The sequence below is a fragment of the Strongylocentrotus purpuratus genome, unplaced genomic scaffold, assembly GCF_000002235.5.
Source record: "Strongylocentrotus purpuratus isolate Spur 01 unplaced genomic scaffold, Spur_5.0 spur5_scaffold_6, whole genome shotgun sequence".
Classification (NCBI taxonomy): Eukaryota; Metazoa; Echinodermata; class Echinoidea; order Camarodonta; family Strongylocentrotidae; genus Strongylocentrotus; species Strongylocentrotus purpuratus.
Window position 1 is genome coordinate 25,241,650 of NW_022145612.1, and position 144,179 is coordinate 25,385,828.

The window sequence follows — 144,179 nt, forward strand, 5'->3', positions numbered from 1 at the left end:
TCAAAAGCACATTCCATGATTACCGTTGAATAATGATGCTTATGACTATGAAGCAATTTCTATATGAATGATTTATTCCTACAAAGGTTACGTCGAGTACTGGTTTTGTAATTTTACAATAAAACAAAAATGTCCTGTAGAATTTGTTCGGAATAAATGATTTGGTTACAACGTTTTGTAATCCTCAAATATATATCAAAATTACTACATCATTCTAAAAATCAAAAAGAAAAGCTAATACTGCATACACATTGGATACACATCATGGTATCAAAAAATATTTCATACCTGAAAAATGGCTGGACATATTTCAAACTTTAAAGAACTTCAAAAGCAATTCTATTCATGTGGTTAGTGTTCTTACCCATTTGATGAAGCGATGACATTACAAAATTACTTTTTACCATACCAGTACTCAATGCTCTAGTTAATTGGGATTCATGAGGAATTTTCAAGATATGTTATTCAATCATGTATCATAGATGTTATAATTGTTTAGATATGTGGGGAATATTTGTGGTTTGTTTATCATTCATTTGTATTAGATAGCAAAATATTGTACATTTTTATCTTCAAATATTATTGTACTTATTTGAGGCTGTGCCGTGTATCCTTTGCTTTCTAAAACATTACAAATCGTAACCTATAGACTGTAAGACAATATATAACAAATTGGTCATGAGGCTGTAATTGTACATGATGTAGTTAGGTAAAACACATGGAAAAAGATAATGTAAAGAATTTTACTTAATTATATCAACAAATAAAACAGACAAAAATAAGGAGAGAAAGTATCGAAGCTGTTTCCATATGCACAGAGCCTCTTAGCCATATATTGTTGAATTGAGTTGCATTATTTTGATCATAGTCAACGATTTGATGAATATTTAGTATTTACTTGAAACACTACACCAAGTTGGCTGTACTGTATTTGCATGCTCAGTGTAACGTATCAGTGTTTGGGGAGCAAGGTCCATTTTTTTCGAATAAACAATGAGCATTTCATAAACAGGAGTACATGTATGCATTGTGTTAAATTATTTCCGTGGCTTCAAACTTCAATCACTTTTTGTGATGATGTGCAGCTCTTAGTTTGATTTTATGTTTCTTTTTCAACCTCTCCCCCCACCCCCTCTCTCTCTCTCTCGCTCTCTCCCCCCCCCCCCCAGACGCCCTCTCCCCTCTCACTCTATTTTCCCCTATCTAGCTCCCCCTCTCTCTTTTTCTCTTTCCTCCCCTCTTTCTATTTCTCTCTCGTTCTTTCAATCTCTTTTTTCCTCTCTCTACCTTCCTTCTCCCTATTCCCTCTACTGCTTACATCTCGATATGTTGATGTACTTTAGTTGCACCGCTTTCCATGGTGACCCTTCAAGAAGACAGTGATGAAATGAAAAGTTATGCTTACAGTCCAGCAGCTAGAAAATATTGCTCTGAATAGTTGATTCCGAAGAGTTTTTGTCTATTACCAGTGGCGGATCCAGGCCGGGTGGGCTGAAACGGCCGCTCCCCCCCCCCCCCCCCCCCCCCCATTGGCGAAGAAAAAAAATTGAGAAGGAAAAAAGAGGAAGAAAAAAAAGAACGAAAAAAAAGGGGGGGAAAGGAGAAGATAAAAGAAAAGAGAACAAAAAAGTAAAGAAAAGAGAGAGAGTTCAAAAAAGAGGAAAGAAAAAGAAGAGAGGAGCCGGGGAGAAAGAAAGACAACGAAATGGCACTAAAAATTAGTGACAGTAACGACGAATAAGGGAAAGACAAGGGGAAAGGGGGGTGCGTGAAGGCGGATGCATTGAGGGGAGGGGTGGGGGAGGATTGACTGGCCGTATTCTTATTTTTAGGTTATGCGAAACTGAGTCGAAATTATGCTTCTTTTCAAAACAATCTTAGCATGCTTGTTTATGTTAAGCTGGAGTGCATGAAAAGGTTAGTGTAGAAACACTTCTGAAAAGGCCGCGCCCGGCAGAATGGAAATCTATAAATTATGGGGTCATTCTTGATGGCTTGGGAGTCGTTATTAAGGAGGGGGCCGGCCCTACTCAAATGGTAGTGACGGTAACGATGGATAAGGGAATAAGGAGGAAGGGATGCACATGCAGGCGCGTACGCAGGGGGGGAGGGGGGGGGGGTCGAACCCCCTCAAATTTTTGTCAAGTTGTCAAGTTGGTCCTGATGTGTATAATGCGTAGACCAGGGGTTCTCAAACGATTTCTATGAAAGCTGTAAGGTCCGAAATGACACTTGTATACTGAAGGTAAAGAGGCTTGTTTTTGGTCTATATCTGATCCAAGGAGAATTGTTAGTTTAAAAAAAAACAGAACCGCCAGTGCTAGCTTCCACTCGTTTAAATAGAGTTTCCTGAAAAAGAACACCCAATATCCTGGAATTTGAAAGAATTTTCTTAAAACTTTCAAAATGCCTCTTACGTGGATTTCTTATTTGGATGAATCGCTATGATGTTGAGTGGGCTTATTTTGCTTTCTAATGGATCCATACAACATGGCAGAGCTTGAGGGGTCTGGCAGAGCCTTTTCAAGAGAGAAATTGTCTTTTAGGAGAAAAAAAGAGGTTATTTCTAAAATGAAATGAAAGGGTTATTGACTTTCAAGAGAGAAAATTATCTATAAGAGAGGAAGAGACGTTATTTCTAAAATGAAATGAAAGGGCTCTTGTCAAATAGCCCTTTCATTTCATTTTTCTCTCGAAATAAACTCTCTCTCTCTCTTATAGACAATTTTATGAGATGGAATCTTCAATCTGAAGCTTTTTTGTGCTCTTTGAAAATGGCGCACTGAATGGGGGCAGTGCAATTTAAATTTCAAGGGATGGATTAGAGTTTTTATCGCTCTTGAAAGTCAAATAGCCCTTTCATTTCATTTTAGAAATAAACTCTAATACATTCCTTGATATTTAAAGATAAACTTTAGTACTGGTAATGTGATTGCATTGTGAAAGAAAAAGGTGTGGAAAGGATCAGAAACAGTTGATCATGTAGCATGTAAGTATTGGTTAGCACTGCAAGGTTCTAGAGTCATCAAAATCATAATAAATTTGACCGATTCTTGGTAAAGTAACAAGCACTCACATAGAAAGCTATATATGGGACAACACACATGGTGTCGGGGCTAGTACTACCTTGATTTCCTTGTCTTTCTATGCTCATTACTCAGCCAGTATACATTTTCTTCCAAAATTGTTTGGCACGTGTCATTTATTTGTAATCTTGAACATTCAGTGTAAGTTTCGTTTGATTCTGTGAGAATTATTATTTTTTTTTTTTACCAGTACTGGAGTTTATCTTTAAATTGCGCCGCCCCTATTGTGTCCTCTTTTTAAAGAGCACAACAGAGCCCTCAGATTAGGCAGCAAGTAGCAAAACAAACCCGTAACACTGGACACAACATTCAATGGGATGATGCCCATATCAATGAGTTTGAAACGCACTTCTGGTCAAGAATGGTAGAAGAAGCATCTGCATAAAAAGTATGAATCCTTCACTGAATAGGGATTCTTGCTATCACTTTTACCTTTGTGTAAATAATAAAAGGTCCACGGGCGTGGTTGTTAGAAGCTTAAACTACATAAAACTCTCTCCAATTTTGCAGGGGAGAGCCTTTGTCGGGAGTCTTTAATAATAAAAGGGATATATCCTTCACTGAATATAGGGATTCTTGCTATACCTTTCTTCGCTCCAGTGATCTCGAGGCAGCAGACAGCAAGAAATTGTGTAAATAATTTGCTGTTGCCGGGAGTCTTGCATGGGGCGGAGCCCCAGGAAGTTCTTGAACTTTAAAAAAAATTAGGAAATTCCAAATAGTCGTCATGAGCGATAGAAATTGTAATTTCCTCCTTGAGAGTCACATAACTCCTTTCATTTCATTTTAGAAATTAACCTCTCTTTCTCTCTTAAAGACAATTTCATATAACTTCTGTTTTCGTATTGTTGTACTTTCGTCCGCAGACTACTTAAGCACATGTCGAGCCAACTCAGTCGGAAATGTAATATGTAGGCCGAAGTGTAAAGTTAAGTTTCATGTTCTTCCTTTTTTCTTTCTTTCTTTCTTTCTCTCCCTCTCTCTGTCTCTCTCCTTTTCCTCTATCTTTTAAAAAAAAAATTCTTTCTTTTCTTCTCATTTTTCTGTGTGTGACATGCGTTACGCGTACGTCTATCAATGTCTTAATATGGTAGATTTACATTTTGATGTTTCCCTTTGTAGGTGCACCTTATATTCCAGAAAGTGCCCTATTTTGATGGTGCCCCCCCTCATGTATTGATCTCGATAAAAATAACTTTCTCACTAATTCTATTTCCAATATATCTAATACTTGCACTAATCTCCAATTAAAAAAAAATCGTCTTCTTTCTCTCAAGACAACATTATATAAAGGATTCATTAATGCAAGGCTATCACGCGAGTAATCTCTCAATTTCTAACTTCCTGCTTTCCTCATCTCCCAGTCTCCCTTGCTTCAATATTCCTCGTTACTTCCTTCCAATTGAACTCCAACTTAATTGATGTTATACACTGTATCTATTCTTCAACTACAGGTAGATGCAAATGTTACTCAAAATCCATTATATAAATCACACTCAAGATACAGCCAATTGACGAGAATTGCTTCAATCTATATTTTACATGTATCATTAATATATGGTTTTACAATGGCTATGGTAATGAGTTTATAGGTAACATGTTGATGTGTTTGTTAAAATGTATTACCATGGTGCACCTTCTTGGTTACAAACAAAATATGTGTATGTATTAACGTAAGTTCGTGCCTTTACATATCACAGTAGAAATCAATGTTTTATATTTGATGCAGAATAATATTAATATTTGGAGATTAGAAACACAAACAGTTTCCATAACCGTTCAAGTGTTTCAAGAAAAAGTTAAGCAAACTTTCTCCTGGATGTAAATTGGAATTTTAAGCGGTTTCATTGGAATTAATCGAGAAATTCCCCTTGCTAGCGTGTAAATAAAAAATACGCCGGCCGGCCCTACGTAAATGGCAGTGACGGTAACGACGAATTAGGAGGAAGGGATGCATACGTGAACTACAAGCGTATTGGGGATGATCATACTATCATTTTAGAGTGTGCAATCTGGGTCGGAATCCAGCATAATATATTTATAAAAAAAGAGGTTCACATAAAAGCACTCATGATAAAGCCGCGCCCGGCCCCTACAACATCATTTTGGATTTTCAGATGATGTGGCGGGTGGCAGGGGTAGGGGGCAAAGTTCGCCCCACTCTTCAAGTACCCCCCCCCCCCCAAAGGGCCACTTTTGCTTTTTAAAGAAGTGCCCCTTCCCCTTTTTAACTCGGATAAGCGCACATTTCATCAACACATGTGCCCCCTTTCCTATCTGATAAGGGCTATTTAGAAAAATGAGGCCCTTCATAAATAAAAAGTGTCCCTTTTCATCTCTGGTAAATGACCATTTTCATATATGAAAAGTTAATTCTTTTCACTTCAGTGCGCTCTTCACCTCCGATAATTGCTCCTATTCAAATCTGAGAGATGCTCGTTTTACTTTGAAAAGTACCCCTTCCCTTCCTGATAAGTACTCTTTTCATCTATGATGGGTGCCCATTTTGAATCGTGCCCCTTTTCCTTTCTATTAAGGGACCTATTCCCTTTTCATAAATGCCCCTTTTACCTCTGATAAATCAATTTCTGATGGATGCCCCTTTTCCGTCGACAAATGCCCATTTCCCATACTCATAAGTGCCCTATCTCATTTCTGGTGAATGCCTCCTTTCAGGTGTAAGAAGTGCCCAGTTTGAACCTTTGATAAATACTCTTTGTACCTTGACACATGCTCCTTTTCTTTTCTAATAAGTGTCTTTATCCCTTTCGATATGTGTCCCCTTAACCTCTCATCATCAGGCACGTAGGCACGAAGGGGGGGGGGGGGGGCCGCACGGGGGGGGGCACGTGCCCCCTAACCTGCTCATCATTAGTCTTGCACCTAATTTAAAGCGACTAAGAGTAATTTCCCCTAAAGCTCGCTCGCTCGCTAGCATTTATAGATGATACAATTATATGTCACTTTAAAACAAATGTTTTTTCAGTCTTCCGTGATGCTTATAACCCCATCATGATTTGGTTTTTTTCCTCTTTATAAGATGTAATTTTTCACTCAGCGACCTCACAGATCTTACATTTTTTTCTCGCTCGCTTTGCTCGCTCGCAAATGAATATTCAGACAATCACACTCAGCCGAAAGTGTGATGCTTAAGCAATAACTTGTATGATATATAAAGAAAAACAAATATTGAAATCGTTCCTGATAATGGGATCACAATGAAAGGGTATATACCAATGTCTAAAAAAATGTATATTTTCGCTTTGAGATTTCGCTTTGTAGGTGCCCTTTTTTGTTGGTGCTTTCCACTTTGGAAATAGCTCCGCCGCCCCTGCTTACGCATTAGCGCCAGTGTTAATTTCACGCTTGCGCGCACAGGGGGTGTGTGTGTGTGTGTGTGTGTGTGTGTGGGGGGGGGTTCTTCTCTAGCTCTGAAGCTGATTTTTTTTTTTTTTTTACCTAGATTCGTGCGATTCGGTTAATACTTTTAGAGGGAGTCTGAGGGGTGATGTGCCCCCCTCTGAAGCTGACATTTTTTTGGATTTTTGAAACTGGATTCGTGCGTTTTGGTTGATACTTTTTTGGGGAGTCTGATTTGATTTCAAAACACCTGCAGTTAATGCGGGATGGTGTTGCAGCCTCTCTTTCCCCGAAAATTTAAAAATTCCCAATATTCATTTGTTATATCTTATCTCGTATATTTTGGTGACAATTAACACTTTTCACAACATACATAAGCTCAAATTTCCGCTCACTCGCTTCGCTCACTCGCCAAATTATTAAACCAGGAAATAGATATTGGGGCAAGAGGCTTCAGCCCCCACTGATGGAAATGTCAAAAAAATTGCGCGCGAGCATAACTTGAAAACGGGGAATGTTGATATCGGACAAGAGATGTGACGTGAGCATGTCCCCTTTCCAAAATAATTGTGCCCGTTTGTAGGTACCAGTACACTATTAAAGTACAGTGCTTCTAATATGACCTTGTCAGTATTGGTAAGTTTAAATAACGGTCTGCGCGAATTTCGAATTTCCGGCCCCCCCCCCCCCCCCCCCCTATTGGAAAATCCTGGATCCGCGCCTGTATTACTGCATGTTTTGTAAATAATCAAAGCTATTACAACATTACTAAATCTTTCTGAATTTTAAGAAAGAACAGCGAGCACTGCTCAAAAATAATTAAGAGCGACACAATGTGAAAATTTGGTCCAAACCTGAAAATATGATTGGTCATATTTCAAATTGGAAAAAATACAAGAGCAACCCTTTTCTTGTGAAATGGTATTACTCATTTGATAAAATAAAGAAAATAATAACAAGCAAAGCAGCTAAAAGTCACTCGATAAAATGAATTAATTAGTTTGGCAGTTATTGCTATGGAGAAGAGAAAAATAGGAAAAGGAGAAGAAGGAAATAAGCATGACTCCATTTTCAAGATGGGGAAGGTGCATTCATCGAATGTAGTTTTGATGAAACGTGGACAACACCGAGGGATAGACTGAAAGAACATGACATAACCCTTTTTTTTCTTTTTCAAATGATATTTTATTTGGTACTCAGAACAATATAATATAATACAGAGTTGTGACATGATTAATAAAAACAATATTATAAAAGCATTCTATTACATCTTGTAAAATATAACACAGGAAATCAATATTTAATTTTAGTGGCTTAAATGAATTAAATTAGTCTCCGCCTGCCACACCCCGCGCCCAGAGCGCAACCCTGGCAGACACAAGGATCCACCGCACCACGGTCCAAAAACTGAAAGGGAAATATAAACACAAAAGACGGGGAAGGAAAGAAAAGGGTTTATGAATGAAAACAAAGAAACTTGAACAACGTTTGTTTGAATTTGTAGTATTTAATTACTGTATGCGCGAGTGGACCCCACTTGGTGACGTGTACATTTACTTGTCCATGTCTTTTTGCTATGTATAACTCTTCGTTGTATGATCTCGATAAAACACTTTTAAATAAAGACATACTAGGATAATTATGTTCTATTACATTTGCTTATAACTTAGCTATAACTAAACTGTGATTTAAAAGCATTTTGTTTGTACACTTTTCTAATACTGCTGTTATCACCGTCTTGCCATCGAGGAAAGGGAAATCAATGATATCAAGAAATAACTTTACATCATTCCAAAATATTTGTGTGACTTTACAGGTCCACATTATGTGTTCGACTGTTTTATATTTAGAGCATCTGAACGAGCATGAAGGGGAAGAAAACAATTTCATTTTATAGAGCTTATAATTCAGTACCAAAATTTTATTTAATACCTTGAATTGAAATTCTCTTGTTTTTGTATCTATTGAAGTTTGAACTATTAATTGGCGTGCTTTGCATATATCTTGTTGAGACATGCCAAATTTATTTTGCAAATGAAAAGTACTTGCTAGTCTTTCATATTTTTCATTTATTAATATAATGTAAAAATGTCTGCTCTTAAGGACCGGTTTCAGTTGAATACGTTCAGGAATAATTATTTTCTCTTTTGCTTCTTCTTTAAGTTCTTCATTGAAAATTTCTATATTAAAATTTTTACGCTTTTTGACAGCACTACATTGAATTCTAAAGAAATCATTGAGATCAATATCAAATTCGTTCTTCAATGACTGGAAGGTTTTACAAAGACCTGAATAAGAAATAATTTGATGGAGCAAATTATATACCTTTCTCGAACATTTTTTTATACAAAATTTCTTTTTTATCCATTTTGATATTACAATTATTCCATACAACCCGTGTTCTAACTTCTAAAGGGTTGGTCTGGTAGCAATGCAATCGAAAGCCATTTCTCTAAAATGCAGGCGTATTCACAGAGATATTATTTACTTCATAATTGCAGTTAAATAGGAAAATTCCACCATATTTCTTTACATAGTAAATAAGGACGTCATGTTACCAAACCCAGATCCCTTGGATTGAATAACCCATCTCATCTAGCAGTAGCGGGACGCACGAAGAATCAAAAGTGTTTTGGATTGATGCAAAACTCATATCTTTGCGAAGGGGAAGCCTTGCTGATCAAATACAACAACTCTTTTCTTCAAAATATGTTTGGGGCCCGCAGTAATCAACTCTCAAAAATGAAAGTTTTGAGATCCAGATTTTCTGCCTTATAATCAGCGGTCCTTTATAGAGCGTCAATATTTGTGACGTCACATACGGGACACGGCTGGCTAGCTGCAGAGTGCTACACGGCACTGAGCTGTTTGCAGGCGCGGATCCAGGGGGGGGGGGCCGAGCGTGCCTTCGCGCCCCCCCCCCCCGCAAAAAAAAAAAAAAAAAAAAAGAAGAAAGGAAAAGAAGGGAAAGGGAAAAGGAGAAAAAGGGAAAGAAAGAAGAGGAAGAAGAAAAGAAAAGGGGGAAGAAGGAGATCGGGGGGGGGCGAAAGGGCCTTGCCTCCCAGGCTGTTAACACCCCCCCCCCCCCCAATCAAAACAAATAAGAGAGAAGGAAGGAAAGGGAAAGAAAAAAAAGGAAAAGAGGAGATACTGGCGTACTGATAGGGGGGGGGGCTTGGGAGAAGTCAAATTCAAACGTGGTTTATTTCTAATTCCACAACGGTGGATTACAAATAATGCTGAAATGACATAATTTCCGAAATTTTTCCTCACTTTTTAGTAAATTATACGTTTGTATGTGTTTCAGGGCTCAAATTAATTTTTTGTCCAATTAAATGGATATTTGTATAAAAAGAGCCCCCGTGAGCCTTCTCACGGGGGCTCTTTTTTATACAAATATCCATTTAATTGGTACCTATGATACTCTTCAATTATTTGCTATTTCATCATTATCATTTCAATCAGCATTTTCCCTCTTACAAATTTACAAGCTACATAGCTGTTACTGGCCTGTGTATATAATATACGCATACAACACTGATCTTTATGATGTCTTTAACGTGACATATCTTCTTCTCCCCTTGCAAACGAAAAAGAAAACATGGTCATTAAAAGGGATTAAGCGACAAATAATGATTGTGATTCAAATTGATGCGAATATTCGTTTGAATAAGCACTGCTATTCACCCGAAACTTCTTTGTAAAAACAACTTTTACAAATCTCAGCCATGCTTACTGAGTTGAGACGTTCCATTCAATTTAAAATACCCATTACATAATACACTTCTCCTAATCTCAAAGTGATCTTACAGCACAGTGGCAGAATTGCATGGCTGAGATTTGTAAAAGTCGTTTTTACAAAGAAGATTATGGTGAAAAGCATTGCTTATTCAAAAAAATCCTTGCATCAATTTGAATCACAATGATTATTTGTCGCATGGTCCTTTTATTAAATAACCTTGTTTTCTGTTTTGTTTGCAGAGGGAGAAGAAGCTATGTCACGTTAAGAAATCATAAAGATCAGTTGTATTATGCGTATAAACATTATGATACCAGAACAAATGTTGATTATCAGAATGTCATTTTGGAATACCTCTATACAAATACCACATTGTCTTTAGTCCGTATCAGTATTAGTATTATTCTTTATTTAATTCAGTATAATGCTTTTCCTCAAAAATAGTTTTGCTATTTTTTTAGGGTCGAGACGCTAAGAAATGGTTTCAAATGTACATTACACGAACCCTGAACCATTGCAAAATGATGGTGGTTCTCTCTCTCTCTCTCTCTCTTTCTTTATCTTAATTATGCATTATCAACTACATATAAAGCAGCAACCAAAAACTTAGCGGGGTTATCTGAGAAAGGTGAAAGTAAGAGTTAAAAAGAAAGTCATGCTAAAACGGCGCTTCACTTCCCACCGCCCCCTGAAAAAAATAAAATAGATTAGTAGTCCTCCTCTCCAGAATCCACCTCCCCCCCCCCCGCTTTAATATCACATTTTCACTTGGCAGCCCAAGGGGGCCGGGGGTGGGAGGAGGGGGTTAAACCCCCTACCCCCCCCCCCTGCCGTAGATCTGCCCATGTTACCATATCATTCCACGACATTTTGGTCTTCCTCTTCTCCTCAAAAGGGACTTTTAGATTTGCGTGGACGTGGACGTGTTACGTCCTTTTAAGGCACTGGCAATCACATGTGACGTCCTTTTAAGCACTGGCAGTGCCTTAAAAGGAGGTCACACGTTGCAGTCCACGTTCTCATTGTGCAAATCTAAAAGTCCCTAATATTGATTTACTGGTCGAGGTTCATTATTTGCTGACAACGAAAAACTTCTCCAGGCCATGACCATGTTTCTGCCCTTGCGCGATCGCCTCCAGCTCCAGCAGACACGGCGCGGCAGCGTGCACACGCACCGCTACTAACGGCGCAGTAGGCCTATAACCACTGCTGACGGCGGCACTGCGAGCTGAATCGGTAATAATAGGCCTACTCATAAAACGAGAAATCTTGCACGCTAATCTTAGTTCCATTTCATTGGTTTAAGGTTTGAAAATTGAAACTCAATATTGTGTTAAAGTTATAACAGAAAAGATTATCTTTATTTTATAATTCCACCGGGGCGATTTTTAATTCTGCAATCGCCCCCGTGAGCAACCTGACGGGGGCGATTTTGTAGCTCACGGGGGCGAATCGCCCACCGCCCCGTGTATTTTGAGCGCTGATGTGTTTGTTGGAAAATGACAAATTTCTAAATTTACAGCCAGGCCAAAAATATGATTCTTGAGATTCCAACATGTCAGGGCCCGACGTACGGCGGGGATCGAGAGCCTCGAGCCCCCCCCCCCCCCCCCCACTTTTCTTGAAAAAGTATATTAAAGAGAAATAAAATAGAATGAGAGCAAGAAAGTGAGAATAGTTAACTGCCAGTGTTAACAAAATAATGAGGCATCAAAATATGCTCATCTGACCGTGATTAAATGCCTAAAACCCTTAAGCTTCCCCCTTGCCCCCTGGATTCCATCTAGGGCCCTACGGCGGGCCCTTAGATGACCATCTGACGGTAATTTAATGCCTAAAACCCCTGATTTTTGGACCTGGACCCCACGCCAAATAGTGACCTGCCAGTGTCGCAAAATAATAAGGTATACAAAAAAATATGCTCATCTGACCTTAATTAAACGCCTAAAACCCCTGAGCTTCCGGGGCCGGCTTCGCCGCCTCGACCCCACCAGGGGCCCTAAGGCGGGCCCCTGAATGCTTATCTGACCGTAATTTATTGCCTTAACCCCGTGAGCTCGCGGGGTCGGACAAGGTATCGAGATGTGTTTATCTGAATTCAGACGAGGATTAAGAGTCGAGAACTGTGAAACGAATCGTTTTCTTTCTCTAATGATTTAATGAAACGTAAAAGCTTCCGCGCTTCGCGCGGGGGGGGGGGGGGGGGGAACCTGAATTCAGACGAGGATTAAGAGTCGAGAACTATACAACGAATCGTTTTCTTCCTCTAATGATAAAAAGAAACGTAAAAGCTTCCGCGCTTCGCGCGGGGGAGGGGGAACCTGAATTCAGACGAGGATTAAGAGTCGAAAACTGTACAACGAATCGTTTTCTTCCTCTAATGATTAAATGAAACGTAAAAGCTTCCGCGCTTCGCGCGGGAGGGGGGGGGGAACCTGAATTCAGACGAGGATTAAGAGTCGAGAACTGTACAACGAATCGTTTTCTTCCTCTAATGATTAAATGAAACGTAAAAGCTTCCGCGCTTCGCGCAGGAGGGGGAGGGGGAGGAACTGAATTTAGACAAGGATTAAGAGTCGAGAACTGTACAACGAATCGTTTTCTTTCTCTAATGATTTAATGAAACGTAAAAGCTTCCGCGCTTCGCGCTGGAGGCGGGGGAGGGGAGGGGGGGGGGGGACTGAATTTAGACAAGGATTAAGAGTCGAGAACAGTACAACGAATCGTCTTCTTTATCTAATAATTTAATGAATCGTAAAAGCTTCCGCGCTTCGCGCGGGAGGGGGGAACCTGTATTCAGACGAGTATTAAGAGTCGAGAACTCTCCAACGACTCGTCTTCTTCCTCTAATAATTTAATAAATCGTAAAATTTTCGGCGCTTCGCGCGGGGGGGGGGGGGGGGGAACTAAATTCAGACGAGAATTATTTCCGAGTACGGTACAACGAATCGTCTTCTTTCTCTAATAATATAATGAAACGTTAAAGCTTGGGAGGGGGAAACCCCCCCCCCCCCGCATTACGTCACTGTTGGTCACCATTACGTACCAATATTTGGCTCGCACAATTTCAAATTTGGGCCTCCCCCCCCCCCCCCCCCCCCCTAAGAAATCCTGGATCCGCGCCTGGCTGTTTGTCCAGTGTGTGACGTCACTATTCAGAGCTCGCTACGCTCGTGCGTTTGGCTTACGTTCGGGGCGCTTGGGGGTCTAAGAAGGGTCTTGAAAAATTGCATTTTCGCTTTTCCATGATATCTATGTGATTTCTCAGCAAATTATTCGTGTTTTTCAAGAGAAAATCTTTCCATCCATATGTAATTTGTTCTAATTATCAGTTGTTAGTGAATTTTCTTTGTGTAGCTCCTTTAATACTGCACATCAAATTGGATGGATTTTTTTAATATTTTTTTTTTTTAAGTACACTTTTTCTGGTAAAGAAAATTTCTGGATTAACTGATCAACCATTCACTAACAAGGGATTCTGGCTATTCACTTCCACCTATCTTTGCTCCCATTGATTTGATTTGATTTGATTTTCTTATGCATTGACATGTAAGCATACAGTTTTCCAATAACAATAATAATATAAAGTACAATAACTATTTTTCTGACAATGAATCATAAATAAGCAAATACATATTATATATAATTGTTATTTTCAAAACGAAATGTATTACTGTCATAAATACTAAATTTTCTCAAACATTATAAAACATTATAAAATTATTTGCGGAAGAAGGACTGTCATTGTAAGCAGATTGCTTGATAATTCGACAGCCCCAGAAAAACTGATGAAATATATTAACACATTTATTAAGCAGAAACGGACAGGTAATTGAAAATACAAATTTCGATGATGGTGATGCAGATGAGGATGAAGATGATGAAGATGATGATGATGATGATGATGATGATCTCGAGGTAGCAGATAGCAAGGCAATGGGAAGAATCACTTGGCTTAAGAAATATAGCTTGCCTATACTAAATAATAGTGAGGACAGCATATTATGTTGATTCCAAAGTTTTAGGAGGAGATTCCCCCCCCCCCCCCTCTCCTTAAAGGTACTTGGTAAAATTGTTCAGATGAAAGAAACTGGTGCTGAGGTAGTGACTTCATAGATATATGTACAATTACAGATGATCTGAAAGTTTGAGTGAAAACAGACCATTATTATTTGTTAGAGGTTTAGTACGGTAGAAGGAATATAATAAGTAACATTTCATACAAAAAAATACAATTTTTTTCTAAACCAACCTTCAACAATGTTACCGAGTCACTTTAAGAACGACTCCTCTGCACCCTGAAGTCTTTTTATAATAGGTGTATAGCTTGTCGATTCTTTTATCTTCCATTGTAAGATGTGCGGTTACGTAATCATATTAAAGATGTTTTGTGGAAATGCACTTCACAGAGTCAGAGTATTCTGTTCGCTAATCCAGAACCACTATGGGAAGACTAAAATGAAAGCAACGTTAAGGACGGAAAGTAATTGTGTTTCGGAATCGTCTATGACGTAATCAACACACAAGTCTATCGCAGGGTCATCTAGGCTGATCGAAGATCGATAATTGCAGATTTTAAACTAGACAGCAAGTAATTGAGACAATCTGCATATACCGTGTGAGTCAAAAAAAAGTTTACACCTAGAAAATTGATAATTATTTTAAAAAAAAATCATCTATGAACAGTAAAGTATTATACATCTTATGAAAGAGTGTTTTATCCCAAATCATTTTGTATCATTTTTGTGTGCTATGTGTTCTCGCTTGGATTAACATGAGGCATTGTTTGCGAGAGTGCAACAATTGCGCCAAAGTGATGCCTACCAGGCGCGGATCCAGGATTTCTTAGGGGGGGGGGGGCCAATTTGAAATTGTGCGAGCCAAATATTGGTACGTAATGGTGACCAACAGTGACGTAATGCGGGGGGGGGGAGTTTCCCCCTCCCAAGCTTTAACGTTTCATTATATTATTAGAGAAAGAAGACGATTCGTTGTACCGTTCTCGGAAATAATTCTCGTCTGAATTTAGTTTCCCCCCCCCCCCGCGATTTATTAAATTATTAGAGGAAGAAGACGAGTCGTTGTAGAGTTCTCGACTTTTAATCCTCGTCTGAATACAGGTTCCCCCCTCCCGCGCGAAGCGCGGAAGCTTTTACGATTCATTAAATTATTAGATAAAGAAGACGATTCGTTGTACTGTTCTCGACTCTTAATCCTTGTCTAAATTCAGTCCCCCCCCCCCCCCTCCCCTCCCCCGCCTCCCGCGCGAAGCGCGGAAGCTTTTACGTTTCATTTAATCATTAGAGGAAGAAAACGATTCGTTGTACAGTTCTCGACTCTTAATCCTTGTCTAAATTCAGTTCCTCCCCCTCCCCCTCCTGCGCGAAGCGCGGAAGCTTTTACGTTTCATTAAATCATTAGAGAAAGAAAACGATTCGTTTCACAGTTCTCGACTCTTAATCCTCGTCTGAATTCAGATAAACACATCTTGATACCTTGTCCGACCCCGTGAGCTCAGGGGGTTAAGGCAATAAATTACGGTCAGATAAGCATTCAGGGCCCGCCTTAGGGCCCCTGGTGGGGTCGAGGCGGCGAAGCCGGCCCCGGAAGCTCAGGGGTTTTAGGCGTTTAATTAAGGTCAGATGAGCATATTTTTTTGTATAACTTATTATTTTGCGACACTGGCAGGTCACTATTTGGCGTGGGGTCCAGGTCCAAAAATCAGGGGTTTTAGGCATTAAATTACCGTCAGATGGTCATCTAAGGGCCCGCCGTAGGGCCCTAGATGGAATCCAGGGGGCAAGGGGAAAGCTTAAGGGTTTTAGGCATTTAATCACGGTCAGATGAGCATATTTTGATGCCTCATTATTTTGTTAACACTGGCAGTTAACTATTCTCACTTCTTGCTCTCATTCTATTTTATTTCTCTTTAATATACTTTTTCAAGAAAAGTGGGGGGGGGGGGGGCTCGAGGCTCTCGATCCCCGCCGTACCTCGGGCCCTGACATGTAGGAATCTCAAGAATCATATTTTTGGCCTGGCTGTAAATTTAGAAATTAATTAATTTGAGCCCTGAAACACATAAAAACGTATAATTTACTAAAAAGTGAGGAAAAAATTCGGAAATTATGTCATTTCAGCATTATTTGTAATCCACCGTTGTGGAATTAGAAATAAACCACGTTTGAATTTGACTTCTCCCACGCCCCCCCCCCCTATCAGTACGCCAGTATCTCCTCTTTTCCTTTTTTTTCTTTCCCTTTCCTTCCTTCTCTCTTATTTGTTTTGATTGGGGGGGGGGGGGTGTTAACAGCCTGGGAGGCAAGGCCCTTTCGGCCCCCGATCTCCTTCTTCCCCCTTTTCTTTTCTTCTTCCTCTTCTTTCTTTCCCTTTTTCTCCTTTTCCCTTTCCCTTCTTTTCCTTTCTTCTTTTTTTTTTTTTTTTTTTTTTGCGGGGGGGGGGGGGGCCAAGGCACGCTCGGCCCACCTGGATCCGCGCCTGATGCCTACAGCATGTATTATGTTGGAATTAGCGGAGTGAGAGAATGAATTGAATGTATCAAATGAAATGCATTGGATATGCTTTTTGCAGAAGCAAAATTCACACACACACGCACAAATGTACATTGGTACTTGATGTTTGATATTTGATAAGTGTGGCATAATTAATTTTGTTAGGGATGTTATTTGGATCTGTAAAGACCGAATTAATACCCGAATCCCAATTGTTTTATTCACACATTACACAAGCAACTTTGGCGCAATCGATTTTTGCGCTCTCGCAAACAATGCCTAGTGTTCATCCAAGCGTGAACACATACCACACAAAAATGATACCAAATGATTCGGGATAAAGCACTCTTTCATAAGATGTATAATCATTTACTGTTCATAGATGATTTTTAAAATAATTAGCAATTTTCTAGGTGTAAACTTTTTTTTGACTCACGCTGTATGCATGGGCGTAAATCCTTACGTAATACCTTTTGTTCAGGGGGATGATCTATTCATTCATCCCCCCTGAACAATAGGTATTACGTAAGGATTTACGCCCTGACCCTTGGAGAGATTTCCTTTCTCTTCGTCTTGTGACAGAGTTTTATGAACAGTGATATTTCTTGGAGATTCCCTTATATGAACTTTAATGCACATGCAACACCACTCGAGAGAGAAAGAGACTGGTTCACTGTTTGCTTAGGAAGGTAAGTAACTTTGCTAAATCATCATCTCTCAAAACTGACGTATTTGTCGATTTATCATACCTGTAGCCGGGAATGGTTATGTTTACAAGATTCTGCCAAAAGTATACACCCCCCAAAAAATGGATCCTGAGTCAATGGACTCAACATTGAACTGTTTTTAGCAATGATATTTTATTAGTACAGTACATTCCTCAGATCTACAAAAGACTTTGGCGTTGACCATATTTTGTGTGTAAGAGAGGGGAAGGAGGGGCAACTCATGTAACAAAGCATTTAGGGTCCTCATCATAATGAATTTTGTTATTATTAATTTTTGTTAAAGGTAAATGCCCCCCCCCCACACACACACACACCTGAAGCCTGTAACATCAGTACTTAGATCAATATTTTTGATTGAGTATTCATTTTGACATTATACGTCCTGAAGCCTAGTTGAACAACTTGTGTAATGACCCAATAAAATTGTGAAATCAGAATGGGTTCTTGATCAGGGTGTTTTAATGGGCCAAGTCTGGCAAAGTATAACTTATGAACATATTGAACATTTCAATCAGATTATAATGCACTTTTATGTTGCGTGCTTCTTGTGCATTCTGTTCATATATGAATAATTCATGTTGTGTTGTTGTTGTGTTGTTGTTGTTGTTTTAGTTTTATTAGCGTGTATCATTCATTTATGAATATTTACGCCGAATTCAAGTTGCATTCGAAAAAAGTGAATGGAAGCAGAAGAAAGAAGGGAAGAAAAAAATCTACGTTGTTTAATTTTTCGCATTTTGCGGAGATTCCATACACTCAGGCTGTCAACATAAAACCCCCAGATAAAATCATAGACCGTTTTGTGAGTAATTTCTGGCATGCTTTGTATGTATAGGCCTACTTATAGTATGTAGACTTTGCTTTGTATGTAGACTTATGAATTAATTGTTTTTAATGTTTGCCGTGAGTGAAAGTATTTCTCTTTCAACAGTGATTAATATTTGCACCTTGCAAATATCACGGGTCAATATAGCTTTTTTGAGCAAATTAACGATGGCGTGCTCAAAAGGGCAGATTACTTGTGTAGAACTTTATAATATAGTTTCAAAGTATTTTTCCATACCAGTTCTGAGTTTTATTTGCTTTGTGTAGGTGTGTGTATTTTAATTAGATTATCTTTGAAACATATTCTTCTCGTCGTATTAATGCTACATTGTCAAATTCGTATATTGTATGACTATATAGTTTCTTTTTGGTGGAGTGGTCTCATTTCAATTTTCTGTATAATAGGCGTAGAGTATAAGGAGGGAAAAAAACATTGTTTATCTACAAATGCAACTGTTTAAAGGTATTACAAAGTTTTGGTTTGGGGTCATGAATTTGGTTCAAATTAACATATTGGAAGCATATACGTTCCTACAATATACATTGATCGTTGTCGCGGTTGAAATCGAGTCTAAAGTTATGAAATTATAAATAATAAACTCTTTATGTTGTATAGCTCCCTCTCAAGGTCAAGATATTAATTTAACTATGAAAAAATGTTTCTTGACTAAAATCGACCGATTAGCTATTCCCGTTTGGAAATTATATATCCCAACTACATATTCTGAGATTTTCATGGTCGCAGCTACCATTGTACGGCCATAGGCGCTATTTGAAATTTATCAAAATTTACCGGGAGCACCGGTAAATTTTTATATTCAATTTTCACGAAAACAGAAGTGTTTTAGGGGCTATTTTTTTTAGTGCTTATAATACATCCACAGGGGCATCCAAATATATCAAAATTGTAAAGATTCACTATCCACCCAATTTTCAAAATCTCACAAAACTTTGTATTACCTTTAAGTATGCTGTATTTGCATTGTGTTATGAACTATCTTCGTTATTGATGAATAAAAGTCGCTATTTCTAAATTTGAATCTTTGCTATTAATGTTGGTTGCTGTGTGTTTCTTTGTGTCACCTTGTGCTTACTAAACAGAGTGGAATTTAAACTATATGCTCAAATAGCTAGGCCTACATGTAGAAAAGCAAATATTCAAGAAGAAAGTCATTTTTACAGATTTTTAATTTGTTATGGGCTGTCGGCACATATATATATTTTTTTTGTCCACTTTTTGAGGAAAATTTTCGCAACGACTCAGACGACCGCTGAATAAGCGGGGGGGGGGGGGGGGTAAGAGCCCCGGAAATTGGAAAATTACATCGTCAGATATTTCGTTCAGTGGCTTGGGGGAGGGGGGGGGGACACTTTTTAAAAAAAATTTTTTAAAGATGAGCTCTGGTCATCTGATTGCATTGTGAAAGAAAGGTTTTGGAATGGATCAGAAAAAGTTGATCATGTAGCATGTAAGTATTGGTGTGTACTTCAAAGTTCTGGAGTCATCAAAACCATAACAAATTTGGCCCAGCCTTGGTAAAGTAACAAGTACTGTACACAGAAAGATGTATATGGGACTACACAAAATGGTGTCGGGGCTCCTAACCTTGATTTTCTAATCTTTCTATGCTCATTGCTCAGCCAGTATACATTTTCTACCAATTTTTTTTGGCAAATGACATTTATTTGTAATCTAGAACATTCAGTGTAATTTTCGTTTGATTCTGTGAGAATGTTTTTGTTTTTTGTTTACCAGAACTCACCTTTATCTTTAACCCCCCCCCCCCTGCGCACGCGTCTGTCTGTACGGTTGCAGATTATGAAAAAGAAAGCTCTCTGCTGGAAAATGTTTCCCTTTACCTCTTGAACTTCTCTCTTTTTTCTCCTCAGTTCTTTCTTTCAATGTCTTCCAAGATGGAACATAAGCCTCGTCGACTTTACTTTTTGGAGATTATGTCTACGAGAAAGAACGTGATCGTTGTCGTCGGCATCATTGTTCTATTGATCCTCATCAATCTCGGGTTCGTCCTTCGAGGACTACTTGATATTTCTTCAGGTGTGTATCAGATGAAAACACAACTATTTCGACACAATTATACAGTGATCTATCATTTTCATACAACATAAATCGGTTATACAGTGCGTCCCAGAAAAAGACGAAACTGAGAATTATGGAAGTTTTATCATAACTTAGTCACAATTATAATTAATAAATGACACAAATTTGTAAAGCTTGGATCCTCCTCTTTCATTTGATCCAACTCATATGATGCATATTTTATGCATGAGTGATTAAAATCAATTTGAAGAGAGGAAACCGAAAAGTCATTTGGCGGACGGTATCTGAGTTTCGAAGAGAAAATCACATTTTAGAAAGTTGAGTTTTGCCCTTTCATATGCCTCTCAATCAGGAAAAAATGAGCAAGGAATGACAAAGTTCTGTTCGTTTAAAGTAGTGCTTGCATTTCCATAATTTTATCAAACGAATTCGTTTTCACTGGCTACCTGCCGTAGCAACATGCAGAATTGACGAAAGACTTAAATCCGTTTCGTTGACAATCAGCCATGCATAACGTCTTTCGTCTACGGCTGATTGTCAACGAAACGGAGTTAAGTCTTTTGTTAATTCCGTTTGTTGCTACGGCAAGCATCCAGTGAAAACGAATTCGTTTAATCAAAGTATGGAAATGCAAGCATTACTTTAAACAAACGGAACTTTCTTATTCCTAGCTCATTTTCCCTGATTGAGGTGTCATATGAAAGGACAGAAACTCAACTTTCTAGAAATGTAATGTTCTCTTTGAAATTCAGATACCGTCCGCCAAATGACTTTTTGGTTTCCTCTCTTCAAATTAATTTCAATCACTCATGAGTTTTAATCATAAGCTTTACAAATATGTGTCACTTATCAATTATAATTGTGATTAAGTTATGATACAACATCGATAATTCTCGGTTTCCTTTTTTCTGGGACGCACTGTATATATCCCCTACCCCTCCCCCCTCTCCACTCCTCATTCCCTATCTCTGTCACACACACACTCTCTCTCTTTCTCTTTCTATCTCTCTCTTTCTCTCTCTCTCTCTCTACCTCTCAATATCTCTTCGAAAGCACTAAAGAGTCATAATCAATTAATTTGTCCCAACTTTGTTATGAAAGAGAAAATTCATGGACTCTATTATAGTGACGGAACCATCAGCACCTGCATAAAAAATTATCAGAAACACCAGTGAATGTTCCAATGGCTATATACAACCTATGGGGCCGACAGGCCAATCGACCGACAATTTCTATCTTCCCTCATTCATTTATTTGCTTTTCGGTATATGGACCACTTTTGTTAACCTTCCATTGTTTGAGTTAGGGAAGGCTATTGAAGTTACTCGTAGTCGTAATAGATATAACTTTCGAGATGAGAAAAATTAAATTGTTCCCAATTTTGTTTTTCTTGCCCTTGTCTTACGGCTCCTTCAAAACACTTTTAAATAAATAGACGACACCACAGGTTTTACATTTTACGCCATCAAAAACGGCGGTATACGTGACCAAAGCCCGTTAAGATTATGTCGTCACGATAAGATAAATTGTACATTCAGCAAAAATATTGCTCTTTTGGAATCCCATTATGTAGCAGAAACATATATATATATATATATATATATATATATAATTTTTTTTTTTGTTGGGGAGGGGGGGGGGGGGATGGGTGAGGTAGCTAGGACAGAATAAATTATATACCTTCTTAAATTTCAGAATTCACAGTATACAGTGTAATTATATTCTTAACTTTGGAATCCTCTGCATACAGATCCAGTTTATAAACCGAAGGCACGTTCCCGAAATGAAGAACAAGATGAACGTATATCCACGGTATGTAACATCAATCATCAATCTTACTTTCAGAGGTGCTATGTAATTACATATCATAAATGTAAGGAGCATGAATGCATGATGTATGCAGAGGACTTGGAAATTAGTCCGTTTATTGAGAAAAAGGATAATTTAATTTGGCAAAGTGTGGTGTCAAATTACTTGAGTATTTGTTTCAATATCGAGTTTTTCCCTCATATTTTCATCTCACCATTGGAAGGATCGAAACCTGTGGATCAATCAACCCCACATTTGTGAGATCAGTTAACCCCACAAATAGCCCTAATCCTAATCCCAAGTTTGTTATTATTTCAATGAAACTGTTTAGATTAGACTTACGTTTTGAAGAAGAACAAAGAAAATATACCTCGCGGTGATTATTTTTCTCTGTGAAAACAAATAAACACAAAGTTTAGCTCCATCATGTCTACTGGGATCTGGAAATATGAGATCTGAAATTATGCAGTTTGAAGATGGTAAAACGATTTCTCACTATCTCGATACAGATTGGGACTTTATACGACAGTGTAATAAACTTGTCAACCAATGCTCCAGTTGATAAGATGACATCATCTAATATATTTTTCATGGATGAGCAAGATGCGATCCAGAAAGCCAGACGAGCGCAAGTAAGCCACACTTGTATCAAGAACAGTTCAGGTGGGACATTCACAGATTTTATGAAGTTAAGCAGTCATTACCTTATTGTTGATGAGAAGTACAAGCTCATCTATTGCTCAGTTCCAAAGGTCGCTTCTACCAGCTGGAAACGAGTACTTCTGGTCCTGAGGGGAATTATGAAGGACACCTATGATCTCTCACAGTCAGACGTTAACAACAAAGTAGCGCCCCAGAAACTAAAGTATCTTCGGTTTTACCCGGAGGAGGACATTCGGAGGATGCTGAAAGAATTCACCAAGTTTTTAGTCGTTCGAGACCCCTTCTCAAGAATTTTGTCAGCTTTCAGGAATAAACTAGACCCTCTGTCAGACTTTAGGAAATGTGATATCTGGCAGAAGGGTATTGGTATGCATATTCTGAAGAAATACAAACCTCTGTCTCTCATTGGACCAAGTCGTCCTGTATTCAAGAGACTCTCAACACCAAAAGGGGTGGTCCGCTATGACTTAAACATGGCTGACTTTGTTAAGTTCTTGGTAGACCCTCTAGAGAAAAACGACGAAGAACATTGGTCAGAAATCCATAAATTGTGTTCTCCGTGTCTAGTCGAGTATGATATAATAAGTAAATTTGAAACGTTGGACACAGACGCTGAATATATTCTCCGTCGTATACACGCAGACTCTATCGTCCAATTTCCATCATCGATTGGAAGTAGTCCTACGAATAGCTCTAATACTGCGTCAATAAAGTCATATTTCAAAGATGTACCACGGAGCGACTTGGATAAACTATACAGACGCTATCAGTTAGACTTTGAGCTTTTTGGTTATGATAACCCCGACATGGGCCTATCGTAGTAAGTGCATTACTTGTGTTATTTACAGAATAATACTTTGTCTCAATGCCAGTATTTCATGTTATATAGATGTGTGAATACATTACACCTATATTTTTATATTAATTTCGTCTGATTTAGATGCATATTAGGAAATTGAAGTGAATGGAAATAGTTTAAAAAATCATTTCATATCATCATTTCAGAACTCATGTACCATTATTATAAATATTTGAAGTCGCTAATAAGCACTTATATTATGTTTAGCAATATTATGAACTATATGACTGTTATCTTTGATGGTGCACAATACAGTTAAATAATTAATATTAGGGCCCTTTATACATTCCACTGCCAAAAGTTTGCTGCATGACGTAGATGGGGTGAAATTGACCTGACTGGGGGTCCGTTTTGGAGGGCTCAATACTGGGGGCTAAAGTCGATTTTTTAATTAAAAAAACAAGATTATTACAACTGATTTTGAAATCAGACGTTTAATAAACTTTCTTTTACTCTAAATTACTACCTTTCCCAAGCCGGGGTTAGGGGCAGGGCATCTCTCTATAAAAAGAGGGGTTTTGTCCCTTTTCCTGTCTCCCTCGCAAGAAAAAATAACAATATGACATTTTTCCTCACCCGGTTGCCAGAATTTACGGACTCCCAGGTCGAAATTCCATTAGGATCCGATCCTATTGGACCATCAGAAACCATTAGAGCTATTGGTGTCTTATGGTTTCAATAGGGAAAGTGAAATGATGGACCCACAGAAACCATTAGAAAATATCTATTGGACCAACACAAACCCACAGAAAGAAATGCTGATGGACTAACAGAAAGCTTCTATTGGACCAGCATCCACCCATGTCTTCTATGGGTTTCTGTTGGTCCATTAGATACTTTCTTCTATGATGGGTTTCTGTTGGTCCATTAGATATTTTCTATATGGGTTCCTGTTGGTCCATTAGAGATCTTTCTATGGGTTTCTAATGGTCCCATATTCTGAATTCCCTATTGAAACCAATAGTCCAATGGCTTCCATTGGTAAATCAATAATGATAAATCAAAAATCGATTTTAGCAACTGTCCACCAAAAAAAGTATATTCTAGTCTCAATTGCATTAACTTCTTTACATAGATCTCTTGAAGTGAGTTAAAGAATATCCTTTATTTTAACTGAAAGCTTGTACTATTCCTATATAATAAACATACATGAATTATTTCTTGGTTAGTAATCATTATAATCAATATATATCTATTGCTAAAACGTGAATGAAATTGTAACATGATTAAACAAATAATCTATTGGTCATTAGTTGCCGAAAAAAGATAGAATTCACAAAATTGATGTACATTGTCATAAGTTGCTGAACAAATTATGATAAATGTAATTTTCTGTGAACACGTATGAAGTAATCATGAATATGCATGAGATAGATTTAGCTGTTGGTTTCGATTGGATTCTATTAAACCTAGTGGTTTCTATTGGTCCCATTGGGTTCTATTGGTCTCATTGGTTTTCTATTGGTCCTATCGGTCCTATTGGTCCTATTGGTCCTATCGGTTCTATTGGTTTCTATTGGTCTTATTGGTTTATATTGGTCCTATTGGTTTCTATTGGTCCTATTGGTCCTATTGGTTTCTATTGGTCTTATTGGTTTCTATTGGTCCTATTGGTTTCTATTGGTCCTATTGGTTTCTATTTCTATTGGTTTCTATTGGTTTCTGATGGTTTGAATGTTTCGTAAGTACAACCATATAAAATATTTATTTTGGTCTAGGATACAGAGTTTCAAATTTAAAAACTCTTTTTTTTTCTCTCTCACTATATATGTTGCTACGCTCCTTTGCAATTAAGAGACGCATTGTTGTTTTTTTACTACAACAATAGAACGGGTTTCTGGTGCTTTAAATACGCGATTTCAGCATTTAAAAAGCTATCAAATTTCCTAATTCTCTAAGATACAAAGTTTTTAAAATCTGAATATATCACTCGCAGTAGAAGCATTATTTCTTAAGACTGTACTATAGGAACATAGTCTACTCCATGTAACCCCAAATTGTGGGAAGGGGTTTCTTAAAAACTGGAGGAGGAAAACTCGTTTTGCCTCGCCTCTTGTAAGACAACAATATAAATTATATGAAATCATTTCGCAGTGCCCCTCTCAGAAGACAAAAATGAATGTAAATTATTTAAATGTTTAAATAAATTGTTATTTGCCTGAGTGTTTAAAAGTTTACTGAGTATGTGTCGCTTGATTTTATTTTTGGAAATATCACATAAGCAATTTTTCGTTCGGTCGCTGCACTCCCTCGCATAATATACTTAATTCAAGTACTGTAGGGATTATGTTCTCTTACGCATGCTCTGTCTTAAGTTAAAAATATTTCTAGCCCCATATAATTTGCCTCTCCCCCCCCCCCCCCCCTTAAAAAAATATATAAAATGGAAGAGTTCCGGTAAGCCTGATAAAATAGAGAGTGAGAGTGAGAGAGAACGTGGAGAAGGACAGAGGAAGGGATGGAGAGAATAAGCTAAGATAAAAAAGTTGAAATAGTGAGAACTCTTACATTACTTTTGAGTCAATATCAATTATAAGCGTGAACTCGCGGAGCATCATTCTGTTCTGTTGCATGCTTCTTCTCATTAACACCACTATCGGCGGGTCGTGATTCAGAGCAAGATGTTACCATCTCATAAACATAAGATTGTTCTCTGTGCAACAGCTATCATTGGTATGGTAGTATGTTCTATCTACACATCATTATCTTCACCATCCGTTAGACACCTGGTTGATATCAGTAAGTTTATCACTTTTCATATATAATTTGTTTGTATCAACATTTCTATATTATACGAAAATTGCATTAGGTAGCATTCGGAATTGTGTTTTGTGAAACGAAAAGTACTCTAGTTAAAATTGAGCTGTCGCTGTTTGAGAATGAATATTAATTATAAATCAGTTTCCACCATATTTTTGATGTCACATACGTGCACTTTTGTGTCCTTTTAGTTTGGTAATGATATTGAATACTCTAGTTACCATGAACATGAATATGAGAAAAGGAGATTAAAATAGTGTGTGTGACGTGAAATCAAATACTCGACTTGACTTTGGTTCTGATATCGTTTCCGAATTTGAATCACTTTCAGATTATGTTGATACAACGTTATTTATTCAAAATAAACAATGAGGTCTTTTATCTGGGGTTTGTATAGACCTGGAGTGCTGGTTATTAAACTATATTAATTATTTAAAGTCATTCGAAATACATTCTATTCAGGAGTGGCTAACTTCAGGGGGGAACCTATACCGGCAGGACTGGAAACGATATATACCAGGGAGCGCTAACATTATTTTAGGCATTGATTAACTTTCCTTTTGGCCTTTATAGCTTTTCTCAATGTTTCTATCATTACTTGGATCTTTTATATTTCTGTGAAAATTCAGTGAGGTTTTGCATTTTTAGTGTGAATTTCATTTTAATCTGTTTTACTGTTTCTTTCATAATCCTATAACTTATCATACTGACGATAGAGAATCTTGTTTCCTTTTATTTTTCAGAATATGAAAGTTTTTGCAAGATAAATTATGCAGCGTCTTTAAAAAGGGTAAGAAAATCATCATTATTTACAATAAATGTTATGAAAATTAAAAGATTACTAATATTACATGTTATTAACATTTAATACATATCCCTTTTAAATTGATAGTCAATAATATGTACGCACTTATATAAATTTGACATGAGGCATAAAAGTAAAAATTATCCGGGTGTAGAAGCAGTGGTATAGTACACTAGCTTGATCATCATGAAAAGCACCTTTAGCATAATAGTCTTATGTATTTATAACAGGTGGCCCTCAAAAGAACGCAACATATGAGATCTGCATTTTCGACGACAACATTCGGGTTTTGGGCGTATAAAATTCTTTCATAAATAAAATGACACCAAGATAATTATCATCGGGACTGGGTAAGACGTTTTAATTATACGTGTTTGTTTTTTTGTGTAAGGCGACGTCACTTTCAAAATTTGCTACTTTTAAACCAAATGACTGCTCTCATCAACGACAAGTATGTTGTCAACACAGCTGATTATACGAGAAGACATAACGTGAAAGTGTTTTTTTAATCATCCTGATCAATAATATTATCATATCTTTTTCACCTTTCAATTCTTAGATGACATCTACATCTCATTCATGGAGGCCATTCCAACCGAAGGTTCAGTTACCCTTAAGTTACACAACGAAATCGAAGTCAACCTTGGCACCGACATCATTGACCGTGAACGGAGACAAGGAGTCACTTGATTCCATGGACACCCAGGTCGATATTCAGCGACGTCGTCGAGCGCAATTAAAAAAAGGATGCCTCGCACACGATGTGCACTACAACCAGGGAGACGGCATGCCAAGCGGTACACTCATTGTCGATGATAAATACAAACCCGTCTATTGTAATGTACCGAAGGTGGCTTGTACGAGCTGGCAACGGGTCTTTCTTGTTTTGAATGGTGTCATGAACCACACCGACGATCTGTCACAACCACAAGTCAATAATAATGTCGGACCTCGTAAGCTCAGATCTCTCAACTCTTACAAGAAAAGTCGGAGAGCTGAAATCACAAAGTTTCTGGTGGTACGTCACCCGTTTCATTGTGTATTACTATTATCTGACTATCGAAATAAACTATGGGCAGGATCGCCGACATCAAATAGCTCGGAATCATTTCAGAGCGTAATTGAATTGCATATCCTTAAAGAATATAGACCAAATACAATATTGAATAACAAAAGCGGTAGCATCGAGCGTAAAGTGATATCCACAAAACAAGCGCGGAAAGTCATCTATGATCTCCGATTTGATGAATTTGTAAAATTCTTGACGAACACGACGGAAATAGCTTCATTTCTGAAAAACCCTCATTGGAGAGAGATCAATCGACTATGTGGACCATGTCAAATCAATTACGACGTCATCAGTCATTTCGAGTCCCTGGTTGATGACGCTCTCTATATCCTTCGTCTTGTACATGCTGACCACATCGTTGAGTTTCCGTCCTCGAAAGGGAGTAGTCCAACCAACAGCTCTTCCAAGTCTCTATACGAGTCCTACTATGCTGGTGTTCCTCTGGTTGACTTAGAAAAACTCTACCAAAAATACCGACCCGACTTTGAATTATTTTGATATGAGAAACCAGCTGTTATTTTATGAAGATAAAGTCATTTGATTTTGTTCCTTATACTATAACGTTGTAACGAGGGAGAAAACAATTGGAACGATTTTTGTGAAGTCCTCTTAAGGACAATTTGAGTACCCATTGGGTATGTTGCATCATTAACTTAAATCGAATGTTAAATAGCCACATGAAGTACAAGAGGGGGGCTTGGCCTGCATCTCTCGAGGATTTCGAATTGTTTCAATTCGGCAAAAAAAAACCCTGATTACCTCATATTCGGGCACACTTGACAGATTGTGTAAATTTATTTACTTATGTATTCCTGTGACAAACCAGCATTTTCCACTATTAAAAAGTGTCAAAATTAATGTTTATATGCTAGTTTCGCTCTCTCGCAGAATTTGAAATCTGGGAAGTTGATTTTCGGCCAAGAGCTGTCACCCCCTCCAGCACATTTCGTTTCTGATCGAAGTCATGAGCTTTTTCCTCAACATTCAGTGAGTTATAAACTTCTGAAAACATTCATTGAGTCAATGAATAAATGCACAATAAATGCAGACAAACAATTGATTCTATCTTAAACTATTAGGCATAGAATCATACTGGCGAACAGTAATTCAATAAATACTCTATAACTGAATTATATTACAACCCCTTGACTATGCTTTTTTCCCGTCCCCTTCCCTACTTCACCTTTCTTATTTTCTATTTGCTTTTTTATACAAATATTTGTCACTGTGTGCAAATTTGATAATCTGAGGAATTGTTTTGCCCATGACATATAACCAGACTCTCGTAAATTAATTTTGTTGGAAGATTTCAGGCTCACTTCGATATCAGGAAATGGATTGGACAATCCAACACTCATATTTAAATAGTTTTTAACGTTTAATTTCGAATCCGCGGCTCGGGATTTTATGCGCCTGGCCCCTCTATTCAATAACGTCTCCCAAGCCTTCTGGAATGACCCCAATCTCCCGATTACAAGGGCCAGGCGCGGCTTTACCAGGAGTGCTTTTGCATGAACCTTTTTTTTTCTCGATAAATATAATTATGCTAGATTCCGACCGAGATTGCACTGATGATAGGATTATCATCATCCCCAATACTCTTGCAGTTCACTTCCCTCTCCTCCTTATTCCCTTATCCATCGTTACCATCACTGACGTATTGCCGCCCCCTTTTTCAATAACGGCTCTCAAGCCTTCGGGAATGACCCCAACATTTCCTGATTACCATTCTGCAACTCTTTGGAGGGGCCGGCCGGGCGCGGCCTTTTCAGAAGTGTTTTAACACTAATCAACAAGCATACTTATTACTTAGTATTTCTTTTAAATAAGCTGAATTCCGACTCAGTTTTGCACAACCTTAAAATTATAATACGGTCAGGCAACCCCCCCTCCCCTCCCCTCAATGCGCTCATTTCATACGCGTAAACCCCCTCCCCAGTTTTTCCTTTATTTGTCGTTACTGTCACTTAGTGTCATTTCCTTGTAACTTTCTTCTTTTTTAACCCGGCTTCTCTCTTCTTTTTCCTTCTCTTTCTTTTCTTTTTTGTTTTCTTCTTTTTTTCTTCTTTTCTCTTCTCCTTTCATTTCTCTTCTTTCTTTTTTCTTCTCTTTTTTGCGCCGCCAATGGTGGGGGGGGGGGGGGGCACGGCCGTTTCGCCCCCCCTGCATTTAGAGCCATACATACAAAGAAATTTGACAACTTTGTTTCACTTGGTCACAGAATGGCGTGCATAACAATAACAAATAAGAATTCCCTATTATAATATATTGTGTCCAACTCAAACCAGGTTGGCCTAACTCTCATTTATCAATGCCTCTGGGCAATTCCACGGTAACGGAAGGACACTCAGACAAGATTTTTGAACTTCAGGTTCATACTAAAAGAACTGTTTTATTAGTATAAGATGTGAAACAGTACAGATATAATACCTATATAAGTGCCTTTAATTCTCCCCAAAAAAATTGTCATTATAGTTAAGTAGTTTAAGAATGTGCATATTAACTATCTCGGTAACGGAAGGACATAAAAATGGACATGGTTTTTCCAGTTAATTAGTGTTTATCCAAACTTTGTGAAGTTGATGAAGCTTTCCACTTGACTGAAACACATTTTGTTCCCCATAGTTTAATACATACTAATAAAACATTTCTTTTAGTATGAACCTGAAGTTCAAAAATCATGTCTGAGTGTCCTTCCGTTACCGTGGAATTGCCCCTCTGTTCTCATGGAGAGAACAGCGACATCTATAGTCCATTACACATGCAGGGTTCAAAACAAGAAAGAGAGAACTTTCAGTCAAGGTGAGATTGGATTACGTTTATTAGGAAAAATAGTTTTATTTTCATTCGTTTCTTTTTTCTTTTTTAAAATAACAGAGCAGTTTTTTCACGAAGATAAGCCAACATAACAATCAAAGAATTAGGCATGACAATGGTTTTTAGCAAATTTTATGTATTTCATAAAAAAACACAAGCTATCCCTGACCTGATCGTCCAATTAGACGTAGCCCGCTAGCTGTACGACCACCCCGACCGACGGCCATGGAAGTGTTGAGATTACCAGGTAGGTTATCCGACATGACTAAGAAGAAGCGACCTAACGTTCTGACCAAAGTTTTGCCAAGCCTTTTTAAAATTCTAAAGCTAGGCCATACATATTCATAACATTTGAGTCGATGAGCCCAGATCATCCCCATAATTATAGACAGCAGGTTCATTTCACCCACAATAATGGGTTTACTTGATGGTTTCTAATACGTTTTCCTATACAAATCTTCCTAATTGCAACAACTTAATATATCTTGAAATTGTAAATAGTACTTCTAAGGAAACAAGTATAATAGATACGAGAATAATTTCTAACACTTCTTTCTTGTTGGTTCTCAACTTGAAGAAGCTTATAAAAGTTAAGTATTTAATGTCTTTTTCATCATTATAATTAGCCTGTAGTTACGGTATCATAATGTGTTAATGTTTGACATTGAAATCTTACTTTGGTTCGCATGCCATATATCATGATTATTATAATGCGTTTCACTGAATATTATAATAATAAATGGATTTGTATAATATCTAAAAGTCCTTAATCATTATTATAAAAAGGGAAATGATGATAGAAGTTTGAGATTATTCATGAGAAGAAACAAATCTGTAGCCAGTTTTTCATACAGTGTCATAATCAGTGCAATCATATGTATGATTACCTTTGTTGAAAAGAAAAGAAATATCAACTGTATCATTTCTTAACAAAGTTATGTTTTTAAAAATAAAATACATTCTAAATACAGTAGGCTACTTCCCGCTCTCTTTGCCAGCTAGACAATCTTATTAACAAGACAGATTTAATTCATGTCACACTTATTATATCAATATAATGAAACACTGAAATACTGTTTGGTTGCAAAAATGAAAATGATAATATCTGATTAAATACATACTAATATTTCTTTTGTCTCTGGATAGTACTTCTTCTCCCAGGCAGGGGGTTAGTATAATCATGATGAGCTTATTACTTAATCATCCCTTCAGATGATCTATCTAACATCAACCTTAATCCATAAAGTACTTAACCATGATTTACATCAAACTCCTAAATGATTCTATTATTTTCAAAACCATTTCACAACGATCAATTTTGCAAGGTCCTAATAAAGACTATATACATTGCAACATCAATGTTTGAGTCCTGCCTTCTGGTCGCAAATATTAAAAGGACTTTGTAACATTGTTCAGATGAGAGATAGTGGTGCTAAGGTAGTGACTTCAATGCTAGATGTACAATTAAAGATAATCTGAAAATTTGAGTGAAAACGGACCATTATTCATGGTACAAATTGGGGAAAACTGATCTGATCGATTCCTTAATTCTCCCAACTATATTATTGCAATTTAATTACATTTTAGGTGAATGGAAATCTCACAAAGCAATAAAATCGCTCTACATTCCATTCCAGACATTTAAGTGTTGACAGGTTTTTTATAGCCTGTTTTATGTCTTTTTTGCATGGAAAAACGGTTGGAAAATTCAAAAATGGTTGGGAGAATTTACTGTTAATCACTGTTAGAGGGTGTCGTACATCGACGCCTTCAAAGAAAACCATAGATATCTTTGTGGTTTGAGAATTTTTTTCAGGATTTTTTGCATGTCAGAGGGTTAGTACAGTACAAGGAATATAGTAAGTAACATTTTATACACAAATTAAGCAATTTTTTCATCAACCTTCCACAATGTTACCAAGTTACTTTAAGATCTATAGCCTTATGTGTCAACCATGAACTACAAGGCAATCCATCAATGTATTCATTACCCTTACCCTCAGGCTGGTTTCTTGCAATCGTGTAGTATATAATCTCCGGAGCAAGACCCGTCATTTTCACATGTGAACGATTAATATTATGGACAGTAATTGGTTCCTGCTATTCTGTATGTGTGATGATTTCAGGGTTACTTACAGCTATTGACAGGCAACATGACATTTTGACAACATGACAAAATAAACACATTTATTTATAACAAAATACAATGTAGTACTGAAAAGAGTGTGCAGTGTACGATGCTGTAGCTAGCTGTGCAAACCGTCTTTCTTCTTTAAAATATATCTTGCTTGTGCATATAACATCATAAGGTAAATCATTTCCTTGATTTGTTTTCCTCCATTGTACATGAATGGATATGCAAAGTTTTTTGTGTGACTTAGGTCCTGGTAAATTACGCAACGTGACTTGTTTTTCATCCATCTGTACCCTTGATGGTTGCATTTAAAGTGTTTGTTGTCACTAAGACAGTGTGCGTCAGAGAGGGGAAAAGGGTATACCAATCACTTTGACTCTTGGGTCTCTCTTCCCAATATGGACCACTACATCGGGGATTTCCCTTTTCTAGAGCAAAAAGTCTAACGTGCATAGGTGATTACACTCCTACACACAGGACCTCCATTTAATGAGCCATCCGAGCGACGGAGGGTCACGTAAACACACAACGATGTCATCCGTCTGCAGGCGATTCGAACCTACGATCTTTAGTTTGACGCTTCGCCAACTGAACCAACTAGCCTCTCCAACTCTGGCAAGTTACAAGCATTATATCAATAAGATACATGTATAATCAAAAGTATGTTATACCTGTGGCAAAAATGATATCTGTCCAATACGGCACTTTGGGGGAAAGAAGGTAGCAGTATGATTTTACAGCTCATTTTGACATATAATTACGGGCGGGTTAAAGAAGTCAGAAGTGTAGTAGGGGGAAGGGGGTTGTGATATTGTTTCATGATTTTTCTCCAAAGGAGGGTCCCTTAGCCCCTTGAAACATCCAGGATACTCATATATACAATATCAGTTTCAAGAAACAGTACAATTTCATTTGGGATAAACACTAACTTCGTCATACATGTACACGACTGTCATTTTCAAGAGCTGCTTTTAAGACATACTGGCTTTCTCAAAATTGTCAACCCCCAAACATTCAGGATACTCAAAAATAAGTACACGAAATACTGAAATAGTAATTTACAAAAATGTATACCTGAGCAATGTCCATTTGGAGGCTCGTTTCTTTCTTTCAATGAGTACTTTTAAAGGCATCGTTAAACAATGTTAAATCTGAGATGCATGGTCCTACATGTTATCAGTGTCTGTGATATGGTGTACTATTGAAGCCCTAACAAAAATTGCGCTTCAACTGAAAATGATCATGAAGTGCCTCAAAAAAGTAAAAATCTTTGAGTGACCTGTTTTAACATACTGATTTTCCCCAATAGACTGTAGTGTTATAAAAACCTTTAGGAAAACGAAAAGTGAAATTTCGATTTCCAATCATAAATATCTTGATAATCAGACAGGCGATCGGCTTGTACAAGTCATGGGGTTCCTGACTGACCTAACGGTTTATAATTATGATTGCAGCATGAGCTAGCTCCAGGATTTTGTTTCAGAAACTGAGGCAATGTTATCGAGTCACTTTAAGGCTCCAAAGCCCTTCACATTTATGTGAACTGCAGCAAATCAGACTATGATTATGTCCTGAAATAAATCATCAGTGATGTAAAAAATGTTTGAAATTTGTCAATACTTACTCTGTTTTATTGTCCCGCCCCCCCCCCCCCAATTTTTTTTTTTTTTTTTTTTTAAATCTGTGGAACCAGTTTTCCAATCATGTTATCAGTCAAAATTCCTTACTTGTAATGGAATTAAGTTATGGAATGACCTAGACAATGATATTAAACTAAGTAAAACTTTGATAAATTTGATAAATTAAAAAAATCTTGAAGAATGAAATGTTCTTGCAGTATAAAACACATGCTAATTAAATAATGAATAATTTGCTCCACATGTTTTGTTAAGTTTTGTAATAAAGCAAGCACCGGCTAGGGGCGCATATAGGGACGCATATAGGGACGCAGTGTCGCTTGACACTGTGTCCTGTGTGCGTTCATGGCCGGTGCTTTGCTGTCATGCTCACATACTGTCTTTATAATCTTTTTCTTGTATATATTTGTTTTTCCCGTTAATGTTGTTTTTGTTAATTTCTCGATATATATGTCATGGTTGGTGCCCTAACCGCAAGTTTGTATTCAAACTTCTTTAGGGGCTCCTAACCCCATGTTTTTATATTTCCATGATTTATTGTAACTGTATTTTTATGGTTGAAATAAATTGAATTGAATTGAATTGAATATGGAAATACCACGAAAACACTAAAAGCTAAGTACAGCAAAAGTGTTGCCACTAACTCAAAATGAAGTATGAATCAGTACCATTGATCAGGGATTGAAATTCCCGCTGACCTCTTAACTTTTTACCCCTCAAATCTTTTCACAAAGGAGCACATACTGATTATAATGCTCTGATTCAACTGTGATGCGGTTCAAATGTAATGTAGTAAGAATGAACAAAAAATATCTCTAAAATATCTCACATTAGTTGATACAAAATATAACTCCTGCAAATATTCAACAAAGCAAAGTGATGGTTTTCAAACAGGAACGGCCACATTTGACCGCCGAGTCTTCAACTGAAATAATTTTCATTAGCAGTAAGTAGATAAATATTGTGGGTATAAAACTTGTATCATTTTGTTGCTACCGTACATCAAGCACATCATCTACAGTTGCATGGTAATCAAACATAAGAAATCAATTAAATATCGGTTGTACAGTTTTGTGATGTCATTACGCGGCAGAGTTGAGAAGTACTTCTGTATAAGGTCTGGATCGGAACTGTTGGTAGGTGAACTGCCCTCTGCCGATGGAAAACTGACAACTTTATCTGCCCCACTGACACTCAAGATATACCGCGCATCGTCCTCGAGCGTTTCAATCTTACCAATCATGTCATACTGGATCATGCACGGAAGGCAACTCATATGTAAATCCCGCCAGTGCTTGTTGCCATTCTTTTGTCCTCGAGGGGTGTAGATAAATTTCACAAATTCACCAAAGGAAAGGTCATAATTGCTCATATTGAAATTTTGCCTCGCAACGCGCAGCTCCACGGCGTCCTCTCGGAATGCGCTCATGATTTTGGTACCGATTTTTTTCTGCCATTTTCCCGCCCGAGAGAATGTACTGTCTGGGGCCAGTTTGTTCCGGTAGGCTGAAAGAACACGGGAAAATGGGTGTCTGGCGAACATGAACTTGGTGTAGGTCTTGAGGATGTGCCTCCGTTCTGCTTCGGGGTAAGACTGGAGTGACTTGAGACTCCTGGCCCCTTCACGATTGGTGAAGAACTGCGGAATGCTCGCGGTTGAATTGTACTGACCACTCAGTACTAAGAACACTTTCTTCCAATTAGTACAAGCAACCTTCTGAACGTAGCAGTACATCAGTTTATATTTGTCGTCTACAATAACGTTCCAGGGCGGGTGCTTCGCCATGTCCGTCTCGGGATTTGGGTGGTACTTCTTGCAGACGCGCTCCATGTTATACTTGCGACGTTTCTGAATCTCTTTCTGGGCGTTCATAAACGACACCTTGCTCGGGTAGGATCCGTTCAGCAAACTGATTGAATCATCTTCTTCCTTTGACGATCCTATATTCACCTGTAATTTCACATAAACAAATAAAAGAAAAATTTAACATGTCCAGGGCAATATAAGTAAACATGCTAAAAACTAAAATTCTCAAAATTGATTATGATAATACTCTGGATTTTAATAACACTCAATTAAAAAAAAAAAGTAATCTCTCTATGCTCAGCCTAAACCACCACCCCAATTCTCGACATTGACAGCCTACAACATTTAAGTAATATCCCAATCCGAATATGTAGAGTGTGTCCCAGAAAAGACGAAACCGAGAATTGTCGATGTTCTATCATAACTTAGTCACATTTATAGTCGATAAATGACACATTTTTGGAAAGCTTAGATCCTCCTCTTTCATTTGATGCAACTCATATGATGCATATTTCACGCATGGGTGATTCAAATGAATTTGAAGAGCGGAAACCAAAAAGTAATTTGGCGGACGGTATCTAAATTTCAAAGAGAAAATCACATTTCTAGAAAGCTGAGTTTCTGCCCTTTTATATGACACCTCAGTCAGGAAAAATGAGCTAGGAATAACAAAGTTCTGTTTGTTTTGAGTAGTGCTTGCATTCCATAATTTTATCAAACGAATGCGTTTTCACTGGCTGCCTGCTGCAGCAACAAGCAGAATCGACAAAAGACTCAACTCCGTTTCGTTGACAATTAGCCATGCATGAAGTCTTTCGTCGATTTTGTTTTTTGTTTTTCGGTTTTGTTTTTTCTGGGACGCACTGTATATAGCATCGACAGTAAAATGACATCAAGGTTGATAGTCACCTGCGCTTTCTTTTTTCAAATCAAACTTCAAAATTAACTAAAACAGGTCAAAGATGAACTTAATTATCAAACACCATGATTATGAAACAATCTCTTGTCAAAATAAGAAAACTGTATCCTTATTCATCCGTTACAAATCTCCATGTAATTATGGTGTCGATTTGATATTATAATCTCTAAGGAGTCCCGAATGTGCCTTCCTTCTGCCTGTAAATCCATTCGCCTCCATAATACGTCATTGATACCGACTCCAAAATGACTGATTTTTTTGTTACCACTTGGGGTCGCGTAATCTTTTGTTTGGTCTATTTAATATTCATCTGCTATAAATCTAGTTGGTGTGATGATAGCCAATTAAAGACGAATATATAACAACGTTTATAAGAAAGAGAATTATGTTGAATGTTTGAATGGCAGAACTGTAATCATCGTGGATTCAGAGAAATAAAGGATGAAACCAAAAGACGAAGAATAGTCTGTTGTTCTTACGTGTACAGGTAATGAATCCGTCTCTTGGTCTTGGTCTTTGTTCACAGCCTGCAATGGTAAGACTCCTTCGGGATGTATCCGATCTATTTGGGAGAGGGAGAGAGAGGCAATATTTCTTGTGAACAACTATTGTCCAAGTAAACATGATGACTTTCTAATTAATAGCATAATACTTTTCTAAAGGAGTCCTATTTCTTTTTTTTCTTTTTTCTGGTGGACATCTAGAAATTACATTATTTTAGTGTACAACCACACAGGATTCATACATTGACGCAACTATCGCATAATTTGTCCATTCTGTCACCCCCCTCCCCCGACAAATTACAGTGTTCTTCTGTTTTTCCCTTTTTCATGACTCATTGAAAGTGACTTGTAATAAGATTGTATTTCCCTTTAAGTCAACCTGATTTTAGTAGACGGAATTACATGTCAGATGTAATCATTGAACCAGACGGGCATACGTAATGATGCCGATACGTTCGTTAAAAGCATATAACGCTCTCCCCTCTCTCTCTCTCTCTCTCTCTCTCCTTTCTCTCTCTCCTGATTTGTATGTGCCCCCGTCATCCTTAACTCGCTATTTTTACGTATAATCTGATATCATTTAACTCTGGTCCGTGTTGCTCATTAGAAATCTACTCTACGATAACAGATACTGTAGGGAGAAAGCGCTTGCATCGAGCGCAAATGAGCGCAAATGAGTTGGGTGCTTTTAGGCTGGAATATAATTAAGCTTATTGCGAAGTAACCAATCATGTCTTCGATAAAGATCACTCTAATTATTTTTTTTTCATTTAGAAAAAGTAAATTAAGGGAATGAAAAAGTATTAGCCAAACATAACGTTTCGAACCACCACTTTATATCTTCTACATGAAAATTTGAAAAGTAATTAAATTCAACTTTTGTTCAAAACGAAAACGAAAATTGTCTATTGACTAAAAAATACTACGCAAGATAAGCTTATTGCGAATCAATCATGTCTTTGTTAAATATCACTCTCATTTTTTTTCTTTTAGAAAAAGTAAATTAAGGGAATGAAAAAGTATTAGCCAAACATTACGTGTCGAACCACCACTTTATATCTTCTACATGCAATTTTGAGAAGTAATTAAATTCAACTTTTGTTCAAAACGAAAAACGAAAAATGTCTATTGACTAAAAAATACTACGCAAGATAAGCTTATTGCGAATCAATCATGTCTTTGTTAAATATCACTCTCATTTTTTTTTTTCATTTAGAAAAAGTAAATTAATGGAATGAAAATGTATTAGCCAAACATTACGTGTCGATCCACCACTTTATATCTTCTACATGCAATTTTGAGAAGTAATTAAATTCAAAATGAAAAACGAAAAATGTCTAATTGACTAAAAAATACAACGCAAGATAAACATTATTCAAGGGCTAAATAAAAAAATAAAAAGTCTAATTATAATACAAAAAATGACGTTCTGAATTAAAATATAACTTTATTTCCCTTTTTTTACATAAATATAAATGTTGTTTACTGTGCCGGGAGACTGAGGAAACACTGGCCACTTCCAACTTATGATAATATAATACCGGGATGAGTGAAAATCCGCTACTACATGAGTTACATTATGAATCACTTCGTTTTTGGAGTTGAATCTACTCAAAATTATAGTGGAATACGTTGTCAAAATTGGTTTTAATTACTCTTTTGAGCATAGATATCCACGACATGATCTCTAATTCTTTAAAGAGTGGATTTACACTCAATATATACATATTGCGAGAGTAGAGTATATACAATCCTTTACATTCAAAATCCTCTTAATTCTTGCTCATTTTTAATTCATCTGTTTTTATCACTATCATGATACAGACCCTTACACGACAGGCCAAACTTAATTAAATGAAAAAAGTCGGGAGAAATTAATCAACTCATCACTTAAACATCTGAAGCGTGAATTCTGTGAATTGTATCGCAATTCAGCCTTTTACCGGCTGCGAAGATATTTTTTAATAAACCTTGAATTGAATTGAATCGTCATCGTAATCTTTTGTATCCAACCAGCTCACTTCCAATTATATTAAAGATAGTGAAGTTAAAAAAACTGTTTCTCTTTGTAAGATGGACAGTTGGTGGACAGTTTTGTTTTGGTAAAAGTTTGATTGTCCTGATTTCGTTGCATACCTCGTCATTATAAAAATTAAAATTATCTATCTAGTGTCAAACCCAAACGCAGGGGAAGACAATTCCGTTTTCTATTTGCTTATACAAAAAATCAAACAATCATAAGAATTCGAAGTTAGTAAATATAAATAAGCAATGTCTTTTTTTACCTATGCATTATAGTGCGAACTACACTTATTTAGCTACAACTTTCGGACTGCACACGAGGCATGAGAACATTTTTGTTCTCACTACCCATGAGAAATTCCAGCATAATCAGTGAATCCTGTGAATTTATTGTTTTGAGAAACAAATAACTCACCTGTTATTCTACCAAGTACTGATGATTGTATGGACGGTGTTGAGGGTGAGATGTAGACCAAGAGAGTGAAGGTTAGCATTAAAATCAATGCACACCAAAGTGCGAATTTACTCATGGAAGCCATATTGAATCGTGCTTTCATTCAACCTGTAAAAGATCAATAAAAGAGTGACACAGAGAAGAACGTTCGGGATTATCAAATCAAATAAAGATAACAACATAATAAAAATATAACTGACATGAAACTTGATAATTTTCTAATAAGAATGATAAATAACAGTTATATTTTCAAGCTAGCAAATCTAAACTTACTAAAATAAAGCCACAAAGTCAATAAGGTCACATCGTTTCAAAATAATTTAGAAGGATACTTCCCAGAAATAGAACTTTAAAGCAAGGGAATAAGTTATTCACTTTTTATTGTTCGACATCCCTTGTCCAAAAACGAAAGAGAGTGAATGATTAATTTCATCAACGTGTTGTGCGTAGATGATCATAATAATTATACATGCCGCAACTGCATGGGAAGGTAAGAAACCAAAGTTGATATTCTGTTAGACCCAGAAATGCGTTAACTCTGTTTAAAACACAACATCCTTGTGTCTCGTTGTGCATGTGATGAATGGATATCTCACTATGAACATGACGGACAAAGAAAGAGGGCAAAATATAGAGTTCCTCATTCTACTCTGAACAATTGCTGTGGTAGACAAAGGAACATCCCTTCACTGCTATTATGTAAAAATGTGTAGAACGGGTGAATATGCATGTGACACCTGTTCTACACATTTTTACATAATAGCAGTGAATGTTGAGAGACTTGTGTTTTGTTGTTGCTCACAACGTATTGCGTCGTGGCTTATACATTGTTTGATAAAAATGGGTATCTAAATCATATCGAATCCCCAGAGAGTGATCACGGCTAGATGAAACCATGATCAAAGGCGATACTAATCATTCTAATGGATGCATTCCCTGTTGGCCTGTTTTTATAGATGATAATCCAGCCTTTCTTAAAAACAGTATAGGGTATACAGTGTGAATCAAAAAAAAGTTTATACCTAGAAAATTGCTAATTATTTTAAAACAATCTATGAACAGTAAATTATTATACATCTAATGAAAGAGTGGTTTATCCCGAATCATTTAGTATCATTGTGTGTGGTATGTGTCCATGCGAAGATTTTCAGGAGGCATTGTTTGCGAGAGTGCAAAATCGACCAAAGTTGCTTATGACTGATGTTTGAATAAAATTCGGTCTTTGCAGATCCAAATAACATCCGTAACAAAATTAATCATGCCACACATAATTATAATATCAACGAACGTTTGTGTTTGAGTTTGTGTGTGTGACTTTGCTTCTGCAAAAATCATATGCTATTTGCATTTCATTTGATACACTCCATTAATTCTCTCACTCCGGTAATCCCAACATAATACATACTGTAGGCCTCAATTTGCGCAAGTCGATTTTGCACTCTCGCAAACAATGCCTCCTGTTCACTCAAGCGTGAACACCTACCACACAAAATGATACCAAACGATTTGAGATAAAACACTCTTTCATGTATAATAATTGACTGCTCATAGATGATTTTTAAAATAATTGGCAATTTTCTAGGTGTAAACTTTTTTTTGACTCGCATGGTATATCGAGGCATATAATCAAGCAGGAGACGGACCTATGGAACGGACCCCCCCCCCCCCCCTCCCCCGATGGTGAGGAGAAGTGTATCTGGGTAGCCCTGGATCCCGCATATTATACCTACGGGGAAATTTATTGACTTTTTCAATCTGAGCTTTCAACGGGAACAATGGGCTTACGGCATCTCACCCCTATATACGATGGGTATACGCCATACAATCCTGAAAACATTTCGCATAATGGATGGGTTCAATGATGCATTTGCCGTTTACGTGGAATTTTAATTTCAGTAGAGAGCGTCAGTCAGGAGATCGGCTTGGACAAAAACCCAATAAATTAAGTTGGTTTAAAATAATGAAGTTTCCTGTCAAGCATAACGAATCATGAGACATCGCTTCAGTATTCACAGATTATTTCCCATGTTACTTGTCTCATAATTATTATTCTACCCTCCAGTGAAGAATCACACATTTTTCTTTCAACACCCATACATCACTCGAGTGCGTTTTATAACACGCAGTTTATGTGAATTAAACATCATGGAAATCGATGAGATGACTCGGGGTCTCCGAAATATTCTGGTCACACATAGTTCGTTGAAACGAAAAAGAACTTATGGGTGTAAAGATATAATATATACAATCTTCACCGGTTCATCAAACAAAATAAACAACAACAATAACAAAGCGGAATGAAGACCGAGATAATAAGACCATGGTTTCCAATCGCGTTAAAACATCAACTATATGCAGATTAAAGCCCCCAATATAAAAAATTGACACACTTCCCAATTTAAGGAAAATTAGATTTCGCACCCAATGATATCAAATTCAGACATGCACCTATAAGGATCAGAAAATGTCTTGAAAAAATATGCACCCTCAACACATTAACTTACTCGTAACTTTGAAAACTTGTAGTTCGAGGAGATCACACGACAGTTCACATGATAATTTCCTTTGGAACAAAATACTAGCTCACGTAATCAATGCAATGCTTCTCGATATATCACCACCATAGACGACATTAATCTCTATCTGAAGTTAATACACCATCGACAGACATTATTCTGGAGCACGGTATGACCAACCAATAAATTTGTTTGGTAATTTGTTTTCACGCCAAACTCGTTCGTTGGCTTTCAACTTAACAGCGTCACCACAACTCACTCGCTTGATGTAGTTACTTGTGTGAATGTTCAATATTACACCCAACCCGACGACGACGATCTTTTTTTTTTTACGATGGGGCGTGAATCGATTGGAGGGACACTCCTCCTCTTACACGCATAGTCATATAGTCTCATTTAACAGACTTATTTTCGTAGACTAAACCCAATCTATCTCAAATACCTCATGTGCAGTAACAATAGTAGAGAACCACCATGCAGCACAATCACTATCCACTTTTCGAAAACCTCTCTCGCGAGGTATAGGACAAAGTCTCAATCATTTCATTAGTATGATTACAAGGCTATACTTAATCCTATATTCTGATTTCAACTATATTTACGCAATATTTTTTATTCAGATAATTCGATATCATGTCCCATAGCTCGCCTTTCACTAAACTTTTACTTGAGAATGTCTAAACATAACTGATTTGCAATAGAATTTGTATAGCTTGATTTCAAACAACTTGCAAGCCGGTCACGTGATTGGTTTCAAATCCAATGTCTTTCTTCATCTTCCTTATGTATGTTTCAATGTGGAATTCGCTGCATTGTCGTTCTTACATGAATGATTGTACTTTAGATTGTAAATTACATTGAATAGTAAATGTGATTGCTTACTGTTGCGATATCACAACAACAACAACACAACAACGCGGTCATCTTCCCAAGACGAAATGCTATAGAAAGATGTATTAGAATTAGGCCTATATGAATTTAGAAGATAATATAATGCTATGTTTCCTTACTGATAATATTCAAGACTTCGACATTTTTCGTAATTTATTTATTTACGTACAAGCGAATAGAACATAGTATCTCACCGCCATACATGACGAGTAGCAGATGCAAACCCCCTATGGCTCAATTCCTACACATTGCATCGTTAAATGTGCGTAGTTAGGTGCACCATTAGAGGTTACATTTTGCACACTAGGGCAGTAGACAGTCGGGCTTCGTCTGTGGGTACAGAATAACTTTGGTGCAACGCGAAAGAATAAAGTTGAACCTTGCGAGGTTCGAAACTTACGTTAATTTGTTTGTCTGTTTCTTATAATAAATTATTAATTTTGGGATCAAGGAACATAAGGCTATTAGTTATTTTTTGTTGAACCCTCATTCTTATAACTTGTTTCGTGTAATTGCTCTGTATTGTTTTCGTTTGATGATGATCTGTTGTTTATAAATTATGTATTATTATGTACCTTGTTTTTATTAAGAGTGAAAATAAAGACTAAACTGAACTGAGCTAAAAGGGTTTCCACCCTGCTGCTGTTGCAGCGTTTAATACAGGTTACAAAATGATCCTGATTTCTTGGAGTGTATATACACACACACACGCTCTTTTATAATAGTCTCCATCTCTCATAAGTATAAATACCATAATGAAAACTAAAACCTCATCATAACAGATTTTACCTTTAAATGTTACCTTTAACAGACTGGTAATCTAATTACTGCTTACATTGCTTTAAAGACAGACGGGGTCCAATGCTTAAAACACACACACACACACACACATGCACGCTATAGTGCATTCATATCTAATGACGAAAGTACAGAGCCGATGCATAAGAGTGTTAAGAATGACTTTGATTTATGGGTGCATGGAAGCGAACCCTCTCTCTCATCAAGCGTGAGATGACGCAACCATGCAAGGAGATGGCACCCACAAAATGGTTAGTCTAGCCCGGCAGCCTGTTTAGTGCGTCATTTGCGATGACCTACTATTAAAAAAAAAACTCACATGGTGTGTGTGTTGTGGCCAGGGTGGTAGTGGCATAGTGGTAAAGTAAGATGCGAAGAGTTGCTGGTGGCGGAGGCGGTGGCCATCGGTGCATAAAGTAGTAGTATTATAGAAGTAGTAGTAGTAGCACTAGTAGTAGTATCAGAAGTAGTAGAAGTTGTAATAGTAGTAGTAGTATAGTAGTAGTAGTAGTAGTAGTAGTAATAGTAGTAGTAGTAGTAGTAGTAATAGTAGTATAGTGGTGTTGGTGATTGTGGTAATTGTTTTTGCTGTCCTACAGTATGTAGTTGTTGTTGTTGTTGTTGGTGGTGGTGGTGGTGGTGGTGACGGCAGTAGCAGAAGTATTGGTCAGTAGCAGTTGTACAAGACAGTCTCAATAATACTCAATTCCAAAGAAACGGAATCGAGCCATTATCCTATAAAATATAATTGGATCAAAATAAATACAAATGTAATATGGGTAAAACTGTGGAAGTGTAATCATAGTTTTGAGCCATGCCGCCTGCTCCCTCTCTCCTCTCCCCATCCCCCCCCCAAATCTCTCTCTCTCTCTCTCTCTCTCTATCTTTCTCGCGCTCTCTCTCTCTCTCTCTCTCTCTCTCTCTTATCCTCCTCCTCCTCCCCCTCTTCTCCCCTCCCCCTCCTCCCCCTCTTCTCCCCTCCCCCTCCTCCCCCTCTCTCACTGGCCTCAAAAAACACAAATGTATGGCAAGAACGAGAGAGGTTCAATAACATAAATAGAAGAGAGCACCACTCTCATCGATCGTTAATAACATCGCTTGGGGGTACGCTTCAAGTATGCGTCGAAGAAGGCAGGTGATAGGAAGATTGAATTAATAAAGGATGGGTGCAAAGCTGTGACGAGTCACGGGGGTGGAGGGTGGGACATAGTTTGAAACAACACTAGAGCTCCATTTTGATCTGGACTTCAGGTTTACAAATAGAAATATAGGTGTGTTTTTCCCGTCGTGATTTCTTTGACTAACACTCAACTTAATAGAAAATAATGATTTGATTTTAACACATACCAGCACATCTTATCCCTCCATTAACTTCGTATACTTCGTAGAAAGGACTGGAAAATCATTCTTTAATTCGCATACATAACATCGATGTATTTGTAACTTTTTTTGCTGTCTTGTTGACGTCTCTCTGGAATAAATATCCTTTCTCCTGCCTTCAAGTGAAGACTACAGATTTGAAGTATGCAAACACCTAACTTGGTTAGACAAGCAATCCAACCGTATGATCCTACGCGCTTATTCCCGTACTAGAAAACTACACGGAGTGCCTCTCCTTCAAGAGTTCGTCTTCGCTTGTTTGCTGATGAGATGCTGATTCAATATTCCGAATTGTTAAATCCAATTAAATAAGCAGCAAGGAAAAGTGATTAACACAGACCTAGATAAGTGGTAGATAGGGTGGGGATTAAGCAATATAGAAGGCTCTGTCGCATGACTGATTTAAAAAAATCTATTATTTGTATTATCTTTTTAGGGCAAGACTGTAAGAGGCGGGGGGGGGGGGGGTGGGTTGACGCTCCTCTTTATACTCAGACGGATGACGGTGTCATGCTATCCTCTCTACTAGCCCATTATTTGCATTTACTCTTTCTATTCGCTATATCCCCTCCCCTCCTATCTCCTTCACCCCCCCCCCCCCACTTTCTCTATGTATACACAAACAAAAGAAAGAGAGTGAGAATTACAAACATCAGGAAATAACCAACACCCCCCCCCCCCCCCTCTCCCCCTCCCCCTCGCCTCCACGCAAAAGAGTGTCGGTTTGTTATTTCTCACTGAACGAATTTGCACTATTCGCCATTTACAAATTCTACAGAATATCCAAACAATTTACTTGCTTGTGAGTAATTGCCTCCAATGCCGTAATGTCAATTTGTGTAAGTTCGTTTTACTTTCTCGTGAACCATCTTGCGACATCATAATAATTTACAAATCCAATCTATGTTGTTTAACACTCACGGCAATCAACAAATCCAGTCTTTTAACTAAAAACAAAGTTACAATAAATATTGTTCAAGAGGTACCTGTATGTAAAAGGATGATTATTTCCCAGGCGCGGATCTACGGGGGGGGGTTTAGGGGGTTTAAACCCCCCCCCCCTTGGGCGGCCCAAAAAAACAAAAAAAACAAAAAAAGGAAAAAAAAGAAAGAAAAAAAGAAAAAAAGAACGCACGCTGGAGAGAAACCCTTTCAAGTGCAAATATTGTGAGAAGATATTCAACTCATCTGGTAACTTAACCAAACACATGATAACTCTGGATATAACTGTGTATTAAACTGTTACTTGATTTAAAAAGACGTTATCATGCACTGCTTTTTATGGTCTCCATTGTGTTAATAGATGCCAGGAAAACATCCCTTACGGGGTTCAAATAAACACCCCAAAAAAAATCGGCTCGCCGCTTCGCGGCTCGTGGACGATGCTCCGCATCGTCATTATTTTGGTCAAACCCCCCCTTAGCAAAAAGCTAGATCCGCCCCTGTTTCCTCTCTTTAAAAGACACGTTGATTGTATACAGTAGGCTTAAGGTTGAACCATGTGAGAGAGGGGGAGGATTGGAGCAACCGTAAGCCTATATTGTATATCTACATCACCATGAGAGCCGATACTTATAACCAGCACATGGTATATAATAAATGACGAATAAATACCAGGAGCAAATGTAAACGAAGACCTTATATACAAAAGCTCACTATAATTGAAGAAGAGTTCCTTTAGACCCCCCCCCCCCCCCCTGAGTGTTGATGTGGACGCTCTAAAAATGAAAGTGCAATCAACAAATTTCTTGCAATGTGCAAAACATGCGGGATATTCTACAAGTTGTTTTGCTGTTATTTTTCGTACAGAAAGGTCGATTAACACCGTGAAATATCTTCATTACCCGGGCTCCTATGTAATTTGATCTACTTTTACATTCTGTCTACAGCCGTTAATCATGGCTGCCAGCATATGGACTGCGTTGATCAGCTACAGGCGACGGGGATCAATGTGATGTAGGGAGTTAAAAAAAAAAAAAAGCAGCTCATCCTAAAAGAATTGGCAATGACATCTATTTAAAAAGCACTGTTTTAAAATCTAATCTAATGTGAAAGGATATGCAATGTATTGATAACATTGAATAACACTGTTCTCCCTCATCCTTCAATATTAATTCGATATATTATTTTCTTAATTATTTTTGACGGGAGAGGTTTGATACAGCTCATGCATTAAACATGTTGAATTTCCACCTTCACCTTTCCGCTGGAACTCTCCATCATCCTTATCTCTTCTTCTCACCTCTCTCTCTCTCTCTTTCTCTCTGGATCTCTCCTCTAGCTTTCTCCTTCTCTGTCTCCCTGCCTCTCTCCCTCACACTCTGTCTCTCCCTCCTCCCTCCCACCCTCTCTGGTTGTCTCCTCTAGCTTTCTCCTTTTCTGTCTCCCTGCCTCTCTCCCTCACACTCTGTCTCTCCCTCCTCCCTCCCTCTCCAGTTCTCTCCTCTAGCTTTCTCCTTCTCTGTCTCCATGTCTCTCCCTCCCCCGTCTCTCTCCCTCCGTCCCCTCTCTCTCTCCCTCCTCCCCCCCCCCTCTCTCTCTCTCTCTCTCTGCTTATTTACCTTCGTCCCTTTCTCATCCATCCTTAATTCTCTCTTTACCCATCATCACAATGGATGACTACGAAGGCAACGCATGCCATCAATCTTGAAGATAAAACCATGGACACATCTAAAGGAAAACACGCTGTCACAAGATAAAGCTTTTTACATTACGCTAATCTCTACGGGTATATGTAAACATTGATCATTCAAAGTGGGACATCTTATACGAGACAGCCATAAATCTTCATTGTCACTCAACCCACAGAAAGTGGTTATCCTGACTCGATAAACATTTCGGATCACTTATATTTTTTCCCTTTCTTTATTGCTTATTGGGAGCATATTTCTTCCGAAAGTGGTCGCTCATTTTCAGTTGTCTCCTAAATACGGTGTGAACTTCACAAGGATTTATGCTACAACTTTGCAAATTTATGACTGTTTTGTAAGACGTACCATTCTCCGAATGTTACAAAGAAAGCACGTTGCTTAGCACCAATGTACAATAAGCATACATAATACCTGTCGCTTCTGCAGTTGTATTTCGATCATTTTGACGAGAGCAATTCACTGTAGGAAACAACTGAGCATTGTTTTAAAAGAAAATAAGAACTATATTTTCAGCTCATCAAATAGTCTATTTCAAGTTAAACAACAAACGCAAAACATTGATTCTCAGGATATCCAAGAACATTGCCTCACGTGTCCCGTATTCTCCACAATATTTGATTTGATTTGATTCGATTTCGCCAATATGTCTCTTTGAAAAGATATTAAAGACATAAAATATACCTAACTACTTGTGTAAATTACATAAATCTTAATTCTTAACACACTTTTTGTAACGTTGATTGGAGAGCTTGCCGGGTAATGTTCACGCGTCGGGTATATACATTGATTATGCACTGGTGCTACGTTTTATAGAAATGACCATAACCTGGTAATTTTAAGTTGGATCCTTGTGCAAATTACGCAAATATTAGGGGATATTACTACGACATCATCTCCGAAGTATCATTGAGAATGGATGAGTACTGTTTAAGACGTTGTCAATCAAAATCTCATTGAATTTTCGGTAGCAAATTGGCCACAACAAAATTAGGAATTTCAATGTGTTCATGAAGTTCATGGGTATAGTACTCGAAAGCGGACTAACTTTTGTCTATGGTTTAATCGTCCGACTAAATATGGATTGCCAAGTGTCCATATGAATATAGTTTTTAATAATTTTGATGGGTCCCTAAATTACCATGATAACATAACTATTTCATAGTGATGTTGTTGTAATTAACTATGTTATTACAAAATATTTCTTAAATGAAAACATTTAATTTTAATTTAGTGAAAGATTAAATTATTAAAAACTATATGCATATGGACACTTGGTATTCCATACTTAGTCGGAGAATTAAACCATGGACTACAGTTAGTCCGCTTTTGAGAATACCACCCATCTGTTTAAGTAATAGTTCATTGTCGTCATGTTCCTTCCTGTGTGAGTGAACTTTCACATCCATATCCTGACACTTCAGTAGAAAAAAGCAATTGGTCAAATATTTGATATGATAGCTAACATTTGGGGTCATTCACTGCAATGAGCAACGATTTGTTTTTGTTCTTTGATTATTGGGGTTGTTTTCATGTGAAAAGCCTTAGAAATGTATTTAGTATAATTACGTGAACAGATCTTTCTCATTTTGGTACTAAACTAACTGTTTTCGAAACAAGCCCATTTTCAACCTAACAGATCGTATACATTAAAAAAAAAATCCGTTTATTTCTGTATGTTTGTTTTGTTTTGTTACATTAATTTCTACTTTGCTCATGTCAAAATAGACAACAAACAAACAAACACATAGAGGCCAAAGGTAGCGACCTGCCGGGGGTGTTTCACAAAGATCCTAAGTTGGACATAAAAATTATGGAAAGCCGTTAGCATCATTGAAAACATTTTATAAAAGTTTTTTCAAAAGGCATAACATTTTGATTCAAATCATTCATATTTTCTATTATCAAGGAAATTTCATGTTCTTGATGTGGAATTTATTAAAAGTCTAAAATACTTCAATTTTTGCTTTTGGAAATATTTAATTTTGAGGCTACAAATGGCTCTCCGTAATTTTTAAGTCCAACTTAGAGTTAAGTTTGACTTGAGATCTTTGTGAAACACCCCCGGGTGCTCTATTCTATCTGGGGATGCAACTTCTAGGTTATGTTAAATATTACTTCATCGCATCTCAAGGTGCCAATTATTATGCAGCACGATATAGAAAGAAAGAAGACAGACAAAATGGAGAGAAAGAGACTGACATTGAGAACAAGAAAGAGAAATGGAGAGAAAGATGGATTGAGAGAGAAAAGGTGGATTCAGAGATGGCAGAGAACGAGACAACAGTCGGAAGATGGACAGTGCATATTGTTGATCTGCTTCAGCAGAGACATCGTCTCGTATTGAGTATTAAAATGGGGGTAGTCGTTTAGGTAGTCGTAGACGGAACCAGGCTGGATGAGTGAAGTAGCTAACAGGAAGCACCTGTCCCCGCGCATACGTGATGAGATGCAAAGTGCTCCTGGTGTCAATTTGGGAGCCAATTTTCCAGACTAACCGGAGTCGTTATTCAACCATCTAAAAGCTTGAGGAGACACCTCTTTATTGATTTATACTATGACATCTAGGCGACGAGGTTCAGCGAGTCCCACTATCCCACTCACTACAATATTGGACTAAAATGCCATTTATTTTTGTGTGAACAGGTCCGTACTTGTCTTCTTCTCTTTTTTTTGTTTGTTTGTTTGTTTGTTTGTTTTTTTTGGGGGGGTCCCTTAATGCAATATTTAATCTCCCGTTCATGATTCATGCATCCTCACTTTTCCCTGAATCAGTAATCTTGACTTGAATTCAAGTTTGCACGCATCGTTGTTTTAAAAAAGCGATGGACATTCTACGTTCTTGTGGATAGTCCTTCATTATCATGTTAATTACAGAATCACAATAAAACACAATGTCAGTTAAAATTGAAGTACTCAAAGGGCGGAAGAAACTGTCAAAACAGCCAAACTAAAAGCACCTAAATCCTTATGGGGAGGAGCGCTATATCCATGATAGTAATATCCCCCATCAAAGTTTCATGTTGTATATGCCCCTGACACGACTAAAATCCTTTTATTTTCCAATCCGTGCAAATCATTCGCCAAACACCAATCCGTGAATCCAGTTAATGTCTGCTGCAGTCGAAGGATAATTGGAGACAAAGCCGCCAGTTTTGTATTACATTGTGCTTGGAGTTTGAAAATGGCCGCCAGCTATGCTGTCAATATAGATTAGTGTCATAGGATGGAAGCCCATCATCTAGAGTCGTTCAATCTTGCATGGAGCCTAAAGGGAGTGTAATCTTTCGTAGATGTGGACATACATCGGATAGCTGTACCTAACGGGTGTCAGAAAGGGGTGGTGATCGTAGCAATAAAGAGGATTTATCGACAAATAATTCATTCCAGGAAGAAGAAGAAAAAAGACAAGATAATCAAACCTTGCATTAACTGACTGACTATCAAGTACACAAGCCAGCTTCAAGTTCGCGGAAAGAAATTTAAACATCATAATCAACTTGGAATACATCAAGTTCAAATTGCCGAATGCTACAAACATAAGCAACAGACAAGAAATTGTGTAGAATCTGGTTTTGTAAGACTCTTTTAGTGACCATTAATAGTGATGAGCTCGCGAAATTATTTTCATCTTGTAAATCTCCTGATTATGTACTACAATTTTGTTTTCAATCTAATTATCCTGTCTATACCACTGGCAAAAGCTGATTTTGTATGGAACTCTGTGTGTTTGTTCATTTTGTTATAACTCTATATCACATATTTATTTCCGAAGCTTTTTAAAAAAAATCTATGATGTCATCAAGACGGAATAATGTAGTGATTTTTTCGAAGGTTAAATCATTATAGAAAATTGCTACAAGAATCTTCACAATAAAATTATGTCTTCCTCTTGAGATACTGCAGAGCAAAAAGGTTTGCCATGACTGTGATGTTATTTTGTTCGCAAGTTTGCTCGAAAATGCCAAAGCATCCCATGAGATATGGTGCAAAAAGAAATCTTACTACATAACAACAAGAGGCAGTAACTTATCCTCCATGGGGACCCACTGCGCGTATCGTCTGCTCAAACAAGCGAGGTGTGACATAAACTGTGACACCAAAAACCCGCCAAAAACACCACGGCGAACACGGAGGTGTCGGTTTACTCGCTCTCTGCTAAAGGGCAGGACTTTGAACGCAAGGATAACATGATAATCGCTACCTTTGATTAAGGAGCTGCAAAATGGCAACTGTATGCATGCGAGATTTTGTGACGCATGCGATAATAAGTAATTTTATCCCAGAACAACATTTTGCGGCTCTGCTCACCGTCTTTAGAACCACCAATTGAAAGCGAAGCTGTACTTTTTCTCCGTTTTTCCTTTAAAAAAGAAATCACAAAAAATCAACCAAACAAAACGAATTGTGTTTAGCATGGCATAAAGAGGGACAAAGACAATCGACCCCTTAATAGATTAATTTGAGGAAGATTGGATATGGTTATCTCGCATTTGTTTTAGGTTTCAGAAGCACCTTAAAGTGGTAGCATCTATAATATCGTTGCCGACTTGAAGTATTTGTTATTGGAAATGAATGTATGTACCGAAGACACGGGGATAATTCCCAGGCGTGTATTACTCTTAAACATGACTGTATACAAAATAATGCATCTTTTACAAATAATTAATGTAGCATGAGCTTGTAGATATTTAGGAAGCACACAGCAATATCTCAAAATAGAATACCTCAGTTCTCCTATTTCATAACTTATTACTGGCAAGCCAATCGATCATTATATTGATGATAATAAATATAGAAGGACCGTTTAACTGGGGAACAAAATCACCAACAACCCTAGTATTATAGGCCTACTAAGTCTTTGAGGTTATAATGCACGTATTGTGTAGGTACTGGAATCACAGCTTCTAACGTCAGAACATAACGAACTTGATGGAAAATACAAGGAGTTGATAAGTTAAATAAAGTGCATGCTGAAGCGTAGACACGGGTAATGTAACACCTTGTCATCCATTGCTTATCAGTTGTTGTGCTATCCACTGACGGGAAGACTATTTTCTACGAAAAGGAGAGGCGTTAAAGAAAAGGATGAGTTCTATAGGAAAGGTCAAATGTGAAAAATGATTAGTGAGCTTTTTTTTTCTTTTATGTTAAAGTGGAAGACTATCACAGAAAAAAAATCACGTGACAAGGACTGTTCTTCATGTAGCCCAATAGTCGAAATAAGGACAAGAAATAGAAGAAGTCTTTGAACCAAACTTTCATGCCAGCCACATTATTTGTGTAGTCCCATATACACCTGTGTACAGTGCAAGTGACTGTCAACAAGATAAAGTCAACTTCTTTTCATTCTCCGATCATTCAACAACCTAACAGTATACTACAACTCTTACGTACATACATAACATTTCCCAAATTTGCTTCCAGAAAGTTTCTTTCATATAACTGCATGACCAGAACTCAACTTCATCTTTAACCCTATTTAATTCAACAAATTTTACGTCCTTTCTTTCTGGCTCTTCACCCATTTATTAATTTGTGAGTAAAGCATCTCATAATTTGTAACTGATTTTCATGATTCTTACTGAAAAATGAACTGCACTATACTTTTCTTAGAACGCATGCATGGTTTGCAAAAGCATCCAAGTATAGATTTAGTTTTTGTCTGCTGCTTGAGGTTGCCTGGGTTCTTGTAAGGAATAAAGTTGTTTTCACTTCCTCCACAAAACGCATCTTGTTGGCCTCAGAAATATTTTGTCCCTCAATAATGGAGGCACTCAATATCGATCCATTACTATTTTCTTTTTTGTCCCTTTGTTTATGGTGAGTATATTATTATTGAAGATCCTGCGAGTGAAATAAGTGACTCCTTTCTTTCCTTCCCTCCGCGGCAAACAATTCACGGAATTCTTTCGCAAAATTAAGAACGAAATGTGGCGTAAATTGGAAAAGTCAATCGCAGAGAAACAAACGTCCATCGGTTTTCATTTTGCCCCTTCCATCACGGACAAACAACTTTCACAATTTTTTCATCAAAAGCCAGCGGAATCAATATACATCTACTGGCATTCACGTCGATACTTCTATGCGGATGCCTCCATCACAGAAGGTTGCCATGGTTATGGTATATTCGGGGGATATGAACTCGAGCTCGAGGGTAGATTCTGTTTCAAGTAGATACACGAGGAAAGGGAATGCCTTTAGACAGGCGCTAATAACGACGGCGAAAAGACAATTTCGCCTCTCCTCTCATCATCAGCTGGTTTATATTGAATTATAACATCCGAAGAGGAGCTCTAAAAAAGAGTCGCAATAGAATTTTTAAAATGCCACTATGAGAAACTACAGCTCCTATAAAATGGCTTTTCTTCATAACGGCCCTTTGAATATATTTAATGCTACGGTCACAAAGGTTCGTACGAACGATAATTTCGTACGAATCTCCCTGTTTTTCCATTGTCTTTCCGAATTTCCATTGTCTGAAAATCGTTCGTACGGCGTTCGTAGCACTTCGTAATGGCATTTGTGACCGAGGCTTAATGTAACTGATATAATTATCTCATTATTGTTGTCATCTCAACTAGAGCGTTCCTATTTAATTGTGTATAAGAAAGACAAGAATGTGAAATGTAGTTTGTAACTATTCATTCTATCGATGTATCGTCAGGGCAACTTCGCCGAAATTTGTTATAATTATTGTGTCAGAGATGAAGGGATATCTGACTGAGAAATCGTTCTCAATTATCGAAAATTACTTTAAGAAGAACTTCATATAAAGTCGTGCATGGTGAATCTTTCCAGATATCTCCCCCCCCCTCCCCCCCCCAAAAAAAAGGAAATTCCATGCAACGTTCATGTCATTTTATGTACAGAACAATATGATATGACATGCATATTTTACTTTAAAAATTACCAAGAGCACATGGATCTCTATAAAAAAACAATGCCATCTTAAAATATCACTAAGTCTTAACTTACATAGAAGGATCATCTCTCATCGAATTTTCCATAAGACAATATTCAACTATAGGTAAATATTGATGCCACTCAGGGAATAGTAACCTCCAGTCACTTGACCATCTACGACGCCATGCATGCTCTCAGCCGACCTGACTGACCATGAAGGGTTCTATTGCAAGGCACCCGGAGTGTAATGGTGGAGGTTACAGAGGTTTAACAAATAACGGGCTATAGGAGAGGAATAGGAAGGAGGGAAGTAAGAGAAGTTTTGATTTCTCCTAGCTCGTGACTCATTCCAGAGCAGACGAGGGAGGGAGAGAGTGAGACGTATAGAAAACATGCTATTAATATGGTCTACTATAACTGGACAGTCTGTATTCCATGATTGCGCTCTGTAGTCAAGGCCGACAAAGATGGCTTAAAATCTAGATCATTGACCCGGTTCTCTTTCCGGATTCTTTAAACTCTAAGGAAAAAATTCGTGTTAACTTGGTTAAGAAAAGAAAAGAAGGAAATAAGAAAAAAAGGGGGGGGGGGGGAAAGGAAAGAAAAAAGAAGAAAACAAAACAAAAAAGAATAGAGGGGCATAAAAGGAGGGTGATGGATTGAAGTTTCTTCGGATATCACCAGCCCAGGTATAAGCCACAATATTGTTTACAGAGATCAGAAACATCCGGAGAATTCCCTCGATAGAGGTGGTGGAAACAATAATACAGTATACAGCAATGTCACTACGTTACATATAGTCATGCTGTTTTGATACAGCGTGAGGGTCATGCATGTCACTGTATTTACACGCTATCATGGAATATCAATATTAAAAAAAATATTATCATAGTAATAAGCAAGACTGTGAGATACACTCCACTACAGACATTTCAAAATTCTACCACCTGCGAGCAACACAAAAATAACTTTATTAAGGTAAGCATATATTTCGTCAACAATATACTAAAGATACGAGAAAATTGTAATGTTCATCTCCCTGCCTAAATGACGTAAACGATTACCCGAGTATTGACATTTTCACACTTCTTGGGGAGGGGCAGCCCCAGGCCCCCCCCCCCCCCCCCACCGCCCCATAGCTCTTGGTCCGAAATTAAAAAGTTCCCAATCAGAGCGTGGTTTACTATAATTTTGTTGACGTCTGAAGATACACTCACCTCCATACGAGAGATACGAATAGAGTTGTTATCATTAGCCACTGTCTAAGGTTATCTCATAGCTTGGCCAACCAGTCATCGCACTTTCTACAGCTAGCTGGATTTAACATCTAGTTACAGGACCATCGCGTAGTAATCTGAAAGGTAAAAAGAGGAATAAAGGGGAAAAGAAGGGAGAAAAGGTTTAAAACTTACTTAAACGAATAATAATCAAGTGTCAACAGTGGTAAACCATAATGCAGTGCTGGAATTGGTTGCAATTATTTTACATGTAAATCTACAACTCAAGGTCACAAATGCCATTACGAACTGCTACGAACGCCGTACGAACGATTTTCAGACAATGGAAATTTGGAAAGACAATTGAAAAACAGGGAGATTCGTACAAAATTAACGTTCGTACGAACCTTTGTGACTGTAGCATTAGGCTAAGCACTTTTGGAGTTCAGGGCCCCGTCTTATAAAGAGTTGATATCAGACGCAACTTATTTGTGATTGAATCCAATCGCAACTATGTACATACGAGACAGAAGACTGCAAACTTACGATTGATTTTCATCAATCGTAAGTTTGTATAAGAGTCCCAGGGAAAAAAAAAATATTTATTTTTAGGGGGCTAGTTTTCAAGCTTGCCTGCATGAAAATAACATTCTAAAATTTGTTTTGCATTGAACTCAATGCAATATTTACAGGGGCTCTTTTCTGATTTTCGAGGGCTCTTTGAGGCATTTCGGGGGCTAATTCGACCCGAGCCCCCGTGTATATTGTTCACTGTATAAGACGTGGCCCTGGTCATACACCTCACCTTACAATAGACCATTTTCGTAATGTATTCAAATTGAATAAATAATAGTTATGTCAATGTGAAGAGCATCGAAACGAATTATTTTGTTCACCTGTTATGAATAATTGCATTATATTTTTTTATAGGAATAACAAAAATTATAGCTTATTATACCTACCTAACAACACGTTATTATATGCAATTTGCATTCTGATTATTGAAAGACAATTATTCGTGACAGGTGAGTGACATAATACGTACCGAGGCACTTTACAAAGACGTGATATGCATTAAATGTTGTTACATTACGAAAATGGCCTATTGTATATTTTCACCACAGTGGTTGACTTTACCAAGACACCATGTATAAATTAAACACAGTCTGATACTCTGGTTGGCATAGATGGTGATGAATGCTTTTTTGGAATAATAAATAACGTTCACCAATGGACATTTCTCTCCAAGCACTACCCCGTCGCTGTTTTCACGAAGTGACGGTAGTGAAAAAAAAATTGCATTCACTTTGCGTGACGATTTTCCTCACTACCGTCACTTCGTGAAAACACCCATGGCTATAATACGCATTCATGAAATTTGATGCAGAACTACCTCACCACTTCACACACGCGACCTAGTATTCAGTGGTCCCGTTTACAATCGATGCAAGTCAGAACGAAAGTAGGTTAAGGAGATGGAAATGAAAACGACAAAATATTGAACTTGATAGCTGGAAATTGACACTAGTACTTGGAGTGGTGGGCTGACATACTCCTCATAAAACAAATCATGGTTTTGCTTTTTTTTATTCTATACTATTACTAGGCTATATCCTTTTTTCTGCATTGAATAGAATGTACTTGTATATCCCTGCGAAATACTGAATTCATAAATATGTGGTTTTGAGAGTGTTCAATCGAGAGCGCTGTTAAGGTAACTTAAATCATTATTAGACATATAGCAGTCAAAAAATAACACGGCCCTTATCAAATAAAACATTGCATTGTCGATTTTTGCACTCTCGCAAACAATGCCACCTGTTCATCCAAGCGTGAACACATACCACACAAAAATGGTACCAAATGATTCGGAATAAAACACTGTTTCATAAGATGTATAATAATTTACTGTTCATGGATGATTTTAAAAATAATTAGCAATTTTCTAGGTGTAAACTTTTTGTTTACTCACACGGTATATCGTTTAGAGATACATCATAAAATAGACATTAAATCGACTAAAAGTAAAACACAAAATAAATCGGTAAACCGACAGGATATGCGGAGAGTTATAACATCACTTCGATAATTATATTATTTTATCAAAGATATTTTAAACTTTGACTTGGAAGAACACGGGTTCTCTTAGCACAGATCCTCTCGAAAGAGAAGTTCTCTTGAACGATTTAGTTCGTACTACTCCATAAGACTGGTGAAAGTTTGGGCATTCCTCGCATCAATCGCCTGAAGCGAACAAGAAATTATGAAGAAAACCTGGTTAAAAGCGATTTAAATTATTATGTCCAGTATACCAGCAAAAAGACTATAAAGCTTACCGATACATTGTAAAATAATGCGAAGAATTTATGTTTTCCCGGTAGTACGAAGATAACCTGAAGAAAAGCGATGTTAATACACAAGGAATGACTCTAAAAGACTATGCTTTACAAGTGCATTTTAAAATAATGGGCAGATATTGTATCAGTGTTATTTCCTGGTATCATCATGTTTTCTCCATATCCTATATACACTTCAAAAAATAACCAGTAATACTCGAATATTCTAGGTCTGCTATCACGAAGCAGGAAGGAAGGAACTAAACAAACAGATATCAAGGACCAAACATACATCCTACATCTAGCTGCATCGGAAATAACAAACTCATAACTACTGGGAAATTGGATATTGGGATTTTTAACGGAGTAGCTTGTTTCATTCATTTTTAATGAAAAGGGTAATCTATTTTCGAAATGTAAATACAGGGAGAGGGGTTTGTTTAATTCCTTTATAAAGCCTATTCAGCATTATAATTATGATGCCCCTGAAGAATGAAGCGTTTGTCATCAGTAGTAAGAAGTAATTGTCAAGACCATAATTTTGTCAATTTTAAATTAGACATATGATTACTATACACATTGATATACATACATGCTACATGTAAGTATCACGTTAATTTGTTACAGTTTGCAGATCAAACTGTGGAATGAATACCAAACGAGCTATACGGCTTGTCTTTGAATATCATATTCATACACGGATGTAAGATAATCCTAATGAGGTGATTTATCATCATGCACACCATGTATGCATCTTCCAGGCAGTGAGTGCTATATAGCGTTAATTTATTTATGTGAGCAAAGGAGAGCGGAGTTTAGCCTGTCAAAAAGGATGAACCAACAACATAACTGTCCATCCAAAATGGTAAGAATGCAGTATACAGCACGTGGATAACGTCAATGAAACTTTTACGATGGTCAATTTTAAATAAGGAAAAGAGAATTTTTCTCCGTATAGTCCAGAAAATATTGTCCTGTAATTTTTTTTCTGTACTAAAATAATAGAACAAAAACCCTAAGATATGTGGATGTCCCAGTTGCAGCCAACATCAAATTCTGTAGAGCGTTGCTGGAATTATGAACATGTCACGTATGTCCTGTGAAATCTGTGAAATTTAAACGTTAGCAGTGTCCTAATATTCAAATTATGCAAGGAAACCTCTCTACTCTTTAGACTTCACTGTCAGACACTATTGAGTGAATGACCGACTTCTTCTGACTTGTATCATATTGCGTGCATGATTTTTCACAAAATCTTTTATGAACTTTGAAGAAGTTATACTATTTTTTTAATATAGTTATATTCACGATAATTGATTCTTATGTTAAATATTTTATCAAAGTTCACATTTTTCATGATTTAACTGAAAAAAATAACTCTATTTATAATAATATGTTTTTGCGTGGATATGTTTTTGCATCCACGCAAAAACATATTACAATAAATATAACTCGGATGCTTGTGTGAGGAATAAGATTCTTAGGGGTAAAATGGGAAATTTGCAATATCGCTATAAAAAAAAAACAATTAGTGGATAGTGAGGCAATGACCTCACAGACTCATGAGTGAGTTGCCAATTTGTCTTGTGATTTTCAAAGTTTTGCATGTCATTACAAATTCATAACTTTCTTATTAGTTATCCGATTTTGCTCAAACTTTTTTTCGATTGGTTTGTCTGATTTGTCTACTTCTATTATAAATACATGTCATTACAAATTCATAACTTTCTTATTAGTTATCCGATTTTGCTCAAACTTTTTTTCGATTGGTTTGTCTGATTTGTCTACTTCTATTATAAATACATGTACCTTATTTTTGGAGTGGACTTGGCCTTTAAGTATATGCTGTACACGGAGAGAGTCCAGTCGATAAGAGATATCTGGTCACGATGTTTAGTTAAAAACACGGATGATCACGTGCTGTTCCGTGCATGTACCGCAAGTCCGCAACCATTCTGTAGAGCGAGAGTGAAATATGTTCCCGAAAAATACTCCTGATCACAATGCTCACAATATCATACTGAGCAATATACCACGTCTCAATTGATCAAAAATCGTGATTAACTTACCGCGGAGTTTTAAAAACTTAACTCAAGTTTTTCAACCACGCGTTGAACCAAGGAGTTATTACACCTTCTCAAGTTAAGACTTCGTTGCCACTGCTACCGTAACACGGTTTAGCTGTACAAATGTATCTCTATGGCCGCCTTCTAGTAATGAGTTCGTTGCTGTCTTATCTCCCGTATGACACGGGTGACAGTGAGTTGTTAATCTCTGTAACTTCAGTCTTCATCCTATACACACTGATGCATGTGAACTTGTATGAATGATGTCGATATCATTTACCAACTGAGTATTATATCAGCAATGACATGATGGACCTGTACTATACGATACTACAAATCAGAAAGCGTGTTCGTAGGGTCGTGCCACGACTGGTATATTTACGTCCTCACAATATTATGTACTTGCTACACGAATATGTCAATATATACTTTCTTTATCCAAGGGGTGAAGTGTTTGCTCTAAAGCTAGGCATTTGCGATTCGAAACAGAAAACAAGACCTTTATATCAACAACTTCGTCCGGTACCAGCTATTTCTGGTTCCAGGCTCTCCTATTCGCTGCGTTACGACCGGATTAAACCAACAACAACTTCTTCTTCTTTCTCCTCCTCTTCCTCTCACTTCTCCTTCTCCTCCATGTTGTCGTTGTTGTTCTTCCTCGTTTTCATTTTCATCAAATTCCACCTCCTCCTCCTCCTCCTCCTCCTCCTTCTTCCTTCTTTCTTTGGACATTTGCGATTCGAAACAGAAAACAAGACCTTTATATCAACAACGTCGTCCGGTACCAGCTATTTCTGGTTCCAGGCTCTCCTATTCGCTTCGTTACGACCGTACCAATTACAACAACTTCTTCTTCTTCTTCTTCCTCCTCCTCTTCCTCTCACTTCTCCTCCACGTTGTCGTTGTTGTTCTTCCTCGTTTTCATTTTCATCAAATTCTTCTTCTTCTTCCTCCTCTTCATCTTACTTCTCCTTCTCCTCCTCCTCCATGTTGTCGTTGTTGTTCTTCCTAGTTTTCATTTTCATCAAAATCTTCTTCTTCCTCCTCTTCCTCTCACTAGTCTTCTCCTTTTCCTCCTTCTCCATGTTGTCGTTGTTGTTCTTCCTCGTTTTCAATTTCATCGTATTTCACCATATTAAACCAACAACAACTTCTTCTTCTTCTTTTCCTCCTCCTCCTCCTCCTTTTTCTTTCTTTCTTGTTCTTGTTTTCTTCTTCTTGACGGTGCATAATTAGTCTATTCAAAAATAGAATAGTTATGCCAAGCGTATGAACGAGGATGGTACAAAATGATCCGTGACAATAAAATGTTTTGAGGCGTTCGAGAGCACGTAGTATTTTATAATTTCATTGGGTAAAAACGAATCTGTTTCCTGCAGGTATGGAGCATTCAGCTAATGCAATTATGAAAAACCAGTTCAAACGGCTACACCTTATTAAAAGGGATAGTTGAATTCTGTTTTTCAGACCGCAAATGCCTTCACAGTGCATGGTTATTGCTCTTATTCTTACCTATGACATTTCTAGTGCCCTTTTAGAACCTAAAATTGTTATGAAGGTAATTTTAGACCCCAAAATGTGTGAAATTTAGGCAATACGATCATACCAATTCAGCTCTAATTCTTTCCTCCACTTTAATTAAAAATAACAATACATGGGCCGGCTGATTGTGCGTAATATAAGCCAACATCGGCATTGGCTGAAATACGACGTAAAAGGCGCTATTTCGTTTTTTTCAACGGCTTTTTCAAATTATCTAATATTTGTGGTGTATTAGAAATCATTATATTTATGGATATTTCAGCTGTCTCTGAACCGATTTTGTCATTTAAATTGTATGTTCTTTCAAATTTGACACTCAGTTTTTCATTATCTCACAAAAAAATATTTTGTGTAGCGCCCTCTGCAACAGAACTCAACTATCCCTTTAAAGGTACTATGTCCCATTTGCAGGCCAAAAAAATGAAAAAGTTAAATTCCAACTGCATTTGAAAGATAATACTAATTTAGAACTTCCCTAAAAAAGGTGGGGCTTGAAAATGTCTTCAAGTGGGAAAATAACGACTATTAGTTGTCAAATCGACTTTAGGGCTATAGAGCCCAAAAGTAATAGTCTTGATTTTCAGACAATTGTACCGAATGGTCATACGTTTTATGCTGCGCAAAGATTTAATCGGTTTAATCTTGGCCATCACAAGAAGTGGTTTATTTATGTAGACAAATGCTCATGTACCCTTTACAACTCTTTATGTATGTTATTACCAAAGAAGAAAAAAAAGCAAGTCAGTCACTCAATAGTGTCTAACAGTGAAGTCTAGCAAGTAAACGGGTTTCCTTGCATAATTTGAATATGAGGACACTGCTAACATTTAAATTTCACAGATAGGACATACATGACACATTCATAATTCCTGCAAAGTTCTACAGAATTTGAGGTTGGCTGCAAAAGGGACATAGTACCTTTAAGAGATACCCTAAATTGAGGGAATAAACAACACCCGACCGCAAAGGTTGAGTTGTAACGATGGTAAAAAAAAATTGTGAGCTTTCTCAGTAATACTTGTATGTCACTTTAGATGAAATAATATCCCAGCAGGATAATCTCTGAAAATGATTGCTCTTTAATAATAAATAACCCTCCTAATTTTGACGAGCAATCGCTGAAAAGTAGGGATCAAACTTACATGCCAAGGGTGTATAGTCCTATAATATATACCCATTTTTGAACGTATAGTGTATGTGATTTTCAAAAAAATATTCAATCAATGTCTTTTCATTTTGATCGTTCCAAAACTTCAAAGTATTATTTACTACATAATCTTATCCTTTCCCGACTGCTTCCAGTCATTTTCTCTCTCAATGTAATCCCATGACCAGTCTATTCAACTCTGTCTTTAACCCAAAAGCCCATCAAAAATATATGATCTTGATATTTTGTTCACCGTGTTGTGTCTATAATTATGTTTATCGTGTTTTGTGTTTTGCTAGTCTACGGTATAAGAGGTGCCAGGGTTGAAAAGGAAACCAATAACCACCAGCCTATTTCTTCATACTAACAGTGCAGGATGTACTAAGTACATGTGAACAACGCGGGAATCAAGCTCACTGTACGTAGTGCTTCGAAATCTGTATGTATCAAGGGACAGATAATTAAAACATCTGGTAATATAGAATCATCTTCAAAATTACCGATATCAACAATTATTGCAACTTTCTAGAGTCATGTTTATTATCTTAATTATATCACCTCATAATTTTTTTATTAGTGTTGACTTTTCTCTCTCGATCTTAAATTATCAGACAAACGCAATCGGGTACTTTTCGATCACTATTGAAAACATTTTATTTTTAAATGGGAGCGCTTGTATCTGTGTATTAATCCTACATGCGGCCAGAAAAGAGATGTTTTTCATTAACCTCTCGACTAATTATTACGAGGCACTATCATGACATAGAGAGTAAAACATAACGTTTCATTTGATATAAAAAACATTGCTGTAGGCCAAATAAAATTATTTTATGCGAGGGAGCGTAGCGGGCGAGCGAAAAAATGTTTGCATTTTCATAAGTCTAAATGCTGCACTCTTGGGCCCTCCAGAGGCTAGAGAGTGCTTCAGTTTTTAGTCAGTTTTTGCTATATATTTTGGGGATCGCCGCCCGTGATATTGCAACCACAATCGCAATGAAATATTTAAGCTATAGGTACCAGCTCTGAAGGTGGAGAAATTTCTGGACAAAAATTACGACAGGAAAAACGATGTGATCTGCACTGATCATTTTACGGTTCACAGCAGGGAAACGTACGTACGCAATAGCAGTCGAATCCATGCAATACGTCATAGAACGGGTCGTGCGCAAACACAATGGCGACGTTCTGAAAATTCTCAGAGCCGCGAAAGACGCAGGATTCTGAAGAAGAGTTACGTCCTCTCTTCGTCAAATGTATGATGTTTCATATTTTTCAGATAATATTATAAATGGCCTACAAAAACTTAACACGTGTTTTGAGGTTAATTCCCCTTTAAATGGCATGTTTGAGGGTTAGCGAGAATATCGAGTATATACGACATTGATATATAGCCAGGCAGAATGCAAAGGCGCCGTCGCGTCGTCGGCTAATTTAAAGCACTATCCGAAGTCTGGGCAATAATTAACCCGAATTGCATGAACATTGAGAACACATTAATTGAACGAATACATCAAGTAATAGATAGCACTGGAAACTATTGCATTGCACGCCTTTTCATGAAAAACGTGGGATAGTATCAGTAAATGAATAACACGAGACCGCGTTTGACCAATCATTAATTTTGTATTAGGATCTACATGTAGGTGTGAGTTATAGTAGAGTTATGTAGGTGTGAGTTATAGTAGAGTTATGTAGGTGTGATTTTATAAAAACTCCTCCAAATATAGACGAATATTTCTGTCGACAAAAATATAAATATAACAACTCCAGAGATACAGATTTCGACTTTACAACAGACAAAACATCCTTGGAACTTTCTTACTTCTACTTTTAAACTTTTCAAGATAGACATAATGATGTGCAATTCAAACACATTGGATTTCCCAGTTAAAGCATTTCGTTGCAGGTCCATGGTTAAAATGAGCCTGAATATTCTATGTGAGTGTAATCTATAATCTACGTAAGACACGATTGCGAAATTACCATACTTGAATTGAACACTATAGCCAAAGGGAAATCCCCCAAATGAGATACCCCATCTCGAGATTTAGAAGGGAGAAACAGGTATTCCATCTTGATTACAACCAGGGTCAATGATTAAACCAAAGAGATCTTTGATTAAACAGAGCTCAATCTTCTTCACACAGTAAACACTGAAAAGGGTGACATGTTAGACGCCCTCCATCTCCCATGGAAGAACGGCAGAGAGAGAGAGAGAGAGAGGGGGGGGGGGGGGGGGGTTAGAGGGAGAATTGGGGAGAGAAAGGTGAGTATGTACCGAATAGTATATCCATGGACCTACTACATGACAATGACAATGCCAATGATTTAATTTCTTTCACGGCCCCATGGTTTATCGAATGAGGAAAGGTTATGCTCGTGATCTTCCAAAGATATTTGGTATACTTTAGAGTTACATTGGCTATTATATTTGTTTTTATATATGTTCGTATATGACAACGTCGTAACCATAGCATCAACGAGGACAAGGGTATCATCAGGATTACCCACTCACTATTTTCAAATAATAATTTTATAGAAAGAAAAAATATTGTCACCACAATCTTCTGGGGATAGGGGTGGGGCAGGGTCGGTTAGATCTCTTTTTGTACCAATCTTCTCTTCTCCATGAATTTAATTTTCTCTTTTTCTCTTTTATTTTAACCATTAAATGTGGTGGGGAGGGATATGCAGCCTCGTGTCCCTGTAATGTCACACAACTGGAAAACTTGGTCTGTTGAGTTTTAAAAGTCAGAAGGATATCAAATCAATGTAAAAGTGGATGAGCTTAAATCTGCCACTCAGCCGAAGTAATATCCATAGGATTAGCATACCATTACAGCCACCACAGTTGGCTTAGTTTTTTTTTTTAAACCATTTTCTGATAAATATTACCTTTGAATCTCCCAACCATGTTTTTGAGTGTAATATTAGGAAGTATTCTTTCTTCCGAGATGTAATTGAAGTTGACACTTTTTTAATATCAGTGATTTTTCAAATCCTCTGTCTGGCATACCATGACGTGCCACGCACGATCGCTCAAAATGATATATTGCTTTTTGCATGCGGTGAAGCAGAATTATTACTTTTTTCAATTACGAATCTGCGGAATACTATAGGTGGACTGCAGCGTCCATGAAAGTTATTTATTATTCATCATCATACCAAAATGATATAACGTTAACAAGTGATATGATTGAATAACACAGATTTCATGAGTCAAACTGCTTCAGTAACACGGTATGGGTTTGATTTCCTTCGTTTTGTTATCATACACGTCATTAAAAAAAAACACTCACGTTAATATATATTAGGAACCAAGTAATCCAACAAGGTGGGAAATAGACAAACAAACAAAAAATAAACAAACTTCAAAGTTAAGGAAAACCCCATGGATTTTAATTCATGTCTTGATGTAAGGGAACTCTTTGTGAGTTATTACGACTCGGAGAGTTTATAAACAAAAGGGCTAAGTATCGCCTATAATAATTGCCTTTAAAGGTATGTCCCTTTTGCAGCCAACCTCAAATGCTGTAGAACTTTGCAGGAATTATGAATATGTCATGTATGTCCTATCTGTGAAATTTAAACGTTAGCAGTGTCCTCATATTCAAATTATGCAAGGAAACCCGTTTACTTGCTAGACCTTACTGTCAGACACTATTGAGTGACTGACTGGCTTTTTTCTTCTTTGGTAATAACATACATGAAAAGAGTTGTAAAGGGTACATGAGCATTTGTCTACATCAATAACCCACTTCTTGTGATAGCCAAGATTAAACCGATTGAATCTTTGCGCAGCATAAAACGTATGACCATTCGGTACAATTGTCTGAAAACTAAGACTATTACTTTTGGGCTCTATAGCCCTAAAGTCGATTTGACAACTAATAGTCTTTATTTTCCCATTTGAAGAAATTTTCAAGCCCCACCTTTTTTTAGGGAAGTTCTAAATTAGTATTATCTTTCAAATGCAGTTGGAATTTAACTTTTTCATTTTTTTGTGCCTGCAAATGGGACATAGTACCTTTAAACTCAAAATAGACTTGGTACTCTCAAGACGCTCGCTCGAGTCACTGTGTCATCACCGATGCAAGCAAACATGGCATTCCTCCCTCATCCCACATTTCCAGGTCAAACCAGATGACCCTTGGACGGTTCCAACATGAGAAACGTGTCGAGATGTATCAGAATAACATCCTCATCGTTTATCTTCCAAACGAGCTAAACATCTCCGTTATCGAGACAAACACAGCCCAGTGATGTAGCCCAATCGGAAGAGGAAGATTCAAGATTCTCCAAACAAAATCTTACATCATGGTGACTTTTATCTCTCTCGAATGTTTCGAGATGTTTTCTTATTTAATTGTGGTTGGGGATATCTCTATATAAAAGCGACCGTTAACGCATTACAGAGTATTTACTTGTTCAATGGAAAGTTGCACGTGTATTAGCCTATGGAATAGCGGCTTGGGATTATTATAGGCCAATCTCAATTCTACCATGCAGTTTTATCAAATATACTTGAAACAATCGTCTTTTAACCTTATTAATATCGAAATAAAAAACGTATAATTTTATTGAGTATCAATCATGTTTAAGGCCACTTTATTCTCCGACCATTGCCCTATCAATATTATTGTTACGGGTGATTGGCTCATAAGTATCGATGATGGGAAGTTAGTATTATTGCAGGCATGTTAGATCTGAAGAAAGCAATTGACTTTGTAGATTATGAATTTCTTCTGGAAAAGTTGAAAGACTAAGCACTTCGGCGGTTTACTATTAAATTGTGTTTTGTTTGTTTTTATTTCCGAAATCCATATATACATACAAGTTCTAAAAAACATACATATAACATACATTTCAAATGATAAGAAAGTAAAATGTTGCGTATAGAAAAATGGTTGGATAGCTGGAAGAATCACTTCGGTAATCTCTCTTAAAGTTCTAAGCCTTCAAAAAGTATAAGACGGTGTATAATCCAAACTCGGTTCGGTCTTAAAAATATATGTATATTGAAACCATGTAAGTTTGATTTCTTGTGTAATTCATGTGTTTGATTTGATAAAGTGTCTCATTTACAAGCACAAGTTGCTTCTTACAATATTATTCCTGGCCTATTATGTATTCTGTTTTTATGATTTGTACTTTTTTGTGTTGCCAAACAATTTGAACTGAATTTAATTGAATTGAATGAGATACGACCGTGTTCACTGGCTAGGCTGCAGTATGTGCATGCGAACAAATCCAAGATAATGTCGAAATAAAGGGAACAACACTGAACACGTGAGAACGGACAAAATCGTTTTCATATTCTGCATAATTATTTTCACGTGTGCGACTTTGTACATTTTTTTCTCAATTTCAATGATACGATAGTAACGTAACAAAGTGCACAAGAAAGCCATGACATTTCTGCGCGTGCAAAGGTTTCCAGCTCACAGATTAGACACCTGACGCGTGTACATCATTATTATTTCAGTTCAACAATATGATAATATACAACAGAGCCAAGAAGTTTCCGTGCATCCCAAATTGATGACGGAGTAGGCTATATTAAAGACGAACCAAGGATTTGTAAAGGTAGGCAAGGTCTAAACAAAAAACTTGAACAAACAATAGAATTAAAAAATCACAATCCCAATCGTATTTAGTCTTAAATTTGAAAAGAGCAACAAAAAAAAAGATTTATGGTGGAGTACTAGAATGAGCCGGTTGAGCCCTAGCGCCCCCCCCCCCCCACCAGCCCTTCATCCCTTAATCCGCCAATAGCTTCTATAGCTATTAGTGAGGTAAAAACAGTAGTAACTTTGTACTTGCATAGTTTTCCTGAAATATGTAGCATGTCAACCCGCGTTTTCCAAAGTCAAAGGAATAGGTTTGGTAAAATTCGTATAAGGAAATATGTCTATAATGTCACCCATGTTTGTCGATTGAGAGAGGGGGTTTCCGGCAGCAGCAAACAACTCCAATAATCATTCTGTTAATCGGATCAAGGAAGGAAATTCAAGGAAACCCGGTTGTTATTGTTTGAAAGTGAAGTAATATATCCTCCAATAAATGTGGGCCTATTATTGACCGTGAGTATTATATGGATCGTAACGATCACGGAACTATAGTACCAGCCTTGTCTAGTGTTTCCGCATGTTATCCACAGCTATATACGCAAATGACGAGCAAACAGTCAAGTAGGCCCGCATGATTATGAAAATGGTTGACAATATACAGTTGTATGAATCATTATGGAAAACAAAAATAATTACGTTCATACCAGTGTTTATTTTTTAAACAATATATTATAGCATCATTTCTTTTCTGGAAGAGACACGGGTGGAACATGATGTAAAAGACTGCATGTTACGACGTTCCATATCCAGATGCTCAACTTTGTTTTATAAGGAAATCCTTTACAACAATTTTTACAACTCAGTTAATATTCGTCTTTGAAAACAATTTTGCTTCATCTGACAAGAAAACTAGGATACCATTGGAGGATACCTTTTGGAATATCAATTTGAACCCTCAACACATACTTCGCCTACCATCACTATAATGGCTGTATGATATACATTTTTTTCTATTAGGCAACCTTGTGTAGAATATCCACCTGATACACTATAAATCAGATACTTACTCCATAAAGGGATACTATACATTCAGCGCGAAAACAAAATCTTTACACAAGGTGGAAACTTTACCAAATTCTAAAGTGATCATTATTTTCCTCAGTGATGGAAGTAGCATCGATGCATTTTCATATCCGTTCTTCGGGATAAAAACAAAGGTATATTTTTTTCGGTGCCTGAAATATACATGATACTGAACATAACAGAATATGACTGTACTTGATGTAGAATACGCCAAGCATGTTGGACGAAACTAAGCACTCTATTATAATTGCGTTTGTAGTTTCACATCTATATCCATATTGATATGAATTGGACTGATGTACAATTTATCAAGTATCGCTTCATGACTGTAAGTGCTTCCGCAAAGCAATTAGAGCACAGCCATGAGTAATTGAAACCATTTAAAAAATGATTTATAAGTTATGATGCACATTTCTTACAGGTGGAATGATCTTTGGGGGGGGGGGGGGGTGAGTCTGCTGGAAAATGGATGCCCGTATTTGCGATAATAGTTGGATCTGTTATTATACACAATGATCCGAATAACAGACTGCATCGATGAGTTGCCCTTTGGTCTACTACCAGTTCGTCTACTACTCAATTATTCTCTTCCCATATGGTCTACAACCAGTTCGTCTACTACTCGGTTATTCTCTTCCCATATGGTCTACAACCAGTTCGTCTACTACTCGGTTATTCTCTTCCCATATGGTCTACAACCAGTTCGTCTACTACTCGGTTATTCTCTTCCCATATGGTCTACAACCAGTTCGTCTACTACTCAGTTATTCTCTTCCCATATGGTCTACAACCAGTTCGTCTACTACTCAATTAGTCTCTTCCCATATGGTCTACAACCAGTTCGTCTACTACTCGGTTATTCTCTTCCCATATGGTCTACAACCAGTTCGTCTACTACTCGGTTATTCTCTTCCCATATGGTCTACAACCAGTTCGTCTACTACTCGGTTATTCTCTTCCCATATGGTCTACAACCAGTTCGTCTACTACTCGGTTATTCTCTTCCCATATGGTCTACAACCAGTTCGTCTACTACTCGGTTATTCTCTTCCCATATGGTCTACAACCAGTTCGTCTACTACTCGGTTATTCTCTTCCCATATGGTCTACAACCAGTTCGTCTACTACTCGGTTATTCTCTTCCCATATGGTCTACAACCAGTTCGTCTACTACTCGGTTATTCTCTTCCCATATGGTCTACAACCAGTTCGTCTACTACTCGGTTATTCTCTTCCCATATGGTCTACTACCAGTTCGTCTACTACTCAATTAGTCTCTTCCCATATGGTCTACAACCAGTTCGTCTACTACTCAATTAGTCTCTTCCCATATGGTCTACAACCAGTTCGTCTACTACTCAATTAGTCTCTTCCCATATGGTCTACATCCAGCCCGTCTATACTATCCCGCCATCGTAAATAATAATAACCATCAATTACTGATGGGCATTAGGGCATTAGAAAACTGGGTATTGTACCAAATGGCAATTAGACTAAATGATTGATAGACCAAATGGGTAGAAGACTTAGTGGAGATTAGACCACATGAAAATTAGACCAAATGACTAGTATTAGCCTAAAAAGTCATTACAACCAAATAATGATAAGTAGACGAAATGATTATTGGACTTTGTGGACAGTAGACTGGCTCTGTGAGTATAGACCATGGCATTAATATGGGTGAAGACCATTATGGGAATAGACCAATCGGGTAATACAAATGACCGTCTTATTCTAGACCAGACGGCTATAATTTATGAACAACTGCATCATATTCTACACCCCTGGTATATCACAGTTCAAGCAAGTTGTATGCCGCATGATGTCGCTCACACAGGTATAATCCTGGACCACGGTTTCATCAACTTCACCTTGACCCAGTTTGACATCACAGCACTTTACCATTCTCATCATGCTCAAATCATGGACATGTATAATGCTTAAAGATAAAGTTGAGTTCTGGACATGCGATTGCATTGTGAAAGAAACGTTGTGGAATCGATCAGAAAAGGTTAATCATCTAGTATATAAGTATTGGTGTGTACTTGCAAGGTTCTGGAATCATCAAAATGATAAGAAATTTGGCCCAGTCTTGGTAAAGTTACAAGCACTGTACACAGAAAGATGTATATGGGGCCACACGAACATGTGGAGAAAAAAAAATCCGTCCCGATTTGTATGTTGTTACATGCCATATTTAAAATATGAAAGCATTTGAAAAGCCATGTTTTTCAGGAAACATATGTTATCTGATGTTTTTCCAAACTTACATAATAACAATGATAACGCTCACCTCTTCCCAGAACTCAACTTTCTCTACAAGGAGTTCGGAGTTTCATATTTGATCGATTTGAGGCCATGGCAACCATTACGTGTCTTGACCTCTGACTGTGTTGCATTGTGACCTCTATCTTGTTTTCAGTGACATCTACATCAAACCAGACATGTATGCATCCCAATACACTTGGGACTCCGAGACAGTATCTCCCTGGTAATAATACCTGGAAGAGAAGTGAGGCAATGGGTGTGGAGAGGGAAACCAAAACGTTGGTAACTCTTGATGATCATTCGCGATAAACAAATATGATTAGAAGCTGAATCGTTTCCAGAATGATATTCAGAGAATGAAACTAAAAGTCATTGTATGGATCGATTAACGGCAATTAAAAACAAATGATGCAAATAATATGGACAATGCAAGTATCGAGAGCAATCATAAAAGTCTTGTACGGGCGATGAGCTCGGTGGTCATGCATGATTGTATTTGTAAACTCACACTATAATAATATCCCCTAGTCATTTTTCATAACTGAGTGACGTACATTTCGAGCTCTGCATTCGATAGATTTGTAATACAGAAAGTACAATTTAGCGTTGAGTTTCGGTCAGTGTTTTTGCACACCACCGTCATGACAGATGTTTGTTGTGTTTGGCACAGTAATCTTACCCCTGACCTATCGAACCCAATTTACATGTATCAAATGTCAGGACTCGGATAGCTTGTGTTCAAGGCTTCAACAATCATTCTTAAATAATTCATGTTACAATGTTGAAGAGCAGAAAAGACATTACATTAAAAAAAGTATATTTTCTTGTCACAATTCCAACAGTGTGTTGAACCGTCATCACTAATGTGTGAGTTGACACGATTAAACACAGGAGAACTGCGATTATACTCGACTTATTATGCTTGGCGGAAATTCCGTCTGTCTGGCTAGAAGATTAAGTTTGCTCAGTGACAGGGTGTCGAAGGAACTATGATATCCCTATCATATCATCACCTTTGACATCTTCGGAAATTATGAATAACTTCCTACGCTACTATGAATAGTACATGTAATACTGGAAATCAGAAAATGTCATTTGGAAAAGTAAGATAAAAGCAATTCGATGGAAGGTAACAAACTGGATCACATGAATTGTTTAGCAATAACAAAGCTCTTGTTTGTTTCGATTGTTCTACAACTCTATATTATAATCTTATATACTATTATATTACGATCGAGGCAAAAATGGAATAGCAAAAATGGATTGGCAAAAATTGCTGAATTGCACAAAAAGGATTTTCACGGTGTGACCATGCATGGACTGTCATGTCATGTAACTTGTTTTTGCTTCAATTGACAATATACGTCCCAAAGAAAGAAGATAAAGAATTACCACCATGCAACGTTTGACTTCGGCATGTAATACGAAAAATTGAACGATAATTGTAGTTAGATCATTGTCACAAATGCAGACAGATGGAGTGACAAAATATATCAATCATGAGGATGCACAAGGCCACTCGATTATAATTACGCATTTTCTGAAGGACGTCGAAGTTCATGAGAGGAGCTAAACACCATTGAGTCCAATTCGTGATAAAATATTATTGTCTCTGGACTTTGCTAAAGTTGATTGATAGAAGCGATTAATTGGGCAATACAATACAAAATGAATTTAGAAATTGCATGTTGGTAATGGATTGGATTTTTGTTTTTGTCCTTAGGCCCCCCCCCCCCCCCCACTCTCTCTCTCTCTCTCTCTCTCTCTCTCTCTCTCTCACACTTCATCTCCTTCTCTCCCTCTCATCCCCAAAACATTGAAATTTGACCTAGCGGGAAAACAATTTTTGTTAAAGAATTGTGAAAATTGGTACACAATATTGGCGGCAACAGCTAAGCAAACACTATACTATAGGCTATAGGGGCAAATTGTTAAGAAATCATTTTAGGTCCGTAATAATATCCGTAATATCCAGATCAATATTCATGTACACGGATTCAGCCTTGAATCTTGATTCTAGTTTCTACCACATATTTTCACATGAAAATTTGTCAGCTGTAGTACATAATAACTTTTATAGACCAGTTTTAGAAACGCCCACCCCCCCCCCCCCCCTCTCAAAAAATGAAATGGAAGCCCTTATTACCAATCACGTGAAAGAATATGTTTGACTAATACGTGATAAGAATTTTGCCGGGAAACCGCCTACTAATTGATATATTTGGTAAATTATTATATCTATCCGGACTGGATAGATAGCGTAGTACCATGTAGTACCATATACATCTTTCTGTGTACATTGCTTGTTACTTTACCAAGACTGGGCCAAATTTGTTATTATTTTGATGATTCCAGAACCTTGCAGCACACACCAATACTTATATGCTAGATGATCAACCTTTTCTGATCGATTCCACAACGTTTCTTTCACAATGCAATTACATGACCAGAACTGGTCTATACCTTTAATACTAGTACACGAAGGTTTGTCTTACTGTATGACAGTGTATGTCAATACCAGGGACACTGTGTCTCTGCGTAGGCTATAATACTCATGACTGTTTATACCATAAGCATGATTAAGGGAATAAGACTTAACTTTCCCGTTGAAACCAGCCTAAACCTGAGCAGTTACTCGGCGCCACGAAGTCATGCAGATTTAACCAACCAGCATGAACAAATTTCAAAAACATAGTAATATTAATCAGATAATATGTCTTAATCATTATGACTTAGACTCGAGACATAAAATAAGCACACTGATGAATCCATGTCATGTACAAATATGTTATCCTTTTAAAAAGGAAGTGCGGTACAATTCCGAAAAAGCACAAAACAAGGGTAGCACATTATCAGGTGCCAGGGGTTGGGGGGGGGGGGCTACAATTATTTGAGGCCGGGCACATTTTGTATGGGTCGCCTCTATATAAATTCGTCTCCCTGAACATGCTGACCCGATTGAGCTGCACAATGAAGCAGCAAATCATATCCATGTTGTAGTCCTTTTATATAGGTCTATCCATCATCCCCGACGCACGGGTAAGAGGACGCGGTGATGATGGGGAGGACCCGTAAAGCTAGATGCTGGCTGACAGGATAAGGGAGGAGGATGAAAGATTGGTGTGATGGTGGGTGAGGATAATCAGGAAAAAAGCGTTCAGCTGCAGGTATAGGTGGAAAGGGTCAGTGATTCAAAAGATGATAGTGATGCTTATTATAACCTCTATGCCTAATTATATTGCAGTCTAACCATGCACTTAGGAATTCCCTATGCCCTGTATTTCCACTCATTTTGGGCCCCGCCCCCGCCCCCGCCCCTCCCCCCCCCCCAAAAAAAAGCCGAATCTGCAACAACCAAAATATTGCACGTTGTCTCCATCAGCACAATATTTGTAACTGTCTTTAATGATTACTCGGAGGTTTGTGACGTAGACATACATATTTCTTTTGTATATATACATACACAATTATTGTAAGTAGGATAATGTATGTATCTCACCCCCCCCCCCCCCTTATTATGAACGGTATGCAAGTAGTTAGAATTATTCTCCCACTTTTCCTAACGCAGGCAACAATGCAAGACCACGATCACCAACAACCAGTAAGATTCCATTACATTCCACTTATTCAGATAATATCTCCCCCTCCCCCCTCACCACCGCCCCTATAGCATCATGACAAGACTAATGAATGCTATAATACAGAGAAAAAGGACAATACCGAATCGATATAGGGCTTTATCCAACCATGGTGTTGCCCCTGAACCTGATTGAGAATCCGATAGGAGTATCTGTGATTAGGTCATCGGTAAAGGACATCCTGCCAATTGAATTAGTCTGATGGCATTCTCGATGCTCCGATTAAAATGCCAGATGGAAGACGCGTACATTACGATGGATACAATATACTTGGGATCTTCATTATCACCAAATTTTCTCCACGTATACGTCCCAATGAATTACAGATAGTTACATTAAAGTACTATACTGTGTTTGATTTTGAATTAGTGAGCAATTAAAGATTTTGCCATTATATCATCCTAATTATCGATGTACTAATAACGTTACTTATGCAATGACACAAGAGCTATTATTTTTTCGATCTTGTATCTCTCTTTTGGGGAGATTGGGGAGACACCCCCCCCCCCTCCGCCGCCCTCATCCCAAATGAATAATTCTAAATAATACCTGCATGAGTGACACGATTGGCTAACTCGTAGACCTCGTTCTTATTCACATGCATAAATCCTATTCGCTAAACAAAGTGGAAATGAACAATAATTATTCATTCATGGATGTCTGTTTCCTATAAACAGTGACGTAACCCCTTCTCCCTTTTATCATTTGAAATTATAGACCTTTGATAACAGCTGTGATGTGAAATCATGACCAATTCGATTCATGTTATGACTTATAAGCTTGAGCTTCCGCAGCACTTGACTTAATCATGTGACGATTAACGGAATTTTAATTAGACCCCCTGGAAAGTCACTGACAGGTGGCTATCTCATCAACTCAGCTCTCAATTAACATAAGAAAATGAGGATCATGGGAGACCAATGGTCACCAATTAGGCATTGTTTTCTTTATAGAGGGAGCAAGTAGCTACAAGTAGCAAAGAGCTCACAAAACTTCGGAGATGTTTGTATAAACTGTTGGCCTATATTATATACAGACAGGAAAAATACGTATAAGTTGGTCATCCTACAAAGTGAAACGATTAAAAAAAAAAAATTCGCTAAAAATGAATACAATAATATTTAAAGAATGACAGTAAGTTTGGTTTTGTTCGAAGTTTTATTTAAAAAAAACTAATTTAATAATAATAACAACATAATGCGCACATAATAATTATCCACCCCAAGAGATGCTCAAGGCGCCTAACAAGGTAAATACATTAAACTTAAGAAAGTACATGAGAAGTTACAGAGAACGAAAATAATTTAACATAATTAAATATAATTCAACAACGTTAATTACATCAGATTGTGAAATATAGTACGTCTTAACTACGGAATTCAGACATTAGGTGTTTTTTTCAAGTGTTTTTTTAACCAATAATAATATATTTACCAAGCGTTGTAAAACTATATAGTCAATAGTCATGCTAGTATACTTCAGAACAGAAATTCTTAAACAATCATGGACTATGTCAAATATTTTATGACACAAAAGTCCTGAGCAATGAGCTGTCAGGTTCCACCGGTAAAGTTCACTATTAGAGTATATATATCCAGAGATTCCCAAACAAGATGTAAGAAGCAGTGGCGGATCCAGAGTGGGGGCCAGGGGGACCCCCCCCCCCCCCTTGAGAAAAAAATTAAGTAAAAACACGCGATTTTTACCTTGTTTGCCCCCCCCCCCCCCCCCTGGCGCTCAAGGAGGGGGGGGGGGTGCAAATTTTTAAATTTTCGAGAACCAAAACATTTTTTTTTAAATTTGGGTCCCCTCCCCTAAGAAATCCTGGATCCGCGCCTGGTAAGAAGCCATGGAAACTGGTATACATGTACTTTGACATTTAGAACTTTGTATGAAACGTTATATTTTTCTTTAATTGTCAATATGAAATACTAAAATACTGGTAGCCCTGTTGGACGTTTGACGATATTTTGAAAGGCAGCACTACAATATGATTATTCACTGCTGTTTCAACGTGTGTCGTCATCATTATAGTTAGTCACACCCTATTTAGACAACATTTTCTTTGATAGAGTGTTGTGGTCGACGTTATATACGCGATCAAAATGATGATAAGCAAAAATAAAGACATCCATGATATAGGACAAAGTCATGAAAACACACTCTTACAAAGTCATGACTGATAATCAACGTTTTACAACGTTTATATCCAAGAGCATTTTGCTGAACGTAATAATGTCTGAATACTATTATTATGTTTCATAAAAGTATTAATTGAGGCAAGGGTCATGCAGTAAACTTCTTTTTTAAAACGTTATACACCATTTCCCCCGCAATTTACAAACAGATGGAAAGACAACCATGCCCATAAAAGGACTTTGCAGGATAATAAAGGCCGACAGACAATATTGGATAGGACAAAAATTAACGAGTATCAACGATACACTATGATAGCGAGTAGCATGGGTAAACAAAGGTCTCTCTTGAGACCTTATTTCGACGAGATGAAAGGTCACATTTAATATTCCAATGAACCTATAGTATAGTCGAAATTTACTTGGCATAAAAGGTCTCTGATGACTGTCTGATTTGTCTTCCCGGATAACCAACCCAAGAGGAACTTCATGAAATGAAACCCCAAAAATAAGGGGTGTGCTTCTTCGTGCTCTTTCCTTCACAGGTAAATGACAATAACCCAAAGATGATAGAAATCATGGCAGAGTTGAAATAAAAATTTGTGAATGATGTCATAAACTAGCACAATGATCATGATGATACTATTACATTGTCTAGACAGGAGGATGGGTGTCAACTGTAGCTGATTCCACCCCCTCCACTCCTCCCCAAAAGGCCAAATCCCCCCCCCCCCCCCTAGGGACTCATCCTCCCAAACAGGGTATAATAATAATCTGCGGAAATGTTACTGGGCCGTATTGTAGACGCAAAAATACATAATTTAAGCTAGATTTTACACTGATCGATACTTGAAAGGTAGATTAATACTGTTAAATTTCTTTAAATGATTAGTTATTCAAAGTTGGGTTTAATGTCTTATGATATTTGATATTCAGAGTTAAGTGGCTGGAACCCTAAACCTACTTGACCTACTATCAAACAACAGGTGCACCTGTTATGGAGCTTAAAGACCTCGGTTGTTTCAATAAGGCCAATTCGGAAAATCTGCTCATTATACGCACACTTTGCTATACTTCAATTTAAAGGTTCATTCAATAAACATTTGGTAGTTCCAAGGAGTTTAAGAGCTGGAGACCCAACTGGCAACAAATTATTCCAAGCAGCTGCCGTTTTCTATGGTTGCACAATAGAATCTACTGGTGGTGTGCTGTTACCTTTGATGTCCGAGGTTCGAAGTCGCCAATATCATTGGAAAGCTTGAGTAGTGATTATTGTCACACAGAAATATCCTGAAATATTATTTCACTTTTTATTTGAACTAACAAGGGGAAAATCTAACAGATGATAAAATATAAATACAAAAGCCCAATTATGTCGAGAAATTTACTTTCATCGATGATAGCAGCTTTAATTTGTGAAAAAATAGTAAAAATGTAGTCCTAAAACCTGCAATTAGACAATTTTCCGATTACTTGCGGCTCACGAAAATAAAAGGTAAATTTGTTCGTGTACAGTTCTTTATGTTATAGTCAGATTAGTGCCCACAAATGCCCCCGGCCCCCCCACTCAGAGGTCGAAATGACCGCATGCGTGTTGCCAAAATGTCCGGTAAAGGGGTACTTTTCGTGCGACAAAGTCCGGCCCGAGAATTGTAAAAAAAGGGGTGTATTTGACTTTTCACCCGGAGATTTCTTTAAAAAGGGGGTGTTTTTTTTTTTCTCTCATCTCTTTGGACTCCTGAGAAATTATTCCGAATTTAGGGGGGTACATTAAGCATTTTTCCTGATTTAAGGGGGTCTCCAAGGCAGGAAAAGCCCGCGAAAAGCCCGCGAAAGGGGGGTTCGGAAATGTTGGCAGTCCTCAGATAGGGGGTGCTTTCAAAAAGAGGGTACGAGCATATGCGTACCCTAAATAACACTGAGTGGGGGGGGGGGGGGGGGCGGGCAAATGCCCAGTCGAGTAATTTTGTAGAGTTTGAAAAAAAAAGACATTGGTCAAGTCGGTCAGAATATAGAGAGGCATGCTTCTGCCGAAAACTGAACTTAATTTAATAATTTATCACACTTCAACTGAATGCAATAGACCATTTTACAATTAAACATATTCAAATTTATGGATCTTTCTTTCCTGGGGACCTAGTGTCTTAGTGACGAATATTATTCCATTAACATGTTATTAGTGAATGAACTATAAAATACTTGGAATCCAGTCTGCATGCATTACGTATTGCTTTGTTGGGCAAGTCTCGGACAATCTTTCAGTATGCATGCATAAAATGTGAATATATTAGTGAACTGGTATATTAAAAAGAAATGTAACAGTAATTTCCTTATCATGCAAGTTTTTAATGCTATCACTGTCAGAAGCAAAGGCAATGACGGATGCATGCATACAAAGTCATGGGAAATGAAAATTAAGTCGGGCAATATTATTCAGTGTTCCTACCAAAATGATGCACAAATAATTTCATTCAATGAAAGAAATGGATAGAAAACGGAAAATAGATAGAGGGGGGAGAAGCTAGGGAGGGGAGAGAAGCTAGGGAGGGGAGGGGAGGGGGGGGGGGGTAAGGAAAGTGGGCAAGCATAAAGATCCACTGCACACATGCACACGAGTTTCATTTTTTTTTTTAAATGACCAGACCAGGGAGACACTATTCCTGACCTGACCCCTTTCTCTTGTTATGTGTTCTCGCATGCGACCATATTAGCTTTATCACAGTCTTTATTTAAAAAAAAACATCTGCCTTCTACATAAACAATGCATTTGAAAAGTAAATATCCATACAATGGAAGTGAAAGAAGAAAACGTCTTTGTTTGGAATTACCTATTTCAATTACATCAACGTCTTGCTTGAAATACAGACGCCTACCAGCTTGATACTTTTCATCAGGCGTAAAAATACATATGAAAATGTCAAGAAGTCTGTCAGATTGATCTAATTTTAATATGGAGTCATGATGTATATGAATAGTGATACTGAAAGGACCATACCTGCTGTTTAACTACCGCTGCTACCACGGTCACAATGAGAAGTTACTCCACGGCCACACTCGGGGGGTTGACCACACTGAGTCTGAGCTAACCGTCACACAGATCACGGACGAAGATACATGTATATCTCACAGATGATGAAAACGTGTTTAAGATGATCTCCGTGCTGAAACGTTTCTTCTCACTTTCTCACTCTTAAACCAGTCAAAATGTGAAAGATTATGGATCTTGTACTTGAGAGAAACAAATGGTGGCAGATATCACGGTTCCACACTCGACTCTCGCTCCTCGTTTTGATTACAAAGCACCAGCGATGCTGTCTGCATTTTGTGTAGCGAGAGCGGACTCGATGCCTAGCTAGCTAGCCTGCCTGGCTGGCATACCGATGTGGTAGATCAACGTATCACAATCTAGGCCTAGGAAACGTAAACACAAAGCTGTGCACACAAAGGCACTGGCACGGACCCACTGACACTGGCATGGTATATCCACTGACATGGTGTGTACAAGTTAGAATAGATCCCAGGCAACACCAGTTTTATTTTTCTCCAATGTTACAATTTTAACTCAGCATGGAGTAGAGAATACGAATAGTCAGAGGAGTATGACGCTCGAGGCTCAAAATACATCGAAAATATTTCAATTTGCTAGGGTGATATGAGCACAGAGGCGGCCCTCCCGGGGGGCAGGGGGCACAGTGCCCCACTCTTTCAAGCACCCGAAAAGTGCCCCTTTTACTTTGTAAGGAGTGCCTTTTTTCCATAGGAATAGTGCCTCTTTTACTTTGACAAATGCCCCTATTAATTTGTAAAAGTGCCTCTTCCCCTTTTCAACTCTGATAAGTGCCCCTTTTATTTGGACACGTGCCCCTTTTCCTTCGATAAGTTCCATTTTCCCTTTGCAATAAGTGTCCATTTTCCATTCTCATAAGTGCCCTTTTTAATCTCTAGTAAGTGCACCTTTTAAGGTACGAGAAGTGACTCTTTTCACTTTTGATTAGTGCCCCCTTCACCTCTGATAATTGCCCTATTCAAATCTGAGAGGTGCCTCTTTTACTTTGACAAATGCTCCTTTTACTTTGTAATAAGTGCCCTTCCCCTTTTATTAACTACCCCATTTTAACTCAGATAAGCGCACCTTATATTTTCACATGTGCCCCTTTTCATCTCTAATAAGTGCCCCTTTCCTAATGATAAGTGCCCCATTAAAAAAGAGCCCCTTCCCCTTCTCATAAGTGCCCCTTCTCTGGTAAATGACCCTTTTCAGGTACGAGAAGTTACTCATTTTCACTTCAGATAAGTGCCCCCTTAACCTTCGATAAGTTCCCCTTTAAAAGCTGATCGCTGCCCATTTTCTTTCAACTAATGCACATTTTCCTTTATTGTGAGTGCCCCTTTTTCATTCACATAAGTGCCCCTTTTCACATCTGATAATTTCCCTTATAACAATGATACGTCCCCCTTTTTCTTTCTAAAAAGGGACCTATCCCTTTTCATAAATGCCCCTTTTCACCTCCTATAAATGTCCCTATCAAAATCTGGGCCCCTTATCCGTCGACAAATGCCCACGTATGGGTCGTTACTGTTACACTATATGGACAAATTGGATAGATACGTAAATCATTAAAATTATAATCAGTATACGATGCGAAAATGATTCTTCTCCAGCTTCCGGAAACCACATGGGAATTTTTGTTGTGTCCTGCATAATTTTGTGCGTGAGATTTGTTTTTTTTTTCTTCTTATAAGTGACCCTTTTCATCTCCGATGAGTGCCCTTATTCAAATTTGAGAGGTGTCCCCTTTAACTCTGTAATGAGTACCCCCTTTTCATCTCTGATAATTGCCACTTTTCTTTTGACACGTGCCCCTTATGCTTTCTAATTAGTGTCATTTTCCTTTTGATAATTACACTTATTCCGTTGTCATAAGTGCCCATTTTTATTTCTGGTGAGTGCCCCTTTTTACTTTGAAATTTGCTCTTTTATTTTCTAATAGGTGTCCTTTTCCCTTTGGATATGTGCCCCCTTTTCCTTTCCCCATAAAAAAAAGCTCCTTATTGAAAGCGAGTAAGAGCAACTGTTTCTTTAATTTTACCCAAATCTGACTCGCTACGCTCGCATATATTTATAGTTGATACAAGTATGTTTCTTATCACAGATCTTTTCAGTCTTTCATGATAAGATTGTGCGTGAAACCCCACCAGGATTGTCTTTTCTTCTTTTAAGATGATTTTTTTTTTGCACTACTACCGTTCACAAATCTCAAAAATTTTGCTCGCTCGCTCGCGAATAAATATTCTAACCATCACAACCAACTGCAAATTTAATTGTATGATGCTTAAACAGTTTCTTAGCCCATGTAAAGAGAGAAAAAAACATTGAACTCATCACTGAAAATGTAATCACAGTGTAGGGGTATATACCAATGTCTAAAAAATTGTAAATTTTTGCTTTGAGGTTTCCCTTTGTAGGTGCCCCTTTTTCCGGAAGTTGCCCTTCATTGTTGGTGCTGCTCCCCCCACCCACTTTGAATGACGCTTCCCCCCCCCCCCCGGCCTGCTAAAACTCATGAGCTGCCCCCTCGACCTCACGCCAATTTACGCTACGCTTTACCCGATCATAAATACTTTAGCCCAGTGGCGGATCCAGGGGGCCCGGCCTCCCCCCCCCCCCTGGAAAAAAAACGTATAAAACACGTTAATTTTACCTTTTTTGGGAGATGGGCCCCAAAGGGGGGGGGGGTGCCCCAAAAAATTAGCGTTCCCTGTACTAACCGGTTTTGACAATCAAGTGATACCTGAGGTAGGTCTACTAGGAAACTCTACCGTGTCAATAACAATGGTTGTCAACATTGTTGCAATGGAAGATCTTGTTTAGAAATAAAATAAATCGGATAAACGTTATACTCTATGGACTCTTGATCTTGTTGAGGGAATCATTACTGTGTTTAGTTATACGTGTATCAATATTAAACACTTACACCTCGAGGTACCGGATATAAATACTAGTGTCCTAAAGACTGTTTGTTACACCGGCGTACTTTATCCATGCGGACTGCACAATGCACAGTCCTACTTCTTCTTTCCCTCCTAGAAATCCAAGGCTTATAATTAAATGCTGGAAAAAGCTACAGATTTTTAAAAAAGATTAAAAAAATTATACACCAAATCGCACGAATTGAGTTTAAGGATTAGATTTTTCTTCAGCTCCTCAGGGGTACACCCCCCCCCCCGTCCGTGCAAGCGCGGAACGGCCGCTAACTATTTCTCACGAATTGCCCCCCCCCCCCCCCCCGGGCCCCCCTTCGCCGCCGGCTGGATCCACCCCTGTGTCGAACAACGTCGACAAACTACAGTCAGTTGTCAATGGGACTAAATAGAACCTCTATGTGAAAAGGGTGGAAAAAATGATGGTCCCCATGTCACAACCTAGTTCTGCACAAGCCCTTTCGTAATATTACCGCGGTCCTATATGACGTATATACTGCTTTATTGGGCAAGCGCAATACAAAAGAATATGCAACATGTTGTGACCAAATTAGTAAAACTGAGAAGGCCAAACTCTGTGTATAAATAGCTCCGATGTTACCCTTGAAATGACCGCCCCCTGACCTTTCTTTAATTCTTTGTCTTTCTTCCTTTTCAAAAAAGAAAAGAAACATAGAAAAAAAAGTACATGGCGCTTGCTCGTCCTCGACCGCCCTCTAACGTCAAACGTTAAACATTATTTTGGCTGGGGTTTTGAAATTCGACAGAGTAGGAGGAAAATGAGTTTATCATTGAGGTAAGTAATAGCTAATTGATTCAACACTAGAATTTAAATTGATTAGTAAAACTGCAATTATTTAGCGAAGTTGAAAATTAGGTGTTGCGTTGGTTTGTAATGTCTGTATATCAAATAAAATATAGATTCGTTTTGTGGTATTTTGCTTCTTCTTGTCCCACTTATTGATATCTGTGTTCGCAATGTTGTCTGTGCGGCTATACAGCTAGCGAATTTTTTTTCCGTACTCGAGAGGGCAAATACCCCATGTGCGCATGCGCGTGGACTTGTGATTTCTCTGCTACTTCCCATACGAAATGTACATGTATTCGCATCTACTGTGCACGATTCGCGTTCTACGAGTAAACGATGGCATAGTAGTCTTCAAACACAGACTCTGATTTGCCAGTTTGACAAAACAATTACGCATATATCGTGCGTAGCAATAGTACTAGTATTCAAGTCTGAGTAGTTGTATGATTCAGACATTTTAGTGCTTACAGAAATGCATCCCAAATTGAATAGCATGGTATAGTAGTCTGCAAGCACAGACGCTAATCGGACAGTTTGACAACATAGTGTCTTGAGTAGTGCTTTATATTCAAATATGTGTAGTTTTATGATTCAGACCCTACTGGTGCGTGTATTGGAAAGGCATCTCAACTTGCAGAGTGGCATAGTAGTCTGCAAGCACAGACGCTAATCTGACAGTTTGACAAAATAGTGTTATTCAAGTCTGAGTAGTTTTATGATTCAGACCCTACTGGTGCGTGTATTGGAAATGCACCTCAACTTATAGAGTGGCATAGTAGTATGCAAGCACAGACTCTCCTTTGACAGTTTGACAGAATAATATAGGCCTATTGTGTATTGAGTAGTGCTTTTATTCAAGTTTTCGTAGTTTTCTGTGTTGTGCCACTGCTCTCTCACTCTCTCTCTCTCTCTCTCTCTCTCTCTCTTTCTCTCTCTCTAGCTCTCCCTCCAGTATGCTCGCACTCTCTGTATTACTTTTATTTATAATCATGGTCTGCTGAGAGCCAGAAGGATGTTAACTCTTAACACAACGAATGCCCTTCTGGCTCTGAACAGTAGGCCTATATATGATAAACCCACACACCATAAGGTCATTTATTGGCCTTCTCAAAACCGTCATTCTGTAATAATATTTCTAACTTTGGTCTAATAACTCTTTTGTCAGTGCAATCAATGGTCGAATGAATAATAAAATTGTGATTTTTATCTTCTCAGCACACTACTAGTATGTTGTCAAACTGTCAGATTAGCGTCTGTGCTTGCAGACTACTATACCATTCTATACAAGTTGCAATGTATTTCCATATGCACTACTGGGTCTGAATCATACAACTACACAGACTTGAATAAGCACATCGCGACACATACGCATATTGATTTGTCAAACTGGCAAATCAGAGTCTGTGTTTGAAGACTACTATGCCATCGTTTACTCGTAGAACGCGAATCGTGCACAGTAGATGCGAATACATACACATTTCGTATGGGAAGTAGCAGAGAAATCACAAGTCCACGCGCATGCGCACATGGGGTATTTGCCCTCTCGAGTACGGAAAAAAAATTCGCATACAGCTACAGTCAGTAATTGGAAAGCGGAGGAGGGAAACGGGTAGGGCCTCTCCAGCAAAGCAGGGAACAAATTATTTGAACAATTTTTAGGGCACTGACATGTCAGTGTGTTATGTAATATTACGTATTGGCATTACCATTGCACTTATGTTGCGCTTAAGTACCGTAAAGTAGACCTAGGGCAGGCCCTCTCACTTAAATTTGAAGCCACTTGAGCAGATCGGCCAATCGGAGTGCGGATTCTAAATGTACAGCGCTAAATGCGTAAAGTTCAGCCTCATTTATGCCACATTGTAAATCTTTGTAAATTTTGGGAATAATATTGATACAGAATGGGCTTCCTTTAAAGGTAATGCAAAGTTTCGGGGAATTTGAAAATTGGATTTATAGTAATTCTTTAAAATGTTGATATATTTGGATGCCCCTGTGGATGTATTGAAAGCACTATAAATTTTAGCCCATAAAACACTTCTGTTTTCAAGAAATTGAATACCGGTAATCAAAAATTTACCGGTGCTCCCGGTAAATTTCAAATATTTCAAATAGCGCCTAACTGAAGGCCATTCCTTGGTTGCTGCGATCATGAAATCTCAGGATATGCCGTTCTGATATATAATTTTCAAACAGGAATAGCAAATCGGTCAATTGCAGTCAAGAAACATTGTTTTAGAGCTAAAGTAATATCAGTCTTGAGAGGGCGCTATACAACATAAAGAGGAGGCGAGTTGGCTCAGTCGGTAAAGCATCTGCCTGTCGAACCAAAGATCCCGGGTTCGACTCCCACCCAGGCCGATGACTGAAGTCTGCGTTGTGTGTTAACGTGCCCCTTCCCTTGTTCATAGACGCAGGTTATGTCAAGTGGAAAACACTCCGTCCCTCGGATAGGACGTTAAATGGAGGCCCCGTGTACAGGAGAGTCACCATCCTTGCACGTTAAGAACCCATTGCACTATTCGTATAAGAGTAGGGGGAAACCCCGGTGTAATGGTCCACCTGCACACCCCGATCAGGCCGAGTATACGGCATCTGCAAGAATCTTCAGTATTGAAGGAGGCAAATTATCTTGAAGAAGGCAGATTATCTTGAAGAAGAAGAAGAAGAGTTTATTATTTACAATTTCATTACTTTAGACTCGCTTTCAACCGCGACTACGGTCATTGAATATTGTAAAATCGCATAGGCTTCTAATATGTTCATTTCAACCAAATTCATGAACCCTTACCAACACTTTGTAATACCTTTAAAATGTGTGCCTTCTCTACGTCATTTCACTTGATCATCACAGTTCACTGAAGCAAGGGATGTGCCCACTATTTTGGGTCCATAGAGGTTTCAGAATATATAAATTCTTTTCTCACAAATAATAGATGTAGGGAATCTGTATTTCATGATCTGTGACGTCATTACAAATTAATTTATGTCAATTTGTTTTCCATTGCAGATCAGATTTTGCTGTGGAAAAGCCAAGAAGGCGGAAGCGGAGGGACTTAACAGAGGAACAGAAACAGGAAATAAAAGAAGCATTTGATCTCTTTGACACAGACAAAGACAAAGCCATTGATTATCATGAACTAAAGGTAACCCTCACTTATATTTTTACGATATACATGTAATTGTAATTTGATTGTGAATTGGTCATGTTTTACTTCAATATCTAATTCTGATGAAGATATCAGTGTGATTTTAAAAAAATAGTGAAAAGAAAGTAAGGAATCACAAAGAACATATTAAAGGTTTTTTTGTTCTGAAAGCGATGTGCAAGAATTGTTTTGGGGTGTGTGTTGGGGACTATGAAATTAACCAGTAAAGTGGGATTTTGTATTACACTATCAATTTTTAAAAAGAAAGTTTGATTTCTCTTAGGTTGCTATGAAAGCCCTTGGATTTGAGGTGAAGAAGGCTGATGTCAAGAAAGTGATAAAGGATTATGACAGAGAAGGTACAGAGAAGATCTCTTTTGAGGATTTCAATGAAGTCAGTAAGTATAGTAAAATACTTCTCTTCATATTTGATACAATTAATATTTTGCTGTAATTCTCTTTCTTATTTATTCATAGAGCAACATTTCATTTGTAAACTTACAATTTGCATTGACGAAAATGCAATGATGTGACACAACTCACACAAATGTGAAGCATTGGATAGAAAACTAATCTGCCTGATGTGTACTTGTTTAGTTATGAACCTAAATAATCCTCATGCTGTACAGTGCACTCGTACTTGCATTAAAGACATCGTTTAACAATGTTAAATCTGAGATGCATGGCCCTACATGTTATCAGTGTCTGTGATATGGTGTAATATTGAAGCCCTAAAAAATTGCACTTCAAAATGATCAAGAAGTGCCTAAAAAAACAAAAACAAATCTTTGAGTGACCGGTTTTACCATACTCATTTCCCCGATAGACTGTACATGTAGTGTTATAAAAACTGTTAGGAAAACCCAAAATTTGATTTCGATTTCCAATCATAAATATCTTGATAATCTGACAGGCGATCGGCTTGTAAAAGTCATGGGGTTCCTGACTGACCTAAACTCCTAAAGGTTAATAATTATCATTGCAGCATGAGCTATATCTAGGATTTTGTTTCAGAATCTGAGACAAAGTTACCCAATCCATTTAAGAGACACAACAAATGGCATGCATGAATACATGTGCATTCAAGATTGAGCCTATATCCGATGCCAAGCTGCCATCATATGCCTCGGTGATACCACAGTAAAAACTGCCAAACTGACCCAAAACCGGGGCACCGTTTCACAAAACCATCATAAGTACAAGTTCACCAACACCCCATTGAAATGTGTGTATTCTAATTAACAATGGTTTCAATACGATGTTGGTGAACTTGTACTTTAAAGGTAATACAAATTTTTGGGTTATTTTGAAAATTGGGTGGATAGTGATTCTTTACAATTTTGATATATTTGGATGCCCCTGTGGATGTATTAAAAGCACTAGAAAATTTAGCCCCTAAAACACTTCTTTCGAGACAAATTGAATATAAAAATTTACTGGTGCTCCCGGTATATTCTGATAAATTTCAAATAGCGCCTACGGCCATACAATGGTAGCAATTATGAAAATCCCAGAATATTTTGTTGTGATATATAATTTCCAAACGGGAATAGCTAATCGGTCGATTTTAGTCAAGAAACATTGTTTTATAGCTTAATTAATATCTTGACCTTGAGAGGGAGCCATACAACATAAAGAGTTATTATTTACAATTTCATAACTTTAGACTCGATTTCAACCGCGACAATGATCACTGAATATTGTAGGATCGCATATGCTTCCAATATGTTCATTTGAACCAAATTCATGACCCCATACCAAAACTTTGTGTTACCTTTAATATGACAGTGTTAAAAAACGATGCCCTGGACTCCAAACCAATCAATAACTTTGCTGGTCAAATGATGTAATTTTTGTTCAGGCGGTTGTTGGTCTGTGGTTGGTCTGATTGGTGCAACTGGGGCATCAAACATTTAGCTGCTTGTAAGATCTACTCTCGTTTGAAGATCAATCTCATAATAAAGAGCACACCTGTCTTTGGTTTACATCAGTCACAGATTGGATGTTGGAGAGAGACCCCCATGAAGAAATCTTGAAGGCTTTCAAGTTGTTTGATGATGACGACTCTGGTAAAATCAGCATTCGGAATCTAAGACGGGTTGCTAGGGAGCTGGGAGAGAACATGACAGATGATGAACTCAGAGCCATGATAGATGAATTTGATCATGATGGTGATGGAGAAAGTGAGTTAATAACTATGCTAATTTGTTTACTGATACTACTGTAACAGTTATTGTTACACTTTATGTATGCATTGAATTATAACTTTAGAACTGGTTTGATTCACAAATATTTTATAGGGGAAAATTGTAACCAAACTGAATTTGATGTTTGTGTGTGTGTCTTAAAGCGGGACTGCACTACTTGTAGATACTTGCGCCCTCTAAATAGCAAACAATGCCTAAGCAGTACCAGTTGGTCACCCCTGGTCCCCTTTTCTTTTGTTAATTGAGAACCGATTTGATGAGATAACCACCTGTCAGTGACAATGCAGGGAGGTCTAATCTCTCCTGGCCAAACTAGTGCAGATAGGCTTTAAATACAGCACACTCACAATTATTTTTCACTTGATTTACAGGTTTAGAAGCAATTGTTAATAATTAAGATGGTATTTATGTTGCCTTTATTTAATGGCAAGGATTTTTTTTTATGGTTAATCTGTTGGGATGGAATTTTGAAGAAAGCAACACTATGAAAAAATGTTTGCCTCATGTATTTGAATTTTATTGTGTTATTTTCTAAAAATTCTTCTTCTTTCTCCTTTAGTCAACCAAGATGAATTTCTAGCCATCATGACAGGAGACACATGAGTTTATGTGGATCATAAACTCTTCAAGATAACTCTGATGTGATAGAAGATGACTACATGTAATCCTGAAATAGAAAATGGACTTTGGTATGTGTAAGGACTAAGGAGTCTGCGTGAGGTTGAAGGACCAAGATGTGACTTTCGTGACTTTAAAGCCAAATGGGAAATCGCCGAAGTCCAGTTTTTAACTCTTGTGCTAAAGCATTTTGTGGGAAGTCTAGTAATTGGGCAAAATAAATTGGGTAATCTTGTTCAAGTCTAAGTTTCAATACACATGTACATGTATTCCATTTATAGATGTTTCACATTTGTAGAATGCAAAAATACAAATTGTTACTATTCTTAATAGAGGATGATTATGTAATGAATGAGCAATATGAAACTATCGACTGTGTTCAATTAGGCCCTGACTAGCATGACTACACACAACTAACAGAAGTAGTCATTAGGCAAGTCATGAGTGTGCCTATTTTTTAATGACGTGAGATGATGAAACAAACCTGTGGGTGCCAAATGCGTTGGATAGGAAACTATAAGTGTGTGTGCCATTGTAAGCTGTTTGAATGCTAAAGAGTTGCTTACCGGTAAATCAAAGTAATTATCCGAATGCAGAAATAGAATGCGCTCTCGCCGTGTGATATGGTTTTCACCTTTGTTGATGTTGATCTGGATCTAGGTTTTTTGAAATTTGCTTTTCATAATTAACATAATCTTTATTGGCATTTTGGATTTTGATTTGAGAAAAACAGACGCAGTATACAGTTCATTAAGATCACAGAAGGCCTCATAGCAAAATTAATTCATTTTGTGGAGCTGAAATAAATGTGAAATCTTTTGTTTATTTTGACATTGTTATCTCAAAATCTTTCAACTGTAGAAGTGAAATTATTTCAGTTTTGTCACCCACCCAGATTCTCAGGAATCCTCAAGATATTCCATGTTTTTCATTTGTATTTTACCATACATTTTTTTTTTACTATATAAGTTCAATTATTGTCTCTTATCTCAGCAGCAAAACATTTGAATAATAGTACACTGATTGTTTTTCATCAGTATGTGGGTTCTTGGATCAATATTTTTTCCTGCACAGAAAATAGCAGTCAAAGATTTTAAGGATAAGAGCTGAGCTAGTCACATATAGAAAATTTTCATATCTTGAAGCCTTCTGAGAAAAAAAAATTGTCTCTGTAGCAACTGTGTGATATCGCCAAGGTAATATAGGATACCTAGATAATAGATATACATGTACAGTGTTGTATTTACTTTTTAGACACCCTGTGCAATCCATGGGCCTTTGATGCATAATACTGTATTGTTTGTATTTTCTTCTCCTTCATAAATGAGATTTCCCATGAATACAAAATTTGTATGTTGACTATCATTAGGATGAGCAATCTGCAGTGAATGCTTTTTCTGAAGAATAGTAGTATGGTACATGAAGTAGCAAATGATGTGCCTCCTTTGTGACTTCCATCTTTGTATTCTGCAACAGGTTCTATGGTGTATTGAATATCTTCTTACAGCGGGCAGGTACATGTGTATGCTCTAAAAATGGAATAAATACATGAACATTGTGGGCGGAGGTATGTTTGTGACAAATTATCATGAATTTATTTATGTGTAAATAAACAGTTTTGATGTAAATGCATACTTGTTTGAAGGTTTGTTTGTTGTTGTATGTATCTTTTAACAGGAGTTTCCACTATACATGTATTAAATATAAATGAAATCTGCTTAAAGGTAAAGACCAGTATTGGAAATGCCCCAATTTCAAAAAATGAAATGGAAGCTCTCATTACCAATCATGTGAAAGAATATGTTTTGACTAATACATGATGATAAAAAATTTGCCGGGAAACCGCCTACTAATTCATATATTTGGTAAATTTGTTTCTTTCATGGTCTGTGAGAGATATAGGGTAGTCCCATATACATCTTTCTGTGTATAGTGCTTGTAACTTTACGAAGAATGGGCCAAATTTCTTATCATTTTGATGATTCCAGAACCTTGCAGATGCTAGATGCTAGATGATCAACCTTTTCTGATCGATTCCACAACATTTCTTTCACAATGCAATCGCATGACCATAACTGGTCTTTACCTTTAACACCTCTGGTGAAAACGCAAAAGTGAGTAATGAGCCAGGAGTGATTTAAAATAAATAAATAAAAGAGCAGTTCTAGAAGAAGAAGAATATGTGGGGATGGGGGGTTTCCTTGATCTTGCCCCTCTAAAACTTTAATTTTAAAGTCAATAATATAACTTAATACCAGGATAGTTTTGTTAATTATAGTTTACATTCTGTTGATCTGAACGACCGATCTATTGTATGATAATTTGCAATTACTGAATTCATGCAGTTTCTCTTGAAATGTAATCTCTTGTTAAACATTACCATCTTATTTGCTTTCAAGAAGAAATCTATTAAAATTTGAACAATTTCTGGACACACAAATATTACTAATATGCAAAGAAATACACATAAATAACTTTTATTGTCATTTTTCTAAAGAAAAAACATGAGAAAACATATTTAGAAACTTTCTACATTCTTGCTTGGTCATTCAATAATATAAGTAAATGTACATGGCATGAGCATTAATTCTGTTGATGGTCTAGCAAATTTACAAAGAGCAAAACTAGAGAAACATATTTTACTCTTGTCTGTTGAACATGCATGCTGATACGATTAAGACTTAATTGTATACTACAAATGGATTCAAACCCAAAAGCCAGAATTCACCAAGGAGGTTTAAAGCTAACCCAGGGTTGGAATCTTCATTTACATAGCCCATGGTCTAAAATTAGTGCAAAATAAGCGCGGTACAGTCATAGGTCCAATATTAGAAGGCGCAAGGCAAGGTATGCTTATTTTGCGTTAATTTTAAACTGTGGGTTATGTAAACGAGAGTTTAAACCATGGGTCAAATCTAAACCTCCTTTGCGAATTCGGGCCAGGGTGTTTACTGTTTATAAAAGGTGCAACACGTGACTATTCCAGAATTTCAAAATTACAATCCATTAGTGAAAGAATATATATACGGTATAGGTTTTGAAGCAATGAAACCGCTAATTAACATGAAATCAGGGAAAATGTTGGTTTAACACATTCCGATTTATATACATGTATTTATACCTCATCTGCCCCCCCCTTTCCCCTTCTAAATTACATATTTTGTACCACCCCACCCCCCCCCCCCCAAAAAAAAAAAAAAAAAAAAAAAAATGCCCTTAATTTTTGTAATTCACCAATAGTTCAGACAAATACTGTAGTCCTTTTTCCATAGCTATTGGGGTCCTCGACAAATGGGACAGAAAACATATTTTTATATAGATCTTTTCTTGTGGAATCTGGAACTGTCTTGCATACACATTTGTTGTCTGTTCATAGCCAGACTGGTGTTAATTCTGTGTTAAAAGTATATTAAATCAAGTCTAAGCCATTCTGGCTAAAAATGTATGATTTGATGGTGAATAGACAAGGATTTAAACATGACTTTTCTCTAACAAATTACAGCACCTTTGTTTTAAAAGCTAGATGTGTATTAATTCTATGACCCTAAAAGTAGATCAGATTATTACGATGCTTACTAACCTCAACAACCTATGATAAAAAAGGTTTTCTTTCTTATCTTTTATAAGAGAATAAATGTGCGAAATGGCAAGTGGTTATTGCAGGAAGTCAAATGCTAATTTGAAGTATTACGGTACATGAATTATAGACAGCAATGACTCTCAGAACATGCACACAAAAAGTTAACATATACATGTTCCTCCTTTCAACAAGAGCTTACATGTTCAACTATATAGTCTTAACACATTTCAAAAGATTATCAGTTGACCAACTAAGGCAATAGTATGTTTACAATGTTTCCTTTACTTTTTAAGGAGTCATGGAGTATTACTGGTCAATTATACATGTACATGTACTTCTTATCCTGCCTTATAATTACTGTGATGACTTCTCCAAGAAGACACAGGCATTCAGTTTCTAAAATAAAAAGATGCTAGTAAACACAAAACATAACCACACATATTAAGAATGGATACTATTTCTATAAAAGAGAAAAGAATTACACCAATATACTGGTAATCCATGTAAAGAATGATCAACACCTTTCACACAGGTTGCCTATTAAGCAAGAATTGTTCATTTTGGTCTTTCTCTTTGGTTCACCAGCTCAAACTAACCAATAAAATCACCTACATGTAGGGCCATTTGCTTATATTTTACAATATATGAAATTATGAACCCAAAGTTTAAATCAGGTCCCAAATACACAATTCTGATTGGTTGTAATTCAAGTTGGGGAAAAGCTTAATTCATCAAGGAACAGGTTCCTGCTAAGTTCAACTCTTATATATATTGTAAATAATAATTGGCATCATAAACAAAATATCATTAAACAAAATATCTGAAGAAGACAATCTAAAACAAACGTACATACATCAAACAATGTTTCCATTACATATACAGCAAGAAAATGAAAAACATAATAATACATAATACTTGAACATGTACAATCAGAGTTAATCATTACATATATGGTGGTACAATCACTATGTTACAAATGCTTGGAAACAGAAAACTTCCATGAATGTGTACAAATAGAAAACATTTCTTCTCAAATCTGACATGTATGGAAGAGGCAAAAATGTAGAGTGTCGGCCATAACAACAACAACCTAAAAACAAATACAAATTAGAGATCGGAGTATACTCCACAAACAAATAAATTCCTTACAAAACATGCACGTTTAAGCAGCTAAATGCCTCAACTGTAATGTTGTTTGGGGTTCTTTTCTTCTTTTACATTTACTCTTGGCATTTTTTATTTTTACCTACACCCCGACCAAGTAAGTAATAACAATACCAAGAATGAATTAGTTTACACATATTTACAATTATATAATGATGCACCAACGGCATATTCAGTTATCCTTCAAATAGGAAAATTATTAGTATCTTTACATTTTATCTTCATGTAAGTACATTTACAGTGTACATTTTTCATGCACCTTTTATGAAGACAACTCAACTTCCCTAAAACCTATCAACTCTGATTGTTATACATTTTTCTATGATAAATCATACTTTTACCAAATTTTATAAATACATGTCCAAGACCTTGGATTCTAGAATTTTTGTGCCAACAATACAGTACTCCCTTAAGCAAGATAACCTTAAATAATACAGCAAATGCATACCCTAGCTCTCAATGTATATCTCAAAATAACTCAAATGATGGAACAAGCTAATACGATGAACCAAAAAAAGAAAATGTCAAGTCTCTGACTCGCTGGTAGCACTTTTTAACTTTAATAGCTTTAGCTAAAATGTACCTTGTTCAATTACCTATTAGTTTTCTTTATTTATTTCCCCTACCCCATTCCATATACACTTCCACACCACAAAGAAAAGCATAGGAAATAGCAAATTCTAAAATATTTGCATGATCTAAGCTATTGAGAGGTTAGCCATAATAATGTCTAGCATTTTATAATGAAATGTAATTTCACATTTCTTTAACATTGAGGATAAGGCATAAGTATACAAAACTCAAAGGAAGCAAGTTAGCTCAGTCAGTAAAAGCGCCTCCATGTTGAACAAAAAGTCATCGGTTCAGGTCTAAACCAGGTAAATGACTGCAGCCTGTGTTGTGTGTAAATGTGCCCCTCCCCTATTTCAAAGACACATGCTATGTTAATTTATGTAACACTCTGTCCCTCGGATAGGACATTAAAGAGAGGCTCCATGTAGAGGAGAGTCACTACCTTTCCACATTAAGAACCCACTGCACTATTTGAATAAGAGTAGGGGGAAACCCCAGTGTAGTGGTCCACCCGCACAACCCCAATCATTTATATTTGGAGAGACAGAGGGTCAGTGATTCAGTTCACTTTTTTTCCTCCCAGGCACAGGTGACACCAAAATACTTAATAATAATAATTATAATTATTTAAAAGAATTCAATGCCTGAGAAACTATTATTGCCGTCAACACAACATCAATTTTCAATACCAATCCCAGACATACACTGTATACCCAATCCTGAAACAAATCATGTGTATAAAGACTCGCTGATGAGCAAATGAAAACAAACATTCTTTACAGAATTTCACCAAGAAGATGTCATGTGTTGCACATACATGTACCATGATAATTACCATACTATTTCAAAGTGAACGAAAAAGAGATAAGTTTTGATAACTGAATTTACCTAGGGATGTGTTCAATCCTTTGCAATTTATGAATGGAATATATAAGAACATGGGCAATTAGGAGACAAAACCTGTGACAGGCTACTTTGCCATATCAATAACACAGGAGGGCGTTTCACAAAACTTGTCATCAGTGACAAATGACAGTTTTTGTTATAAGCTACTGAAATCCTTGCTTCTGATTGGTTATCAGCAGATTTGTCACTGATATTTTTCATTTGTCATTGAAAAAAGGCTTTGTGAAACCGGCCCCTGATCTGTAGGTTACATGTAGACCGACCTAGCAGCATCATGTAGCATCCTGTAGAGGTCAACCCACAAGAACAAACTGTACAGTGTACCTGATATGCATGAAGAGAAAGAGAGAGAGAGCACACACAGTGGTACCACATTAATTCTGTACCGCTGCATCATTAAACGATATACCACCTGCTTTAAGGGAATGATTGAAAATTGAAATGCAGCCCAGAGATGTATTTGAGAATTGAGATTGCACAATGATGATCTGAGATGAATTTTGGGGAGATTATATATGTACATGCAGAACATTCAACGATTCAGCCAAATGTAATTCATGTACTATGTTATTAAAAACTTTTCACTTTTTTTCTCTTCAAAGGCCAAGTCCATTCCAAAAATAACTTACGGTACTTATAATAGAAGCAGAAAAATCAGACAAACCAATCAAAGATAGATTGAGCAAAATCGGATGACTAATAAGAAAGTTATTATTTTTTAATGACATGAAAAACAAATTGGCAACTCACTCATGAGTCTGTGACGTCATTGCCTCACTATCCAATAATTGTTTTCTTTATATTGATAATACAAATTTCCCATTTCCCCCTAAGAATATTATTTCCTAACACCAGCATCCAAGTTATATTGATAGTAATAAGTTTTGTGTGGATGCACTAATATGAGTTATTTTTTCAGTTGAATCATGAAAAATGTGAATTTTGATATTATTTAAAATAAGAACCAACAATTATGAATATATAATATTCAGAAAATAGTATCAATACTTCAGAAGCAATTTTTAAAATTAAAGGTTGATTGTATAATCCGTTAAAAGGTTCTCAAAATATCGTGGTTACAAGCTATTTTTCATATACATATGACCCCTTGACTCCCAAAATCTGATCAGTTCATTGGCTCTGCAAGATACATACATGACCCAAGTTTCGCGGGCATCTATCAATCGGTTCTTGAGATAACGTGATCACGAGAACGGGACGTATGGACTGACAGGCACGGGCGGACGGACAACCCAAAATTATAATGCCTCCGACAAATTCGTAACAGAGGCATAATGAAATATCTGTTTGAGGTGTAATGAAAAATTCAGAGATTTAATTCTCATCAAGTAACAATGAAAATGGAGTGTCACTTACGCAATTCATCTGCTCTAAAAAATAATTTTTTTTTTTTTTTATACCTTTGGTCCGGCAAAGAATTTTTTTTGTATCTTTCTTTTAGCGCTATCTTGAAATTTTCCAATCAATGAATTTGTTTCACTTTTAAAGGCAGGCTTTACTACTTCAGCAAGAAGGGATTAGACCACTCATCGAGCCAGCAAGGTCACTGTGACAGGTGGCTATCTCATTAACTCAGCTCTCATTTAACATAAGAAAAAAAAGGATCATGGGGGACCAACAGGCACCGATTGGGGAGGTTTTTCTATATAGAGGAAGCAAGTAGCTACAAGTAGGACAATGTGCCTTTAAGACTAAATGCATGCATACCTGACCAATTATCAGTCCTCATCAGAGTCCAGAACAATCACATCTACCAGCTTAGAACCGCCCCTTTCATTCTTCTTGGTGTTGGGTACATTTAGGTAGGATATCCACTCCATAGGCGTTCTCTTGACACACTTCTTAGCACGATGGTGCGCCATATGAGTAGGAGCTTTGGTTTGGTAGTTGCAGGTTTTACATGTCAGGGTGATTGTGCCATCGTGATTCTTCTTTTTAGAAACTATACCAAGTTTGGGTGGATCCCGACCTATCTTGTGGAAGAGAATCATGTGGTTGCTGACAGATCTGGGGCAGTACGACGAATAGGGACACTTGTCACAACGCAGCTGGATTGTAAAATGACTGCCAAAATTGGAAAGAGAAGACCACACTCCATACAAGCTAGTTTCTTGTTGAGTGAAGCCTGCTGAGTGAAGCCATACTTGATTTCAACTTTCTTTGGACTGATTGTATGTGTTGGTGGTAAGTTGGTGACTCCAGCAGAAGCCATGATCTCAAGAGATTTCAGAGTATCACGCACATACCTTGGCACCCCGTCTCTGTCTTTATAATCATACTTCCTGTGATCTTTATCTAGATGCTCGTTGCGTTCAATCGTTGACAAAAAGGACAGCTTACAATTCTTGCAAGGATATACGCCGGAACCTGTTGCTCGCATTGCCAACTGGATGTGTCTCTGACAATGTTGGAGAAAAGTCTTGCTACAACGGAGCATCTTCAGGCAGTACGGACACATGAGAGCCTTGTATCCTTCATGTTTCAGAGAGAAGTGCTCAATTATATCAGCGTAGGCAGAGGTACGGTACTGACAGATGCGGCAGCAAAAAGGCATCTGTGCAACACTATGGAACATGTTCATATGCTTCAGCAGCATGGAAATGTTACTGAAGGACAGGTCACAAGTGAAACATTGGTACATTGATCCCTTCATGTGAGAGCGTTCAAGGTGTTCCTGCATTTCAAATGGGGTACGGAAACGTTTGAAGCACTTGGGGCACACAACCATAGAAGCAAGCGATGTCTTGTTTGCCCACAAGTTCTCTGCAATCTTCTTGACATGTGTAGCATACTGCACATTGCTAGCCATAGTTTCCTCGCAATGGAAACACTTGATCTTGAAGCGCTTTGAAGCATCCTCAGTTTGCACCAAGTTTCCTTTCTTCATAGGATAAAATACAAGTAGATCCTTGGAATCCACTGTCGCTTTGGGCGTTTGGTTTCAGCAGTCAGAGCAGTGAGAGTGACTTCAGCTGGTCTTTTGACCCCTCTTGAGACATTCTGTGTGGCAGGTTGACGTTGAATAGGAGCTGAAACATTCTGAATTGACTGTTTCATGTAAGTTTGGAGGCTATCGGTAGGAATGTTAACAACCCGCTGCTGATTATTCACAGTCACCCCAGGTTGAACAACTTTGGTTGTTGCTTGAGCAATGCCATTATGTATCACATATGAACCTGGACGCATGACACCTGGCAGTCTGTTTGTTTGCTGTGATGCACTCAACGTCATCTTGATCCCAGATGATGTTGTTGTTGTGATCTGCTGTCTACCTGTGAGTTGGTTTCCCCCATATGCTAGCTGTTGCCTTCCATTCACAGGGGTTCTTGCAGTCTGGAGAGTGTTGGTCCTCTGAAGTAATGGATTCGGAACCGTTGATACACTTGGTATAACTCTTCCGCGGAAGCTGTTATTCACAACCGATTTACTTTGATTAGACACTGTGGAGGTTGAAGTAGGTACTGCTCTCAGAAACTTGGTGGGACCGTTTGCAACTTGGTGCTCGGAATCCTTCAAGCCGACTCTAGTGTCAACAGCTTTGACAGCTTTCTGGTATTTTTCTTCTTCCTCTTTGTGCTTCTTCATAAGGTCATCGTACTCCTTCACTTGTTTATCCCATTCTGCGTAGACCTTTTGCTGACTCTCAGACAGCTCTTCGTCTGCACAGATTAGGTTGATGAGAGGCTCGGCAGAGACGCCTGCTGCTTGTGGTTTCAAAATGGAAACCATGTTCACCGGCCCTTCTGTTGCACGATCTGTAGCAAGACAAAAAGGAGAATTAAATTTTTTATCTCCTCAAATATAAGGTCACTCAACTTAAATGTAAATACATTAATGTTATCTGGATACTTGATTTTAAAACAGGAATTTGAAGAAGTTTAGCTCTATTTCATAAACATTTTAAGACTTTGTGTCAGACAATATTATAAAGGACAAATGATGACGTTTAGTGCTACTTGATGTGATGCGTAGTTTTCATTCAATAAAACCAAAGGCAAAAGCGATAGCTTATTTTGTTCAGCATCCCGACATCTAACCCCCATCATGTAATATTGACGGAAGGGTGACCATTATTGTGTGTGTTACTGGTAAGGTAGGACAATATTTCATAAATCTGTTACCAACAATGGAAACAGTGACTTACAATTACTTTGTCACTAAATTTCCTGTTAAGTTAGATAAGGAATTATCTATATGTTACAATTTGTTTCTATTAATTTCAGTAATACAAGAAGAAGTACAAGTACAAAGATTGAGAAAATGGAGATATGAAAATGCACAATAGTCACATAGAATAGTACATGTAGCTTTAATACAGTCCAATTTTTCGAAATGTTTGTAATATACATGTAATCACATACAGCAATCAAACAAGAACTACATGTACAAGGCTGCAAAAGAGATTTTTACTGCAAACTTATTTTTTTCCCTAATTTTTTGGATCCTCCGACAGGCCATTTTCATTGAAAATTAATCTCTGAATAACATATTTGAATACATGTACAAATGAATATCATATAATAATTCAGAATAAGAAACATGTATACATACGGTAATGAATATCAACCATAATAAGCGATTACTGAATTACTGATTACCTTACTGCATATTGAAAATAATAATACTGTATATACAGAAAATAATTTTTTTTTTAAAGCAATATATAATGACTGAAAATTATTTGGGAAATTCAATGAAATAATACTTTAACAATCAAAATCCTCTCAAAATTAATCTGTTTTTTAATCAAATTTGTCAGTTTTGTTAGAAAGTATACTAACTTGCCTCTCATTTGTGTAACTATTCCTGATATATTGTTTTACAAATTACTAGCAGGACCCGCGGAAATCTGCGGGATTCTAGAGGGGGGGGGGGGGGGGTGTATATAGACTGTATATAGACTGACACCATAAGTGCCCGATCCAATGCTAGTTATTCTTTAAGCCCCTTTTACACTGGATCTGCATAGGGTTGCATAGTGTGGCGTACCAACTAAGCAGGGCTGCGTATAAATGAAAAAACGTTGCTTCAACGTAGTCCTTGCGTAGGTTATGCATAGGCTGGCGTACGATGGCGTATGGTTACATACCCTGTCCATAGGCACCACGTCACTCTACGTATGGCCCGGTGTGAACGGGGCTTCAGATACCGACAGTAATAACATATAGCTGCATTACTATCCTGGCCCTGTATTAAAATCTGTTTACACAACCTCAATTGATTCTCAACATTTTAAACACCAAATTTTGTACAAAACTCAACTGATTTAACTCAAATTGGTACTGAAGTGACAGTTGGAACCGGTGGACTATTTACACTCAACTCGCTTCGCTTGTTACGATCAACCTGATCCCCCCACCCCCTCCCTCCACTTTGAAAAAAAATGTTTCGCAGGGCCTGCATGTAACATGTAAGAGTGGTGCATGGCGATGCAGATTATTTTTTTCTCCCCCCCCCCCCTCCCCCCAAACGATTTTATGGTACTTCGGCATGCCACTTTTGTGTTCACTGATACTTCAATGGATGGATAGACATATAATCGTATAGCTGTACGAATATTGGCATGCTTGGCCCTCCATAGTCTCTTCGACTCTATTAGCTCACACACAGCACAGTCAAATTCCGACAGCAGCTACACTACACTGTACATGTACAGTGCGTCCCAGAAAAAACGAAACCGAGATTTATCGATGTTTTATTATAACTTGGTCACAATTATAATTGATAAATGACACATGTTTGGACAGCTTAGATCCTCCTCTTTCATTTGACGAAACTCATATAATGCATACTTCACGCATGAGTGATTAAAATGAATTTGAAGAGAGGAAACCAACAAGTCATTTGGCCGACGATATCTGAATTTCAAAGAGAAAATCACATTTCTAGACAGTTGAGTTTGTGCCCTTTCATATGACACCTTAGTTAGGAAAAATGAGCTAGGAATAACAAAGTTCTGTTTGTTTAAAGTGGTGCTTGCATTTCCATAATTTCATTAAACAAATTCGTTTTCACTGGCTGCCTGCCGTAGCAACCAACGGAATTAACAAAAGACTTAACTCCGTTTCGTTGACAATCAGCCATGCATGAAGTCTTTCGTCTACACATGCTTTCCAAACATGTGTCATTTATCAATATTAATTGTGATTAAGTTATAATAAAACATTGATAATTCTCGGTTTCTTTTTTTCTGGGACGCACTGTATAGTACGTGTGTTGACTCACGGCAGCTTGCAACTGAACTGTCAGTCACGATGATTTTCTCTGATTGAATAAGATGTGCTGCATCCTCAGGTGCAGCCTCCTGTGATGCAATGTGGTTTGCATGGTGGATTGGTTCGGTGCTTGGGCCAGACCCCTCTGTTTGATTGAGATGTGCTTCATCCTCAGGTGATGCGATGTGAATTGATGGATTTTTTGTTGTGAGGGAGAATTGCAAGTTTCTGCGTCGCTCCCGCATCTGAAAGAAATTAAAAGAACAACATTATTAAAATCAATTGGGAAATATGCTTAAAAGGGACTAAAATAAAAGGATTCCACGCCAGCTCCAGAGTTGATTTTTATTGTCATTGTGATGTCTTTATTCATGTCATGAGATTGAGAATGAGAGACACATTTATTAACAGGAGCAGGCTAGAATGGTTGCACTGGGTCATGAAACTACAGGTAAACAATACAAAACATGGTGTAACATTGCGAGCAGAGAAAGTGAATCCTGTAACAAAATTTTAATGTAATTTTGCGTTGCGAGCAAAGGGCGGAGCTGGAAACTGCTAAATATGATAAGCTCACTGATTTTGGTTTGCTTTTAAAAATGACCAAGCGATGAAGGCTGAAACATTAGTAAAGGGACTAGCAAAACGGACGGCGCTCTTTGCTGTGGCAGCCATATTGCGTTTGTCCGTGGCATCAAACTTTTCAGCCTTTTCAGCCGTTCAATATTTGGGCTAGTATCAGAAACAGTACAGTTTGTACCCTTTCTTGCATGTTTGTTTAAATGTAGTGCTTGTATCATGAAACAAAAAATTTGTGTCTTTTCAAGCTATAATTAGAGTTATATGTTGCTTGTATATAAAAATTAACAATTTGTGTCACAGGTCCCATCAAGCTATTACCTTTTTGTTTTGGTTTTTGGGCTGCCACAAAAATTGGGGTCTTATACACAGGTGAGCGTCTCATACACGGAGATATACGGTACTTGGCTATTTTTTTGCTTGTATCACAAAATGAACAATTTGTGACACATTATTGGTCTTTGTGCCAAATTATGTTCTTGTATCACAAACTGCACAATGACCTCTAAATTTAGTGTTTGTACCATAAAGAGAACAATGTGTATTCTTTCAAACTGTAGTTTAAGCTATTTTAGATGATGCCCTCCCCCCCTCACTCCCTGCTTACACAATTTACAAAAAACACACCCCGCCCCGCGGCAAAGCCTTTAAACAGACGGAGACACACATATTCACTCAAACACCAACATTGAGACACACCCACATTTGTTACGTGCTTCATCTTCCTCTTCCTTTGCCCTGGAGTTGTCAGATACTTCCTCCTCTTTTTTTTCTGTAAAAACAATGAGATAATGGGACATATCAACCTCCCATGCATGAAAACAACATTCATATTTTTTCTGCAAAGTTATCAGGGATCCTCTATATGTGCACTTTAATTGCATTTTATGAGACTGTATTGTCCAGCTTAAAGCTAAACTTTAGTACTGGTAATGCGATTGCATTGTGAAAGAAATGGTGTGGGAAGGATCAGAAACAGTTGATCATGTAGCATGTAAGTATTGGTGTGCACTGCAAGGTTCTGGAGTCATCAAAATCATAATAAATTTGACCTAGTCTTGGTAAAGTAACAAGCACTCACATAGAAAGCTATATATGGGACAACACACATGGTGTCGGGGCTAGTACTACCTTAATTTCCTTGTCTTTCCATGCTCATTACTCAGCCAGTATACATTTTCTTCCAAAATTGTTTGGCACATTACATGTCATTTATTTGTAATCTTGAACATTCAGTGCAAGTTTCGTTTGATTCTGTGAGAATTATTTTTTTTTTTTTTACCAGTACTGGAGTTTATCTTTAAGGGAACATAATGATGACAGAACAAATAAACTATTAACCTCAAATATATTTGTTATTATTTACTAATAATTGAAGTGATTTTTTGTTGCGCTATGGAAGACACTTTCATTACTACCAACCATTATTATTATTCATTAAATACATAATAAAACTTAAATATTTAAAAACAACCTGCATTGCTCTCACTTTGATACTTTCACTTCCTTGGGGCGCTGATACTGATAGAGATGGTACTTGGGAGGGATTCATCTCAGCCACACATCCATGGGCGCTGCTACAGGTGGTACATGCGATGGGTTCATCATACATTAGTCGTAGAACTCTGTGGCACTGATAAAGATTGACATTTTAAAAATTGTATTTATAATTGATTTCATCATGAAATAAGCTAATAAATATCAAATAAAGACTTAACTAATTTAAATTTAAATATTACATTTTAATTTAAAATATTGATTTTCTTTAATAAAAAAATGCAAATCATTATCCTGAATACTGTAACCTTATTAGTAGAATTATACTCTTTCACAGTTTTGGTGATATAAACATACATATCATTTTTTGTTAGTTAGGTGATCCCCACTAATGTCTGCTATATTTGGAAATACAATTCACTTATAAGTTAGTGCTGGAAATACTGACAATGTCCCAAGTGGACGCAATTCCTAGTCGTGTGTTAGTATTTGTATTTTACAGGGGTTTTCCGTAACAATTTCGCTACACCAGAATTTAACAGCACCACACCAGAATTCGTCGCAACAGTGATATGCAAGCGAAAAGCGCAGTGTTTCTGTGACCGCGCAGACTCTAATAAATAAAGGGGCACGCAACGTGCATATGATAAGAATTGCTAAATTCTGGCGCAAGTGTCAAACGCAAGAACACAGATATTCCTTCCGATTGAATAAATAAATCCGTTAATAATATTCAAGCTTATTCTTAAATTGAACGTCTGATTATGGCCATTACAATGACACAAAAACAAAGGTGATTTAAAAGTATACAACCCATGTACGTTGACATAGAAACTGTCAACCGAACCTCATAACGCAAGCTCATAATTCAGAATTGCCACTGACGCGTGTTGTCTCGTCCATAAATTATGACCATTTAATTTTGATGACAAACTATAAGCAGTACATATTTTGAAAAAGTGGAAGTGTATGCATAAGTTGATCAATGGTCTGCAGCACTGCATCAGGACATAATCGTTAACTACCAGAATTAATACGGTATAACAACGCGACGGTACATAAATCATTCTGACTACTGATTCCAGAATCTCAGAATCGTCAATCAAGTAACTACAAAGATAGAAAAAATTGTATTTTACTGCTATTTAGGTGTCATCAATCGTCACTCAAGTACCGATTTTGAGTGAAATCAGTTGTTTTATATACAGTGGTGTTTGAAATGTTGAGAATCAATAGCACAGCTAATAATACATAGCCAGGATAGTAATGTACCTATGTGTGCCTGGGCACATGAACAGCACGCTGGTCCCTTTCAAAGAACTGCGATTTATATAGATTTTATGGGTAAATTACTAAATTAGGTGGATAGGAATTCATTAATATAATTATGCTTACCTCTAATCTCTGTGTTAAGACGTAGACGGGATGCAAATGGGTTTTATACACTGGGTCCGAAACTCTCATGAGAAAAATGCCTAGAATCACATCTACAGACAGTTTTGTGGCTTCACGTTGATCTACGGTAGATCATGCAAAGGATTTTATTTTTGACGCATGTCGCATACATCATCACGTACACTCATGGCCTGCTGAAGTGCATATAGCAAGACGCCTAACACAGTGTACGCAGAGCTGCCAACCTTGTGCGACCAAAAAAAGGAATCATGATGGCAAAAAAAGGAATACATAAAAACGAAACTTACAACCACCACGCGGACACACTTCTAATGCAGAAATGTTCATTCATCATGCTGTTTTTTCCATACAAGCAAGTAATTTTTTTTGGTGGTTATTTTGGTATTATCGGTATTTCTTTTTTTTTTAGAGAATATTTTTCTCTTCAAGTATGTTTAAAAATTAGTTTTCTATTGAATTTGTGATCAAATCACCATTTTAGGGCAGTTTTTGATGCGCGGTATGTACAAAAAAACAAACAAAACAAAAAATTATTAATTTTTTTTATTTTTTATTAAAAAACGTATTTTATGAAGAAAAACGTAATACCGTAATTTGGAGGGAAAAACGGAGTAATTCCGGCAAAAACAGAATGGTTGGCAGCTCTGTATACGCCCAACCCCTTGCATCGTGTATTTACTACAGCCATCACGTGAGTAGATCGTCATTTGCTGTGTACTTCTCTGGCCTGCCTGTGCTGCATATCATATAGCAAGATTCCAACACGGGGTAAGCTGCAACCGTTAGACCGTGTATCTACTACGCCCGTCACAGCGAGTGGATTCTCGTCTGCCGTGTGTCTCTCTCTGTCTCTCTTCGATTGGACGGAGGGCGGGTGCAAGCCTTGCCGCCTCGCTCTCGCGGGTTTGCAATCTACCGCGCCCGCCGTGCTCTCGTCAGCCCGTCCTCCCCGGAACCCCGAAACTGCGCATTGCACGGGGACGTGGCCCAGGATGCAGATTAAAACGCTGTCCGTCCGCGAGACCGCCCGGCAGCGACCAAGGGCGGGCGGGAGGGGAGATTTGGGCAAGCAAACACCCTCCGATCATTTGAAAGAATATGTTTTGACTAATACGTGATGATACAAATTTTGCCGAGAAACCGCCTACTAATCGATATATTCTATTTGGACCTGATAGATATCGCGCACGTGTCGAATAGTCCCATATACATCTTTCTGTGTTCAGAGCTTGAAAAATTTGTGATAAAAAAGCGTACTTTCTGCATCAAGTGTCTACGCCGAAAGTACGCAAAAAATAGACATGTCGGCGTAGTCGATACGCAACTCTCTGTATGGCCCGGTGTGAAAGGGGCTTCAGATACCAAAAATTATCACACATAGCTGCATTACTATCCTGGCCGTGTGTTAAAACTGTTTAGGACGACCACAATTGATTCTCCACATTTCAAACACCACTGATTTCACTCAAAATCAGTACTTTACCCTATCTAGACCGGGGGGGGGGGGGGGGGGGGGGGGGGGGGGGGGGGGGGGGGGGGCTTTAGAAGCCCCCCCCCCCTCTACATTTTTGTGATAATTTTTTAACGCAAGAAAATCTTGCACTGAAATTTTATGACTTTTTTCTTTCGAGTCTTGCGCATCTTTTGAAAGAAATTTTTCAAAAATCGACCTACCATTACAAAGTCACGTGTCCTTTTGTCTTTGCATGTCAGCCCGAAAATCGCTCATTTTTGTGATTTGTGTACAAAACATATGAAATCTCATTTTTCAAATAAAGAGATAAAACATTAATATTTGGTCTTGTTTCTAGTTTAGGTATTTATTTTGGGGTCAAATAGTTGAATTATAGTTGGAAAATAAATAAAACAACAAAAACAAAAAATACATTAGTTAAAAAACAAAGAAATAGGCCTACATAAGAAATTATCAAAACAATCGATAACATAAGGAATAACCTGGTTCTTTTCCCAATTTTTTGGGCTGTATTATTATCCAAAATGGTCTAAATAATATAGTCTATGTAGTGAAAATTAATGTTAAAATATGAAGAATATATGATTTATGGATAAAAATGTGAATGTTATTACCGTATTTGCATAAATTACCATAAATTATGCAAATGAGTGAATTTTTCAAAAAAATTGAAATTACCATAGTATTCTATACACTTGACTTGACATGCATGCAAATTTTTGCGGCGATAGGTCGTTTCACTGCCGAGATCATAAGGGGGGGGGGGGGGGGCCTTAGAAGCCCAGGTGGCCGCTGAATGCTTACCTTATCTGACCGTAATTTATTGCCTTAAACCCCCGAGCTTCTGGGGTCGGATAAAGTATCAAATGTATTTATTTGACCGCAGGCGCGTAGCCAGGGAGGACGGTGGTGGGGTTGCTCAAAAAAAAATTGCCGGACCCCCCCCCCCCCTAAAATAAAAAAAAAAAAAGGAGAAAAGGAAGAGAACGTAGGAAGAATAAGGAGCAGACAAGGAACATCTTTGAAATCCAGACAAGGATTAAGAGTAGAGAACGGTACAACGTATCGTTTTCTTTCTCTAATGATTTAAAAATGAAACGCAAAAGCTTTCACGCTTCGCGCAGGAGGGGGGGGGGGGACCTGAATTCAGACGAGAATTAAGAGTCGAGAACTGTACAACGAATCATCTTGTTTCTCTAAAGATTTTATAAAGCGTAAAAGCTTTCTCTCTTCGAGTTGGAGGGGGTGGGGTGGGACTGAATTCAGACAAGGATTATTTTTGAGAACGTTACAACAAATCGTTTTGTTTTTCTGATGATTTAATATTAAAAAGCATAAAAGCTTCCACGCTTCGCACAGGAGGGGGGTGGGACTGAATTCAGACGAGAATTAAGAGTTGAGAACTGTACAACGAATCGTCTTGTTTCTCTAATTTAATGAAACGTAAGACTAAGAGCTTCCGCATTATGCACAGGAGGGGGAAAACTGATTTCAGACGAGGATTAAGAGTCGAGAACTGTACAACGAATCGTCATTTCTTTAATGATTTAATGAAACTTCAAAGTTTCTGCGTTTCGCGAAGGAGGGAGGGGAAAAATCACCCTTTCCTGCACCCCCCCCCCCCCCCCTGCATTACATCACTGCTGGTCACCATTACCCATAGGGTCTACCAATATTTGGCTCGCATAATTTTAAATTTGGCCCCCCCCCCCCCCCCCCCCCCCCCCACTAAGAAATCCTGGATCCGCGCCTGCAAGCGCCTGTTTTTATTAGGGTCAAATTTGGATACATTTCTGAACAAGACCTAGGTCTAGATCTAGATTTATATCAACTGCTTTCCACGCACTGCACTGTGAGTCGAGCTAGCCCGCCACTGAAGCCAGCGCCAGCTAAGCTGGGTTTCGTTGGACCCCTTGCGCTCTGCTCGCCTAGCCAGTCAAGTCAGCTCAGTCGACCTATTCCACGAAACCTGCGCCAATTCACCATGTTCATTGTTCAACTTACCAAACAAAACAAGCCGTGGAAGACACTGGCTGTGTGACCCGACGTACGAACGTTAAATAATGTGCGTTTTTTTCACGATTAATAAGGTTACCAGGAAAAGTTCAGCGTTCCGATGATCTTGCCGACGATGTAGTGCAGGCAACTTTCGAGAATAAAATGGCGGGCCATCGCTTAAACCGCGGAAAAAGACGCGACGCACGACGTTCCCGAGCTACCATGTACATGAATGACGCCCGAGCCCGCCCAATATGCTTGAAAGTCGCACTCATTGGGTTCGAAAGTAGCCAAACATTTGTTAATGTCGTCTCATGTCTAGTAAGTCCATGCATGGTCTCGTATCGTAGAGATCTCTATGTGTCGTCTACACTTCCACAGATCGACGCTCTGAGAGAGAGAGAGAGAGATAGCTCTCTATAGGCCTAGATCTATAGACGAACGTGGCTTTATTATCTGTTTGGTTCAAAAATTACAAACTAGAAAGTATAAGACTACTCCTTTACTGCCGACTTCTTTTTTTTTGACAGATGAATAAATAAGTTTTTCCCACTTGTTTACACTAAAACCTTTCAGATTAATATTAATTGTACATATGCACCATGTTGTCTCATGCACATACCAGAATTATTGAGTCCCTTAAATTTTTTAGATCGCTAGATGGCCAATACATGTCTGTATGTTGTTAATATACTGGTGTCCATGCAGCACTTGTTATTCTTGTGTTGATCAAGCAATTTCAATGGTCTTCAATTGTCACGGTGAGCGATTTGAAAAATTCGCGAGCCAGAGGGTGCAGATGGGCTTGAAAGACGCCCATGCAACCGCCCATAATGTACGTATCTACATGCGAGCGAGAAGGCGTGGCGCGCGCGCGCGCGGCGATAATTTTGTCTCGGCCGAATTTAGCCAGCTGCATCATTATTTTATTCTATGCAGATGTGGTCGTAGTTCTTTGTACGTAACGTACCGTGTGGAGGCCGTGTCCATGATCATCTATGGCTTCTTTAGTAGGCTAAGGTTAGGAGCCGTGGGGCGCGCGGGGGGGGGGGGTGGGGGGGGGGGGGGGGAAGGGTGGGGGGGGGGGGGAAGTATCTGAGTCCCACCCCGGGCCCCCCAATTATTGATACAGATCGAGAAGAGAAGATACCCGGTGTGCCTCGCTGAGCTGGCCTTCGGCCCCAATCCTAAAGATCTTCCTAAGCCCATAGTAAGGCTTTGTATTTACAGTGCGTCCCAGAAAAAACGAAACCGAGAATTATCCATGTTTTATCTAACTTAAAGGTACTATGTCCCATTTGCAGGCCAAAAAAAAATGAAAAGTTTAAATTCCAAAGGCATTTAATGAACAAGACTAATTTAGAACTTCCCTAAAAAAAAAAGGAGCCCAGGTCGAAATTCCAGTAGAAACCAGTAGAAACCAGTAGAGACATTCTAATGGTTATACTGGTTTTCCAGAAACCAGTAGAGTCATAATGGTTTCAGGAGGAACTGTGAAGTAAAACCAGTATAAACCTTTACAAACCAGTAGACTCTAATGGTTTGAAGACCAGTAGAAACCAATAGAAACCAGTAAGATCTAATGGTTTGAACATGGGTGTAAAAATCCTAAGTCAAACCATTAGAATCCTTAACAAACCAGTAGAGCCTAATGGTTTTAAAAACCAGTTGAAACCAATAGAAACCATTAAGATCTAATGGTTTGAACATGAGTGAAAAAATCATAAGTCAAACCATTAGAAACCTTAACAAACCAGTAGAGCCTAATGGTTTTGAAGACCAGTAGAAACCAATAGAAACCATTAAGATCTAATGGTTTGAACATGAGTGAAAAAATCCTAAGTCAAACCATTAGAAACCTTTACAAACCAGTAGAGCCTAATGGTATTGAAGACCCGTAGAAACCAATAGAAACCAGGAAGATCTAATGGTTTGAACATGGGTGTAAAAATCCTAAGTCAAACCATTAGAAACCTTTACAAACCAGTAGAGCCTAATGGTTTTGAAGACCTGTAGAAACCAATAGAAACCAGGAAGATCTAATGGTTTGAATATGGGTGTAAAAATCCTAAGTCAAACCATTAGAAACCTTAACAAACCAGTAGAGCCTAATTGTTTTGAAGACCAGTAGAAACCAATAGAAACCATTAAGATCTAATGGTTTGAACATGAGTGAAAAAATCCTAAGTCAAACCATTAGAAACCTTAACAAACCAGTAGAGCCTAATGGTTTTGAAGACCCGTAGAAACCAATAGAAACCATTAAGATCTAATGGTTTGAACATGGGTGAAAAAAATCCTAAGTCAAACCATTAGAAACCTTTGCAAACCAGTAGAGCCTAATGGTTTTGAAGACCCGTAGAAACCAATAGAAACCAGGAAGATCTAATGGTTTGAACATGGGTGAAAAAATCCTAAGTCAAACCATTATATAAACCTTTACAAACAAGTATTTTAGAGCCTAATGGTTTTGAAGACCAGTAGAATCCAATAGATCTAATGGTTTTAACATGGGTGTAAACATTCTAAGTCAAACCATTAGAAACTTTAACAAACCAATAGAGCCTAATGGTTTTGAAGACCAGTAGAATCCAATAGATCTAATGGTTTTAACATGGGTGCACATTCTAAGTCAAACCATTAGAAACCTTTACAAACCAGCAGATATATATCGAGCTCAGTGGTTCTGAAACCAGTTGAAACAAAATTAATATTAGAAACCAGTATATGATCATTCTAGCACCGCCTCTTGATCAATCTAACTTCTTTTTTTTTTATTTAAGCCCAAAACAGCTAGGGGTGAAAAACTCTCGAATTGCATTAGTCATTATATTAATAGTTTTATTTTACAGATTGTGCAACATCTTGACATGCCCTATAAGGTCTGCAATATTGATCAAGACTACGAGCCCCAAAACCCCCAAATGCAAATGCGACTCCCGCCTTTTTTGAACGGGTACATACAGCATGGCATCCCTCTGTGCTACACTATAGCACTGTACTGTGTGTCAAGGCATGCAGTGTGTGCGTACAACCAGCCAGCTGCCATGCATGCCGTATGAGACACACACAAGACAGCAAGACAGCCATTCCTATCAACAGCTACAGGAGCCAGAGCAGAGACAAATCCTTTTATTACTTTGTTTTCCCCTGCTATTCTTCAATATGGGTAAGTTTTAGATTTACCTAATTTATTTGCAATATGTGCAGTAACTGTTTTCTGTTTTGAAACGTAGTAATGTATGATTGTGAACTAGTAGAAGTAGGAGTGCTTTCAACGCCTGCCGCCAAGATGAGAAATGTATTGTATTGTCCCATCTATCTATTTTCATGTTAGATCTTGATGGAATCATCATTCAAAGCAAAGTTTGTGCATTCACCTACACATGGCTTTAAAGGCATCGTTTAACAATGTTAAATCTGAGATGCATGGCCCTACGTATCATGCAGTGTCAGTGATATGGTGTAATATTGAAGCCCTGAAAAATTTCGCTTCAAAATGATCATGAATGATGAAGTGCCTCAAAAAGTAAAAATCTTTGACTTTTGAGTGACCGGTTTTACCATACTCATTTTTCCCAATAGACTGTAGTGTTATAAAACCGTTGGGGAAAACGGTTTTTTGAAATTTCGAATTCCAATCATAATCTTGATAATCAGACAGGCGATTGGCTTGTATTAAACGTCATGGGATTTTTTACTGACCTAAAGGTTTAGGCCTAGAGTCTATAATTATGATTGCAGCATGAGCTTAATCCAGGATTTTGTTTCAGAATCTGAGGCAATGTAATTACCGAGTCACTTTAACTCTGCTGTAAACCATGTCAATTTTGAGAATTGAGTGCTTAATTCTTTTTTAAAATAAATAAAGTGCTGCATGAGAAGCATAAACGCCTGATCTGCAAGACTACAGTAGTTTTAATTTTATATAATTTTCTCGTCTTTTTAAAATTTTGATTACATGTATTTCAACGACTTAAGATTTATATTCCTTAAATTCTGTTTTAAACTACTGATTTAAAACACTAGTCAACGCACCCTTTCGCACCCAACGCACTAGTCAACGCACCTTACATTCAGCTGTTCTGGTTCGTGGCTATAACTCACCCCCGTGCTTATCCCGAAAGGGTGTGTTAAGGCGGTACTCGTTCTCAACGCACCCTAATTTCGAGACAAGCGGGGGAGGGGGCTTTAATCTATTTATGGTGTGTTCGCACAATATATACAGAAGCCCTTATCTGGAAATAAACGGCTAGAACCGTAAATGGTAAACAAAATTCTTTACCCACAGGCTGTACGAAGTAAGAAGATTAAAGTAGGCCTACATGCATGTGTGTTGCACGTGCGTCAACCGTTCAATTTGTTTTAACTTTATTTATTTTCTTATTAATTGTAGGCATCTGTTGACATCTTTCGCCAAACAGTGGATTCAAACACATTGTGGCAACAGTATATTGACGTGAGACCATGCAGAAAATGCTACTTTCTCTCAACCTTCTGGATCAGCATTCAGCAGCGTAGCAGCCTCATGACACAGTTGAAGCCTTTATCGGTAATTGGGCAGGTGTACTTGTATTATTTCTGTACATATATTTTTCATTCTTCCATGATCATGACACTGATTAATTAGACATCAAGAATTATTCATTTCATTCGAATAAAATGAGTTTCATATATATATAATTCAATTAATTTCAGATCACTAAAACCTGCAGGTATGTTGCAATAACCGACCATATTTTGTGAGTTTCGAACAGTGTTCTTTTCCCTCCTCAGCAATGGAGCTTTGATTCTTCTTTTATCACCAAACTAGAATTGTATTGATAATTATTTACAAACAAATCCTGAATCATGTTTGCATTGCCAACAAACTTTTAAAATGCAAAGGCATGTTTATATTTTGTTTGTAAGCAATGAGAGATTATTTTATTTAGTACTTTTCAGACAGAATTTATTATTTAATTCATTGTTTACGTTCTAGTTTTAAAATGTATAAACGTTTTTCATAACTTGTTTTCCTTTCTTTTTGCTCTATTGATGCATTAGAATTCTTTGCGTGCATGTACCCTGGATCAAGCAGCACTTGCATTATACAGGAGATTCCACCCAAAATCTAAACCATGAGTCCCAGCTGAAGAGGAATATTTCCAAAATGAGGTCTACACACACAGAGGTTACTTTCCCCTTCATTATAGAGATACAGAGAGAGGGAGAGAGAGAGATGGGGGGGGGGAGTGAGTTATAGCCACGAACCTGAATAGCTTAGCTGTAGAACTGAAATGCCCATTCATGTCACTTGCCATTTTGATGAATTACAGGGTTTACAAACATACATGTAGGCCTACATTTTTACCCTTTGGGTAAAAGATCTTGGTATTTGCGTATATTTGTTATTACTATTTATGACGTAGACCTGTTTCATAATGCTTATGTAGTAGATCAGTCTCGTGCTCACCCCCACCCCCTTCGTATCGAAATGTCAATTCCTAAAACCTGTGGCAAATTATATAAATTGGTAATAGAGAAAAATTGAGTGAGGTAAATGCAATACAAATCTATTCCAATCTTAAGCACTTAAGACTTGTTAAGGTATGGCACGTGAACCGCCAAAAAATTAAAAAAATTGTGTCTTGAAATAAATGGGAAAGTAGTCCTGCAGCTCATCATAGTGACGTACATTACCGATTCAGCCAATTTAAAATGCCCATAGGTTTAGTGATCACAGCTTTCAACAATCCATAACCACCTTATTTTGTGTCAGATTTAATGTGGTATTTTTTAAAAGTATAGTTGTCTGTTAAGGTTGGATTTCTCTTTAAAAAGTGTAAAGGGTAAGCCCTATGTAACATAATGTGATGAGGCAATTTTCGTTATAAAACCAAATCAAAGTGCCGCGGAACAAATTATTTCGTTCACCTGTTAAGAATAATTGTATTTCGATAGTCAGAATGCGAAATGCAAACATGTGTTGTTAGGTAGGGCAACACATAATGTATTCAATTTGCATTCTGACTATTTAAATACATTTATTGGTAAAAGGTGAATTTAATAATTGGTAATGAGGCACTTAACGAGGACCTATTCATTAAATTTGATAATTACAATACAACAATGGCCTACATGTATTCATATGAATGGGAAATCTTTGAACTGTTATGTCGTTTTCTGAGGGTTCATAATTTTATATGTTCAAGGATTCATAATTCTACAAATGAAGTAGGGTTCTTAATTCTGAAAATGAACTAGGATTCATAATTCCAAAAATGGAATATGGTTCATAATTTCGAAAATTAAATAGGGCTCAATATACTTCCAAAAGTTTATTATTCTGAAAATGCAAATAGAACCCTTTATCCTTTTTGGAATTACGAACCGTCAATATAATGAATCCTATTTTATATTCAAAATAATACCATTTCATTTGCGGAAATATTAACCCTATTTTAATATCGTTATTAACGCCCCTTTTTCGATTCCAGAATTACGCACCCTATTTATTTTTCGTAATTATGAAATCTATTTCATTTCTAAATTCAAACCTTTTAAAATATGGACCATATTTCATTTGTTTATCAAATGTCAGGAGGAAAATTGAAATTTGTCATAATACACTGTACTATCAAGTTACATTTATTGATGAACAGCACACTCTTTAGTTACCATAATATCACTTGTCAAAATAATAAGGCCATGAATGATTTTCTTTTGCTTGTGAATGTAGTAGGCTTATATTATGTAGTACACAATATTTAATTTCCAATTGCTGCAACTTTATATCAATCCTTTACATATACTTTGACAATCTACAGGTAAAAATCATGCTTTGAGTTATCATTTGTGAATTATTCTCCAAATTGAAATGCATGAATAAAGTACTTAAATTTGTACAAATGAACTTATTCTCTATGGTGGAAAATTACAAAAGAAATTTCTCATCAAAAATGCATACTCATTGTTTCTACTCATGATACTTACCGTAAGAAAACTTGTAAATTGCCAAACCTACTCTTTTAAACATCTACTCCAAATTTTCAAGATTGATTTCTCTCTGTTAACTTTTAGACAATAATTAGACAATTTAACAGTTTTTTTTGTGTCTTCTTTTGTTGTTGAAATGTGTAAAAAAAAAAAAATTAAATCCTTTTTTATTTAAGCTGTTAAACGTTCATGTAATTGTAATCACTATATTATGATGTATGATATTCTGACAGATAATAAAAGGATACACTGTTAAGTGTTAAATATGATAAAGATGAACCAACAGGATTGTGATGTCTTTTGTTAACAGATGTTTGCGAGAGAAGTGGCTGAACCTCAAGAAAATGGTTAATTGTGTTGGAAGCGAACTTCATGCCAGCTCTTGTCATTTTCGTGTCTTCTTTGCAGACCAGCATGCTCTTTCAAAGTAAAAACAAAAAACAAACAAGGGCTGGCAGATTTTGTGAAGAGTACTGTGTTGGAAGTGCATTGAGGTAGTATAATTTCAACTGATCAAAACAATGTCAACCATGTAATGTAACCAATGCTATGCTTCAATTGGGGATTCCTACTTGTTTTCCACTGGTCTCCAAATGGTCCCAGTTGGGATTCCTACTGGTCTCCTAATGGTTCCATTAGGGTTTTCTACTGGTCTTCTACTGGTCCCCTAATGGTTTCTGTACGGATTCCTACTGGTCTCCTAATGGTCCCAGTTGGGATTCCTACTGGTCTCCTAATGGTTCCATTAGGGTTTTCTACTGGTCTTCTACTGGTCCCCTAATGGTTTCTGTACGGATTCCTACTGGTCTCCTAATGGTTCCAGGACTTCTTTTTTACTGGTCTAATGGTTCCAGCACTTCTTTTCTACTGGTCTCCTAATGGTTTTTGTATCGATTCCTACTGGTCTTCTACTGGTTCCAGTGGGGATTTCTACTTGTTTCCTACTGGTCTCCTAATGGTTCCAGTTGGGATTCCTACTGGTCTCCTAATGGTTCCGTTAGGTTGTTCTACTGGTCTTCTACTGGTCTTCTGCTGGTTCCAGTACGATTTTTTTCTACTGGTTTTTAATGGAAAAAGCGCCACTTTCCATATTGAAACCAGTAGAGAATTGACCAGTAGAAACCATTAAAAATCTGTACTGGTTTTCTCTAATGGTTTCTATGGGATTTTCGACCTGGGAGCTTGAAAATGTCTTTAAGTGGGAAAATAACGACAATCAGTTGTCGAATCGACTCAGGAGCTATATAGAGCCATTAAGTAATAGTCTGATTTTTCAGACCATTGTACTGAATGGTCGTACGTTTTATGCTGCGCAAAGATTCAATCAGTTTAATCTTGGCCATCACAGGAAGTGGGTTATTGATTTACACAAATGCTCATGTACCCTTTACAGCTCATTTTATGTACACTGTTGGTCATAATGGTGGAATATTTATTTTTACCCCAGTTTAGGGAAGGATTTAAAAAAATTATTTATTTCTAATAGATCTAGATAATTACATACATTCTCAGATTTTATTGAATATTAATTTGCGAGTGTTTGTTTTGCGTGACTGCTTAATCATATGTGTGCTACTATGTATTTCCATAATTTTATCAAACGAATTCGTTTTCACTGGCTGCCTGCCATAGCAACATGCAGAATTTACAACAGACTAACTCCGTTTCGTTGACAATCAGCCATGCATGAAGTCTTTCGTTTACGGCCGATTGTCAACGAAATGGAGTTAAGTCTTTTGTCAACTCTGTTTGTTGCTACGACGGGCACCAAATGAAAACGAATTCGTTTGATAAATTTATGGAAATGCAAGCACTACTTTAAACAAACAGAACTTTGTCATTCCTTGCTCATTTTTCCTGATTGAGGTGTCATAATGAAAGGGTAGAAATCAAACTTTCTAGAAATGTGATTTTCTCCTTGAAATTCAGAAACCGTCCGCCAAATGACTTTTTGGTTTCCTCTCTTCAAATTCATTTTGATCACTCATGCGTGAAATAAGTATTATACGAGTTTCATCAAATGAAAGAAGAGGATCTAAGAACTTTGCAGGAATTATGAATATGTCAATAATGTCCTATCTGTAATATTTAAACGTTAGCAGTGATAATATTCAAATTATGCAAGGAAACCAATTACTTGCTAGACTTCACTGTCAGACACTATTGAGTGACTGACTGGCTTTTTTCATCTTTGGTAATAAGTATGTTGTCTGGGCCTGGTGACTTCCCTCTCTTCATTTGATTTATTGCATGTTGAACCTCCCAATCAGTTACAACTGGGATCTCTTCTTGTGGTTCTCCTGGATCTTCTGTCTCTCTTTCTTTTTTTTTTTTATACACATAGCAATAAAGAGACAGAAGATTCAGGAGAACCACAAGAAGAGATCCCAGTTGTAACTGATTGGGAGGTTCAACATGCAATAAATCAAATGAAGAGAGGGAAGTCACCAGGCCCAGACAACATACTTATAGACACAATCAAAGAAGGAGGAGACACAATAACTGAGGAACTAGCCAAACTTTACAATGCATGTATGCAAACGAGGAAGATACCACATCAATGGAAAGAAGCCACAATGATAATTCTGCACAAAAAGGGGGACAAGCGAGATCTAAAAAACTACAGACCCATCAGCCTCCTCTCAAACCTGTATAAGCTGTACACAAAAATCATCACCAACAGGCTAGAGAAAATCCTTGATAACAACCAACCAAGGGAGCAGGCAGGCTTCAGAAGGGGTTTCTCAACTATGGACCACATCCACACCATTAATCAACTGAAAGAAAAATGCCAAGAGTTCAACATCCCTCTATGCGTAGCATTCGTAGATTACGAAAAGGCATTAATTCCGTAGAAACCTATGCAGTACTGAAGGCACTTCAAGACCAAAGAATCAACAAGACATACATCGAAATCCTTAAAGACATTTACTCAGACTGCTACAACACTGTCAGAATGCACAAGGCCAGCAACAAAATCATGATAAGAAAGGGAGTTAGACAGGGAGACACCGGCTCACCAAAATTCTTCACTGCTTGCCTAGAGAGCATCTTCAAAACATTAGACTGGTCATCAAAGGGAATCAACATAAACGGGGAAAACATGAGTCACCTAAGATTTGCAGACGATATTGTCATCATATCTCACAACTTAAACGACCTCGAAACAATGCTGCAAGAACTGGACGATGCAAGCCAACTAACAGGCCTCAAAATGAACATGAAGAAGACTAAAGTCATATCCCAAGACGAAAATCCAATTGAATCCCCATTGAATCCAATTTGGAGTAAATGGAAAGTGAAACAATGGGTACCCATTGAAACCAATGGGGACCAATTGCCAATTGGTTCCAATGGGGACCAATTGCCAATTGGTTTCAATGGGTACCCATTGTTTCACTTTCCATTTACTCCAAATTGGGGACCAATTGCCAATTGGTTCCAATGGGGACCAATCGCCAATTGGTTTCAATGGGTACCCATTGTTTCACTTTCCATTTACTCCAAATTGCCAATTGGTATTGAATTGGGATTCAATGGGGGCATTCAATGGGGATTCAATTGGTAAATCGATCCAGTTAGAAGAACCAATGTTAAATTATTGATACTTCAAAATCGATATTGGCAACTGTCCACCAATTAGGCATATTCCAATCTCATTTGCATTAACTTCGTCACAAAGATCATTTGAAGTGAATTCAAGAGTTTTATTTACAGTGACATTGGCTCGTACAAATATATATACTAAATATGTATATTGTTTTTTGGTTAGTAATCATATAATCAATATATAAATCAATATATCTATTGCTAAAACGTGAATGTAATTGTAACATGATCAGACAAAATAATCTATTGGTTAATATTTGCTGAAGGAATAAAGAAATCACAAAATTGATGTGCATTGTCATAATTTGCTTAACAAATCATGATAAATTTATTTTTCTGTGACACGTGTAAAGTGATAATGAATATTCATGAGATGCCTAGATTTGTTGGTTTCAATTGGCCAATTGGTTTCAATGGGACCAATTGAAGTCCAAATTAAGGCCAATTGGTCCAATTGAAACCAATTGGGGACCCATTAAAGTCTAATGGGGCCTAGGCCAATGGGTCCAATTTGCATATTGCTCCGATTGTCTCATTTTCGCTCGCGTGAACATTGCCAGCACAAACCACTGACCTCTATCTCCTGTACGGATCATCGCACATTCCCATTCATTATACATTACGTACTAAAAGGCTGTATTGTCTGACCGTCATGAATATTCATGTTTTTGCTTACCTCGGCTAAATGTTTGCATTTACTAAATTGAAAAATTACGGTGGGGGGTTGGATGAAATGGACATAATGAAATAGGCAGAAGTGATCTTTGATAATTCATGCTTTTTATGTTTCGTGTGCTCGACCTATAATCTTCAAATCGCTTGGCAAACTGAGTCCAAAGTTAGACTTGTTTCACATGTGTATTATAGGCAATGACGAGCTTGCAACCTATTTTGAAAAATTACGGTGGGTGAACTTTCAAAAGTCAATGAGACATGAGGGCTCCAATGAAAGAGCTAGTGATAACGTACGTCGGGGTGGATGTGCTTTTCGTTTAAACAAAAAATGAATTTTTAACGATTTAAAAAAAAACGTCCATAGGCTAACATGTTAGGCTGCTGGCTCAAACCATGCTCTGACGATAGGGGGCGTCGTGAAATGAGACTAAACGGAGCAATATGTCCAATGGGGCCAATCCGGACCAATTGAAACCAATTGGGGACCCATTAAAGTCTAATGGGGCCTAGGCCAATGGGACCAATGGGGCCAATCCGGACCAATTGAAACCAATTGGGGACCCATTAAAGTCTAATGAGGCCTAGGTCAATGGGGCCAATGGGGCCATTTGTCCAATGGGGCCAATCTGGACCAATTGAAAACATCTGAGGTCCCATTGAAACCTGTTAAAACCTATTGAGACCTATTGAGACCAATTGAAACCAATTGAAACCAATCGAAATTTCAATTGGTGTTCAATTGGTTTCAATTGGACTTTCGTGTTGGGATGGCAGGATCAGCCAAAGATCCAAAACAAATCCAAGTGAACGGTACCAAAATGGAGCAAGTAGAGGAGTATATCTACTTAGGGCAACGTTTCTCCCTCCAAGACAAAAATCAAGACAACGAAATAAGAAGAAGAATCAAAGCTGGATGGCGAGCCTTTGGCAGATACAGCACCATCATGAAAGGCAAACTTCCATTATGCCTGAAAAAGAAAGTATATAACCAGTGCATCATCCCAGCAATCTCATACGCTGCAGAAACATGGACGCTAACTTCAAAAATGGAAAGAAAGCTAGCAGCCTCGCAACACAACATGGAAAGAAGTATTCTAAGCATCACATACAAAGACAGAAAAACGAACAAATGGATCAGGGAACAGACAAAAGTCCAGGACATCCTTGAAACAGTGAAAAGAAGGAAATGGAATTGGGCGGGCCACATATCAGCCGTAGGAATGACAATCGCTGGAGCTCAGCAATCACTCACTGGACACCATAATGAGGGAAAACGAAACAGGGGACGTCAAAGAAAAAGATGGCGAGACGAGCTGCAACAGTTCTGGGGACAGACAAATTGGCACCAACAGGCGCTGAACAGCTGCATTTGGAAACATCATGCTGAGGCCTTCATTCTGCAGTGGATTGACAACGGCTGATAAAGTAAAGTAAGTAAGTAATTGATTTGTGTTGCAGGCGCGGATCCAGGATTTCTTAGGGGAGGGGGCCCAACTTTTTTTTTTTTTTGCTCCCGAAAATTTGAAAATCGCGCCGGCCGAAAAGTCGCTCAGTGGGGGGGGGGGGGGGTACAGAGCACAATTTTTTTTTTTTTTTTTTTTTTTTTTTTCTCCCGAAAATTTGAAAAACGCGCCGGCCAAAAATTCGCTCAGTGGGGGGGGGGGGGGGGGGGGGGGGGGGGGGGGGGGGGGGCGGGGGTAGTGAGCACATAATTTTTTTTTGATCCTCAAAAAAATTTCAATTTGCACCCCCCCCCCCCCCTTGAGCGCCAGGGGGGGGGGGCCCAACCCCCAAAAATCGTAAAAATCACGTGATTTTACATGATTTTTTTCTCAGGGGGGGGGGGCCCGGGCCCCCGGGCCCCCCCCCCCCCTGGATCCGCCACTGTTGTGTTGTGATGTCACTGAAATTTGTTTTTGTAATTTCACCCTGGTGACAGTGAAGTTTCTGGCCGTAATGTTTCCCCTTTATGATGTTTATGATGGTGATGATGGTGATGTTGGTGATAATAATGCATGCATGATAATAGATGGTGATGATGATTGATAGGATTGTGATTATGATTTTGATCCAGTGTGATTATGAATGACGGTCTCTCCCTCTCTCTCTCTCTCTCTCTCTGGCGCGGATCCAGGATTTCTGGAGGGGGGCCCAAATTAGAAATTATGCGAGGCACATATTGGTACGTAATGGTGACACCGGCAGTGGCAAAAACTTTTTTTTTTTCACCCCACTCTTACATGCAGGCCCCGCTGAACGTTTCTAGGCGGGGGTCAAGGGAGCCCCCAGAAGCTCATGGGTTTTATACATTAAATTATCGTCAGATGAGCATATTTTGATACCTTATTTGTTACACTGGTAGGACACAAATTGGTTTTGGGTCCAGGGGGCGTAGCCTCCAGAAGCTCATGGGTTTTATACATTAAATTATCATCAGTTGAGGATATTTTTATACCCTATTTGTGACACTGGCAGGTCACGAATTGGCCTGGGGTCCCGGGGGCAGAGCCCCCGAAAGCTCAGGTGCAAGTTATACATTAAATTATCGTCAGATGAGCATATTTTGATACCTTATTTGTGACAATGCCAGGACACAAATCGGTGTTGGGTCCAGGGGCAGAGCCCCCAGAAGGTCAGGGGTTTTATAGATTAAATTATTGTCAGATAAGCATATTTTTATACCTTATTTGTGACCCTGGCTGGTCACGAATTGACGTTGGGTCCAGGGGGCAAAGCCCCTGAAGCTCAGGGGTTTTGGGCAATACATTACGGTTAGATGAGCATATTTTGATAACTTATTAATTTGTGACACTGGCAGGACACAAATTGGTGTGGGGTACAGGGAGCAGACTCAGCAGAGCCCCCAGAAGCTCAGGGGTTTTGGGCAATACATTACGGTTAGATGAGCATATTTTGATAACTTATTAATTTGTGACACTTGCAGGACACAATTTGGTGTGGGGTCCAGAGGGCAGAGCCCCCAGAAGGTCAGGGGTTTTATACATTAAATAATCTTCAGATAAGCATATTTTTATACCTTATTTGTGACACTGGGAGGTCATGATTGGCCTGGGGTCTAGGTGCGGAGTTCCAGGAAGCTCATGGGTTTTAGGCATTTTATAACGGTCAGACAAACATGACGAGCCCGCCCTAGGGCCCTGGTGGGGTCGAGGGGGTGGAGCCCCGTAAACTTAGGGGTTTTAGGCATTTAATTACGGTCAGATGAGTATATTTTGATACCATATTTGTGGCACTGGTAGGACATTAATTGGCGTGAGGTCCAGGGGGGCGTAGACCCCAGAAGCTCAGACGTTTTAGACATTTAATTACGGTCAGATGAGTATATTTTGATACCTTATTTGTGGCACTGGTAGGTCACTAATTGGTGTGGGGTCCAGGGGGCCGCGGAGCCCCCAGAAGATCAGGGTTTTTTCCGTCAGATGGGCATCCAGGTGCCTGACTTTGGGCCCCTAGGTGAAATCCAGGGGGCAGAGCCCCCGGAAGCTCAGGGGTTTTAGGCATTAAATCACGATCAGGTGAGCACATTTTTTGTTGCTGCTTTCTTTAGCACACACACAAAACAAAAACAAATCTTTAGAATACCCAACCAACAGGGTTAATGTACATAAACGTCAGAGACCTAGGGTTAGGATTAGGTTTAGTGTTACTTATAAAGCTTAAGTCTCGAGATTTAGCTTCATTGGTGAAGTTTTTGGTACCCTACGAACACTTTGTCAATCCCTTTTTTTGTGTGTGTGTCCTAGGGGGGGGGGCGGCCCCCTGGATCCGGCACTGCTACCTATCCCCCATGTCTCTCCCACCCATACCTGATCTATCCCTTTGTGTCTCCTATTTATGTCGTCGTTGAAAAATGTAAACAAAAATGCCGCGGCGTAGCGCTAGCGCAGATGGCGCTTCGAATGTAAACAACAAAGTTCATTGTGTCAAAGGTGACCGTTATTCGTTGTCCGTGCGCAAATTATGCATGCGCTAGCTACGCGTAGTACGTAGGCGTGATCATCTCCAGCATGCAAACCTGTGTCTCGAGTCGAGTGTTGTATAAGGCTGAGCTGAGCTGAGCTGATGTTTAATCCTGATTCTTGTCGCTTGAAGTTCAACCATTAATTTTAGCTGATTTGTGTACCATACTCCTTAGTTTGCGAAAATAGAGGAAGGAATTTTTATTAACTTTTTATGTGAATTTGCATGGAATGGAAGTCTTGATGAAGAACATCAACCGGCTGTATCTAGACCTATTATTCATCATGTGAGGTGATGCATCTGCAGCAGTTTCATTCTGAAGAATCTAGATCTAGCCCTAGGTCTAGATCTACAGGATTTTATGTGCATTAACCTACATAGTTTTACATCGGGACAAAACAATTTGACTGAAATAGTGAAGTGTGTTTGAATGAGGAAATCAGTCCACCACAGTGTACAGCCATGTTGCTGTTAGTAGAGAGGGACTAAAACAAGTGCTAAAATGGAAGTGGAACAACAATGGGATGCAAGGGAACAAGTCTTTCATGATGCAGTTAGAGAATATTTGGTAAGGAAAGTAGAGAGTCTAGAAATTTGAAAATAAATTCTTATTATCATCAGTGTCACTAGTATCAGTATCACTAATCAAAATCATTGTCATTGAACTGAATGTTGTTGAAGTGTGTGAAAATGAAGTGAACTTTTACTTAGTCTAACTTGGTTAATGTTGAATTGAAGCAGTCGCATGGATTTGCCGCTAGAATGGCTAGATCAGTATCTTCTTACATTATTTGTAGGTCTATTTGTAATTCTATATTATGGGAGTTGTGTGTCCGCCGTCCGGACACTTAATAAAAATATTTATGAAATATGGCTTGTAATTTCTTCAAATTATTGTTCATTATCTCATTTCTGGACACACACACACAACAGGTGATTATATGATGGGGTGTTGGGTGTCCGAACAGTAAGACTGCAATTTTGCCTTGGTATATCTGATTTTATAACAGAAAATATTCATCAAAAAGTCCTAACCATCATTAATATTTGTCCTTTTATATATTATATTGTCAAACTTAAGTCGTGGAAGATTTATGAAATATACATGAAGCTTGTAAACTCCTTCAAATTGATGTTTTAAATCAACTGTCAGGATACACTGCATATAAAGTCTTTTCAATGCTTGCAGAAACCATGGACCATACATGATGTACATGACCATATTGTATATGGCCTTACACATGTTATATATATGGCTGGACAGCTTGTTTTTACTTCTTTAAATGTGCTGACGATAGCAATATCATGAAAAAAATATTCATACTAGAACTCATTTTGGCTAGAGTTCCAATCATGTATGATGATGTACATGTACCCCCACTAGAATTAAAGAAAAAAAATATAGATATGACTTTGGGCTGCGTCTCACGAAAACCGTCATAGATTATAACTAATAAGTACAAGTTGAGCGACATCCCATTGAAATGCGTGTATTACTTTAACACTCATTTCAATGGGACTTTGCTCAACTTGTACTTATGACGGTTTTGTGAGACGCAGCCAAGAGTGATATACCTCCGAGTGATATAGATTCTACCTAATAATAATACTGGGTTTAATAAGGGTTAGGGTTTTAGAATGTAGGCTAGAGCTATAACATAGATCAATTTCAGCAGGGGTAATGTATATGGAACTCTTTCCTAATTTTCACTAGATCATAGATGGATATTTGTATTGTAATAAATTACAAAGGCAACAACATAAATATTTGTGAAGTATCAGAACACTTGTTGTAGTGTACTACTACAAAAAACTTGAGTGATTGAGTGCAATATTTTACATTTATGATATTTATAGAATTGTGGCCAAGTATAGTAGTACATGTATACCATTGGTCATGTAGTCAGGATAACCGCAAAAATAAAACATACTATTGATAATAAGTGATATTAGAATACGATTTGACAGCATCCCTCAAGCAACATTTCATAAAGAATTATTAGATTGGATGTCAAGATTGCTGCTTTCTGGTATGTAGACAGAAAAATATGTCTGGTTTGAGGAGTGTTAAACATCTTTTGACTTAGTTTGGAGGTTCTTGGTGAAGCCAGACGTAGTCTCAGCAGAACATGTCCCTGCTACATTTGATGAAATACATACATGTACAGACTGGATCTAAGAATGCCTGTACAGCACAGCAGAGATACCGATACTGGTATTGTTTGTGGACAATCATAGGTTTCTCTAAAGGTGTGAAACACTGCATAGGATCTGAAGGCCACATCGCACAAAAGCACAGACAGGAAGTGATTGCCATGGCGACTGTGACATCATAGAGAACATTTGCATGCAAATAGCACATGTTTACACAGAGTCATTAGAAAATCTGAAATAATCTCATTGCTGTGCTGTAGGTGTATGTGTTCTTAGATCCAGTCTTATTTTCATGACATATGTGTAGCAGATCATATCATTTAATTATTTAGAGATTGAATTATCAAGACATTTGGGTAATAGTTTCTGAAGATCCTTTTGAAATTATTTGGAGTTTGCATAGAAGAAGATAATACAGATATTGCATCATTAATTGTATGGAACAGATGTTGAGAGTTGAGAGTGAGAAAACTCCATTCACAAAGAGTTTGTTACGTAAGCCAGAAACTTTGCGGTGAAAGCAAGTTCAAGGTCAGAAACTCAGAATATTGTATGAGCTTTTTTATTGTATGGTTTTGTGTCGTCAGAATGGTAACTTCATATAAATGAAGGCATTCTGAAGGAGAATGACTGTTGTCCCAATTAAAGATAATGTAATGTATTAGTGTAATGCACATGAGTTTAAAGAGGCATGTTCCCCGTATTCCAGAGGGCGTTCAAAATACGTACCCGCTGGCGGACGGTGCTAGCTGCCTATTGACACCAACAGAATACGGCTCTTACGCAGATGGCATGTTCCGAATGCCCGGACAATACCGATTATCGCATACATGTGCCGAAGTAATGCCAATCGCAGTTCGGCTCTAAGATTCGGCTGCTGTTTCCGCCCACTTTCGTGACGTCGCGATCGTCAGCGATCAGCTGGCTTGGCGAAGGCAGGCCAGGCCGCGCGTACTTTGATTGACAGCTGTATGCAAATTAGAAGTCGATCTTCGAAACCAAGATGGCGATGACTAGAGCAGCGATAACTACACTGGCGGGAACGTGCCACTTTAACATACAGAAACTGCATGTTATTCATGTTATATTTAGGTACTAAGATAAGTCCTCATTGGTATCCGAATTTTCACTACCGGTACTATTATTTTCTTAATCCTATTCTAAAGTGTATTGTTGAGACTTGAAATATGGAATTAACTCTATTGTCAACATGATCACTCAGAGCAATTCATCCATTCTCCAACTGTGCACGTAAATTATATGTAGTTCTTGTATTTTACAATGTGTCAAGTCTTTTTATTTACATCATTGTGTTATGTTATTTTTCCACAGATTGACTTTCTGTTTTTTACCATATTGTACCTGTCATCGTATGCAGTGATATGTCGATACAAGCGACGAACTGATAGAGAGGATTTGTACTCTGGTAGGTGCTACTTCCTTTTTTATTCAATTTTTCGAGGATAACAATAATCATCAAGGCCAAAGTCATGTTTTCTTTCATGATATATAAAATAAATCACGAGTTATAGGATGCATACATGTAGTTCAAAACTGATGTGATTCCTGTGGATTTTGAATTTCAAACCTTAAAGAGTTCTATAAAGTGAATGTAATCAATATTCAGTTTGGTTTGTCTCTAAGCCTGAGTTACATAATAAATGATGATAATGCACAACATTTCTGTAGTGCTTAAGTTTGTTTTTAAGTACAACAGTGGTGATTCTAAGTGGTCAAATAACTTTTCACACACAAAACGAAAGGGAAGCCTTTTCCGTGTAATATCTTTATTGTCAGCGAGATGTGGAAGATGTCACAATAAGTATCAGTACAGTGTATAACACTCAATAGGTTTTTTGTTTGAATTTTCACTGGAACCAAGTTGGTTTTAATAGCAAGCAAATAATTACTGTAGGTGAAGGTGATAGTTTGCCATCGCCTGAAACCAAAAGGTGATTATTTGCCTTTTATTCCACATCAGAAACATTTCACTTCTTGTGTCATTTTAGAGCAACAAATCATCAATTAACAGCTAGCAAACAGTGTACGATACGTACAGTGCATGCAGTACTTACGTACGTAATTTTATGCAATTAAAGTGTGTTGCACTGTGTAGATAGTACTACTACAGATCTACATGTATACAGTGCAACACACTTTCACTGAAGATAGTACACACTTACAGTACACAGTGTAACAAACTTTTCTTCTCCCATCAATGATGGGCGAACTATCTTTCATCACGTGATTTACTTTTGACCAATCATAGCGCAATATTCTTTGTATTAGGAATACAATGAATGATGTTTTATGATACTTGTTATTCACAGCTGATGCAGAGGATGCTATGGTTTACAGCATTGCTCTATGGCTCTGTACCTTTACAATGGCTGTATCAGTTGGGACTGTTCTACTACTCCCTCTCTCTATCATCAGTAATGAAGTTCTCCTATGGAACCCTAAGAGCTTCTACATCCAGTGGCTGAATGGCTCTCTTATTCATGGTAAATACACTAAACATACACTGGCTATTCAATAACTTTATTATTCCAATGTGCCTTAAATCATTTTCATTGATACCTGTAGGCAATACAGCCTATTGGTTGCCATAACAACCTTTTAGGCATTAGTAATTATTTCATCTGAACTTTCAAAACTTGATATCCTTTAATGGTCCATCTACTTGTTGTCTTCTATACACCTGACCATCACTTGTATTATTTATTTATTTGTTTGCAAGAAGTAGTTCAGAATCTCATAGTTTACTAGGTAGTACCGATGTGTGAGAAGGAACTTTGCGTAGAATTCATGTACAGTTCAAGCAGTAAGTAGACTAAGTACCCATAACACATTACAGTATTCAGAAGCTGGTGCAGTTCCATCTAAAGTGATTTACAAATGCACCACCACACCTGAAGAATTTTTTTTTTTGTAAGTGGAAATAAAAAAAGAAAGAAGGTGTACCAATTGACAATATTTGTGATGCCTTTTGTACCCTGTTCTGACTTCTGCATGGCAGACAGCTTGATTGAGTACCCGTATTAGCCCCAGCAAACAGTTACACACATGCTTGCACAATTTTATTCTCTATTCAAGAATTGTCTGTATGATGAAAAGGAGCCTGATTTGGAAGAAGAAAAAAACATTAACTCGAACTATGGTGTAAACTAGTGTAGGAACTCACAAGTTTTGCTTTCTGTAGTTTAAACTTTAAATAAAGATTTTACTTCATAATTCTCGTTCGATAATGCCCGCGCATGCGCAGATCATTTTTTTAAGCAATCGTGGCTACTGTTGGAAATAGTCCTGAAGAAAATAGAAGCTGACGAGAACTGTCTTGAGTTGACCTTTTATGATAAAGGAAAGGAGAGGTGGGCATATATACTCTTCCCTCTAATTATTCATAAAATAATGATCAAACTTCGAACGTAAGTTCTTGTTTAATCTTACTATTATATGTGTGATTTTAAGAAATTTGAAGTAAAGTTCATTATTGGTTTTGTTGTGAATTCCTCAATCTGCGAAGCCCATAGTTTAAATAAAGCATTGGGAAGTTTTCTAGTGAGCCAGTATAATCATTATTTTTACATATTTAAGCTTAAGACAAGTTCAGATGGTCAATATACATGTGAATATTGACTAATTCTGCCAGTGTGTTATAATTTGATTAACTGATGTTTTGTTAAACACCTTATTTTCTTTGAACACAGGTCTATGGAACTTGATCTTCCTGTTTTCCAATTTGTGTCTTTTTGTGCTTCTGCCATTTGCATACTTTTTCACGGAATCTGAGGGATTTCCAGGCTCTAAAAAGGTAATCCATTTTGCTTGTTCAGAAATTATTCGCCATCAAACATGTTTGCATGTAAATTAAAAGTATTAAACCTGAACAAAATTTGAGCAGTTGAAATATGTACTATCGCTCTATGAAGAGGCTAAGTCTTTTTAATTAGATATTCCTTCACTAGGGAGCATTACATCAATTTACATGACCATTTTTCAACAACAAAAAGGTATACATAGGAAGAGAAAAGAAGTCATGAAATTTTGCAGTTGTCAATAGAAATTTTAGGGGGGAGGGATGGAGGGGATGACACCCCACCGCTTCTTCCAACAAAGTGTATTTAAGCTTACACTGTTTGACCATTTCATTCATTTATGTTGCTCATCATGGGTGATGCCGGTTGATTGTTGTTTTACCTGACTGCTTAGTAAGCATGTATATGCTTGTAAGTATTAAAGCAGCCAGGTGACAGGCGGTTTTAAGTCCTCTCCGAAGGACTTGGTAATGAAGATTATTCCCCGTACCCGGGACCCCTGGTTACGAGACCACTGCTCTATCACTGAGCCATTGCGCCTCCTCAATTGTGATGCTATCAAACCCTTTAAACGCATGTAAGGAATCTCATCCTATCAGTAAGATATATATGCCAAGTCAACAAACACAGGCTGGTCAAGTGTTGTGGTTAAAGCATTGTTGTGGGGTGTTTGAAAGTACAAGTAGAAAGGTTGAAAGGTCATTAGCAGTGTCCTACATCTTGAACTGCTGAGAGACTCGTCACCATCAAGACTCGATCTACATGTAGCTTCTGTTCTCTATGAATCCTTTATCGTCCATGTTTCTAGAAGAAAGAATTACAGCTCTTAAAGAGAGATATGTGATGGTTATTTTACCTGACTGCTTAGAAAGCAAAAATGCTTGTAAGTAAGCAATCAGACGGCCGATGGCTGTAGGTCCTCTCCGAGGGACCTGGTAGTGAGGAGTAATGTCTTACCAAAGGACATGACAAGAACATGTCACTGATAATAATAATAATATTTAGCTTTTATATACAATGTCTCTAAGCGCTTTACAAATATACAAAACACTGGTACATGTTAATGATGTCAAATAGAGAGGGAAAAAATGAAAGAATGGAAACAAGAAAGAGAGATGGAAATGAGAAGACCATCCTGGCCATGCTGCCCAGTCTGTTTTAACATACATGTATGTGAGAGAGGCGCCTCGCCAAACCAAAGGAATGTGTTTCCAAATTAATCTAAGTGGCCTGCGTGACACTGGTCAATCATTGCTCCAACACAATAAATAGTATAACCACATCTTAGAGTAATAAAGAGTGTAGTAGAGATTGCGCTGCATGAAATGATTGGAATGATTGCTCTCTGTTGCTTCCAGCTGAGGAGCAGAAGGGGTATTCTCAATATATCATGATCATTATCAACAACATCAACAGCAGCAGAGCTCAGTATCATAGTGCAGGAAACTTAGAGTCAATTGATATTGATTTACAAATGTATGTAGCATACATTTGTAACTTTCTTTGCAGTCCAGTTTAAAAGGGATAACTGAGAATATCTCTTCTTACTACATGCACTGACATCATATACATGTTCATGTTTAATCAGTATATGTTATTGATTTTGTTGTATTTTCTGTCTGAGACTTTGGCCAGGAAAGGGTTTTGTGGGTTTAACAATGTGAAAGTCAAACTGGCCAAAAGAAAAAGATAACCTGAATTCAGAAATTTGAAAGGTCTACCCCCCAAAAAAGTGTAACTAAAAACAAGCGTGAAAATCTGTTTCATTTACATTACACACAACCCTGCTGTACATTAAATATACAGCAGGGTTGTGTGAGAGCTACATGTACATTACAATGTACACCCCTATTAAGGTTGTTTTGTATGGATAGGTATCTTTGCCCATTACCAAAAGGATGCACACAATAACAATCAATTAAGGAATAGATCCTGATGACCTGATCGATGTAGTTGATGCCTTTAATGTTTGATCTTTTTGGATGCCAATGAGGAGATGAGACAGAACTTGCCAAATAGGGCTACTGTACATTGTAAACAATGATTGTCCACAAGGGAAACTCATCAAGTCTAGTGGACATACATGTACTGTAGGTTTCATCCAGGCTAAACATTTGGCCCTTGATGCATCATGTTAAAAACATTTCTACCATTCGACAAATAACTGGGAATTGTCATTTGGTTAAATGCTTAAGATGTGACGTTACCATGACAGCGAGACAAGGCCTGTCATGGGAGTTGGTGAACAATGGCTTGTGGAATAACAATTCTGTTATTGTGGATTAGTGTTTGCTTTTGCACCTTTAGGGGGGGAAACGAGATCAAAGTATTTGCGCTGTAGAGGGGAATCAAATTCAAAACTTCAAGATATGAGGGTAAGAAGGGGTAAACAAATCTCTGACTGTTAATGCTGAAAATATGTTTGTATTTTTTTATGTTCTTGTGTTGTTGGGTGTTGTTGTTGTTGTTGTTGTTTTGTTTTTTTTTTTTTTTTGGGGGGGGGGGGGGGGGGAACAGTTCCTAATGCCACCCCTGAGAAGGGGGGGGGGGGGGGTGGAGAGTAGAAAGAGGTTTGGAAGCATAGTATGTATAATAGCACATGTATTTACAGCAGGGACATGGTTACAGGGTGAATATATATAAGAGGAATTATAAGCAAATAGTTGATGACACATCCACGTGTCTATCTTCACCTTCCATTGCAAGTAATCCTGTGATGATTCCACTCATAACAGCCATCCATGTTTTCTTCCCTTTACTTTAGCGTGTGTGCTTGATAGTTTAGTTTCATAACATCGATGTTGAGATGGTATTCAGTAAGATTAATCATTTAGCAAGTTAAGTTACATCAGAGACCTGGCTAGCTACATTTGCAATCTTATTTTATGATCTTCTGTGGAAAATACCTGTAGCTTATACGTGCTACAGTCAAACCTGCTTTAGTGACCGCCTGTCTACAAAGGCCACATTGGTTGTTTCCCTTGAAAATGGCTTCTCATTGAATCATGTACTAAAGGAACCTGTCTACAAAGGCCACTTTTTGTGTTTCCCTTGGGTGGTCGCTATAGACAGGTTTGACTGTACTATGAGGGGTCCATTTAAGATCTTCCTCTAGATCTCTTTTTGTTGATTACTGAAGACACACTTTGGTAAAGTGCCAATATTATTTGACATTGAGAGCAAACTACAACAAATCAAACACCCATGTCTAAGTGACCTACTGCTTTCAGTAATCTTTGTTATGAAATAAAAGACATTTATTCTGTTTACATGATGTAATCGGGGGATGGATTTGAGTTTGGCACACAATGAAATCCATTGTCCTACAGGGAATAATGGACGCTTCAATAACGTGCTCTTGACACAGGATTTGAACAGAACTATTGGCAAAGTACCAGGTCAAATGCATGAATTGGAAATTAAAGGAAATTACATGCACAGGTAGACTTTAGGTATGGTTGCGAGTCTCTAGGTCACTCCTTTAGGTGGGTGATTAATGAAACAAAAACAGCAAACATTCGTTGCGAATTGTGCCTGCATTGTGTAGAATATTTTTCGCATTTTGTTCATTAGTGTTTGGTTGTTTGTTGATATTGTTCTTCTTCATAAACTGTCTGTTTTGGGTATTATATGTATGACAGAGAAGTGTTCTTGCAAGTGAAGCAGGTTAACTGGATTTTCAAAGTGATTTTAATCATGAAGTACCAGATGACCTCATGAATAGATTCAATCTGTCTGATCAACCAATGTATTTTTCTCACTACTGTTATTGCAATTACCTGTCGGCCCATATGTAGGGATTGATGTTAGAGGGTGATGCTGTTGAACCTTATTTTTTTCTACTGCATTTTATCTACCTGATATTATTATTACTTATACAGCGCTTTTCCCATAGGGCCCAAATCGCTTACAGTACATAAAAATAAAAATTACATAAATACATAATAAGAAAACTACAAACTGCAAAAAGATGTGTTTTTAAGGCCTTTCTGAAGGTAATAATTAACTGATGGAGACTGCCTAATTCTAAGTGGTAGATCATTCCAGTATTTTGAAGCAGATACAGTAAACGACTAAATGTCCTTTCACCGGCTAATGTGCGGGTAACTGAATATATGTGAGACAGAGAGGATCGCTGGCTGACCTCAATGCATAGGCTAGTGGCACTGAACTACTCACCTTGTGCAGAGCTGAAGAGAAAATATACCCCTGACTAATTCTGATTGGATTTTACTCTTTTTTCTTTTTCTTTCTTTCTTTACCAGGGCATCAGAGGACGTGTGTATGAGACATTCATGGTGTTACTAATGCTGAGTATTTTAGTCTTTGGTCTCGTATGGGTGTTTAGTGCATTACTGGATGATACAGACTCCAGCAGGGAAACGTTACAGAGTAAGTATAAAACCCTTTTCATATTAGGGGTAGAAGAGGGGTAAATCCAGATCAAGTGTGAACTTATTTACAAACCCAAATGCTAATTTAAAACGCTAATTGGAAATATTAATTTAAAATCCTATCAGCATTTCTCAATCTGCATTTGATGCGGACCTTTTGATCCAATTTCAAGACTAGGATTGAGTCCGTATTTAGTCCGGACCGGAAGTGGGTGCTGACCATTCTGTGTAGTATAAACGCGGTCGGCATTGAGCAGTGCGGATAGCGATATCTCTTCATGGGATTGCAGATATGTTTTATGACAGGGTGACAGGAAATAATCAGCAGACAGCATGGGATTACCAGGTATGCAATTGTGCGCAACCTTGGAATGCGCATTGATGTGATGCACTCTAGCATGAGTTTAGTTCCGGGTCAAGTGGGTAGCTATCACTCCGATCTAAGTCCATACTGGATTCTCTCAATGATTGAATATCGAAAGGGTATAAGAAAGGCTGGTAGATATTGTTTATCTAACAATTTTTGCCCATGGAGCCTTCTGTATTTTCATATTTGCCTAGTTGCACGAATGGGTCAGTGTCAGTCAATAAGTCAGTGGCCTTGATTAAACATATTGCTGGCATCCAACAAGCCCTGCTTTCTAGAGATGCAAAGAGATAAGATCACAAGATCTATTTCTTTCATTTCTCAATTTTATTTTTATTTTTGTAAAAGTTTTGTACCGGTATATCGTATTTTGTAGATCATCTGTATCTAAATATATGATACAAGAAACCCAGAATTTATCATCTTTTGTTTGTTTTTGTTGTAAAATCTGTTTTTTACTTATCATGTGTCTGTTAGGAAATGTTGATGTAATGAAAATATTTTGCATTATTGTATTTCTTGGTCAAGTACAATGTTGACAAGGCAATTCAATACATGTTAATCACTCAATAGTTGTCCAATTTCTTGCTTTACTATCAGATTTGAGTACCCTTTGCTTTATAGCAAGACTTTAATGCAGTATGTTAAACTATCTGCATTAGCATAAATTAATGGGGAAATGAAGATTGGATGAAATCAATCAGACACTGTTTAATTTTTAAGTAACTCAGGGTTCATGAGAAGGCTAAAACAGCATTTTTTAATCATGTTCTCTGCTGCCATCTTTTCCTGTTGGCATACCATCAATTATTTATCAATTATATCAGGAATGTAATTTCCTCCCTCATGTAATGAATGCCGATATTGATCAGACGTGATAGATCTGACAAACATGCAGTCGACCAACTCATCCTTTACACAATGTGTATCATGACACAGCCACACCACCCTACCTTACCCTCTTTCATTCACTATCAATTTGTTTTGGTTTTATTAAAGGTATACAAAGTTTTGGTATGGGGTCATGAATTGGTTCAAATTAACATATTGGAAGCATATATGCGATCCTATTATATTCAGTAATCGTTGTCGCGATTGAAATCGAGTCTAAAGTTATGAAATTGTAAATAATAAAGTCTTTATTTTGTATAGCTCTCCGTCAAGGTCAAGATATTAATCAAGCTATAAAACAATGTTACTTGACTAAATTCGACCGATTAGTTATTCTCGTTTGGAAATTATCACAACTACATATCCTGAGATTTTCATGGTCGCAGCTACCACTGTATGGCCATAGGTGCTATTTGAAATTTATAAAAATTTACCGGGAGCACCAGTAAATTTTTATATTTAATTTTCTCGAAAGCAGAAGTGTTTTCGGGGCTAAAGTTTCTAGTGCTTATAATGCATCCACAGGGGCATCCAAATATATCAAAATTGTAAAGAATCACTATCCACCCAATTTTCAAAATTTCCCAAAACTTTGTATTACCTTTAACCCTGTTTGACATGTGACTCTGAGACTGATACATAGGATCACATGGGAAGAGTTGTTATTGTAGTCGAATCAAGGGAGAACTTTGGGTAGAAGATCACTTTCATGACCTATTTTATATCGACCTACATTATTTTGTTGCCTGTCCTGTTATTCATTTTATTTCCATTACATTGGGAAATTGACAGAAGCTGGCAAAGTGAACATTATATCATTCATTGTAAAAGGCTTCTCATTTGTCTCAAAGCAAAAAGGTGATCATTATGACAGTCAGGAAATGATATTTCCTTTTATGATTGTTAGCTCGACTTTAATAATGAAAGTGCAACCAGAGTTACCTAGTACCTTGATAATATAGAAGAGAAGAGTTGGAACTGAACTACATTTGTTTTTTTCATTTGTCAAGTTGAGATGTCATTGTTTTTTTCTGAATAGCTTCATTTTAAGGTGAAGATTTGTTCTATGGAGTTTGTTCTTTCAAAGTTTTGTCATCAAGATGGTATCGTCACAAATTTTAAACTGAAATTAAAGACTGATTTATATTTTATTGGTTATTTCTAGGTTACTTGCAATCAATTACTTTGATGTCTTAATACTATGAACATGACGGACAAAGAAAGCGGACAAAATATACAGTTCCTCATTCTACCCTCACAATTGCTGTGGTAGACAAAGGAACATCCCTTCACTGCTATTATTAGTATTATGTAAAAATGTGTAGAACAGGTGAATATGCATGTGACACCTGTTCTACAGATTTTCCATAATAGCAGTGAAGGGATGTTCCTTTGTCTACCATAGCAATTGTTGAGGGTAGAATGAGGAACTGTATATTTTGTCCGCTTTCTTTGTCCGCTTTCTTTGTCCGTCATGTTCATAGTGTAACTTGTGTTTGGATATGAAGTGTTTTAAGTTACAAATGCAGGAGTTTGGTAGTACTTGAATGAAAGACAGCTACATGTATAAACTAGCATTAAGTTCCATAAAGATTAGTTGATAGATATCAAATTATCTTTCATTTCTAATAATATGTAGTCATATTCATTTATGTCAAGTTATGTCATTTTTTCTCTTCCTTTAATCCACAGGAGTGTCCACATCATATATTCCATATCTGTATTCATGCATGGCGCTGTTGGGAGTTCTCATGTTACTCAGTAAGTATGCCATGACACAAGGTTTGTGATTGTAATTAAAGCCGGGTAATCCAATTCTTTCATTGACAGATGGTAGAGCAGAAAGAAATCACATCACCTCAAATAGGGTGCTCTGTTAGATCATATCCTCAAGAAAGATGATTTAAAACCAGTCTGTACTAGTTTGGCCAGGGGATTAGACCTCCCTCCAAGGTCACTGACAGGTGGTTATCTCATCAAATCGGCTCTCAATTGACATAACAAAAAGGGGATCATGGGGGACCAACAGGCACCGATTAGCCATAGTTTGCTATATAGAGGGCGCAAGTAGCTATAAGTAGAACAGTGGGGCTTTAAGCAGATGAATTGATGATAATAGGGCAGTCAGGAATATGGATCAATTCTCATTTTGGAGTATTGTACACTAGCTTGTCTAACTAACAAAGAATTTAGGAAAATCTTAATGTTACATAACAAAACTTCTCAATGGCCGAGTTACCATTTACAACTACTAGGAAAAGGTGCCATTAGTATATCAAATACATTTTAGATTAGATTGAATTGGATTTTGATAGAGCTGTATGTTGCTGTTTAATAATTGGTAATTATACAAACTATTTGAATTAAATATGTATGTACAATCATTTTCTCAGTATGTACTTGTCTTTGATTCTGATCGTTCTTTTATTGAAGGATAAGACCTGTAGGCTCCAGCTGTACATTTATAGTGATGTTTAATAGTACAATGCTATTTAATATACAGATGTGTGCTAAATTATCAGTTCAAGTGTTATGTAGAAAAGAGTGTTTCCTCTCAATAAGAAAAGAATATAACTTCAGACTAACTTGTATTCCTGTGTGTATGTCTATTTTAGTTTCAACACCTTTAGGCTTTGCCCGATTATTCTCTGTTATTGGAAAACTGGTTGTGAAGCCACAATTCATGGAAAACATTGATGAGGAGTTTCACACAGCGAAGTTTGAGGAAGAAGATATTCTAAGAAAAATACAAGGTAAGATGAATTACGATCGGATCTATCACTGCTTCTCCTGCTTTATACATGTTTTCAAAGCATTAATATTCTTGGGTTTTAACTTAAGCACAGAATTTAACTCATAATAAGCACATTACACATACCGGTATGTCATAATAATAATTTGTGAAAATGCCACGGTTTAAGGCATCTGTTGTATAATAACGTTTTATTACCCAGGGTAGCCACTTCAGTTATGAAACTGCTCTTCCAGCATGCCCTGCATAACATAATATGTTATTACTACCCTTCTCCAATCCAATATTCTGAGCGCCTAGCTAGAAGGCAGAAGGTCCCATTGTTATAAGTCTTTGTTATGACTCAGCCGGGGTTCGAACTCATGACTTTCATGAGGCGGGCGCTCTAACCACTGAGCCACCATGCCCGTTTGTATAAATGTGAACAAAATTTGTGGTCTGAGGCAAATTAGTAGACCAGGCTGAAGGGCAGTTTCAGTAAAAGCAGCAACAGAATGCAACAAGTAAGGAGTTGTATAAGCAAAACAAATGAATTAAAGTTGGGGAGGTGGCAGAGAGAGGGGGATAGCGATGGGGAGACACACACACACACACACACACATTAACTAAAGAGAGTGATGAGAGAGGGAGAGAGAAAGAAGAAGAAGAAACATTGGAAAGAGAGACACGAAAAGAGAGAAAGTCCAACATGAGCAAAGACCAAGTTATTAAGGAACTGAAACACGTATAAATATTTCAATCGACATATCTGTGGGAAAAAAATATTGAAATGTGTAGATACTAGATAGAGTTATGTACCTTTTGCTCTATGGATACAATCTGTTTGTAATCTTAGCTTTCTGTGTTTGTTTTTTCTCGATCAATAAAATAATAAATGAGGTCAAGACTGGAGTCAGAAACCACGCTCTTAAACACTGACATTGTGGATTTATGATTTGAGAACAATTGATGGCAATGCAAACAGAGCTGAGTACAAAGAGCAAGCCTTGATTCTTCTCAGAGTCACCTTCAGTGTATGACAGAGCTTCAACATTTTCATCCAATATTGATTTTGTTTTTGTTTTTGTTGTATGTACTTGGAGGTTTAGCTCATTGTCATAACTTAGTTTCTTGTTCAACACTTTGTTTGCTGTCTTTGCCTTTCTGCATGGCTGCTCATTTACCACACATGCAATTTCGTACAAAACAACAGGCACCGATGGAAGGAAGGCAACACACTGGCTTTGCAAAATTACCCATTTCCAAATTTTTCCATTTTGGATTACCTTCATGACAACCCTTTTAATTTAACACCAGTTTAGATTAATCTTACACTTCAAAGTTCTATGATCTTGAAGCCTTTGGTATATCTATATCATGATAAATACAATGTGGCACAGAGAAATTATTTGTATGAAGAGTTAAATATGGTAATGTAATCTCTATGGACATTCATGGCAGATTTATAAGATGGATTATCACAGAATCCTCTTTATAATGATAATGTGTAATTTGGAGAAAAAAATTGTTGTGTCACTGTAGCTCTTCTTTATATAGAGTTATTCTTGTATTGTTTTTTTTACATCCACCTGTTAATGTTAATTATTTATATGTAGTGAGCCATAACTTTGCTCCAAAACCAAAACTAATCTATTCTGTTCATTTGTCATTTCACAGTCCACAAATCAATCATGATTTATTATTAGTTTATAATCAGTGGATTCTCCCTAGTGAGTATTATGGTTTCGCTTTTTGTAAAAGGGAAGTACACAATAGTTAATGGCGGCATTGCAGAACTTGAAATAATTTCATTCATCATAGACGTTAAAAGATGGGAGTTGTTGCTACCTCGTTTGGCGTTCAACAATAAGGGATACAGCAATGTCAATCTGGCGCTGCTCAGTGGCTGCCGGGCTCACGATGAATTGGGCAAAAAGAATTTCCGTTTCGGTTTAATAAAATTTGGAGTGGACTATTAGGCTATGATTATTATTATTATTTGCTTCTGATGTTCATGCTACAAAACCAAAGGTATTCATGCTTGCTCCTTTTTTTAAATCCAATACCTACGTGTTTGAAAACAGGGTAATAAGTCAATATGATCAGAGTGCAGGATTGCTAAATTCTATTTGTCAAATTAATAAAAAAAAGAGAAAACATCTGATGAATGGATTTTAAGTGCTTCAAAAATATATATACATGCACATGACACTCCTATTACAGGTACATTTTTGATGACCGATTCACGTGAGAGGCTCTGTCCAATCAAGCTTTGGTTTCCTGTTTCCTTATTGTGACCCTCAAATTGAGCAAACTTTTATTTCTGTCAGTATCAAACTCTTGGGTTACATCACATGGTATGACTTCATGACTTCGGACTAATGTAGGGTTAGCAGATATTGTACTTCTGATACCAAATATTTGCAGATCTGAAAGTTTAGGCCTGCCCTGCTTTGCCTAGATTTTCTGATTTCCTGTAAGCTTTGATTATTAATGTCAAGATTATGCTGAAGCATTAGATATATTGACTCAGTTCCAGAATAGCACAGAAAGTAAAATTTGCATTTCTCATTACCCTTATTTACTCGCTATAAAGTCAAGAACATGAAGGAAAATTTTAATGGCAAAGTGATCATGACTCATGACATCAAGAAAAATGAGTGTCACATTTGTTGATTCTTTTATCTGTGATATGACTATAATTATAGGTACTTATGAATAACTTCATTCTTTGATTGCGATAGCGTTTGTGCTGATAAATATTTTGTACTTCCTAATTCTCACAGTGGACCAAGAATTAGCTAATGGTCATCTATCACAGCTGCGAGAGCGTCTCTCGGATGTGACTCGCGAGCGTAAGATCCTGGAGCGGAGGCGGAGAGCTTCCTTCTTCCAGCGTATCGTTGGTTATCCACTGGTCTGGATTCTGCTCTTCCTCCTCACTGTTCTCTCTCTGTGCATGGTGGGATGGAATGTGGTGAGATTACTCTTTGGGATTGGAGCCTTGCCAGTCAACATCACGGTGAGTACCTCTACCTTCATGACTGACTGACAGACATGTCATAGCATGGTCACTAAGACTTTCAAGAAATCAATTGCAAGGTGATTCAAATGAACCTTTAAGCTGCATTTTTAGAAATGATGTCCAGGGGGGGGGGGGGGGGTGTTTCACAAAGACTAAGATCAACTTTAAGTTGGACTTGAACTATGGCAGGCCATCCGTGCCACTGGTTGCTCTCACCATTCCTGGCATTGATCTCTCAAGGGACGTTCAAATCGTGGTCATAAATCTACAGAATTTACATTTTTTGATTGTTCATTATTGAAGGAAAAAGTATTATCTAAAGATCATAATTGAGAGTTTAACGGTGAGAGCAACCAGTGGTATGAATGGCCTGCCATAGTTCAAGTCCAACTTAAAGTCGATTTAATCTTTGTGGAACAATCCCCTGGTTATGTCATTATTGCGCAGATCAATATTTGATGTGCTTGGTAATTGAATTGCCTGAGATTTAACTTCCTGAAAGTCTTTGTGATTATGTATTGTCTTGTTACTAATGTTCTTCTAAAGTACATATCACATTATGATATAATGCCCCTATGCACTTCCGAGTCCAAAGAACTATGGAACAAACCATTTCCCTGGCTTTAGCTCCGGCAACTGTTATCAGGGCACTGTGCATTTC

The 144,179-nt window shown here is 37.6% G+C and overlaps 7 protein-coding genes and 1 long non-coding RNA gene across 10 annotated transcripts in view; 6 read left to right on the top strand and 2 right to left on the bottom strand.

Moving 5' to 3' along the window:
* Nucleotides 1-1,014, top strand: part of LOC576133 (abl interactor 2) — a 15,664-nt gene extending 14,650 nt beyond the window's left edge. Inside the window, exon 5 of the mRNA XM_776472.4 lies at nt 1-1,014. This exon is cut by the window's left edge and continues 2,219 nt beyond it. The gene's annotated coding sequence lies outside the window, so the exon portion shown is untranslated.
* A 16,252-nt stretch (nt 1,015-17,266) lies between these two features.
* LOC100889216 (carbohydrate sulfotransferase 11) lies at nt 17,267-23,698 on the top strand. Its single transcript, XM_030972584.1, has 4 exons — nt 17,267-17,386; nt 20,141-20,306; nt 22,060-22,121; nt 22,628-23,698. Exons 2-4 carry the CDS (start codon nt 20,153-20,155, stop codon nt 23,600-23,602), a joined length of 1,191 nt encoding a protein of 396 aa, XP_030828444.1. The 5' UTR covers nt 17,267-17,386; nt 20,141-20,152; the 3' UTR covers nt 23,603-23,698.
* LOC115919245 (carbohydrate sulfotransferase 11-like) lies at nt 22,695-29,415 on the top strand. The gene is made up of 2 exons (XM_030972585.1): nt 22,695-22,781; nt 27,765-29,415. The coding sequence occupies exon 2, from the start codon at nt 27,765-27,767 to the stop codon at nt 28,770-28,772; it is 1,008 nt and encodes a 335-aa protein (XP_030828445.1). The 5' UTR covers nt 22,695-22,781; the 3' UTR covers nt 28,773-29,415.
* Nucleotides 29,416-34,866: 5,451 nt separating this feature from the next.
* On the bottom strand, nt 34,867-81,945 carry LOC754244 (carbohydrate sulfotransferase 11). Of its 3 annotated transcripts, none has more exons than XM_030972504.1 (5): nt 81,704-81,945; nt 56,924-57,060; nt 40,529-40,675; nt 38,068-38,150; nt 34,867-36,813 (listed from the first exon to the last, which is right to left on the bottom strand). In XM_030972504.1, the coding sequence occupies exons 3-5, from the start codon at nt 40,668-40,670 to the stop codon at nt 35,878-35,880; spliced, it is 1,161 nt and encodes a 386-aa protein (XP_030828364.1). In that variant the 5' UTR covers nt 40,671-40,675; nt 56,924-57,060; nt 81,704-81,945; the 3' UTR covers nt 34,867-35,877. The 3 variants fall into 3 exon arrangements, with proteins under 3 accessions (XP_030828364.1, XP_030828365.1, XP_011682557.2); XM_030972505.1 differs by lacking the exon at nt 81,704-81,945 and adding an exon at nt 61,329-61,957; XM_011684255.2 differs by lacking the exon at nt 81,704-81,945 and adding an exon at nt 59,260-59,452.
* A 3,421-nt stretch (nt 81,946-85,366) lies between these two features.
* On the top strand, nt 85,367-92,784 carry LOC577645 (centrin-3). The gene is made up of 5 exons (XM_030973006.1): nt 85,367-85,486; nt 88,509-88,644; nt 88,931-89,045; nt 90,639-90,830; nt 91,414-92,784. The coding sequence occupies exons 1-5, from the start codon at nt 85,470-85,472 to the stop codon at nt 91,455-91,457; spliced, it is 504 nt and encodes a 167-aa protein (XP_030828866.1). The 5' UTR covers nt 85,367-85,469; the 3' UTR covers nt 91,458-92,784.
* Nucleotides 92,785-96,536: 3,752 nt separating this feature from the next.
* On the bottom strand, nt 96,537-111,126 carry LOC115917969 (zinc finger protein 280B-like). Its single transcript, XM_030973349.1, is given in 7 exon segments — nt 96,537-98,019; nt 99,424-100,609; nt 100,612-101,471; nt 103,942-104,176; nt 105,214-105,282; nt 105,985-106,143; nt 110,902-111,126. Coding segments are annotated over 5 exon segments (2,208 nt in total). The 5' UTR covers nt 106,123-106,143; nt 110,902-111,126; the 3' UTR covers nt 96,537-98,019; nt 99,424-99,703.
* A 2,642-nt stretch (nt 111,127-113,768) lies between these two features.
* On the top strand, nt 113,769-118,152 carry LOC115919464. Its single transcript, XR_004061862.1, has 3 exons — nt 113,769-114,064; nt 115,292-115,447; nt 115,942-118,152. It is a non-coding gene; the product is annotated as an uncharacterized LOC115919464 (long non-coding RNA).
* An 8,012-nt stretch (nt 118,153-126,164) lies between these two features.
* The window catches only part of LOC115919465 (protein LMBR1L-like), a 23,419-nt gene continuing 5,404 nt past the window's right edge, over nt 126,165-144,179 (top strand). The window contains exons 1-8 of the mRNA XM_030973351.1: nt 126,165-126,706; nt 129,625-129,718; nt 130,623-130,796; nt 132,003-132,106; nt 136,376-136,502; nt 139,455-139,523; nt 140,378-140,515; nt 143,280-143,515. Coding sequence (XP_030829211.1) covers nt 126,641-126,706; nt 129,625-129,718; nt 130,623-130,796; nt 132,003-132,106; nt 136,376-136,502; nt 139,455-139,523; nt 140,378-140,515; nt 143,280-143,515 — 1,008 coding nt within the window. The 5' untranslated portion in view covers nt 126,165-126,640. The remainder of the gene's footprint in view (nt 126,707-129,624; nt 129,719-130,622; nt 130,797-132,002; nt 132,107-136,375; nt 136,503-139,454; nt 139,524-140,377; nt 140,516-143,279; nt 143,516-144,179) is intronic.

Excerpts from the sequence above, each read along its gene's own strand:
- LOC100889216 (XM_030972584.1), top strand. The coding sequence starts at position 20,153 with ATGTCTTCCAAGATGGAACATAAGCCTCGTCGACTTTACTTTTTGGAG. Across the intron at positions 20,307-22,059 it reads ACTACTTGATATTTCTTCAG|ATCCAGTTTATAAACCGAAG; the intron begins GTGTGTATCAGA and ends CTCTGCATACAG. Across the intron at positions 22,122-22,627 it reads AAGATGAACGTATATCCACG|ATTGGGACTTTATACGACAG; the intron begins GTATGTAACATC and ends ATCTCGATACAG.
- LOC115919245 (XM_030972585.1), top strand. The coding sequence starts at position 27,765 with ATGACATCTACATCTCATTCATGGAGGCCATTCCAACCGAAGGTTCAG.
- LOC754244 (XM_030972504.1), bottom strand. The coding sequence starts at position 40,670 with ATGAAAGCACGATTCAATATGGCTTCCATGAGTAAATTCGCACTTTGG. Across the intron at positions 38,151-40,528 it reads AGTACTTGGTAGAATAACAG|ATCGGATACATCCCGAAGGA; the intron begins GTGAGTTATTTG and ends TCTCCCAAATAG. Across the intron at positions 36,814-38,067 it reads CGGATTCATTACCTGTACAC|GTGAATATAGGATCGTCAAA; the intron begins GTAAGAACAACA and ends GTGAAATTACAG.
- LOC577645 (XM_030973006.1), top strand. Across the intron at positions 88,645-88,930 it reads TTGATTATCATGAACTAAAG|GTTGCTATGAAAGCCCTTGG; the intron begins GTAACCCTCACT and ends GATTTCTCTTAG. Across the intron at positions 89,046-90,638 it reads TGAGGATTTCAATGAAGTCA|TCACAGATTGGATGTTGGAG; the intron begins GTAAGTATAGTA and ends GGTTTACATCAG.